This window comes from Chenopodium quinoa, unplaced genomic scaffold (genome assembly GCF_001683475.1).
Source record: "Chenopodium quinoa cultivar QQ74 unplaced genomic scaffold, ASM168347v1, whole genome shotgun sequence".
NCBI lineage: Eukaryota > Viridiplantae > Streptophyta > Magnoliopsida > Caryophyllales > Amaranthaceae > Chenopodium > Chenopodium quinoa.
Window position 1 is genome coordinate 1,691,158 of NW_018745003.1, and position 144,179 is coordinate 1,835,336.

General features: G+C 33.5%; 9 protein-coding genes and 2 long non-coding RNA genes across 12 annotated transcripts; 8 read left to right on the plus strand and 3 right to left on the minus strand.

Moving 5' to 3' along the window:
• Nucleotides 1-3,351: 3,351 nt before the first annotated feature.
• LOC110708119 (basic 7S globulin-like) lies at nt 3,352-3,765 on the minus strand. Its single transcript, XM_021886228.1, has one exon. It carries the CDS (start codon nt 3,763-3,765, stop codon nt 3,352-3,354), a length of 414 nt encoding a protein of 137 aa, XP_021741920.1.
• A 3,039-nt stretch (nt 3,766-6,804) lies between these two features.
• On the plus strand, nt 6,805-11,488 carry LOC110707806. Its single transcript, XM_021885856.1, has 3 exons — nt 6,805-7,698; nt 9,837-9,908; nt 11,109-11,488. The coding sequence occupies exons 1-3, from the start codon at nt 7,123-7,125 to the stop codon at nt 11,109-11,111; spliced, it is 651 nt and encodes a 216-aa protein (XP_021741548.1). The 5' UTR covers nt 6,805-7,122; the 3' UTR covers nt 11,112-11,488.
• A 9,457-nt stretch (nt 11,489-20,945) lies between these two features.
• Nucleotides 20,946-21,853, plus strand: LOC110707807. The gene is made up of 2 exons (XR_002508592.1): nt 20,946-21,326; nt 21,567-21,853. It is a non-coding gene; the product is annotated as an uncharacterized LOC110707807 (long non-coding RNA).
• Nucleotides 21,854-39,559: 17,706 nt separating this feature from the next.
• On the plus strand, nt 39,560-44,719 carry LOC110707808 (FRIGIDA-like protein 4a). Its single transcript, XM_021885857.1, has 3 exons — nt 39,560-40,593; nt 43,442-43,617; nt 43,721-44,719. Exons 1-3 carry the CDS (start codon nt 39,597-39,599, stop codon nt 44,366-44,368), a joined length of 1,821 nt encoding a protein of 606 aa, XP_021741549.1. The 5' UTR covers nt 39,560-39,596; the 3' UTR covers nt 44,369-44,719.
• An 879-nt stretch (nt 44,720-45,598) lies between these two features.
• LOC110707809 (DNA mismatch repair protein MSH7-like) lies at nt 45,599-56,509 on the plus strand. The gene is made up of 17 exons (XM_021885858.1): nt 45,599-46,278; nt 47,086-47,617; nt 47,738-47,833; nt 47,926-47,981; nt 48,960-49,026; nt 49,877-49,972; nt 50,060-50,191; nt 50,284-50,317; nt 50,400-50,447; nt 51,059-51,258; nt 51,346-51,472; nt 51,564-51,841; nt 53,110-53,304; nt 53,624-54,034; nt 54,151-54,247; nt 54,855-54,982; nt 55,717-56,509. Exons 1-17 carry the CDS (start codon nt 45,941-45,943, stop codon nt 56,191-56,193), a joined length of 3,312 nt encoding a protein of 1,103 aa, XP_021741550.1. The 5' UTR covers nt 45,599-45,940; the 3' UTR covers nt 56,194-56,509.
• A 761-nt stretch (nt 56,510-57,270) lies between these two features.
• Nucleotides 57,271-62,002, plus strand: LOC110707811 (ARF guanine-nucleotide exchange factor GNL2). The gene is made up of 2 exons (XM_021885860.1): nt 57,271-58,544; nt 58,800-62,002. The coding sequence occupies exons 1-2, from the start codon at nt 57,547-57,549 to the stop codon at nt 61,843-61,845; spliced, it is 4,044 nt and encodes a 1,347-aa protein (XP_021741552.1). The 5' UTR covers nt 57,271-57,546; the 3' UTR covers nt 61,846-62,002.
• Nucleotides 62,003-62,117: 115 nt separating this feature from the next.
• LOC110707810 (trihelix transcription factor ASIL1-like) lies at nt 62,118-64,421 on the minus strand. Its single transcript, XM_021885859.1, has 2 exons — nt 63,012-64,421; nt 62,118-62,379 (listed from the first exon to the last, which is right to left on the minus strand). Exon 1 carries the CDS (start codon nt 63,990-63,992, stop codon nt 63,021-63,023), a length of 972 nt encoding a protein of 323 aa, XP_021741551.1. The 5' UTR covers nt 63,993-64,421; the 3' UTR covers nt 62,118-62,379; nt 63,012-63,020.
• A 3,603-nt stretch (nt 64,422-68,024) lies between these two features.
• LOC110708120 (glycine-rich cell wall structural protein-like) lies at nt 68,025-69,092 on the plus strand. Its single transcript, XM_021886229.1, has one exon. It carries the CDS (start codon nt 68,025-68,027, stop codon nt 69,090-69,092), a length of 1,068 nt encoding a protein of 355 aa, XP_021741921.1.
• A 253-nt stretch (nt 69,093-69,345) lies between these two features.
• On the minus strand, nt 69,346-77,117 carry LOC110707812 (probable sulfate transporter 3.4). Its single transcript, XM_021885861.1, has 13 exons — nt 76,569-77,117; nt 73,439-73,487; nt 73,146-73,353; nt 72,540-72,711; nt 72,103-72,168; nt 71,857-71,970; nt 71,041-71,157; nt 70,763-70,889; nt 70,362-70,648; nt 70,084-70,274; nt 69,912-69,997; nt 69,738-69,814; nt 69,346-69,637 (listed from the first exon to the last, which is right to left on the minus strand). The coding sequence occupies exons 1-13, from the start codon at nt 76,890-76,892 to the stop codon at nt 69,485-69,487; spliced, it is 1,971 nt and encodes a 656-aa protein (XP_021741553.1). The 5' UTR covers nt 76,893-77,117; the 3' UTR covers nt 69,346-69,484.
• Nucleotides 77,118-101,585: 24,468 nt separating this feature from the next.
• LOC110707813 (probable sulfate transporter 3.5) lies at nt 101,586-109,293 on the plus strand. The gene is made up of 12 exons (XM_021885862.1): nt 101,586-102,141; nt 103,851-104,058; nt 105,512-105,683; nt 106,303-106,368; nt 106,811-106,924; nt 107,276-107,392; nt 107,496-107,622; nt 107,713-107,999; nt 108,095-108,285; nt 108,369-108,451; nt 108,572-108,648; nt 108,767-109,293. The coding sequence occupies exons 1-12, from the start codon at nt 101,832-101,834 to the stop codon at nt 108,932-108,934; spliced, it is 1,920 nt and encodes a 639-aa protein (XP_021741554.1). The 5' UTR covers nt 101,586-101,831; the 3' UTR covers nt 108,935-109,293.
• Nucleotides 109,294-109,813: 520 nt separating this feature from the next.
• LOC110707814 lies at nt 109,814-118,418 on the plus strand. Of its 2 annotated transcripts, XR_002508594.1 has the most exons (4): nt 109,814-110,159; nt 111,468-111,518; nt 116,931-117,086; nt 117,911-118,418. It is a non-coding gene; the product is annotated as an uncharacterized LOC110707814 (long non-coding RNA). The 2 variants fall into 2 exon arrangements; XR_002508593.1 differs by having other exon boundaries at nt 109,817-110,159; nt 116,931-118,418.
• Nucleotides 118,419-144,179: the final 25,761 nt, after the last annotated feature.

Consider the following 144,179-nt stretch of genomic DNA (forward strand, 5'->3'; position numbering starts at 1 on the left):
CATTGAAGAAGTACTGGCGCCTAGGGCCTATGTGCCAATGAAACAAATAGGATGACATTTTTTAAAACAATAGGAACATGAGAAAAAGCAGTGGTAGAAATTTTGATGGCAAAAAGTATCACTACATGCATGATGGTACATTAAATGTACCATTGTACCATAGAGAAAAAAAATAATAAAAATCGTACCTCAAATTACCCTCCTATGTGCATGTGAAACACGTAAGCCCTATACGCCTAGATGCACTCGATTTTCATTATATTGTTTTTTCTTTTTATTAAAATTAAAAAATATGTATGTTTATTTTTACACAATCATACTTTTTGATTACCTGATCTATTTTATTTTGTTAACTTGACATGTTATATACTACCCTTTAAATTTCAATAATTAATTTTACTTCATTTTGCTGTTTTTACTGCATATATTTTCCTTTTCATTAAAGTCAAAGCATGTGAAGTATTTTATTTTACACAACTATACTCTTATTCTGCACAAGTATTGTATTATATTTATCGACATACATCGATCAACTAGATGATCTTATGAACTCCGAGAATCCGAACCCATAAGGAAAAATTCCTAGAACCACCACTGGGACATGCAGAGTAAAATGTTTCAATTGCCATAAAAATAACTAAATCAATGTCCTAGAAGCGCCTATATAGTATTCTCAATTATTCAAACTAAGATCATAAATGATCAGTAAATGGGGAGAGAAAATTCAACTTACACGATGGATACTACTAAATTTGTCTTATCCACAATTTTCTATTTATTGCATTATTGTCTATATCGTACAATCAATTTTGGCATTCTCTTCTTGTCATACAAATAATAAATTAATACTTGTAATAAATAAATAACAGACATTATCTTCTCTCTCGAGTGAAGGCTAAATTAACTAATTTGATCATATTATAAATTTAGATCTATATAAGATTCAATTAGATTAAATAAGGGACAATTATTATAAGGTCTAAAATATTCCAATTATTTCTTAGATTTAGATATACTATATATATATAAAAAAATAAAAATAAAAAAATAAAAAAAATAAAAATCAATCACGTACAATCAATTATTTCATGCATTTGATAGCGTTTGTTGATGGACGATTTCCCTAAAAATTGCTTAAAGATAAAATAATTCCCTATTTGTGTCGGTTTTAAAACTAATTCTCATCCTAGTGTTCACGTAGGCTTGGTGGTAGCTTTGTTATTATTATTATTATTATTATTATTATTATTATTATTATTATTATTATTATTATTATTATTATTATTATTATTATTATTATTATTATTTTGGTTTAGTGAAGAACTACTAACGGTGATAGCGGTTCTATACAATAAAACCGCTATCACCGTTAGCGGTTCTTCTAATTAAAATGTATCACACTTATAATCTTCTTTCCATTTGTATAGAACCGATATCACCGGTAGCGGTTCTTCTAATACCACACTTATAATCTTCTTTCCACTTCCTCAATTAGAAGAACCGCTAACGATGATAGCGGGTCTATACAATAAAACCACGCTATCACTGTTAGCGGTTCTTCTAATTAAAATATATCACACTTATAATCTTCTTACCACTTCCTTAATTAGAAGAACCGCTAACGGTGATAGCGATTCTATACAATAAAACTGCTAAAACCATTAGCAGTTCTTCAATGAACCAGAATTTAAAAAAAATAAAATAAATAAATAAATAAAAAATAACGAAGCTACCACCAATTCTACATGGATAATATGGTGGGAATCTAATATCATATCACTAATAAATAAAGATAAAGTCGGTCTTGCAGCCAGGCCACAAGACAGCGACACTTAGCATTCTAATTTTTCGCCAAGTGTCGCACCACTTAGGCGACAAATAGGTATTATTGTGACACATATGATGCTAAGTAAGCAGTTTTTGGACAGATTTTTTAAGATAAAAATGTTGTATACAGTTTTATTATCACTATACTTCTAATATTTCATATATACAAAATGAATCATAACTTTTAATAAATATCCTATAACTCAGTTTTATTTGCATCATATAATTCGTTTCAAAAAGTTCTTTAAAATAATATCCATCTATAATATATTTAATCACAAAACTTTTATGCGTAGCTGGCCACATTGTGTCACCAACTATTACAAGAATTACTTCGTTAGTTTTATAGGGGTTACTTGGTCAGTGTTATACTGGTTACTCAATCAGTGTTATAGATAGGAGTTACTTAGTCAGTGTTAGAGGTTAGTTACTTAGTTAGTATTATAGGGGTTACTCGGTCAGTTTTATAAGGGTTACTTTGTTCGGCTAGATGATGTGGCTAGCTGCATACAAAATGCATTGTTATTTAATTTATTTTTAAAAAAATATTAGAGAATCAGTAAAAATAAGTTTTAATCGGTAAAATTAATTTTAATTTGGTAAAAATGCTTTCAGTTCTGTAAAAATAGTTTAAGTTCATTAAAAATAATTTCAAGTCAATAATAACATAGTAATCTATTTATAAACAAAACTACAAAAAATATTATTATATAAATATAAGCCATATTATATCATAGGTCTAAATATCCTATATTATCAAAACGAATTATTTAATCATATTTAACATTAAAGTAAAAATATTATCTTAAAATTTTATCAACCATTTGGGCATTGCCCGGGCACAAAACTAGTATATATGTAAAGGGGAGTTTTTTCCCGAGTTTTAGAGAGCCACATAGGATTTAATTTTCTTAGCGCGTCATGTAGGATTATAAATTTTAGTGGTAGCCAATTAAATAAGAGATTATTAATTTCTTATAGAGTTAAATAGTTCAAATGCCTAGTAAGCAAAATTGACGAATGATATTTTTAACTTTAAATTAATTAAATATAAAATATTATTTTTTGATATTATCTAAATATGTAACAGATTTTAGCACATATATAAAAAAAAAAAATTTTAAAAAAAATCAAACAAACGTGCATCGCAAGAGTTTAAATGTAGTTAATTTTAAAATTGACGCAAATAGGAAATTATTTTATCTTTAAGCAATTTCGAGGGAAATCGTTGGTTTGTTGATTCCGAAACATAAGCCAAAAAATAGGTGGCTGCGCTTAAACCATTATGGCGGGCATGCTAAATGCCAAATTAAACACAACAAATCTACCTCTAATTAGCAAGGTAGGTTTCAGCTTCTTAAGTGTTTCATCACTTTCATGGAATTCAAATCTTTTGTTGTACTCAGTCTTTCATCGAATAATCAAACTTTCTGACACATCACGTGACTAGTACGTGAACATGAAGTAACATTACATGCTTTTTGACTTAATTAATTAACACATTAATTTAGATTAGAAGCTAATTTAAGGAACGTTAAAGTAAGAGCACCCTATTCGATCGTAAATCAAGGCAGAACTAAACCCAAGCCTAGACTTAACTAGATCAAATTGCAGTAAATTATCCTCAATTTGAAACCCTCGTATAATAATTGATGACTTTGGCTTCTTTCCACCATCCACAATACCAAGACAATCCGCCTTATTCATATTCGTCCGAACCATCAAGTTTGGAGCGGCTATCGTCCATAACACGTCCTCGTTTTGTAGCACCAGATCGATGTCTGGCACCACTGGCCCGATCCTCGTGGAGGGGATCGAGCCAGCTTCGTAACACACCTCAAATGGTGCAATGGGAGCAACTCTTTTTAGAGGAAAACTGCCGTCCCTTAGTTGATTGTCGAAGGCAGTAGTGACAGCCTTGAATATAGATGTCTCCATTACAGTGGAAAAATGCTTGAATAGTGGATTGAAAATCTATTATAGAATATAGATTAGTAGATAACTACTGCTAGAGTGCTAGTTTATAGAATTAGAGAGGCACCTTATAGTTGACTTTATTAATTGTTTTCTAGGAAACATGAACATGCTACATGCATGGAAAACGGAAGTAAGTTGGCACTTGCAAGCAAGAGCTGTGAGAACTCCAAATTTAGCTCTATTACTACTCCCTCCGTCCCCGAAATTTCGACCCTTATGGCATAATTTTAGTCCCAAAATGTTCATCCCATTTGCATTTTAATATCCTTTAATTTGCAATAATATTTGTGCAAAATTAGCTTCCCCATGCAAATTTTGCTTTTTCTATATACTTTTATTACTTTTTCTCTCTACTTTTTTGCAATTCCAATGTAAATTTTCCTTTTCAATGTACTTTTCTTAGTTTCCCCATACACTCTTACACTTTCAATTTAACTTCTTAATACCCGCGAAATCAACCCAAAAGGGTCGAAGTTTCGGGAACGGAGGAAGTAGTATTTTATTTGGATTTTGCAGTTTGTAGATCCGTATATCTTCTGAGGTCATTGATTGTACAGAATATATCATCACTATTCCTATCCGATTGATAGAATATAATACTTGGTAATTACTTTTGGGATTCAAACATTAGTTTAACTAGATTAGTGCCTGTGTGATGTACGGTTGTACTAATCTTTTTTCCATAATTAATTGTGATATAATATAAAAATGAGGTAACTGATGTAGAATAAACAAATGCAATGCATATAGAAAAATTAAATAATAAGGCAAAAATTATTAAAACTACAATTGAGAGAAAAAATTAGTTAATTAGTTGTGTTGAAAATATTTAAAAGTAGTATACATTATATTATATCAATGATGCATATTATTCTCAAAAAAAATATACAATCTAGTGACTCTATGAATAACGACTTATTTATAAATGCCATTTAATAAACCTGGAAATATTATTAAAAAATAGAATAAAATCTATAGTAAAACTATTAGCACAACATACATGTAAATATATAAATTATAAATAATATATCACCTTTAATTTATATCCAATAAAATAATTTCAATGCAAATAAATACTACTCGGATCATTAAAGGCAATAATAATCAACAATTAGGCAACACTAACCTATATTATTAATAGTACATTTTTGTTTATGAATTGATACTCTAAATGATATTTTCGCTCTTTGGTTTACATAAAAATGTGTTTGAAGCTATCCAATCATTGTAGTTTGATCAGTGTTTGTTTATTATCTTACAAGTGTATTTGTAGATGATAGTTATTTATCGAAAAAAGGATGCACAAGAAGATGTCACTTGTCACTATATCCGACGTGTCTTTTACTATACATCTTATTTATAATGTTGAATGCAATAAATTTATTATCTCAATCACATGTTTCAACAAAAGATAATAATTTTTTTTTGTATTTACTAAGATATTAATTTATTTAATTACGTAATAACAAAAAAAATTGATTGATATTTCACATTTTTCAAGAATTAAATTTATGATATAGTTGTCGAACACAACATTTATTATATAGTCATATGTAATAATAATTGTGCTTGATATTCATGATTCAATCCTATTATTATTGATTTTTGTTATTATGTTATCATATAAGGTCCTATTCACTTCACCTTAAAAAAAAAAATATTCAGCAAAAATAATTTCAATTCAGTAAAAATAAGTTCAATTCGATAAAAATAATTTCAGTTCAGTAAAAATTAGTAACTTTAAAGAAGAAATACAACATAGATCAGTAAAAATAATTTTAGTTTAGCAAAAAATGATATCAGTGCAGTAAAATTAATGTCAATTCAGTAAAAATAATTTAAGTTCGGCAAAAATAATTTCAGTTCAGTAAAAATAATTTTAGTTTAGCAAAAATAAGGTGAAATGAACGGGGCCTAATAATATAATTTTGTTTGCTATTAAAGACACATGTTAAGAAATAGTTTGATTAATAGTTAAGTTTCTGTCAATAGACATGGAGATTAAGACTTCAAATCTTGTATAAATTTTAAACTTCTTAATGTGTAATAAATTAATAATACATGGAGTAATAGCTAATAAAGAAAGTCAAGAGAGTGTCACGTGAACTTGATTTAAAATGTCTTTTACTATATAGTATAGATATATACGAAGTGAACCATATTTCATGTTTGAGATTTTAATTTACAAAATCCAACTCATCGTCATGGCTCCTAAACTTTATTTGAGTTTTTCTCTCTTCTTAAATTTCGTATAAAGTGAACCTTAAATCATGTTTGAGATTTTACAAAATCCAAATGAGTTTTGAGTGTTTAATTTACGATTACGGGTCGTTTTGATTCTTGTTTACTATAAGGATGGACAGATGGCACCTTATATTTTACTTGAGGTACAAACTTTGTTTTGAAGTCTTATCAATGGGTCGGTTTGAATTCATTTGACCTACCATTTTACTTGAATCCATATAGCAGCGAGATGATTGCAATTTTTCAAAGGCTATTTGGATTGGGATTAAGTTGGACTTACAAAGTTATTCATAATTGATAATCCAACGTGATGAAATATTCAAATTATAGTTTTAATGGGGCGTTTAAAATGTGGAATGGGAGTTTGAAGATTAAGAATTTATTATGTTCACCTTATTTTCACTTCATGTTTAATAAGTTTTAATAAGTTAAGTTAAGTTCTAATAAGTTTAGTTCAAGAAAAATAAATTATAGTAAGGGTTGCCCAAGTTCAAATTACAGCTAAAATAAGTTCAAATAAGTTAAGTTAAGTTAAGTTTTGATAAGTTCAGATAAGTGAAAATCAAGGAAATAAAACACACCCTAAAAGGTGAGAATGAGATTAGGAATTAATTGTTGAGAATACATGAAAATATGTCAATACCTTGTTTTGACAATGAGTGGGAATATATAGGAAATAAATAAAAAAAATTTATAAAATACCCTTACTAACATTTTTTTTTCCATTTTTTTCATCAATAGCAAAATTGTCACTATGTACTTATTTCCATTCCCAACCATTTATTATCAAATTGGTTGCAATTCACTTCCAAATATTCTTATTCTTAAACCTCTTGTTATTTCCATTCTAGCATTCCCACCAAACAAACAAGACTTTTTTTTTTTTTGGTTTAATTGGATTAAAACTCTCAATCCCACCCTCAATTCCCACACACCAAACACCTCCCTACGAAAACTACCACGGCCGTTCACACCATAGTAAATTAGTAACACGGCAGTGCGCGGCGGCAATGTACACCATCAACGGAGATAAATAACCAAACCAAACCCCACCCATCAAAAAAACAAATAAAAATGAGCTCCAAACCCGAACCCATCCTCTACTCCTCTCTACCATCCGACCCAAATTCCCAACCAACTACCGTCCAAAACTACGTCGTTTTACCCATCTACCATCCCACGCGCCACCGCTTCCTCCGCCACCTCCGGCGCAACCTCCTCTCTTTCTCTCTCCTCCTCCTCCTCATCCTCGCCGTCTTCCTCCTCTTCCCTTCCGACCCCCAACTCCGACTCGTCCGACTCAAACTCAACCACATCCGAGTCAACTCAGATCATCATCTCTCTCTCGACCTTTCTCTCTCTCTTACTCTCAAAGTTCGCAACCCTGATTTCTTCTCTGTCAATTACGACGCTTTGAATGTCTCGATTTCGTATCGCGGGAGGGAATTAGGGTTTGTGAACTCTGATGGTGGGAGGATTAAAGCGCGAGGATCGTCGTATGTTGATGCCACGCTTTTGGTTGATGGATTTGAGGTTTTTCATGATTTGTTTTATTTGATTGAAGATGTTGCTGCTGGTAAAGTTCCATTTGATACTATTTCTACTATTAAAGGGAGATTTGGACTCTTTTTCCTCAAAATTCCAATTGAGGTATGATTTTAATTTGTGCATTTGATTTGGTTGAGTTTAGTGTTTATATGTAAGTGGAATTTGATGAATTGAAGCTAAGTAGATGTTATGTTTTTGTTGATTAAGCTGGATTTTGTTTTAATAAGGCAAATTTTGTGTGTGCAATTGTTGATTTTTTTTTTTCTTTTTTTTGTTTATATTGACTGGAAATGAAATTGGAATTTTGGAGTTAAGTGTGGCGGTTGTTTTTATCTGATTTTCAATTTCTGTCTAGAATGATAGTGAAATCGGCTGAATATCGGAATTCAGGACAAAATTACGCGTTGGATTGGTGTGTTCATGTTCATGTTCATGTAATGCTTAATGTTTCTGTTTCTGTTTCTGCTTAATGAGGATTTGAACTGAGCTTTTAACAATGTGACAAAAGTTGCAATTGCAAATTTGCAATAGTGATCTTATATATAATAGGACTATTTGGTGATTATTATTGTTAGTGTTGATCATTAGCAATTTAGAGGTATCGGCATTTCCCAATTATGATTTTGGGTTAAGGTAACTTAGAAAGTGTGGCAAGTTTGTGGATTGTGAATACTTAGATTAAAGCGGTATACTACTTGCTCATTAGCATTGCTAAATGGTTGGTATTTTTGCAAGATAAAATATCATTTACATTGTGGAGGCTAAAGTTACTACTTGTGTTTGCCAGTGCGATACTTGGAAAAGATCAATGACCAGTTGCGGCTATTGCTTCTGCTTCCATTGTTGTTTGCATAACTGGTCATGTTGGATGCATTTATTATACCACTTATATGGTTTTAAAGCTTGTGTTGTGGGCTGTGGGGAGACTGGAGAGTAAGACATTTGAGTACTGAGTGAAGATACAAATGCTCTGGACCATGATAAACTGGTGCCATTGCCTTTATTGTGAGAGAAGCAAAAAATGCTATAAATGGTGTTGTTTTTGTTGCTGAACCCTCTTTGTAATAGAGTTCGTGTAAAAGATAGGTGTTGATTCAAGGGTTTTTTTCACTGTTTTCTAGGTTTCTCTTCAATTTTTTGGATCACAAGGTGTCTAGGTTCTGACTATTAGATTTCATTTAGAGTTGCACGAGTAGTGCAGGCTGTAGTGATGTTTCTTTCTCAAGTTGTCATGCATGGTGTGCCTTCATGGATTGTCATTGAATAGTGTAAAGTTTGCTTCTATGTTGTTTCAGCTGTTGTTCCTGTTTCTATACTTCTATTAGTTCTATACAAGTTTTTATTAGCTATCCTTTTATTTTGTTTCGTCATGCAATTTTTTCAAGCATAGGAAGATAGAGAGTTGGGAATAAGATCCATCCCTAATCATGTAAGGTATAAGTGTATAACCCACAGTGCACCTATAGTGTAGAGACCATTACTTGAACCTATTAGTTGAGTGTCATGAGTTGGTCATCTAAGCAGTGACTGTTGTTACACCCTAATGTGACGGAGAACCCTTAAGCCTGTTGACCTCATGAAAAATATACGCTTATCAGGTTGTCCTAGTCATCTTAATCGTCAAAATATACTATGATACATTTCACATGGAATTATATTACTCCTGTAAATGAAAGCATGCATGGGAATAGTTCTGTTTGCAATTTGGTCACCCAATGACTCCTCATAGAAGCATAATGATGGATTAGGGGGATTTGTCTTTCAACTATTCAATCATATATCTATGTACTTTGAGATTGTTGCATTTAGGTACTTTTGAGATTAAACATCAAGCCATCAAATACTACATGAGCGCCGTCTGTTTCAAAGCTAATCTAACTCTAAGCTATAAAATAGGCGAAAATCTCACTGGATTACAGGACGCTCTGTCGAAAGTTATTTATGTTTTCATCTACTAGAGTGGGTCTTTTAGGATATAATTAGCAAAGTAGTAGGTTTTTTTTTTTTTTTTTGAAGCCTGTTGTATAATATTGATCTAAAAATTGCCTGGATCCATTGCATTTTAATATTAGATATGAGCCACGGAAGTTAACATTAAGACTTCTACAACCCATATTAAGATAATGGTGTTTTCCTGAGTTGATTCTCATTTTCTTTTTTGTTGTCATTGTTGTGCTGTATTCAGTTTCGTTTTTCCTTTGGCTGTGATTATGCTCTGATCTCTGTTTTTAACATTTCAGACTAAAGTGTCATGTGAGGTAGACGTAAATCCAAAAGATCAGACAATCGTTCATCAAAATTGCTATCCTGAGGTAAGTTACTGAGCTACTTGTGTTTATATACTCTTTTGTAACAGTACACGACATCTTTTGTCACCTATATTTGAAACTTCCTCGCTTTTTTCTTCATTCAATTCCACATTTCCTTTTTGATCTGACATTGCTCAGCCTTGTCTAGTTATGAGCGGATATGAGTTAGGTGTGTCAGACTTTAGTAGTACATACTAAGTGATACATGTTTGGTTAGATGATGAACTTTTTGGATTTTATATTATATGGTAGTATGATGTGAGGTGTAATCTTTTCCAACAACCATGAAGGCAATCCGTTGAGATCGGTTTCATTGATAGTGAGTTTGCCCATTCAGTTGATGGCATGATATGGTAGAAGTTATATTCTCCAAAGTTGGAAGGCCCTGAGCCTCTTGCTGATATAAGAACTTGAGAAGCCTTCTTTAATTGGAGGTTATGTTTACATGATTACTCAACCTGTACATCATATTTTACTCTTTTTCCTTCTCCTAGCTTCTGAAGAATTTGCTGATTTGTTGTTAATCTCTATCTGAAGAATATAGACTTAGGTTTTTATGTTCATTTTAAGTTACTTAGCTGGCTCACACGAAGTATATGTAAAGAAAGGGAATTCTACTTCTTATTGATATTTAATGGTTTTGTTAGTTGCTTACAAAGGGATATTTTTGCCCCCGTTCATTTCACCTTATTTTTGCTGAACTAAAATTATTTTTGCTGAACTGAAATTAATTTTATTGAACTGAAATTATTTTTGCCGAACTGGAATTATTTTTACTGATTTTCTATTATACTTCTTGTTTAAAGTTATTGAATTTTATTGTACTGAACTTAAATTACTTTTACTTAATAGAATTTTTTTTAAGGTGAAGTGAACAGGGTCTAAATATATAGCGTAGTATTATACATAAACATATAGTAGTAGTCATGTAATTGTTGATGAACATCTTTCATCTGGCGAAATTTCTCTAAGAATTTGGATGCCTAGAAGTGATATAATATTGCTCTTTCATTCTCTCCTTCTGATCACCAAGCTGTGGTTATTTTGGGGTTGAGTTTCAGTGGTTTAGAAATTAGATCTAGAAGATAGAGACAGGCAACAGAGCCAAAGAAGTGTTTCTACTGTTGTGTTCTTCTTTACGTGCTTTTAATTTACACAACACACAAGAAATGTTCCTCCCTTAACGGTTTATTACATGTTCAGTGACTTAGGTGGTTATACAAGAAGCTGCTATTATTCAATCAGTAGTGGAGATACTTCTTGCTCGATAGTCTGGAGGTGTAAATTTCAGAAGCCTAATCTATGTGAGTCGCAGGATCTGCATATCGTGTGGAAATTTATGTACATTATAATGATTATTATTGTACAGGGGTTATGTACATTATTTCGAAGTCAATATTATTCCTTATAACATCTTACTCGATCATTCACATTGAGAAATCTACATGCTCTGTATACGACATCTGATTGTATGTATCACCACAGTATCTCCGTATGCAGCTCTGTTTGCTGGACTGCAATGAATGGGGAATGTCATAAACCAAAAAATCCTTTTCGTTCTATTTAAATCGCAACATTGTCCATGCTTGTTTTAAGTAGTGGAGAGTGAAAGAGGGATAAAAAGTGGATGATCATTCAATTACTCCTTCCATCCCTATTTACTTTGCACATTTTCCAACTATGTCCAATAATCGGTCACTAAACCGCTGCCGTAGGTTAATGATTTAGTCTTACCCTACTAAACTGTCACTGTCTTCTTATGCCAAAATCTTCAATTAATAAAGGCACTCTGTTAGAGGCTGAGATCAAAGTTGTCTTTTACCTAACAGCCATCTCTTTACAATTCTGCCGAACTCAGGCAAATGGATATTTTAGCAGGTCTATTAATGTCGGCTAGGTTATAGTTATCCACACTGAAATGTTTGCAGAAACTAGGTAGTTGTGTACATGTGTTTCTTAACCATTTATTAATTACAATTTACAAGCATGCAATTTAAAATGACTACATAATACTATGACTAATTTATTTTGTTTCCTTGTGACTTTGTACATTCTTTGATAGTTGCTATCTTCATGCACATACAATCATACAGCTGATCAAGTATGGCGTATGGCCTAGGCTTGCCCAATTCGAGCCGAGATTGTGCCGCCACTTTCTGGTCAGAATGGACCGCTGTTGGCGGCAGCTTGGATCAATTGGGCCCATGATTATTAGCTCTGATACGAACTAAATTTGTAACAGAAGTGTGATTTCAAAGCTTTTGTTGCAATCAAAATAAAAACACTATATCTTGATCACAAAGAACATACAATTGCACAAGTCATCTTAGGACTAAGCTTTAGCTTCCTTAATACTGAAATCTAGGACTAAGCTTCATGCTACACCACACATAATCTGCATGATGATACCGACAACGAAAAGAACCTGGGTGCCTTGTTGGTGAGCACAGACAAACCTTTCTTTCCCCACCTCCACCACCTGCCGCAGCATCTCCCTCTCCTTGCTGTGGATTATTTACAGTAGGTTCCTCCACCAGGGGCGGTGCACGGAAGATGTACCTTCGAGTAATCCTCATCGTCGCCAGCCCCTCAAGGCTGTGGAAAGGGAACCCTGCTTTTTGGCACATGATAATACCTTGCTCCTGATCTTCTAGTTTGTATGTTTTGTGAGTTGTAGAATTTCTTTATTTGCAAGGGAATATGTTCTCTTTGGTGTTGTTGGTATGTATATAACGCACTCCTAAGGTAAGAAAGTAGAGTGGGTTAAGGAAAAGTTGGGTATAAAAAGGAAGAAAGTGGGGCTTAAAATTGATTCTAGGAAGAAAAGGATTGCTTTATAATAGGGGCCGAGTTACTTTATGCTTCCATGATGTGTACATTTTCTCTTGATTGTTCTCGTGCGCACATTAGAGAGGATGACTGAGAATCTTGTCATTCACTTCACTTATTAGAGCGCCTAGTAAAGATAAAACAAGCCCCCTCAATCGTTTGTTAAATTTTATCCTAACTTTTGGCTAAGACTTGAGTCTTGATTCACTTGAGGAGCCTTTAACGGCAATTATAGGTGTCGTTGACACGTTTGATAAGCGGTCATAATTTGTGAGAATGGTAATAAATTTGTAAATGATTGTCATAATTTTGTCAAAACTCAATTTCACATGTGTTTTTACTCATAAAATTTCATTACCTCACAATACCACCTTTAAATAGGTAATGAATGATAATGAAAATTTGTTAAATGTTTGTGCTACATTATACAACATGTAGTCCTCGAGATCAAGTTCAATGTTAACAATCTTTTCGATTGTACATAACCAATAAAATTTTAGATTGTTGGTTAAGATTAAGTTTCGTATCACATCAAGTTTCGTTATTTCAAGTTAACCTTCCTCCAAATTTATATGGTGTGCTTGTGGTGTTGTGTGCTGGTGTATGTATTCTTCACTAAATTATATATGTCGCGTGACCATCACATGTTAACTATTTGAAAGACTCCAAAAGCTGTAATACCCCAAACACATGTAATAGTTTGATTCCAGCGTTAAATATTATACCTTCAAATAAGATCATATATTTCAAATAAGATTTAGCTTAAAAAGTTATACGACTTATATACTTTGTAATATATATCCTTCCATGTGGATAATTGTTTCATCTTTTTTAAAGCTTTTCACACGATAAATATTATTATGACTAAAAAAGTTTTAACTTTTCATTAGAATGTTAGCTAAATTTCCTGAACTTAATTAGAGTGCTAGAATCTCTTTACTCGCAACTCACAATAAATTAAAACTGTTTCAGAAGTAGTGGGCATAGCATTCATCAGGTTCTTTTTATGTTTATGCCAAAGTTGTATCAATATCCTTTATATTTGTTTTCTTTCCTTAAACACTAAGTGACCTTAATTAAGACATGAAAATTAGAATATTTTTCTCAAATTATTTAAATTATTATCTCCACGTTCCTAATCAAAGCAAATATCTTAACTATATAGTATAACTTTAATACACCCCACAAACTTGCAACAAATGTCTACGCCGTGTGTGGGTTAGACAGAATACTGTTGAACTTTTAAAGATGTAATTATATGGGCTTATATAAGCAAGGATACCTTGCCTAGCAAGAAAGCTACAAACACCTGCATTAATTTTTTTTGGTGTTTAGAGAACTATAAAGACAGGTGATGAGAATCGATCCCAAGATCTCTTGAAACCGTAGAGGGGAGCTGTAACCACTTGAGCTATCCCTCACTCTCAATCACCTGGCCTGCATTATTGGATACAAATTGCAAGAATATAAATTAAAAACATTGAACTAACACAATTCTCATTTTCAATTCTAAACAAGCTAAAAGTTAGTATTGTAAGGGCTCATTCGGGATCACTATTATTAGGCATTAGTTGTCTACTTTTGGTTCAGAATTATAGAAGTTATTACAAAATTTATATATAGCGTACAATGAACTTAAAATTACTCATACATTTATTAATTTAATATGTTACATTTTGTGAAACTCCTCAAATTGGAGTGTTTTCCATTGATCTCAATATATAGGGTTACAATCATAAGTCCTAATTACCTTAGGAATCTCAAAAGATATTTATATAATATTCCACAAAATATATCCTACTATAACAGAATATCTAGAATATTTATCCTATATTCTATCAGAATAGAACACACCCTTACACGCACCAAGTATATATATACGAACTAGTGGAATACTTAAACGAACTCTTCAGTTTTCCCTGAGTTTTGGACCTCTGAGGCTATATGACCACATGATCGATCGAGTGTTGATGAAGTGTTCTATCAGTCCACCATTGAGCTTTGAGCTACAAACCTATGAGGCTATGGCCACATGATCGATCAAGTGTTGATGAAGTGTTGTACCAGTCCACCATTGAGCTTTGAGCTACAACTTTTTACTCGCTAAGCTAGAATGTACATGATATGCAAATTGGTACTTTGATGGAGCCAACAGAACTAATTAAGAAAGAATATGTTCTAAACTTTGCATCTTTGAATTTGTTGATGAAAGTAAGTTACCGCGTACACCTAGAAAGTAAAGTGACTTGGCTGTTTGGTTAAGCGAGTAAATTGGTCGTCTTGCATTTCTACGAGTGTGCAGTGTGCTAATGTTAAAGTGTAATGTCCAATCTTCAGTAAAATTATTGGGGCAAAGGACCACCAAAGTCGAATCCCCATTTACATCGAATTAGGAAGCTTTTACTGATGAATTACTTTCTGGAAACTTTTTTACTTAATATGTTTCTTTTATCACGCTTGTCAATGTAAAACTTTAACGATCAATAACTTTAATTTTTCATAAGTAAAAATCATAAAAGTTATATATTATGATAGTACTTATTGAGATAAATTTAAAAAATCTCATATGAATATATTTTTCCTTATATATTATTCACAAAAAACGGTCAAATAAAGGGTGGTAAATAGTATAAAAGTCAAAACGGGTCAAATAAAAAAAAATTAAAAAAAAAAAAGGAGTAAGTACGTACCAACTACTATTGAAATTATTTTTGATTCAGTATTTTAGTGTATAAATAAACACAAAAGGTCGAAAATTGAGTTGGAATTGAACATTTAAATATGAGACACAACCTTAATGAAAGAAATATTTATCATTCAAATCAAAAGTATTAAATTCATTTTTTTTAAAAATGCATAAATGAAGAGAGTAATATACGGCAATAATGTAGAATCGTAGACGGATCATTACTTAATAAGCCAACAATATAATCATATCATTATGCAAATATCCAGGCCAAATGGCTTAGGAAATCTAACTTGCATGATTGCACCAATAGTACAACAGAGAATAATGGTGGTTTTGTTTGATTAAAATAAAATGGAACAGCAGAATATATTTCTAGCTAGGATCTTAGTTGTCTTTTGCCAGAGTAATTGCGATGGCATGCACATAAGAAAAGCTAGAGGAGAGACAAGTTGACTTTGATCTTGTTTACGTATATAGTACTGCAATAAAACCACATATTAAACATAATACGAGTATTTATTGATTGCTCATAAATTAGGTTAAAATCTTGTGCTAAAAAACTGTTCTTGTTCTATTTTACATGACCTTTGATCATAAATATGGAGTATTTTAATTTTGTACTAGTGAAAAAAAAAAAAAAAAAAAAAAAAGTTTTGAAAATATATTCAAAACTAATCTAAATAAAATTTCACGTGATAATGTGCCTATCGTACATATGTATTATGTATAAATTAATATTTTTGGTCAAGGATTTTTTTAACATTGACTCTATGAATATATCACATTAAGGTTGAACATACAAAGAAATAAAAAAAAAAAATAAAAAAAAAAAAAAGAATAGTATTTTTCTTCAAATGTTTTGTTATTATCCTTGGTCAAACTTTATAAAGTCAATATAAATTTACATCTTATTATAAATTTATAATTGTTATCTCTGTTTCTCGAAATTTTTAACTTTAACATTTGGCACTATCACACAAAATCACTGTGAACCCTCTTTGCAATTTGTACGTAAGAACATACCACATAAGTATTCATGTGGGGTTTATTATTGGGATTTGTTAAACATCGCCCACAAATTACTACATAAAGCCCACAAAATTATTATTGGGATTATTATTGGGATTTGTCAATTTTCTCTGAAAACAAAAATTTCACTCACCGTAAAATGTGGAGTCGTACGGGGACGCCGGGGGAGGCCGGAGATCCGGGGGACGACGAATGTCATCGGAAAAGACGGCTGGCGTCCGGAGGAGCCGCCACCACCGTGGCACCGGCGCCTGGCCGGGACGCCGCCACCATGGCGGTGGCGCCTAGCCAGGACGCCTGTACCATGGTTGAGGCTTCCAGGCCAGGCGCCATGACATTGGTACTGGCGTCCCGGCTAGGCGCCACCACCATGGTGGCGGCATCCCGGCCAGGCGCCGGTTCCATGGTGGTGGTCCGGCCAATTTTTTTTTTTGGTTTTTTTTTTTTGGTTTTTTTTTTTTTTTTTTTACATTTGACTTGCTTAAAATTCAAAATAAAAAATTTTCTCAGTTACCAACAAAAAAAAAACAAAATATTAAAAAAAAAATAAAAAAAAATTCTCAATTTCCAACAAAAAAAAAATACAATATTACACAAAAAAAAAAAAGAAAACAAAAATTTGTCAATTTCCAACAAAAAAAAACATGATATTACACAAAAATAGAAAAAAAATCTCAATTTCCAACAAAAAAAAATATTATACAAAAAAAAAAAATAAAAAATAACAAAACAGGCTGGTGGTGGGGCGCCTGGCCAGGACGGTCGATGGCTGGTGGTGGCGCCAGGTCCGGCAGCCACGTCCACCGGCCTAGCGTCTGGGCAGGACGCCCAGCCACAGTGACTGGCGCCTGTCCCAAACGCCACTTACCGTGGCTGGGCGTCCAGCCCAGACGCCAGGCCGGTGGACGTGGCTGCCGGACCTGGCGCCACCACCACCTTGCCGCCACGAGCCAACCCTCCCTCCTCCGCAGCCGCTGCCAACTCTTTGCCTTGCCGCCTTGACATCCCCGTACTTTGATTTTTTTTAAGGTCATGGGCAATATTGTAACTTCAATATAAGTTTGCGTGCTTTATGTGGAGATTTGCGGGCGATGTTTAGCAATCCACTTATTATTATATTCATATCATTATAAATCTTTGGTATAAATCAACATACTTTCTTTTCTTTTCTTTTTTTTTTCTTTTTCTTTTTTTTTTTTTTTTCTTTCTTTTTTACATTGGCAACTTTAAAAAGTTTTACAACTTGAAAAAAGAAAAAAAAAATTGTTAGTATTTGATAAAGTTGGTACATATATAATGATCATTATACCTTTTGATTTTGCTAACTAACTTTTGATACGATCAAACCATTTCTTAGACTACAAAGTATTTCAATTAGAAAATGGCAATTAGCGCGTGGGATACCTCTAAGGTTCATTGGCTCTTTGACAATATTACAGTTTCGCGTATTTTGTCTGTTGATCGCCCACTGATGGATGATTTCGTTTACTGGAAGTTTACTCGTGATGGTCAGTATTCCACTAAATCGGCTTATGCAACGCTGATTCGCCAGTCTATGGTGTCGATGCCCAATGATCCGATTGCGGCTTCGTGGTGGAAGCGTTTTTGGGGAATGCCGATTATGTCTAAGTTAAGGATGTTTTGCTGGAAACTGCTTCATGATGCTTTACCTCTTTCTGCTACTTTGCATTCCCGGGGTCTTCCAGTAAATCCTGTCTGTGTCCTTCGTCGTGCTCACTTGGAGACGACTTCGCGTCTATTTCAGGATAGTTTGGTTATTTCTCATCTCTTGACCACTGGTCCCGTAGCCCTCCAACGTACTTCTTTGTCTGTACACTCGTTTCCTCAGTGGTTCGCAGAGCTGGTCTCTGCTTATGGAAATTTTCAAAATTGACATAGTCTAGCCATTGTGGTCTCTCTTTTGTGGGCAATTTGGCTTACTCGTAATCAACTTATTTTTAAACAAGCGGTCTGGTCTCCTGCTTTGGTTCTTCATATTTCTGAGGAGTGGACATTGCGTTGTTTGGAAGCTACCAAGCTCTCTACCTCTGTTTCTTCTTCTCGACAACGTCAGTCTCCTTGTCCTTCCCCTGTTACATTTGGGTGTTTATATGGTTCGTTTTCAGGTCTCGCAGATTGTTGTATTGTCCTTAATGGTGCTTGGAATGGTCGCGATCATACTGCAGGCGCAGGTTGGATTTTCAGGGAGAAGTTTTCCCCTATTGTTTTGGGTGGTGGTGCTTGTGCCTGTCGAACTTCATCAGCTTTACAGTCGAAATTCCGGGCTTGCTTCTGGGCTCTTCAGGCTGCTAGGCGAAAGGGTTTCTTGTGTCCCTTACTCTACATGGACAGCACAGTTCTGAATTCCATGCTATGTCGTTCCTGCTCGGATGATATTTCTTGTGTTTGGCTATTAGGGGCTATCAGAGACATTCTATTACAATTCGATTCCTGTTGGATTCGTAAGGTCCCTCGTCTCTAGGTTGCTCCTGCTCACTGGTTGGTTGTTTGTGCTCGTCAACGTCGTTTACTTTTCTAGTCCTTTTAATTGTTGTTTAGTTATGTTTTTTTAGCTTCCTCAGTCGTCTTGTGTTTTCTTGTTTTAGTTAGTTCTTTAGCATGTTCTGTTATTTTGTTAAATAAACTCTTTGTCCAAAAAAAAAAAAAAAAAAAAAAACAAAAACAAAAAATTGGCAATTAGGCAAATAAGTATATTAAAAATATTACGATGATGATTCCCTTTGAATGTTTTGTAATATTACAAAGTACATTAGCCTAAACCCTAAAGCAACTACAGCAAGGAAGTCTCATCATGAACAATTGACAATAATTACATAAATTAGTACTAATATTTGGTAACCATCAACTCGTCATGTGCAAGAATTTTAAATCCTATATTAAAAGTACTTTGGTTGATTGATCTACAATTATTCAATTCTTGACCACAATTTATTTTTGGTTGTAATCAATAATGTTTGTAATATTATACTTGTATATGTTCTTAAATTAGTATAAGTCACATCTTCTAACGTAATTAAGCTTAGCAAATGAATGGCTGCTTACGCATATGATAATCTAATAATGTAACGACCAACGTTTGTTGACATATATATATTTATTTATTTATTGAGACGAATTAAATAAGATTACATAAAATTACATAGATTTTAAATTTTTTTTCATGAGTATTTACGCAAGATTGGATCAACTAAATAGAAATGTAACGGTGTAAGACTCCTCTCCTCTCGTAATCCTAGCAGATTACAGATAGATTCAAGTATAAAAGATAATTTGGGATTGTATTCCAAGATCTCCAGCTTTTATAAGTAGTTGATTATGTACAAAACAACAATGTACACATGGTGCAGGATAACTTTGGTCCCCTTACATTTCATATTTTTTAAAAAAAATTCCCTCTTTTTTCAAGTCTTTTGTGGTCAAGTGCTCAAGTCCTACTCATATCCATGAAAAAATCAAGCTAGGTGCTAAAATTCATTTTTAAAAATACATACCTGTATAGTAACATATGGACTAGAAATTATGATTGCAATAAAATAAGATATTTTATCTGCTTTCTAGGCAATAGCTTAGGGAAGCAAAACAAATGGGTCAATAAATTGAATTTATAAATCTTGCATCATTGCCTTAATTTGTTTCATATACAAAAAACTCATATACATATGAAAAAAGAATTTGATAAAGTTGTATTGAATTATATACTACTTGTTAGACGTGTAGATGTCAAGGTTAACTTATTTGGTAAAGCTAGTCCTAATTGTGATATAATCCTCTATACATAGTATTTCAAAAAAAAAAAAAAAAAAAAAAAAAAAAAAAAAAAAAAAAAAAAAAAAAAAAAAAAACTAAACTACAATACTACTTCGTATTAGAAATCAAATTTGATTAAAGTCTTAACATCATTATTCATTACTCATGATAAAGGATTTATATAATTACGTAGTGATGGTGAAAAAAACACAATCATGTTGTAGTTGTCTCATCATCTCTTTCTTTTCTTCTTTAATTTCTTCTAGTAAGGATGATGTGCACTAATTAAGGATTTACATAGTGTCGGTGAAGAAAGCACGATCATTAATGAAATACTCCGTACAATCTATGAAAAGCGACAGATTTCCCCAAACTTCCTTCAAAAGTTCAAAGTCCCATTACTATAACACTCATAATAATCCAAGTAAAACTAAAAAAAAAACTTGAAAAATAAAACTTCTAGAAAAACATTGTACACCCAAATTTAAAAATCGATTACAAAATGTGAAACAAGAAATTAATTACGTAGGTTCCTTAGTAAACCCAAATAATTCAGAGCTGCCACATATACGAGATATTCCGGTCCAAGTCAACTAGCCGCCTACTAATACAATTCCTTCGAGTCACCAGTCAAATAATTTGCACTACTACAAAAAAAAAAAAAGAAAAAAAAAGAGAAAAAAAAAAGGTAAATATAATAAAAACTATAAATATAATTTGATCGTATAAAAATTTGTACACACAAAAAAATATTCAACGCGTTCCTTCCACCCTACTCTCCTCTCATATAAAGGAACTTCCAGATTCAATTTACTGCCCCTAAAAAACTTATATATATACACCTTACAATCATAAACGCTTCATAATATATTTTCATTCATTCTTTTAATTTACACCAAACAAAGAATTTTATTCACCCCAAATCAAATTACATTTTCATAGAAAAATTAAAACTTTGGAATATATCAACATGAATTCTAACGGTTCATCAATGAAGTTTTACGCATTGCCTATTTTTGGGTTTTTGATGATGGCTTTTTTTAAGGTTGCTCAAGGCCAGATGATGGCTCCTTCCCCTGCTACCGCTCCTCCTCCTTCTAACGACAGTAAGTCCTTTCTCTCTTTTCAATTCGACTAGAACCCGAACTCAACCCAATTTAGGTCTAATTTAATTGAGATTGTATGGGTGATGCCGGGTTTTTATTTTATTTTATTTTAGTTAATTTTTAATGACCGAGTGTGAGAGATAAAATCTTGATTTATGTAGCCGGCCCTAACATTGGAATTAAATTTTCGAGTTTGTTGGTGTAATTTTATTTACTGGGGGGATATATATTTTTGTGCAGGTGCTACTATTGATCAAGGGATTGCATACGTTCTATTGGCGGTTGCGCTTGCTGTTACTTACCTCTTTCACTAATTTATTATGGTGATTTTAGACTTTATTATGAGTAATTATAGGTGATAATATTAGAATTTTGATTAATTAATATGATATATATAGTTTGATCAATTCTTTAGCTACTTTTTATTTTTCTCCCAGGATATCCAAGGGTGAAGAAAAAATTGTAGTGTTTTTTGTATTCTTTATTATGGTAGTAAATAAATAAAATTACTGTTTCTGTTTTTTTCATGAATTCTATTCGGCATTTGTTATATTTCAATGCTCATATCTACAAGTGGTAGTAGAACATACCATACCTTTTTAACTTTTTTTTTTACCAAATTTACTATTTACAACTTGTGTGTTACGCGCGGGTCAAAATGCTAGTTAATTGTATAATTGACAATTTCATAGTGATTATATTCGCTTTCACACATCACACTCGTCGTAGTTGGTATTTGATCAGCATTCTAGAATACAGTATGTTTTATTCCAAAATTGATTGGATTATAGTTATTACTTTGCAAATTGAAAGAGTAGTCGCTAGTAAGTAACTGTCAATTGCCAAGCCCACGTTTTTCCAACGACTAGTAAGCGAATTAGCGAACGTTATATTGGTGTCATCCAACCAGGACTGATAGCTGATAGGTTATTTGCGAATAGTATCATATCTTGTGTAAAGTGTAATTATATCGATTTATTTGGGAATTTGATAGAGTTTAGGATGATAAAAAAGATTGGGGTTTTTAAGGTTGTATATCGCACTATTTGCAAATCTTAAAGGTTAATAAATGTTTTATCATCATTTTATGCACATTAATATAATGTCTATTATGAAGCAATTTGATATAAAAAACTTGCATTAGTTTTACACTTTTACTTAGAAACCTAGAGCTATCAATTTTTTTTTTTTTTTTTTGGTGTTTAGAGAGCCATAAGGACGGGTGATGAAAATCGATCCCAAAATCTCTTAGAATTGGGAAGAAAGCTCTAACCACTTGGCCTACACCTTACTCTTACCTAGAGCTATCATATTGAGTGTGGGTTGATTTTGTTTAGGTCTTGTCTTGTGGTAACGGATTTGGCCCATGCAATGTTTTGGTTATACATCACTTCAATTCTTCAAACTGAATTGATTTGTTCATGGGTCAGATCAGATCGGGTCGATTTTTGACAAATCCATTTTAATGTGTTTTAACATGTAAGAAATGAAAATATCGCATACAAGATACATACATTGACTTAAAAATAATGTAGGGATTTATGTGTTTTGGGGTAAAAATGAAGGGTTGCATAGAATGCATACAAACATTGAGGCAATACATGGTGAGAATTGTAAAGGTTCATACAGTGAAGAAATTGGGCCTCAAATGTTCTAGTGGGCTGGACTAGCCTTCTCCTTCTAATATTTGAAAGTTAGTAACATTGGTGGGAAGGTCCCCATTTCCATTTTTTGACAAATGAGGAGCCTATTTTCCCACCAATGTAAATGCTCTAATTGTGGTTGTTCCAAATTTGTGCAATCCACGTGGTTTATATGCAAAATAAGATCAAAATCAACGAACGCTAGTTCATTTTAAATTAGTTGTTACTTTGTCTTAACTTTTAATCTAATTTAATGTAGTAGTAATGTATACTTTAGGCAATGCCTTCGATTTCTTAGCTAGATACTATAGCTAGGGTTGTTCATTGATCCAAGACCGGACCGGATCAGACCGAAAATCGCAAACAAGAATTTTAAGAACCGAAGACCGGATCAATTAAGCTAGGACTGAACCGAAAGAATCGGTCCAAACCCCGGACCGGACCGCTTTGGACCGATTTGAGAATTTTTTTAAAAAAAATCTAAATTTTTAATAATTTTATGGAAAAGTCGAAAAGAATAAAGGAAAAACTATATTTTAATGTATTTTTTTTGTATGTTTAGTACAAAAAAGTTCATAAAATTAAAGTTTTCTAAGCATATTAAGGATAATCTTAACCATTATTTAAGGTTTCAACGCATAATTTTAAGCAAAAAAAAATCGGTCCAGTCCAAGACCGGTTTTATAGGGTTTTGGACCGGACCGGACTGAAGAGCGAAAAAATAAATTTCTAAACCCGAAGACCGGACCGATTAATTTGGTGTGGTCCGATCCGGTCCATTTTTTAGGTACGGATCGATTTATGAACACCCTATCTATAGCTACTTTTAATATATTGTAGTGGTTATTTCGATTAGCAAGTTTAATCTTTTTTCAAAAATTCGTTACTTATTGAAAGTTATTTTTTTTATGTATATATGTTGACTTCTTTGGTGCATCATTTTGAATATTGATGACTATTTTTGAGTTATTTATATTTAGAAACACATATTTAATCTTATCTAGTCCGTAAATAGCAAGGAGCAATATGTAATGATCTAAATATGATCACCGACTATAAAATCTATTAGAAATTAATAAATTATTACTTTGTATACATACGTCAATACGTCATTCTATGTTTCTATCTATAGAAAAAAAGGGAGAAAGAGACGCGAGTTTCTAAAGAATAGAGAGGATAAAAATGTAATAATACTGCCAACTTGTTAACATGCCAAAGCCAAGGGTGTCATTGGTAGCACAGGTAGTCTACAATGTGCTGGAGGAGCCCATTATTTGTGTCTACAATATGCTTTGACGCTTTGTTGTGGCTGGTCATGACTTCCATCTATAAAGAAGAAGCCCAAATTTCACTTGTTGAGCCCATCTAATAACGACTTTATCTGTGGCTCATACAGTTACCTTTTCACTTTATCCATGATATGGAGTACTTGTATTAATCATTAATCATGATATCCATTAAAAAAGAGGTAGTGAGTAGTTAAGTACTATGCCTTTAATCTAGCACGTGAGTATAATCCGCAGTACTTAGATTTGATGTTTTTTTTTTAGCTTGTAAGATTGAGGGTCCTATAGGGCTGGAACTCACTACAGGTCACCTTTACCTATATTAAGTATTATTCACCGATTTACGATCAAATCGAGAACAAAAATTTACTGTATAACTCAAGAACGATCAAAGATCGGGCTGATAAAATCGATCTAAAGTCTAGATGGGATCAGTCTTATTTTCTAATTTTTAAAAATATTTTTTATTACGTTGTTAAAAAAAAATAACACAAATAATTGTTTAATGCTTATTTTTTAATCCAAAAATATAATTCATACTTTGCCAAAACAATAATACAAAATAAAGATAAGAAAATCAAAAATCTCATTCCATAATTTGATTTTACTCGAATTATTTCGTGTATATATAATACTTCGTACTCCGTAGTAAATATTACCTTAATTCGTTAAAAGATTTTCAACTAAGTTAGAAACTGATCCGTTTTTAACTTTAACCGAGGTAGCAAAATTCACTTAAGAAGACATTGGATTCTTTTATCCTCAATTCCTCATTGCCGAATTCCTAACTTTAAAATCATTCATACCCTATTCCTAACCTTTTTCTCGAGCCACAATTCACTAAGATTTTTTTAACCCAAAATAAAATCCTAGAGTTTAGCCAAAGGAATCTGCTTGTGTGGAAAGAAAGCAAGCTCAAGAAAAGTTAGTTATTGTCAAACTTAAATCTTCATTTCTTAATATCTTTTGTCAAACTCTAATCCTTTGAAAAACATCCTAATTCTGCCTAATCTGACGTGCCCAATTCCCTAAGTCACGTGAATAATCATGTGGATTATGATTTAATATACGTACTAGTATTAGCTTAGGATCCAAAAATTGCGCCATTTCGTCTGACCATTACCTGTATCTTTTATTCTTTTGGCTCTAATAATGGTAGTCTGTGGTTGCCATTTTTATTCACATTAGTATTACTTAATCATATATATAGTTTAATGTCTTAACTTGATTCAGTGGGCTTATTGTTTGGTGAGCCGGGATTTCAAGGACAGAGTAGTATCGATATTATGGTCATAAAATGTAAAGCGACTGCAAATTAATCCATACAAATATACTCGTAATTATGAGATATAGATACATGACATAAAAACTTCTTCTTTAACGAATTGTCAACTAATATTTCATGCACCTTAATAGTTTTGTCTCTACCACTTTAGTTAAATTAAAGTTTTATTTTTTTGTACTATTAGTTGTTGCTTGTATATATTAATATGATCTCAATATTCTTAATCATTATATTGGTTAGTTGCAGTCTAGTCTAGTACCTAAATTGTTCCATTTTCTTCTAATTAATGAATTAGTGGTTGTGCTAATTAATTTAGTATAGTAACTGTCTAAATTATTAAATAAAAACTGAATCTTAATTGATTTTATGCTGTTATAATTTGATTATGTCAGTAACATGGAGCAACTCCAAGTCATCCCATGAGTCAAGTGCTCTAGTGGGGGGTTAGAAAACATTGTCTAGTAGTTGAGTCTCTTATGATATGATGGTGACATGCCTTTCCTACAAGATAGAAAGATAGGAGAGAATCAACCATTTTAATAATAAAGTTATAGGAATGTATCCAAGTTTATATCACTTTTAAGAATTGACATCCTCTATTCTTTAAATAATTCTATGGGTTAATTTCTCATAAATACTACAAAAACTTTGCAATATATAGTATATATAATATTCAAATGTGAAATTATATCCTTGGTTTTTTTTTAAGAGAAAATTATCCTTAATTATTGTATCTAAATAAATACTTTGTATATGAGTGAATTAACATTGTTTAAGATTGTTTTATATGACGGATGTATAAATATACAGTAAATAGCATAGTTTAATATTTTTTGGCTTTATAGCTAAGATTATATTATTCGAAATTTCAAATTACAGACTAAAACAAATAAAAAAGGGAGAAAACATTTATTATGTATAGCTTAATGTCATGTTTGATTGGATCATTGGATGTTAGTTTGCAATAATCGAGTTGGAATTCTATAACCATAGCTTCCATGCATGTCGATCAACAACATTTAGTACTTTTATGCTAAAAAAAATAGTTGATGTACGTAGTAATTATTAGATGTGGCCCTTGTGAAAGTTGTTAGTTGTTGATTACGAGTAGATGTTAGAGATGGTTGGCAATTAACAAACTGGTTGTTGAATTTAAGTATTCAACACATATTAATTGTATAAGCATTAGGATAAACATAAAATGATGCTTGCTTGGAGCTAAATTATCTAGTTTTGTCAAACATTACCTTTAAAAACTAGTTTTGTTAACTTTATAAAAAAATAAAAATTACTCCATCTACTATTTTTTCAAACAATTGTATAAGAACAAGTTACCTCAAAAATTACAAGATGAATACATTCAACAATTGACATCTTGAAATTCCCTTCATGCCACTAGGTATATATAATCTCCTATGAATGCTTATATATATATATATATATATATATATATATATATAAAACAAACCATTAAAGACAAGATGTATATATAATTGTATAAATTAAAAGATAAACTTAATTCAATTGCATATCCATCCATTGGAAAACAAATCTTATAATCCATCAGCATATTTATTTTACGCCGATTACTTACTTCTTTTTTTCTTACGAGGATTTAGACAAGAGCAATCAAATTATGAGACAAATTGATCTGATTCCAAATATAAAACTCCAATATAAGTAAAACATAATGGTTCACATTTAATTAGAGAAATACTCCCTTTTTCTTATGAGGACTCTTAGACAAGCAATGAAATTACAAGACAGATTGATCCGATTCCAAATATAATACTCAAATATGAGCATAAGATAATGGTTCGCATTTGAACATTTAATTAGAGAAATACTCCATATTATTGAAATTTTCTATAGTTTATGTAAGCATTTATTCAAATAAATAATTTATTGACATGTAATAAAAAATACTCCGTAAATTATATAAAATCATTTATGGAATATTGACATATACGCCTCCCCATTTTCCTATATAAATCAAGTCTCACTGTTATAGTTGCCTCCTAATTCCCCCTTTTCCTTCTTCCATTTCCAGTTTTCCACTACATTCTCTCTCCTCTAATTTCCCCCATTAATTTGTAATTACATCAATCCAAACAATCAGCATATATAATCAATCAATGGAAATGAGAAACATCTGCTGTTCCACAAGCAGCGTAGAAATCATACAACTGGGTCGCACAACAAATCTAGACCGTCCATCAAGAAGAAGCAGCAACAGATCAACGTCGTGGAGAGCACTATGGAAGAAGCTAATGAGAGAGAAAAGGAAGATGACAAAATTCGACTGTAGTAAGGTCTACACTTCTGACGTGCACCTCCCAGGGTATGATCCTGACACGTATGCACAGAATTTTGATCAAGGGTTGATGTGGAATGATGAACCTGATAAGTTGTCTCGGACTTTCTCTATGCGTTTTGCTGCTCCCACCAAATTAATTACAACTAGTAACTCCTCTTCTTCTTCTGGTAGTAAAAGTAGTAGTGTTGTTGTTAGGAGGAGCGTTACTCGTGTGGCCCATGATCATCGTGATCTTGTAATTTGTGTTTTTTGAATCAACTATTCAAATAAAATACAACTATTACACTACAATTTTAAGCTTCAATTATCATGCTTTTTCTTTATCATTGTTTCAACTTGTTCATAAATACCACTATACCAGTATTTTGGTGTTTTTGCGGCTGCATTTCTATATTAGACCCCTTTTACAAAAGTGTACTCCGTATATATTTTTGCTCAAAAATAAGTTTTATATAATGAGTAATGTTATACGTAGTTATTAGGGCTGCATATAAGCATTAAATACACTCTAAAAATTGTTTAAATTTAGGAAATTTTGACAAAAACACACTAATTACACTGATTTACACGTGTTTTTGTCGTGAATTTTTAATTTTATACAATTTTCAAGAGTGTATTTAATGCTTATATGTAGCCTTAAGGGTTATGTATAGCATTTTCCTTATATGTAATTATAGCATTATGCCATATAATTCATAGTTGATGAATTCAATTCTATTTATGATGTCTTGTGAGAGTTCTGAATATTATAATATATTGATCATCAATATGAACTCTTTTCTATATGTGTAAAAATATATTTTACTTGTGAATATAATTTGACAGATGGGATGAATTAAAATACAAAGTATTACAGCTTAGAGATAAAAGTGTGTGTATACTTTCTCAACTAGTAGGAATTTTTTTTTGTCAAAGAATCTCTCACAATTCATACTAGTGGTAAGTTTATTATTACACATTTTTTTATTTTATTTTTAAATCTATACATCAGTTTGATTGACGCATGTGTTTATCAATGTATGTAAAACATAAATTGTTATAGTTTCATTAGTATGAATTCCATAAACATGATATTATGAAATCAAGTACTGTACATAAATAAACCAAAGTGCTACATTTTTTTTAGGTGGGAAAGAGTAAATTTTAATGCAATTTTAATGTTGACAGATTTATAGATTTTAGGAGTAAAAATAGCTTGATTATGATATCAATTTTATTGATTACCAAGTAGTTTTTAAACAAAATAGTTTAAAGTAATTAAGGGCTAAGGCAAATAATATTTGTGATATAAAAAAGCATTGACGAAGGTATTCTGGTAAGATTCCAGCAAAAAGGAAAAATGACGTTTGTTCGAACATATCCATGACAACCCCACGTTATAATTCTCTAACCAAATATTTACAGTATGTCTGTTTGAGTGTTTGGTTGTTGGTTGGGAAGTTGTGAGCTTGCGTCCAATTGTTAAGGGGGTGTGGTATGGTATGGTAATGCCATTTCTTTGTCCTTTAATTGAAAAAAAAGGGAATAAGTTCATGTAGGTCATATATTTGGCCAAGAAATTACATGCCCATAATTACTATTGTCATAAATGACAATAACAAGTGTCTATTGGTATATTTATACCTCATGTTGGTATAATAGTTATACCAACATAAAGTCTAAAAATACCAACAATCTTGTTGGTATATTTTGACCTCATATTGGTATAGTAATTATACTAACATGTCTGTCAAAAATTATACTAACATAAAATCTAAAAATAACAACGGAATTGTGTTATTGATTCAGACAAACCATATTTGGCCTAGTAATGTTCAGTTGGACTGCCTTTTTTGTCCCGTCATAGCAAGCGAATCGTTGTTTGATATCCTAAAGTTGGAAATTTAGGATCATATCATGTATACATTATCGTATTTTATGATTTTATATAAGAAGATACTTGTTGAAAGAAAGATACTTCGTAAATACGAAGTCATTGATTACTTTATTGATATGGTAATCAGGTAATGAGTTAAGGTTGAATAATTGTTTCTTCATATAATGTTGTGAATGAAAATAAATCTACTGATAGAGTATAAAACATATTCTTAGGTCTCAATCATCAATTTAAGTTTTTGGTTGAATTAGTCTGTTAACATGGTATTAGAGCCAACGTGATACAAAGGTCACGGGTTCAAATCTCATTCATCCCTACTTTCAAGTGGAATATTAAGCGTTGGGTATGAGGAGGGGGCGTGATAGAGTATAAAACATATTCCTAAGCCTCAACCATCATGGAAGCTAATGTTGTTTAATCTTTAACTAGTTATTGTTTCGACGACGCCCTGGTACATCATAAATTATAAGTTTGTTCAAAATTAATTTAGCAGGGTTAATGTTGAACAATATTAATAAGTGAATGAAAAATATAATAATATATATTATCTTCTATTAATGTATACTTCCTCTGTTCCACAAATATTGCAACAAGGATGAAATTACGCATTCCAAAGCACATTTTATATGTTAAATATCTATAATTATATAAGAGTAAAAATTATAAAAAAAAATTGATATTGTGAAAGTATTTTACGAGACGAATCTAACAAGACCCTACATGACTATATTTTACTTTACGTATAAATCTTAATTTGTGGTGAAACAAGCATGATGAATAGTGCAAAAGTCCAATTGTTGCAATATTACTAGAACGGAGAAAGCATAAGATGTATCAAATTTAATTATGGAGGTTATACATATGAAGAGTTTAACAAGTAAATTAAACATTATTATAGAAAATTAAAGTCATGTCATGAATGAAGAGTTTTTCAAAGAGATTAAACATTACTACAATTCAATGTAGTGAGAGAAAGGTGATGACACATAGGTAACACATGACGCACATGTGACATCAAATCATATTGAATAAAGGGTGACATATGGCGTTAGCATATTGTCTATATGAATTTTAATAATATTATAAATTATCTTAAAACCGCAAAAGTAACTGATATAATTATGAAATGTTTAACTAATACTCCACTCTTTTGTTTTCATGTTTAATTAAATACAAGTATCAAACGTTTTAAAAGGCATAAATTCATATTCAAGTAATATTTAAATAGATATATATTCACATGTGTGTGTCTCATTACGTGTAATTGTAGAATGTGGAGTATAAGACCCATAAGTGTAACAGATAGGATCATAGTAGTGCTTTTAAGATTCTCACTCTTTCTCATCTTCTCATGCGGATAATGTTTTCCAAAATACTTCAAGATGAGTTGCAACTTAGAACACTATAATGGTGAGCAAAAAAAATGTCCACCCACTATCTCTTTATCCACTTTCTCTCTTAACAAATCTGTTTTGCTCATGGGTATGTTTTTTTTCACAATTTCTCTTCCAATGGTGAGCAAAAAAAATGTTTGTTCGCTACTCTCTCTCTCTCTTACTTTTTCAATACCCCACCATTACTTTCTTTCTCCTACACAACACTTCTTTATTTATTAATTTCATTTATATTTTAACAATATTACTCCAAATAAATAAAAACTAGTCTAAATTTGTGTAACTTATTTTTTTTTTATTTGTATCGTTTTTATCGTTAAAATAAAGAATATGGAGGATCTATGGTATTTCTGAAATTATACCAAAATACATGGCTATTTATAGAGAATTAAATTTTATGACCGTTGGTAATTTTAATTTTTTTTTAATAAATATTTATTTCAGAATTTGCATTACAAAAAATATAACCATTGCAAATTGTGGGGCCCACCAGAGCACTATTCATCTTCAAAAATGCTCAAGTCTTGGACATTTTCAGAAATGCTCATGAGTATTTTTTGGCTTTTTCTCATTTGGTCACCATTGTAATGCATGAGCAAATTTTATGGCCACCCAAAATACCCATAAGCAAATTTTTAGCTCACCATTGATAGTGCTCTTACAAACAATCACACGAAATCCCGTCTTAATCTCCTATGTAAATATGTAATCCCACAAAACAGTGAAAACACAACTTAGTAAAGTAATTTGACTTGCATACTTTGTGTTTGATTCCAGCTAGGCAACTATAGAAGCGACAAGTGAGGGGCCTGAGGGCCACTGGCTCTCAATCTTTCAAGCTCATTCTTTAGGTGACTTTGGTTGAACATATGAAGTTGATACATTTTATTTACTAACCTCAGTTTTAAATTATTTGCTATGATTAGGCATGTTCTACTTAAATTTTATGTCACATCGTTTTAAATTATTTGAAACAGAGGTATTACATAATATTTGGATATCGTCTTGAGTAAATTACAAACTATATAGAAGTAAAAAGTTGATACATAGCAAGTAAGATAAGGGGAGTTCCTAATGTATATCTACACTAATTTTTTTTTGGTAAGAAGAAGGTGCTCATTTGAGGGGGGGGGGGGGATAAGGATTCCCTCAAATGAGTCCCATGAGGTTTGAACCCTAGATCTCAAGGATACGATATGGGAGTGATGTCACTACACTATCACTTCAACCTCATACACGGTACACCATCCTAGTAACAACTAGACTTGTTCAATGGGTTAGGGGCCCATTTAAAACCCTCACCAGCCCATTTATAAAAGGGTTTTATCCATCCAATATTTAAATGGGGCGGGCTTTTAAAGAGTTTAAATAATGGGTTTTTAAAGGGTTGGATTTAAGTTAAAAAAGGTTGAAATTGGGTAACTCTTATGAGGCTTTTTTATCCTAATTTTTCTGTTTCTAAAACTTCTTAACGTCAAATTATGATATCTTGAAAATAAAAATTCCCAATTTCCCCCAAATTATGAACCCTAAAAAAAAATTCTCAGTTTCTAAACCCTAAAAAAATCTACTCACGTCAATCTTCTTGTTGCTGCTCTCAATCTCCAATTTATCACCCTTCTTCTTGTTCGCCACTCTCAATCGCGAATTCCGTCATATCACTTCAACTACCAAGGTATGTTTTTCTCGCTTTATTTTACATTTTATACAATTTTAGTTTTGATTTATGGTTTTATTGTTTATTTTCGATTTATAATTACATTTTTGGGAGATTTTGGAATTATATGATTTCAGATTTGGATTTTGGTCTGAAATGATATTTTTGTGTATTAAATGGGTTTTTGTTTCTCTAATTTGGGTTATTTCTATGTTATTTATCCGCCGCTAAATTTGTCAAAGTTATTAAAAGGTTTCATTTTTATTATTTTTTATTGGGAATTGTTTCCCATTTCTACTGAATTTGTTGTTTCATATTCTGCAATTGCAAAGTTTCAAGGGTTTTTAACCCCTAGACTAGAATTGAAACTATTTTGTTACAGAGTTAGTTGTTTGTTATTATGAGATGTGTTTTTCTAGCTACATTTGCTAACCCCTTTTATTTAATCTTAGAAATGATATATCAACACATGAACTGTCAATTAATTTGATGAATTGTAATTTTCAAGTATTATGCATACTTTTTTTATTTTTTTTTATTAATTAGTTCAAATGTCTTAAATGTAATTTTATCTAAAGTTGGTATTATGTAAAATTTTTAGGTAATTAGATGATGTGATAGTGGAAAATATTAGCTTCTTCAACACTCACTATTGCAATTGTTGCCATTACCTGTCATGCCTAAATCACAATATTGGTTGAGTTTGCATTTTTAATCTGTCAACAAGGGTTTCCTTGTTTGTAACTAGTTGTCTTCGAATGTTTATGCGTTAAATGGTGCATCTTCTTGTGGCAGTTTCACTGTCTCCTTCTCAAACAATGGAAAGTGAAGCAACTACAACGTCAAATGCCGGTAGATGATGAGGTTGATGAATCTAATGTCGCCCGTAAGCGTAAAAGGAGTAGGAAATCTAAAGTTTGGCAAGAAATGACGGAAGGAAAGAATGCAAAAGGTGAGAGAATCGCTATTTGTAAGCATTGTAAAGTGGAGTTAATTGCCCACAAAAATAGTGGCAGATCTCATTTAATACGTCATTTGCTTGAAATGTGTAAAAAACGAATTAATGGACTTCCACTTGGGGAGGCGGTTGATGATGAGGAAGAATTTGTTTTTGATATGAGTGAATTAAGAAAGGAGATTTTATTGTATGTTGTTGAAGGTTTTCATTCTTTTTCGGCCGTGTAAGAAAAAGGTTTTAGGCAAATGATGTTAAAGTCTAATTCTTAATTTAAACCATTTAGTCGAAGAACTTAAACTAGAGACCTTTTTTCTTTGTATGCCTCTTATAGAGAGAAAATTAAAAAAAATTTGAGGAGTGCACCCGGACAAATATGTTTGATAATTGATAATTGGAAATCATCACACACTTGGCAACATTACATTTGCATAACCGCCCATTTTATTTATCATGATTGGAAACTTCATAAAAGGATCATTAAGTTCACATCATTGTCACCCCTTTTGATGGACAAAGCATCTCCGAAGAGATTTTTATGTTTCTTAACCAATGGAATTTAGATGACAAAGTGCTTAGCTTAATGGTTGACAATGCAAGTTACAATGATGTAATGGTTAAGCACATGAAAAATCTTCTTAGATCAAGGGGAATGTTGGTTAGTGGTGGTTGTTTTTTTCATATTAGACGTTGTGCTCATATCATCAGTCTTATTGTCCAATCCGGTCTATCTTGTATTGGAAACATATTAGATAGGATTAGAAACTTGGTAAAATTTGATATAAGATCATCTTCTAGAAGCAAGGATTTTTATGATACCGCTCAGAACCATTTTCATTTAGAGGCTAAGAGGAAACTTTGTATGGACATGCAAGTTTGTTGGAACTCTACATATACGATGCTTGATAATGTGCTTTATTATAAAGACGTGTTTATTCATTTTGGGTCATTACATGCATCTTTCAAGAGTAATGTGACTTTGAAGGATGAATGGGATAAATTGAGTGTTGTTCACAAGTTTTTGAAACTCTTTTTTGATGTTACGTGTATGTTCTCGGCCAATAAGTGTCCAACTTCTAACATGTATTTTAAGGGAGCATGTATGGTGCATCGTCGTTTACTTGAGACATCTAAAGGTCCACATGAATTTTTAGCTCAAATGGTGTTACCTATGTTGGAAAAATTTGACAAATATTGGTACGAGTAAAACATATCTAGCTTGTGCGGCAATTCTTGACCCAGGTTTAAGTTTTGACAAGATATATGGTTCGGATGAGGCTATGTATAAAGTTGAAAAAGTTTTGAACACTTTAAGATCTTTGTATAATGAGTATAAGTCAACATCTTCAACTTCCCCAATTGTTGCTCCCTCTACTACAAGTAGTAGGATTGAAAATGAAAACTTCTTTGATGATTATCAAAGCTATAGTTCAAGAATTACAAGGATTCAAACAAAAAAGTCCCAACTTGAGTTATATTCGGAGGAGTCGGAGCTTGATTTGAACATGGAGCTAGATATTCTAGAGTATTGGTAACAAAATGTAGTGAGATTTCCGGAGCTTGCAATATTGGCACGAGATCTTCTAACGATTTCGGTTAGTATGGTGGCTTCCGAGTTGGCTTTTAGTGTAGGGGGGGAAACTATATCTCCTAATCGTAGCTCATTGAAACCCTTAACGACTCAAGCCCTAGTTTGTGTTCAAGATTGACGCCGTGATGAATATAACATCCCTTTAAATTTGGATCGTGATTCTAGCTCGGATGATGATGAGGCCGCTGATGATGGAGATGATGATGATGAGGTTGATGATAGTTTCCTATACTAGGTAATTATTTTGATTTTTCTACTCTTATTATTATAATCTTGCTGTTTTTCTTGGTATAAATTAGTTAATTTTGATTTTTCTTGGTATAGTCATACCATTATTTGTGAAGCTTTTCGAGTTTTCATAGTTACATATGGGGTAATTTACTACTGATTTTGTGCTTTATTTTTGGGAATATGATAAGGATGTGCATAGTCTCTTAGTGCTGATAGTGGACAGAGAGAGTGCAAATTTCAGGAATAAGCTGGAATTGTCAACCGAATACATCACAAATCATGTTTCTTTGGTGAGATATTGAAATATTGGTGCACATAGGTTGCTGGATTACGAGTTCATTCCAAACGATACCATGGAGTTCCATATTCATTGTAAGCTTATTGCCTTTAGTTCTCTTCTTTTATATGTGTATGCATTGTCTCTTTTTAAATGCACTCATTTTGGCTCCTATGCTTATAATTAGTGATTGACATTGATTTAATTGAAATTTTAAATGGTCTAATTACAAGTAACCATGGAAAGGCCTGCAAGACCGAGGATTGCCCTTGGAGCTGCAAAGGGATTAGCACATTTGCATATTATATCCAATACCGAGTATGAAAATTGTCACTTTTACTTAATGGTGATAACTCTCATAGTACTATAGTAGGTGATATGAACTAATTTCATAATACAATGTGCTGGATTTCAAATTTTTTTGTCCGAGATTTATCCTGTACTTTTCCAGAGTTTTACAATACCAATATATTTGCTTTGTAATTTTAATTCTAAGGCCCTTTTATAAGGCCCCTGAAAGGTCCTTTATAATTCTCTTATATTGTGTTTACTTCATGGTTGTTGTAGTTTGTTTATACATTTTAAATCGGCTGGCCCGGGCTAGGCTTAATAGCCCATGGACAAGCTCAGCCCATTTTGGATTAGGCTTGGCCCGACCCATTTCATATAAAGCTCGGCCTAGCCCGACCCGGCTTGTTGAACAGGTCTAGTAACAACTAGTACCAAATAATCTAATATATATAAATAAAGTAGGCATTTTTCGAGAGCATTTGGCGCGCCACATAAGCAAAGGTATTATTTCGACCAATCAAAAGTTAGATTTGTATTTTATTTTAGAATAAATAAATTCACTTGCCACCTAAGAAAAAGTGACGAATGAGATTTAAGAATTTTGCCACGTAGTTAAAACAATGAATAGTGATTTATTAGGATTTAATTTATTTAAAAAACTAAAAATTATTTTTAAAAAATCATCTTTAGATATAGGATTTATATATCTTATATATCTAAGATAAATCTTGATAGTGTTTATGATAAGAAATAAAAATTATTCCTTAATAAAAAATAAACTAAAATTTGTGATGCATACCATTATAAATTGACGCATCCTACAACACCAACAAAATTTTGTATCAATACAAAACCAAATCAAGCGAATTTTGTGTCAGTTTTAGTCATCAATGGCTGAGTAATTCTTAGCTTAATTTTTAAAATCCATGTTTACATGTATATTTGTGATTATTGCTTACATTGTGTTTAAATGGAATACTTAACGATTATATGTTTATGTTTTGTTTACTAAATTTTGTTTTTACACGCAGATCTGATTTAATCAGAGAATTAGATTCGAGCAAAAATGATTGAAAAATCAAAGTACAAGTTTCTCGCCTGATGGTCTTATTGGATGAGAAGGTATTATATCTTTATAAATTGTTTACATTTATTAAATTTTTTTATAAACCTTACTTTGTAGTTTATATTAATTAATTTTATGATTAGAACAAATTTGTTGTGATTTAGGTAGCTTAATCAAGTCATCAAATTAACTTAATTTTGATTACGTTCATACCTTTATTAAAGCCAACTTTGTACAATTCGTCCAAAATTAATTGAAAGAAAAGTTTACTCAATTAAATACTTTTCATTCGTTACAAATAAGAAGCAATATTGCACGCATTGTCAGTGACGACAAAATAATGATTCAATTTTCCAAAATACTATTGTTCGGGCGATTAGGGACGATGAAAAAATTCCAATGCATAGATTTGATTTTGTACAATTACAATTTTTAGATCAATTTCACAACAATTTTTCACTTCCCGGTAAATTTATTGATTTATTTTAAAAGACTATAACGATTAATTTTGCATAATTTTTTTTTTGCTAACATGTTTTATTTATCCACTTTTATTAGATGGAAGAGATATGGGTGTGAACGAAGTAGGTGATTCTATTGAAATAGAAGATAAATAGTATACATGTTTTTATTATTTTTTATTATTTCTATTTTTTAAAAAACAACTAATAATGATTTAGGATTTAAATTATTCAAAAAATGAAAAAAAAATTATCTTTTCACATTAAAGACTTTAACCTAATATGTAATCGATAAAATATCATATTAACAATTTTTTTTAGATATTTACAATTTATTCATATTATTAAATTCAGTTGTCATATAACTAACAACAACGAATAAAATACAAAACAACAATAAATAAAGTCGCATAATAAATTACATTAAAAAAAAAATTTATACTTTTGTAATAGGCAATAACACTTTAATTAAATTATTATGCGTTTTTTTCGTCTAAAATTATTAAATAGTAAAATAAATCAAATAATTATATATATATATATATATATATATATATATATATAGGTTAAAATAAACTTAGAGTCTATAAGAAGATATCTTTTCTTGAGATTTATGTATGAAAAAAAAATCGTGCATCGCCACCTAGATAAAAGTAACGAATTAGATTTGATATATCCAAAATTTTAATGCCACGTAGATTATAATCCATGAATTAAATTATTTTAATGAAAAAAATAAAGTAAAAATATAGGAAAAGATAAATTTATTAATTCAATACTACGAGTATAAGAAATCCAAAAAAATATACTAAAAAATATTAAATGATAAACGCTTATAATAAAGTTTGAAACCTATCATATAAGATAAATTTTGATAGTATTTATGATAAGAAATACAAATTTTTCGTTAATTATAATTAAATTAAAATTTGTGATACATCATACGACACAAACAAAATTTTGTATCAATAAAAAACCCCATCAAGCGAATTTTGTGTTAATTTTTGGTCATTAATGGTCGGGTAATTTTTAGCTTAATTTTTAAAATCCTATGTTTAAATTAGTATTTCTAATTATTACTTACATTATATTAATTTGAGATACTCAATGATTATATGTTTATGTTTTATTTACTAAATGTTTTTTTACATGCAGATCTAACACATCATACGACACAAATAAAATTTCATATCAATACAATACCCCTTCAAGCGAATTTTGTGTTAGTTTTAGGTCACCAATGTCCAGGTAATTTTTAAAATATAATGTTTAAATTTATATTTGTTATAATTAGTTACATTGTATTTATTTAGGATACTTAACAATTATTTGTTTATGTAATGATATACGATTAGATGTTGTATACTTAATATATGGATGGCTTTGGTTATTTTTAGAGATGATGAAAAAATTCCAATGCATAGATTTGATTTTTTGTCGCAACAATTTTTCATTTATTGGTAAATATATTGATTTATTTTATATAAATGTAAAGATTTAATTTATATCAATTTCAGTTTGGCTAACATTTTTATCCATTGATGTAGTAGGTTGGTTGTGGACGAGGTTGGTGATTCTATCAAAATAAAAGATATGGTAAAACAATGAATAATGATTTAGGATTTAAATTATTAAAAATTTATCATTTCACATTAAAGATTTTATATAATGGAAAAAATATCATATTTACAATTTATTTATATTTAATAAATTCATTATAAATTATATTAAAAAAAAATATTAAGCTTTTGTTGTCTGAAATTATTAAATATAATAAATCAAATAATTAAAAATAGATGAAAAAACTGTGCATCGCACGGCTTCCATCTAGTAATGAAGTATGATACGGAGTACAAAATTATAAAGGGAGCTATAGATAACTAGACTGGGCAGGACTATGGTTTAGTTTTAATAGGTCGTATAGCCCAATCCTTGGAAATATGGGCCAATTTCCACAAAATATCGTCTTCAACATATTTCCCTCGCATAATTTATCAGATTGTCACCTTCTCTTCTCCACTGAATTTCTTCCTCTCTCTCTCCTCCTTCCACCATCAATGGCGGCAACAACCACGGCTAACAAAGTCCATAACATCTTCGAAAATCTCGAAACTCAAAAAGCTATACTCTGCAAATGCACCGACCTATACAAAGCCCTAACTTCCCATTTCACCAATCTCCAACAATCAATCGATTCCAAAACCCTAACCCTAGAAGCAAACCTCCAAAATCTCGATTCAACCCACCAGAAATCTCTCGAAGAACTCTATGAACGCGAAACTTCAATCCCAGAACGGTTGATTTCTCTCTCCTCAGAAATTGAGTCTAAGAAGCAATCCGCCATTGCCGAGGTCGAGAAAGCTCTAGATGAATCCGCGCCATTGTCGGAGGTTCTGAGGTCGTTGTGTAGAAGGATGGACCATAGTAATTTGCTGAGGTTTGTGGTGGGTAAGAGGAAGGAAACGGCGTCGTTGAGGTGGGAAATGAGGGAAGCGTTGAAGGAGTGTGTGGACCCTGAGAGGATGGTTCTAGAAGCGGTGAAGGAGTTTTTAGCGGCGAAGGAGGCGGGAATGCGAGGGATGGCGGATAAGCGGTGGGCGTGTGGGGTGGTTGTGACGGGGTTGTTTCCGGCGGAGGAGTTGAAGAAGAAGAAGAAGAAGAAGAAGAAGAAGAAGAGTGTTGGGGTTGATTTTGCGAGGAAGACGGTGGAGGAGGCGGAGGAGGTGGTAAGAGGTTGGAGAGAGAAAACGGAGCAGGTTGGTGATGGGGAAGGCGGTATGGGTTCGGCCGAGGCGGCAATGTTTTTGCAGGTTGTGGTGGGGTTTGGATTGAAGGAGATTTTTGAGGAGGAGTTTTATAGGAATATGGTGGTGGAATTTGCTGCTAGGAGAGATATGGCTAAGCTTGCTTTACCCATTTTTGGTGATCAAATTGCAGGTTTGTCTTCTTACTTTAGAAGTTTAATGGAGTTTATTTAATATGTATCAATGTATGTTTTAAATTATGCTGTTTCTTTGTGTTTTATAGTATTGTGAATGTGTGTATGGTGAGACATTGTCATTATTTACAAGATATAGTGACATTTTTGATTGACAATTAGGCAGAATTGTGAAATGAGAGTAACTTTGGTTTTTTTTATTGCTTGCACCTATCTTGTCTGAGAAATTGTGAGATGTTATCGGATTGGTTTTGTTGTACCAAGAATTGGCTGTTATGTTAATCGAGAGCTGAAATTCATGGCGATTTATGCAGTTGGTATTTGTACAAGGGATTGAGGGAAGAAGAATTGTAAGAGGAGTATAGGGTGTGTTATTAGTAATAGTGTTTTCATATATTGAGTTGAGGAAAGTCTTGTTCTTTGTGACACCGATTATTGTTTGGTTAGAACGGAGTTTTTGAGTGGGATTGAAGATTTAAAGTGTATGGAACTGGAAGCTATGGAATTGGTTTACAGACTGATCTAGCTGTAAAATGTTAAAGCTGCTTCTTTTTTATTAAGTTTCTAGGTAAGTTGTAAAGAGCAAAATTGATTAATTGCGTTGCTAGAAACATTCAAGAGCCAGTCTATTTCTTTGTTTTTGGGAGAATGAGCATATTGCAAATCTTTGCTCTGTAGTCTAATGTACACGTTCTTCTCGTATCTTGCGTTTAATGGAGATAAAAAGGGGGAAACATGGCCATGCCATGAATTTTGTTTGACTTATAGAATGCTCCTCCCTTTTGTTACTTGGTAAATACTTAATGAAATTGCTGATGGAAGTTTATAGAGAATGATAGAGCAAAAGTATTTTGCTTTTTATGTATTTATATTTTCACTATTCACAATAATCATTAAGAGAATACTAAGGCAAATGTATTTAGGGCCTTTAGGTTTACCTTGAAGTGGAAATAAAATGTTGAAAAGCATCACCTTTTGGACTTGTGGAGTGTTTAGTTCATTAGGAGCTCAATTCTAAAAGGTATACAAAGTATTATCATGGAATATCAAGATTGTCAGCTATAATCCAAAAATAATCAGACTGAAATATTTACCAATTTGTCTTTTCATGCTGTTATGGTCGTGAAACGCTGTGTTACACACTTACTGACTTACATCCACGAGATGTCACCTCAGCTACACCACAAACTGTACTGTGACCACGATCATGGTCATGACTGCGGACATCTTGTAACCAAATATTGCTGGATATTCCCTTGTTATAATCAACCATCTGAGGTTTTGAGCCACTGTTTGCACCTTGGTAATAACTTCGTGTAATTTGAAGTTCTATTATATATCAATCAAAGCCTTAATCCCATAAGTGGGGTCGGCTACATGAACCAAAAGTGATTATTCCGTGTAGTCATCGACAATTTGAAGCTCTGTTGAAGGTGATTTTCTTTTCTTATAGTATTGGGATATATCTTTATGGTCAATAATTGGTGAGGGGAATTGATAGACTTTATAAATACAAAGTTGTTGAATACTGAAAGTCTGACATTGGTAACCATCATCACCTCCATTGCAGAATTTCAACCCTGTTTCTCCTACACATAATTTTTATAGAAATCATTGCTTGTTTGGATAAATAATATGTTCCTTTATTGTTTGGAGTGAGACTGTGGTGTATGCTGCGATGGTAGGAAATCACCAAGCTTGGCAGCTTGGTGCTTTGTATCCTACACACTTTTATTTTCATGGATAAATAGACGGTGTACACATTTGAGTTCTTGGGCCAGAAAGAATTCAAAAGTGTATTCCTGATACGGAGTAGGAGATTAGGAAGTTGTCAATGCAGACACTGATAAATGATTTCATAAGCAAGACTGTCTAGATGGATATATTGGACCTTCCATTGCAACAAGGGAATTAAAATCTTACAGTTAGCTTGCCTGTTAATTATCATAGCTGCTAGATCCCATCTGCCAAGAAGTATATATATTCTATCAGAATGGAAAGGTTTGACGATCTGTTGACTAGACAAAGGTATTTGAGCATATATTCCCATCTCTTCTCTTGACTATTCAGCATTGCTAGTTTGAATCAATGGAGAAAATAAACTAAAACATACCTTACGTGCCCCCTCTATTGAGAAATATGGGTTAAATGTCTCACGAAGTTAATTTTTATACTCATTTGTCACACGAAACTAAGTTTTATACTCATCTGTCACAATTGGCAACTTTTATACCAATGTGTCTAAGAGGTGCTACCTTTTATACCAATTTGGTTATTTGGCCATAGGTATTGAGATTGTTCGTTATTAAGCTGGAGATTCTTCAACGTAACAATGCTGAAGCCTATTGGTTTCATATTACGTTTTTTTTTTTCTTTTTTTTTTTTGGTTTTGTTTTTGGTTTGTTTTTTTTTCCAGTTTCTCTAATGGGGTTGACTCTCGTCTTGCTTTCCTTTCTACCTGTTCTTTCTCTGTCTTCTTTTTTTTTGTTTAGGGAGAGAGAGAGTTGGGGTGGGGGAATGGTTAGTGGGGATAAAGCCATAACGGCATATGGATGAAGATTGAATATTATTTAGCATGTGCCCCTCATGCCTTTGATGTCTGTGACTTGATCATATTTGCAATGATGCCCTTGGAACACTTTTATTTTCAGATTTTGGGATTACAAACTGATTTAGTTAAACCATGTAAAAATGGACTCTTGTTGACATATATGTATCATTTAAAGTTGTTTTAGCGCTGCTGCAGCACCATTTCATGATTGTTTCACTGGTGAATGTATACTACATTCCTGCTACCCATGATAAGCCATTTCATGATTGTTTCACTGGTGAATTTTCTTCTCACAGATTTGATTGATCAGTTGGTAAAAAATGAAAAGGAAGTTGAGGCAGTATATTTCGTTTCTGAGTCTGGCTTAATTGAAAAGTACCAGCCTGTGTCCCTTCTCAAGTCTTCTTTGCGCCATGTCAAAAAGAAAACCACAGAAATACTGAAGAAAGGCAACCATAACGCTGGTGCAACTGTAAGCTAATTTGGACGATTCTTGTTTTTTCCTTTTTGTTGGATTTCCATGTTATTATTTTTGCAATTCTTGTTCTGACCACAGATATTGCTTGACATCTCAGGATGAAGCCAACACTTTTGAGATGAATTACACCAGGTCTATCATCAGATGTGTTGAAGACCATAAGCTTGAGGCTGAATTTTCTGTTAATAGCTTGAAGAAGCGGCTTTCTTTGCTGGAGAAAGCAAAGTCTGATAAGAAAAAAAGTTCTGCATCCAACAGCTCCAAACCTTCTAACAAAAGAGCTCACAGCAGTGGGGGTCCCCCTCGGAGCAGAGGTGCACCGCCTCCACGTCCTGCAAAAATGCAAAAATTCCCGAGTCCGCACCCAACGTATGGTCAGCGTGATGCAGTCTCACGCTCACCGGCTCTTAGCCCAGTATCAAGATATCTGGGCCACTACAGTTTGTCTGGTCAGACTGCCTATGATCCAGGCCTCACTGCATCAACTTATGGGGCAAGTTTACCGAATCAGACTGCCTATGATCCAGCACTCACTGCATCCACTTATGGTCAGAGGTATGATGCTTCTCTTGCTCCAACTGCTGACCAGGTTGCTCAACAACAGTATGGAGTAGCTGGTGGCAGTGCTCCTAGTCCTAGTGTTGGGCCACGGTTTGTCGGTTCTTATGGATTGCAGAGTGCGTATGGAACATATGATTATGGTGCCACCCCGACATCTACTTATCAGCCTCCTTACGGAAAATAATATCCGGTACTAGGAGTAGACATGCTGATCCTAAGTTAGTACTAGCATAGAGTAGAGTATACATTTCAGTCCAGTAGGGGGAAGCTGTACATTCTCTCTACTTTGGAGTTGTATAAATTTTAAGAAAGGAAGTACAAAGAAGTTTGGATTGCCTTTTTTTTCAAGGGTAATCCTTGCTTTAAAATATAGGGTTTTTTTTTTTTTATTTTTTTCAAGCGTAATCCTTTTCTTTTTGCCTGCATACCTGTGCCAGTGCCTGTGCTAGAAGGTCTTTGACCCCATGCCAATCTTAGGCACTCAGATAAGATGTTATGGAGAGGAAGACCAAGTTAATAGTTGGATAATGGATCACCAACTCTATTCCTCACCTTAGTTTTTTTTTTACATTTTGGGGGATTTTCTCTTTTATCTTAAAGGATTATGATTGAGGGCCAAAATTAACAAGAACTTCTCAACAAAAAAACCTTACAGTAAATTTCTTGATTGTATACTCTCTTCGTATTTTACTACTTGTTCGATTTCTCCATGCGTGGAGTTTTAGGAGAAGTACGGAATAGTAGAAAGTATTAAAATATGAAGGAAGTGGGGTAGTGGAAGAATAAAATATGATAATTGGGAGGAGATAGAATAAAGAAATAAAGGTATTAAAATATGATAGTTGGGGGTCCACTAGAAGACAAGAAATTAGTAAAACATTAGATTAGCTTTCGTGCAATGCACAGATACAGAGTATAATAAAAAAAGTGTACATTTTCAAGTCATATTATCACTCAAAACATGTAAAAATCTTTGTATTAACATAAATCAAACAACAAAAAATTAAAATAATAAACAAAAGAAATTCATGTCTACAACAAAACTTAGTAGACTTTGTAATTAGACGGAGTAATCACATATATACAGGGTTAATATTTGCTTTCTATAAGATTTTCTATATGTTCCTTAAGATAATGTATGGTATAAAATTACTTTGCAGTCAATACTTAGTTTATTTTAAAAAAAAAAAAAAAATCAGGCGGGAAAAAATTATAGGAGAAGCTAACATGTGTATAATTTGGAGAAAGGAATGATGTCCGCTATTGTTATTTTAGTATTAGTTATAGATTGTGAAAGAGTTCTCAAAAAGAAAAATGGAGCAAGTAATAAAATACAGTCGTAAAAAGAAAGTGAAGCAAGTAATAAAATACGGAGTAAATACATAATAAGTAACAAAATTCATGGCCATATGACAAATACATACTAATACGAATTGTATTTTATAGGTGCAATTATCTAAATTATGAAATACATTTTATAGGGTGCAATCGTCTAAACTATGAAGCACATTCTATTAGTATATCATTAATTCATCACCCAATTCAAAAATTAAGAAGAAGCCAAGTAAAATTAGGGCAAATCCACCAAAAAATTCTTGGAGGGGGGCAAGTCCAAATTCCAAATTAAGCGTGGCATAAAAATGGCGCCAAAAACTTCCTGCAAAATTCTGGCGAACACTTAAACGGTGTCTACTTAAATTCACACCCTCAAAATTCTTCCACTTTCCCACCTTTCTTCTCTTTCTCTCTCCTCAAAATGCAACGACAAAGGTCAATCCTCTCCTTCTTCCAGAAACCCTCGCCGGAAAACCGCAGCTCCACCGCCGGCGACAAGGTCAACGCCGCCGGAAACCGCTACAACCTCCCTTCTCAGTCGAGCTTCAATGGCGGTCCTAACAAACCTAGCAGTACTTCTTCTAAATCATCTATTTCTCGACTTGAAGAAATCCGAGGAACTGACACTCCTCCCGAGAAAGTTCCTCGTCAAGTTCAGTTTGATAATTTAACTCCTACTGATAATAAGAAATCTTCCGTTTTCTCTAGTATTTTGCACAAATTTTCTAAGGTTGATCCAATTGACAGAAATTCTCAGCGGTTCGTTCTTTTTCTACTTAAACCTCGCATTTCTAGGGTTTTTATTTTGATGTTTTTGTTGTTTTTCGTTCAATTTGTTTTGTTAAAATGAATTTGATTAAAATTGCTGTGTAGTGAGAATCGATGAATTAGGTAATCCTAGTGTTAGTGCTGGAGAGAGGATAATTTGTGGATTTGCTGTTTGAAATTATTCTGGAATTGTAATTTTGTTCAGTTATTTTTTTTGTTGATTTATGATTCAATTGTTATTATATTGGCGTTTTATAGCTGCTACTTTTGTTAATTGCTTTGAAATGTTTTTTCAATTGTTTCGGGATTTAGTCTGAGCTCATTGAAGGATTTTGACAATTGACATGATCTGTTAAATTACTTCATTCTCATTCAAATTGTTTGGCTTCTTGTGTTGTGTTTAAATCATAATCTTCAGTGAAGTATGGAAATTTAAATTTATTTGCGAAATGTCAATTCCAAAAGCAAATCGGATGATTAGAATGGTACGTTTCAAAATCGAAATCTAGAATGTATTCCTTAATATTTAACAATTTGTGTAATGAAAGACAGAAAGACTTAGCCACTCATAGTCTATGCTTTCAGTAGCTCAAGTATGGTATTGTTACAATTTGAAATGTGGAATATTTTAGTTTTCTGCCTTGTGCAGACTGTCTTTAGTGGCAATTTTGTCTATAGAATATCATTATCTTAGTTTTTGTTTATTTATTTATTTACTTTTTAAATTTTTAATTTTGAATTAGCCTATCCTGTACTTGCAAATTTGCAATATATTCATTTGAGTTGTGACCCTTGCAGGAACCAAGACAATGGTGGATCTTCGGTTGTTTGCTCAATGTTTGATATGTTTAATGAATGCAACAAAGTGCCCAAGGAATCTGGCTCTTGTAAGGTTCCTGAAAATAATTCTAATGGGTCGCTTAACAAGGACTATTCAGTGAAAAGCAACTGTGACTTCATTAATCTTGAACCAGAAACCCCATTGGGCCGGCCCTTTGTTCCACGCCTAAAGCGAATTCAAGAGGACTGCAGTAATTTTGGCAATAAAAGTGATTTCAACCTGACAAACTCTAGCAAAAGAGTGAAATTCGCTGAAGATTCAAAACCAGTAAACAAGAGTCCTCAGGAGGTTATAGAAGTAGCTAGTAAGTTTGAGTGGCTCCATCCTTCAAAAATTAGGGATGCAAATGGAAGAAGGCCCAGCGATCCTATTTATGATAAAAGGACACTATATATACCACCTGACGTCTTAAAGAAAATGTCAGCATCACAGAAACAGTACTGGAGTGTGAAATGTCAATATATGGATGTGCTGCTCTTCTTTAAAGTGGTATGTTCCAGTTTTAACTGGATTTTCTCTGATAGTGTGTAGGCTAATAACACAAATTTGTTTATATTATGGTAAAGTTCTCTCTTTTGATATTATTGGCTAATATACTGCACCATGTAGGGAAAATTCTATGAACTATATGAGCTAGATGCTGACATAGGGCACAAGGAACTGGATTGGAAACTGACCAATAGTGGTGTGGGGAAATGTAGACAGGTATATTTGGCTCTTCTACTATTTGTTAGTTGCAAATTCTTGGTTTAGCGGCTTTAGTCAATTTGTGACATTTATTTGTCCCCTCTGTTCAGGTTGGTATTTCTGAAAATGGCATTGATGATGCTGTGCAGAAGTTGGTTGCTCGAGGGTAGGGAAATCTAAGCTTCACTCATTTATATTTCCTTCCTGTTTGTGTATAAATCGTAAATGTTGCTTATTCTGTTTTAATCCCATATCTGTGTGAATCTTGACCATTTTTATTGGTGAAGCTGCAAAAAGGTGAATATATACTTTTTGATGTATGATTTTGTTGCCTACCTTTTATCTGGTTTGTCAGCATTATTGTTTGAAATGTGTGTTAGTCTACATATAACTACTATTTTTCTTATGTTGAGTGGAAAATTGCCCTAAATTTGTGATTATTTTTTCGAGTTATCTCTTCCTCTTCTACATTATCTTAGATTTTGGTTCATATTGAATTCTTTGAGAAAAATGCTGAGAGGCTTTTTGTTTATTGTTTGTTTGATTATTATTTTTTCCTAGTCCACAAAAGAACAATATAATTTGCTATAAAAATCTGATACTCTCTTCTCCATCCTTTGAAGTTTGCTCCACTTGCTTTCTGAGAGGCAATGTTTAAAAATGTTGACCACATATTTGCATTAATCTATAAGGAAAAAAAAATATTTTGATGAATCTTATTTCTTTTTAGATTCATCGTATATCTAATTATTATTTTTTAAAAAATATTTTTAGTAATACGTAATTTAAGCTATTAACAGTCAAATAAGGTTTAACATTAAGGAATGGAGGGAGTACTAAAGTATTCAGCCCGATTAGCTTCTTGCTTTCTATTGTTCGGCTTGTTCAATTCTTCATTGGGGTTATTTTTATATCAATAGTCTTGTTATCTATCACCTTTCAATTCAAGACTTTCTATGCGTAGAATGTTTCTCTTTTGTAGAACTTCCATAGTTCTGGACTTTGGAGATTGCTCATGTGAACAAACCATTTCTTTCCTTCACATAATCACATGCTTTTGTGGAGGCATATGTAAAAATTTCACTTTTGTGTAAATTGCTTGTTTGTGTTACTTATTTTGAAATTTGAAAATTTGTCATTGAAGGTATAAAGTTGGACGAATAGAGCAGCTAGAGACATCTGATCAAGTTAAAGCAAGGGGTGCAAATGCTGTAAGTCCTCTCGGGCCTGTCTTAAGGTTTGAAAGTTGTGTTATTTATGACATCATCTGTGTTTGGACTTTGGTTCCTATCTTTCCAACCTCATATTTTCCAATTACTTCTCTTGATGAATTTCATCTTGCCTACCCAAAAAACAAGCAGTTTGGTGCATGAAGATTATTAAGATGAGTCAAGTTAATTTATTTTTGTTTAACAGCACACAGGTCACAAGAAAACTGGCAAGGAATATGTGGCTTTGTGTGAAACAAATACTTGATAATTTTTTTTTTCTTTTCCATAGATAGCTTTTCTAGATGGGAAACATTAATTTCTTTGAACTTTTTATGACCTCATCAGTGTCATACAGTAGTAATGCAATTTATCGGATACGGGTGATCAACTTTATTAACTGTGTTCATGGTTCAGTTCAATAGCATCATGGAAGTATAAGGGATACTGCTATTTTTATGGATCCATCTATCTTATTAATTCCTCCTCACACTACTTTTGGTTCTTGAAACTGGTCTTGTTAGAGAAGTGATTAGTATAGCAAGTGCAGAGATCAGGTTTGCACCTCTAATGTTCTGTTTTCCGCCTGTGTCATAATCATCAATTCATCATATGTTAAACAGGAATCTTGTTTGGTGACTGGAATAAAGCATGAATACCACTAAAAAATGGCCATGTAGAGGAAGGTTGACTAACTGGAACACCTAAGACAATTCATTCAAGAGCTTTTGCATGAAATTTTAATGCTCACTTCTCTTTATTATTGCAGAATACTCTTATGTCTCTTTTAGTTTGAGTTTGTCGACTTGTCGTGACAATTATATCCTTAACTAATTATATTCATGGTTTTCAGGTTATCCCTAGAAAGTTAGTCAATGTGATCACACCATCAACAGCAGCTGGTGAAACCATCGGTCCTGATGCTGTCCATCTTCTGGCAATAAAGGAGGTTTGTCGATTTGAAGTCAGCTAATTTAATTCACTCTTCTTATTCCAGATTTTAGATTATATATCATTTTATTTTGAAATGCTGCAGGGATCTTGTGGGGTGGATGGTGGTACTTCAGTATATGGGTTTGCTTTTGTTGATTGTGCTGCATTGAAGATTTGGATTGGTTCTGTCAGTGATGATGCATCCTGTGCTGCTCTTATGGCCTTGTTGATGCAAGTATGATCTTGAATTTCATGATAAATCCTCTTATGGATGTGTGACTTGTGCAATTGAGATTTTACTCCGGTTCTCTAATTTTTTGATTCTAGGTTTCACCAAAGGAAATTATTTATGAAAGTAGAGGTAAGTATTATTTTGTGGTTGTCTCCGTCAGTATACTTTTATGATTTTTTTTTTCCTCCCTCACCTGTGAATTCTTTTACAGGATTATCAAGAGAAGCTCAGAAAGTGCTCAAAAAGTACTCATCTACAGGTTTTACTACTGATCTTGTATATTTAAAGAAGATTGCTTTCGGATAATTCTTTATTTTATAACAGACTTTCCCTTTCAGCATTAATTGCTATATTTTCTGTACTAGCTCTCTTGGAGATAGAGTTTGTTCGTCAATGTCATAAGTGACTAGTCATATGTATGTATTCTGAGAATTACGTACTGCAAACCAAAACAAAGGAGATTTAAGAAAGGTTGTATAGTCAAAGCATAAATAGGTTTTTATTATTTTTTATTTTTATTTTTTTTAAATAACTTTTTCTTTGTTTCACCAATATAATGGCCAGGAATCTATAATGCTCACATATACCTTTTCCCACTAAACATTTAATTTGAATCAAAGCTAACTAGGAACTACCCTTGACCTTTGTATTTTGCGGCTAGAGTAACGATGCTACAGAGTTGATTACTGAGGGGCCTCACTGAGCTGGCTCAGCTCTGTTGCAGTCTTACTCCTCTTTATGGCAGGATATTGAGTCAGGGTGTCAAAGATGTAGCAAACACTGATATTTTGGCTATATGTTTACCACTTTAACAGTGATGTCCTATATTTTTTTTTTATGGAGTATCCCTAAATTTATTAATGGTTTCAGGTTCCATGGGTGTACAAATCACACCCATGCTTCCAGTTAATGGTTTCTTGGAAGCCGCAGAAGTGAAGGCTGTGATCCAGACAAAGAAATACTTCAAAAATTCTGGCAACCTCTGGGATCATCTGCTTGATGGTGTAACAAATCATGAATTTACCTTGCGTGCTTTGGGCGGTCTCATTGATCATTTATCAAGGTTGATGGTATGTTTACTACTTTACTGTTTAATTTGTTTGTTATAGTACAATTTTGTCAGCATCTTTTGCAATCCTTGTTGCTTTCTTTTATAGTTGGATGACGTTTTATGCTATGGAGATGTGTTGCCATACCAAGTATATAGAGGTTGCCTCAGAATGGATGGGCAGACACTTATTAATCTTGAGGTTTTTCAGAACAACGCTGATGGTGGTTCAGTTGGTGATCCTCTGGAACTTGAATGTATCAAAACGATTAACGTTATCATGCTGCTTCAATGTGTATATTAAGAGTTAAATTCTTTTGATTTCAGGTACATTATTCAAATATCTTGACAACTGTATAACTCCTTCTGGGAAGCGACTTCTGAGGAGCTGGATTTGTCATCCATTAAAAGACATTGATGAAATCAATAATCGGCTGAATGTTGTTGAGGCCTTAATTATGCGTTCTGAAATCATGTTAATCATAGCACAATATTTACGCAAGATTCCAGACCTGGAAAGGTTGCTTGGTAAGGTTAAAGCTATGGTTCATTCACAAGCTATACTGACGTTGCCCTTGGTAGGAAAGAAAACATTGAAACAGAGGGTAAGGCCGCTTCTATTTTGTTTCTTCTGCACCGTCTCAATTGTATTCGTGCATTTTGAGACCTCTCCCTTTGTGAAACTGAGTTAACCAACCTTATTTATTCAACAACTCTGTTGATGTGTCTGAGTTGATGCTTTTGTCAGGCAAAAATAAGTACAATATTACATAACATGTAGAATTAACTAACAATGTCATGACGGATTTGAAGAAGGGTTTTCAATTCAACAGATGGCGTCTATGTTACTTGGGCTCTTTATTTCACCTCAAGTACCTAGTTGGATTTTTGGCACTCATGCAAGGGTATGGGCACTTTGACACTTGATTTTCGGCCGAAATTGTGAATAGTTGTGTCAGATACCTGTATACTGCCCATGTCCAACATGAGTACTTGTGGTCAACATTATACCCTAGTTCAAGTGACATAGCCATGTCATATGACTGAAATATATTTCATTTCATCTTTTTAAGTGCTGAATTTTTGTGAAGATGTGAGGGCTCTGAACCTTCTGTCCTGATATTTGTAGTCTATATAGAAATTTAGATATTTACAATTGGCTTATTATGTGTAATCATGTATTTTATCTTCTCTGCTTGCTAGTGGAAGGATTGATTTCGTAGCTTGTGAAATCAAGTTGACGTTTTTCTGAAAAATTAAAAGTTTTCATTTTTAAAGTTAACGCATAATCCTGTCAATTTGTTACAGACTCCATTGCTCACTTCACCAATGTTTGTAGTTTTATGGAATCTGGAGTGCTTCACTATGGTCATTTTTTAGTTTAAGTATTTGCATCAGTATGTAATCATAGAAGTTTGTGCTTGTTATATGTAGCCAGTTGACTCAGCTTGCTATCCAATGCATTTACCACGAATTAAGACCCTAGACATTCTAGGGAGCTAGATGTGTTAATGGAGAAAAGTGACCTTATTTATGAACTCTCTGATGAGTTAAGAGAAGATTCTCTACCATAAGTTCCTTTTTTAAAATTTTAGTATTATTTCTTTTTTTTTTTAATTTTTTTTTTATTATTTTTTTTTTATGCACCAAACAAAATCTTAAAAGAGGAGGATTCAATCTTATCCTATACATGGTCAGCTTGTGTCTTACCACATTGCTGAAATGGCAAAGTATATCATTAAGTTCCTTAAAGTTGTGTTTTGGGCCTCTTGGCTAATCAATTACGAAGTATTATTCATCATGTGTTGCTGCCTTTTTGCGGAGAAATTACCATATATAGAAGCTTTATGTTTGAATGTTTAATATGGTGCAGGTCAAAGTATTTGGATTGATTGTTAAAGGTTTGCGGATTGGGATGGACTTAATGAATGTGCTATACAATGAAGAGCATCTCATGTCACTGCTATCGAAAATACTGGACCTACCCCCGCTTAGTGAGCACAATGCGCTTAGTGAGTTTCTTAGCCAGTTTGAAGCGGCTATAGATAGTGACTTTCCCAAGTATCAGGTCAGTTTCTTTCAGATTGGCGCATTTTGGTTTTTAGAAAATTTTGCATTAGGTGCTTGAGATACGAAAACAAGAATGATCTCAAAAGCTTTCTGTTTTTCCTAATCTTAGAAATGCCCCTTCCTTTTTGTCATGTTATCCACCGAAGATACAGTAGAGGCCTCCTTTCCAAAAACCATGCTTTCATCATATATTTAGTAGAATAAGTCACCTTTACTGCTATACTTATTCTCATCGTATTTCTTGTGCCTGAAAGGCTGAATCCAATTTTGTTAATGTATCTTTTATTTATTAACTAAAAGTTTATCAAACATTTCAGGATCATGATGTGACAGAAGCTGATGCGGAGATACTTTCTATTTTGATTGAGCTGTTTGTTGAAAAAGCTAGTCAATGGTCTCAAGTAATATTTGCTCTCTGTTGCATAGATGTCTTAAGATCTTTCGCCACCATTGCTATTGATTCAAGTGGATCTATGTGCCGACCTTCTATATTACCCCAGTCTACTTCTACTGTTTGCCAAAATAATGAAGGACCTACATTGAAGTTCAAAGGATTGTGGCATCCATTTGCCCTAAGAGAAAGTGGTGGGTTGCCTGTGCCAAATGACATAGTTTTGGGTAAGGATACAAATGGCCATCTTCCGCGGACTTTGCTGTTGACTGGACCAAACATGGGGGGCAAATCCACACTCTTGCGTGCTGCCTGTCTAGCTGTTATATTGGCACAGGTTCTTATATACTTCGAATTATTTTTAGTTAAATAAAGGACTGCCTGTCCAACTATTGTAATGAAGTACTCTAAATGGCACATATTTCTAATTTTGTTGCTTAAATTTTCATTCAGCTCGGATGCTATGTTCCATGTGAGACTTGTTCTCTATCAGTTGCTGACATTATTTTCACAAGGCTTGGTGCAACTGATCGGATTATGACCGGTGAAAGTAAGTTTCATGACAGCTTTTCCCAGTGATTTTCTTGATTTAGTCTCTGATGCAATTAGATATAAGTTGATTGGATTGCCATTTAATGGTCCAAGTCATAAGCCTTCAGCCCAGGAAGCAGTTGCTTGTGGCTACATTGTCTGTCTACCTGTCTTGATCAATAATGGACTGCTAAGAAGATAGTGCATCCAAATCTCAAACAATGCACTCTTGGTCTACTACTGGCTTCTGTGCTTTGTCACTGACATAATATGAACTTTCCTTTTATGTTAATATTATAGGTTATGTCGTATTTGTTTTTTTTATGATAAGTTATCTGGTTTGCCTAGAAAATCATTGCTCATCTTTAAGCTGGCTATTGCTATCCATTTCTGTGTAATACTGCCTGATATAAATGTATAACCAATCACATAAACTCTTTTGCTTTAGAGTTATAAAAAAGCTTTTGTATTTTGACAAGGCTCCCTGCATATCATGTTATACTTCTCAACGGTTGAGCTCCCTGTGATATCACTTTTTCGGTTATTCATATATGCATCATCTTGTTTCAGGGTACTGAGTTGTAAAATTTACTGTTGAATCTTAATGGTGCTGAAATAATCTGCAGGTACATTTTACATTGAGTGTGCGGAAACAGCATCAGTTCTCCAAAATGCAACACAAGATTCTCTTGTCCTTCTTGATGAGCTAGGTCGAGGAACAAGTACTTTTGATGGATACGCCATAGCATATGCTGTAAGGAACTCTATAAACTCTCAATTTCAACCACAATTTTTAGCAAGTGGTCATAAAATGAAATATTCTGCCTTGGCTTTAAATGGTCTACATGTCCGGCTTTCAGAAAAAAAAAAAAGGTCTACATGATGTGCCAAGCTTCTAAATTAGTTTGTTGTATATGTAATATATACCTTGTCAATTGCATTACTCGCATATGCTAAACTGCTGAAGCTTAATGTCATGTGGATCCACATCAAGTGGGTTCTAGAATTAGTGGACTATAGGTTGCTATGTGCTCCTGAAAGTCAAGGCTTGGAGTAACCTAATGGTTTAAATGAACACTAGATGGATTAGCGTGTTGTTCAAAAAAAGTAGGATTTTGTGCTGACGTTGTTAATTGTTATTCAACAAGCGGATGTCTGAGATTAAAATGCATTGCAGCTTAAGACACACTGGCACCCACGCAGATGGATTCACACATCACCAACAAAGTTTTTTTTTTTTATAATTTTCAGAGATCAAACTGGACAGAATAATGAGTCTTTTACGGTAAAATCAATAATTGTGAGTAGACGTAATGGAAGTTCTGAATAGTCTGTCATGGAAGGGAACAGTAGCTAGTCATATGTGATCAATGTCTTGTCCTGCTTTGCTTGATTACATTGGTTGGCAGAAATTAGTCTATTTTGAGAACTAGAATTTAGTATAGTTACGTATCTTTGATAAATCAATCTTTCTGGTCTTCTCTGCAGGTGTTTCGCCATCTAATTGAGAAGGTGAACTGTCGTTTGCTGTTTGCCACTCATTACCACCCGCTAACAAAGGAATTCGCGTCCCATCCTCATGTTTCTCTGCAACACATGTCTTGTGCTATGAAACCAAGATCCTCCACTGGAGAGGACTTTGATTTGGTGTTTGTCTACCGCCTGGCAACTGGAGCTTGTCCTTCAAGCTATGGCTTACAAGTGGCTCTTATGGCTGGTATACCCAAGCAAGTAGTTGAATCTGCTTCGACTGCTGGTGAGGTGATGAAAGAAATGATAGGGAACAGCTTCAAGTCAAGCGAGCAAAGATCAGAGTTCTCAACCATTCATGAACAATGGCTAAAAACCATACTTTCTCTGGCATGTTGCGAAGACAGTAATTTTGATGATGATACATATGATACCCTGTTTTGCTTATGGCATGAGCTAAAGACCTCATATAAGAACTCTACGGCTCCGTTATAGAACAATGCATTGTTTATTTATAAGCCATTAGGGGTTTCAGGAGATGTTCTCATTAGGTATTATGAGCTGATTTAGGTCCTGTGCCAGGTGAAATGTATGTAAGCTGAAGTGGTAATTAGTTTGGTGTAAGGTTTAGAAGAGTGTATGTACTCTGGTGTAAAGGCTATTAATGTATAGTTGCTTGCTACTTGTCCTATTTCTCTTATTTTGTGCATGTATTTTAGCTTTTTCGCCTGTGGTTTGCGATTACACCACAAACCACAGACAACATTTAATTGTCAAACCCGTATCAGGTACATTATTTGACATTTACACACATTTAGATATTTGTTAAGTTGTCTTAAGAAAAAAAAAAAAAAGATATTTGTTAAGTACACGTAAAAGTTGCGCAGTTTTTTTTTTTTTTTTTTTGGTTACAATGTTGATGGTGTGCACGCCAATAAATGATTCTTAACAATCTGTTGATCCATCAACATAACTAAATGACAACTTTGGTTATTGAAGAGCTTTTTTTTTTCCATTTCACTTTTTTTTTTTCTGATGACAGAATCCATTTCACTTACATGTGTTGAAGAAAATACGCAAATGGTGCTTAACCCATGCAAGCATGATTATAGAATTTGTTTTCATCAAAGTTCCTAATATTCACGAATTCATCAAATATACCAAAAAGGTTATTATGTTGAATGAATTTTCTAATGTGTGTTCATGGGCGTCAACCTTTAAAAGATGCTTTATCAATATAATTCATTCTATAAATCAAATGAAATAAATTATAAAATGAGGGAGTTCATAAATTTTCCTTTTGGACTCACGATTTTCATATTCACTCCCTTTTTTAATAATTTTTTTTATAACTTAACATGTGCCCAACTGTCCATGAACAGACATTAAAAAAGTTATTTTGAAATAGATGAAAGGTCTCTTGAGAAACTTTATTTTCTAATAATTGCTATCTAAAACGGATAAAATGGCAAACAATTCTTATCTTTCTGAATTTTCTATATAATTATAAATTCATAGAAATTAAAATTAAATTTTTAAATGTGTGGCTAATGACAACATATCGAAGAGAATTTTAAGGTAAAATTCCTTGATTTAGTTTAGTTATTATAGCCACAAATCCAATCTTATTCGTTAAAAATAAAGATTAACGTGAAGACTAATAAACAACCACTTGTTTTGCAAATAGTACGCTCGTTTTTCATCAATTATGCAGCTAACTCTCTCAGTTTTGACCAGTAAACAAACCCATGGAAACAAATAGAAAGGGATATATAGAAAGAAAAGAATAAAGATAAAAATAAAAATAAACCTAAAATTAAAATCACAATTTCTTGAAAGTAAAATGCCATGACCAAAAAGATGAAGAAAGATATTGGTTTTTCATGCACCATTAACACAGAAGTAGGTTCAGTTTTAGCAGCATTAAGAAACAGTATCGAGCTATCGGCCGCAGAAGATAATTACCATGACACTGCAATCCTCCAACAATCCTTGAAATCATTGAGATCTCTCATTTTCAATCCTCAGCAAGAATGGCAATACATAGATCCTTCAATATACCTGTCCCCCTTCCTAGATGTAATACAGAGCGACGATGTCCCTGCAGCAGCGACAAACATTGCTCTCTCCTCGCTCATCAAGCTCTTAAAAATCCAAGTATTCGACGAGAAAACACCAGGGGCTCAGGAGGCCATGAATGCCCTGGTTATCTCCACTACAAGCTGCAGGCTCGAGAGGACAGATCCACTTAGCGAGGAAGGGATTCTTATGAAGGTCCTGCTGCTGCTTAACAACATAATGATGCACCCAGGCTCTTGCCTTCTCAAAGACGAGTGTGTTTGTAGGGTGGTTAACACAACCTTCCAAGTCGTGCAGCAATCATCAAACCGAGGAAACTTGCTCCAAAGAACTGCTAAATTTGTTATGCTTGAGATTTCACAAATTGTGTTCTCAAGGCTGGATAGCATAGAAGTGAAGGAAGGGGAGAATTCTGAGTCTGAGTCAGAAGAGTTGGATGACAATGACATTGTGAATAAAGGATTTGGTCTTCGATGTGTGGTGGACATTTTTCAGTTCTTATGTTCCTTGTTGAATGTAGTGCAGACAGTTGAGATTGATGGGATCATATCTCAGAGCAATGATGAGGATATCCAGATCCTGGCTTTGATGTTGATTAACACAGCATTGGAATTGAGTGGCGATGGATTTTCCAAGCATCCAAAACTACGTAGGATGATCGGGGATGATCTATTTCATCATTTAATCCATTATGGAACTCGTTCTAGCGCCCTCATCTTGTCAATGATTTGCAGCACTGTCTTGAACTCATATAATTTCCTACACGGGTTAGAACTTGATTTCCGAGCAATGATAAATCTATATTCAAGAATGTTTAACTATATAAAATAGCTGTCTAGGTGCATTGATTTTCCTTTCAAAACAGGGGGCTGTTTTGGAATAAAAACATTAATATTGGATCAAGTTATCCAGCCCCATAAATTGGTAAAGAGCCTGCATATTAAAGTAAAGCAATGCATAGAGAAAGTTAGATAAAATTCCTAACCAAATACCACAATTGAAATGTTTCCTTGATCTTGCAGGTCACTTAGGCTCCAGCTTGAAGCATTCTTCACCTTTGTTTTATTCAGAGTTGCAAAATTTGGCAGCTCGGTGCGATATCAAGAAGTAGCACTGGAAGGTATCATCAATCTCTGTAGACAACCCACATTTCTAATAGAGACTTACGTAAACTATGACTGCGCTTTCATGTGCTGCAATGTGTTTGAGGAAATGGGCAAGCTCCTTTGCAAACTGGCATTTCCAATGACTACCCCTTTGACAAGCTTGCAACTTCAAGCCTTTGAAGGCTTAATCATAATCATCCAAGCCATCGCTGATAAAGTAAACAATGGAGATAACACAGTTTCCTTCGAACCATTTCAGGTTGAAATTACAGAGTATTCTCCCTTTTGGGAAGAGCCATTAAGGAAGGACGACAACTTGGAAAACTGGGTACATATTTTAAGATTGAGGAAAGCACAAAAGAAGAAACTATTGATTGCAGGAACCCATTTCAATCAAGATGAGAAAAAAGGTCTAGAGTACCTTAAAATTTCACACTTAATTCCAAATCCACCAGATGCAAAAGCTTTTGCCTATTTCTTTCGCTTTACTCCTGGGCTCAATAAGACTGCAATAGGAGATTATCTCGGTGACCCAGATGAGTTTCACTTACAAGTGCTAAACGAATTCACAAACACATTCGATTTTACAGGCTTTGTTCTTGACACTGCATTGAGAACTTATCTAGAGAGTTTCAGGCTGCCTGGAGAGTCCCAAAAAATTCACAGGATTCTAGAGGCTTTCTCAGAAAGATTTTTTAATCAGCAATCATCTGAGCTCTTTGAAACCAAGGATGCAGTGTTTATCCTTTGCTACTCTCTCATCATGTTAAACACAGACCAGCACAATCCACAAGTAAAAAAAAAGATGACAGAGGAAGAGTTCATCAGAAATAACAGGGCTATAAATAATGGGAAGGACCTTCCTAGGGAGTATCTATCAGAACTTTTCCAATCTATTGCCACACATGCAATTGCCATTTTTGCTCAGTCGGCTTCTTTGGTTGAGATGAACCCTAGCCGTTGGGTTGAGTTGATAAGTCGATCCAAATTCATTAATCCCTTCATTGTATGCGACTTTGATCATAGACTAGGCAGAGACATGTTTGGAAGTATTGCAGGTCCTACAGTTTCTGCTCTATCTGCAATTTTTGAGCATGCTGACGATGATGAAGTCCTTAATGAGTGCATAGAAGGAATGGTTGCAGTGGCTAGAATTGCACGACATGGGCTAGAAGACATCCTTGATGAGCTTGTAGCCTCACTTTGCAAATTCACCACCCTGCTGAATCCATATGCATCTGCAGAAGAGACACTATATCTATTTTCTAATGAACTGAAGCCAAGAATGGCAACTCTTGCCGTTTTCAACATTGCAAATAAATTCGGAGAATCAATCAGAGGAGCTTGGAGAAATATAGTTGATTGTATGTTGAAACTCAAGAGGCTTAAGCTACTCCCCCAATCTGTGGTTGACTACGATACCTTAGTGGCAACAGAGGGTGAGTCACAGTCAAGGAACATCAGCGAGGATTCTAAATTCGGGAGTAGCAGAGGAAACAACTCCATGGCAACCGGCCGACTTTCACATTTTTTATTGGATAGTAATGAAGAGTCACTAAATCCTGGTGGAAGTGAGTTTGAACAAAACCTGAAAATCATACAACAGTGCAAAATTGGGAATATATTTAGTAATTCATCAAAATTACCTGTAGACACATTATTGAATCTAGGAAGAACTCTGATCTTCGCAGCAGCAGGAAAAGGGCAGAAATTCACTACAGCACTTGAGGAGGAAGAAACTGTCACTTTCTGCTGGGATATAGTAGGAGCCATTGCTTATGCGAACATTGACAGATTTTCCAGTTTCTGGCCTGCTTACTACGACTATATTGGTGCAGTTACTCAATTCCCTCTTTTTTCTCCTGTGCCATTTGCTGAAAAAGCAGCAATGATACTTTTTAAATTGTGCGTCAAGCTCCTTTCTTCTTACCAAACTGACAAGTATGCTGAAGAAGTCATGTTCAAATCAATAAGTTTGATGTGGAAACTTGACAAGGAAATTCTTGATACCTGCTGTGAAACCATCATTCAAACAGTGTGCAAAATTTTAACTGAATTCCCAGGTAATGTACAAACCCCAATCGGGTGGAAAACACTTCTGCAATTGCTGTCAGCCAATGGTCGACTTCCTGAAAACTATGATCAGGCAGTCAAGGCAATAATTCAGCTATTGTCTGATGGGAAAAACATGACCAGAACCAATTATGCATATTGCATTGACTGTGCTTTTGGTTTTGTTGCCCTGAGAACCAGCCTGGTGGAGAAGAACATACAGATGATGGATCTAATGGCCAATTCTGTCAAATTATTGATTCAATGGTACAAAGATAACTCTGACCCTGGAAGCAGTATCAGCAATGGAAGCATCACAAGCAATTCCGAAGACAAGATGAAATTATTTGTCAAGCTAGGAGAAGCCTTAAGAAAGACCAGTCTAGCACGACGTGAAGAAGTGAGAAACCACGCAGTAGCAAGTCTGAAAAAGAGCTTTGAACTAGCCAGAGATCTAGAGCTGACATCAACTAATACCATCATCTTCTTCAATCATGTAATATTTGCTATGGTTGATGATCTGCATGAAAAAATGTTGGATTACTCGAGAAGAGAGAATGCGGAGAGAGAAATGAGGAGCATGGAGGGTACCCTGAAAAACGCAATGGAGTTGTTAACTGATGTATTTTTGCTATACTTAAAGACAATATCAGAAAATCCAGGTTTCAGGAGTTTCTGGTTAGGGCTGTTAAGAAGGATGGACACCTGCGTGAAAGCAGATTTGGGTGTGCATGGCCCATCAAGAATGCAGCAAGTAGTCCCAGAACTATTGAAGAAGATAATTGCAGTAATGAAGGACACAGGAGTTCTAGAGCCAAGAGAAAATGATGATTTTTGGGATATTACTTACATCCAAATTCAATGGATAGCTCCATCACTTGAAGGGGAGATGTTTCCATATATTCCGTGATAATGTTTTATGGTCAGAAGAATACCTTTCTTATTCAACATATAATCGAAGAGGAGATGTATTCGTGCTTTCTTCTCAATTTCTCTCATATATTTTGGTAGCAGAATATAGAGAACTAGCCTCATGCAAACCAGAAATCTTTAGAATTAACTTATCCAGCACATTTAGATGCCAGAAATACGGAAATTCCCGAGAACAAGAGGAAATAGGAAGGAAAAAAATAAATGTAGATAAAAAAAACAAGATGGAAATATTAAATAGCAACCAGCTGATGCTGAAGAAAGTTCTTCTATTGCTGTAATTTTGCTAATAACAGTACATTTCTGTTAAATTAATGCTTTGCCAGTTGATACCAAAGCAAAACATAGATCAAAAGCTAAAGGGACAATCAAAAAGCATGTTAGAGATACAAACAGAAACATCCCTGAGGCTTTGCACATTTAGACATTTCTGCACACAGAAGGCACCTATCAAGCCAGCCCATCGAAAAACATACAGCAGTCCTCATCATATTTGCCCTTCCGTTCGCATCCACTGAGACAAGTAAAAGTTAAGATTAGTACTATGACTATTATCATTGCAGAGAGCTACAGGTGGAAACGAGATAAATAATAGTTACACATTACAAAGATCTGGTACTCTCAAGGTAAGATTTATGTTAGTCAATAAAATGAACAGAAAATCTCAATTTGAATTTCAAGCTGTATAACGAGCATGGAGATTACTGAAGAACAATCCCCCTCTCTCTATCTCTCTCTCTCTCCCTCTCTCTCTCTCTCTCTCCAATTGCATCTATACAGCAAGTTAATTTACCTTTATATCACCTCTCTTCCTCAAGTTAAGCCCACGAATTCGAGCACAAAAATGCAAACTCAAAAAGGATGCAGAAAACAACCAACACGCCTTCAGCAAATAGAATATTGAATGCATTGCTTCCAAGGCTAAAGCATACACAACCATCATATAATAATATACATTTTCAGCCAACATTCTCAAAACCAAATATAGAAGTAGAATGACATCAATAATGTCAATATAGTTTCAAATTTATAGGATGTATTTATACCTTACCATATCTTCCATTATCACAACAATCAACAGAACTACATTACAAGTGCTTAACATAACAAAATTACCCAAAAAAAAAAAAAGGGTTTAAGAGCAACCTTCATCTCTCACACATTCTCAACAGAGCAATCACTGTCCTGTTCCTGATCATCCTTTTGTCCTAATTTCGCAATCTCAACCTTTGTTCGATCAAGCATCTCCTTCTTTTGCAATTCCAATTCTCTCTGAAATTCCTCCCTCATCCTATCCAATTCCTCCATATGTTGTTTCTTACTATCCTCCATCTTCTCATATATCTCCCCAACCCTCTTAATCGACTCCGATAACATCCTATATGACTCCTCCGCCGCTTCCTCATCCTCATCTTCCTCCTCATCATCATCTTCCCCACACTCGGACTCCGAATTCCCTGGACTATCCCTCATCTCATCAGACGCATTAGAATGATCCAAGTAAACTCTCGGGTTCATAAACACGAACTCGCCCGAATCAACCCCACAAGCTAACCCACATTGCTCTTGCTGTTGCAATTGCCTTGGTGACATTGTCATCAAAACATCCATTTTCTTGAAGAACACCCATTTGCTACTCCCACCTCCTAAGCTAATCACTTTAGCTTTCTCCCTCTTATACTTCATCTTCAATGCATTTAACCTACTTCTACAATCCGAAACGCTGCGTTTCGACCGCGTCGCCTCCGAAACTCGCTCAGCGACGTCGTTCCAGTCCTCACTCCTCAAACTACTCCTACCCAATTGAAGAAACCTCTCACCCCAGATTTCCAAAAGGGCGAAAGTACCCTGCTCCGACCAATCGGAAACCATGCCGGAGGATTTAGAATTAGGGGTAGAATGGTAATTCCAAGTAGAGAGCTTTCTCTGCTTTTGGCGATGTCGAGTGGATGTGCGGCGGCGCCCGGGACCGTTGAAGTCTTCGTCATTGATGTCGTCATCTTCTTCTTCATCGGAATCGTCGATTGCTCCAAGAACGACGTCGTTTTCATCGTCATCATCTTCTTCTTCGGCGTAGCTTTTCTGGGGTTTTGATCGGCGAGAAGGGTAGTTCGAACGGCGATCCATTGACGAAAATTGAGGGAGAATTGATTAATTTGATGAAATTGCAGGGAATTTTTGGTGTCTAGAAAAACCCTAGAAATACAGCTACCTGAAGAATTGATAATTGAAGAATGTAGATGACAGTTTTACTAACCTTTTTTTCTTTTTTTTTTTTTATTTTAATTTTTGCTTTTTGGATAGCTTATTGTGGGGGTTTGACAATTTGATCCATTAGTAGTTCTCAAGCCCAAACTCCATGCTCTAAGAGTCTAAGCAGATTAGATTTGACAATACGACTTGATTCGACGAATCAATTCATATCCGAATTGTATTTGAAATAATCTAAGAAAAAATGAACTGACTCTACCCGAAATTAAATTTTCATGGAATTGACCTGTTTTACATGATAAATTGATTAACATAGAATTCATTCGACTCTAAATCAATCTGAAAACCAACAAAAAGAGTCAACTTCCCTCTAGTCTAATTTAAACACACATAAAAGTATCGGTATACATCCTTTTGAAGTTTATTTTATTTTATTTTTTTGTTTTTGGGTTACTCTCATCAAGCACGTATAACTATTGTGTTATATATTATTAATCAAAAATTGTAAACAATTATGTAAGAGTTTTTCCTATAGAATTCATAAACATTGGTTTAAGTGAAATATACATGATTACTTTTAGGATTAAATTTGAATATTAATCCAACAAACAATATAATGGTTGAAGCTTATATCTGTTATATTATGAAAAAAAGGAGTATAAATTATTCAACCTTTTTATTAATACAAGTATATTAGTAAGTTTTTTCTAATAAAGATGGTCAATCAAGTAAATAATAAGATGGTTCAAATTGAATCAATAAAATCATAAATGAAAACTTAAAAGAAAAATTGGTAAAAATAATCCCAATTATGGATTATTTTTAAATAATTCGAACTTTATGGTCATTCACTCAAAATGGTCCCAAGTGACCTGTAAAATATTTAATAGTTTTAATTTATCTAATTGACACATGTCACTATGTGATTAGTTGAAAAAATAATTAAAAAAGAAAAACTAAAACAAAAAAAAGCCCCATCCACCTATCTGGCAGTCTTCCCACCCAAAAGCCGAGCCCTGGTCCCCGCCCCCACCCTCGCCAGCGCCCATACCTCCCCCTCGCCAATGTCGGCGCAACCCTTCCCCCTACCCCATGAACCACCAAACCAGGCCACCACCTTACCCTAAATCGAAACCCCTAAAAAAACTACTCCCCATCGCATAAACCCCCTAACCAGCCCTCCCCCACTTTCGGAACTCGACTTTCTATAATTGATGGTGGATTGGAGAAAATGGGTGGCAGATTGGTGCTATTGTTGTGCGAATTGCTGATTTTGGCTGGCGGTGTATAGGGGTGTTGAATTGTGGTTGCGGCGGAGCTGGCGGTGTATAGGGGTTTTGTGGTTCAGGCGGTAGAGGAAGGACGTCGGCACGGGGGAGGGGTTTCTGGGCGACCGACGAGGATGGGGGTTCCGGGAGGATGCCGTGGCTGGTGGTGGGGAGGGTAGTCGTGGGTGGGGCTAGTTTTGTTTTTTATTTTTTAAATTAATTAAGCTTTTTTTTAAAAAAAAATTCTAACCAATTACGTGGTGCCACGTGTCACCTAAACTTGTTATAACAGGTTGGGTGATCGGTTGGGACCATTTTGAGCGAATGAACCCCAAAGTTCGGATAATATAAAAATAATCCAAAGTTGGAATTATTTTGAACGAACGAGTAGAAGTTGGAATTATTTTTACCAAATTTTCCAACTAAAAACTCAATTCACTAATTGAATTCAGTAGCGCGCAACCGTGCATTTAAATAAAAGCAAAAGATTTTGATCATGCATATACACATGATATATCATGTATCTTTATTCATACTATTATGTGTAGTTCTACGAAAGAAGCTTTGTTTGAAACTTCATTTATTCGGTTTGATTTAATTTTTCCTTCGTACTCCATACATGTATATTATTGTGCTAACACACCTAAAATTGACCATTAAATTGCAAAAACCTTCTACATAATTAACATAAGTTCAAGATTAATTTATTCAAGTCAATGGCCTTGTTGTGCGCACAAATTAGCAACCTGCTAAAGATTTGCTACTTATGAAAGGGTTGATAGAATTTCAATGTAGGAACTAGGAAGTGCCGAAGATACTTTCTATGGTTGATGAGGATTTGCAAATTAAGATGAGAAAATTTGATGACCTAATCTGAGTTGTCTCTGCAAGTCTACTAATGTGAATTGTCGTTTTTATGATCCCAAAAGAACAAACCAACCATTAATGTTAGCCAGGTTGTATTCTACATGTGTTGTAAGACTTGTAACTCAATTAATATCTTCAATCCAATGGGCTATTATGACAGTATTAACTTCCTTACTCTTCCAGGCCCATGAGGCCCACCTCTCAGATTTTACTCACTCAAGTACCCAACTCACTTCTCAATTAGACAATTATTGTCGATAGAGGACTTGTACGTGGTTGATCTTTACTCGCTATTGTTAGGATGAAAAATACTTTCTCCGTTTCATTAAAGTTGCAACACAGAATTGATAACCTTTCCAATACATTGTTTATTTGAAATCAGGTTAGGGTATAGTTGATCAACCATAGCTCACCCTTATTTTGGCCGGGTTACATCATAGATTTAATTTCCGACCATATAATTGGATTTTCAATATTTGTATAGCTATTTTGGTCATAGGCCTACATGTTCCAATTTGTTTAGGGTACGAATGCTTGGCCCCTACTTTTAGGCTTGATCTTAATCAAACTTATGAAAAATTCAAAACCAAGCATATACTGCATGGATTAGCAGTTTTTCAAAAAAAAAATGTTCCCCAAACTGGTGGCTTATACCTAAAAACCAATTCAAAAAAATCTTTCTTGGGAAGTAGAAAAGAACTGAATTAAGAACCACAGAAAATCTAGGTTTAATTTTTAACTCTTGATCTTGAATGCTCCATACTACAAGTAGTACATATGTACGTATATCTTTATATTTATATTTATGTGGTTTGGTTGTGTTTGTGAATTGTGAGTGGTAATTTGTACAGTTGTACTCTATAGCCTAACTAATTTGTCCTCCTGTTAGATTGCAAATTTCGTCTGTAGATGCAATGGAATGCATTTATTTCAACATGTGCATATAATAACTTACTAGTAAACATGTTGATATGCATGCCATCATTATTAATTTATTATTATATATAAAATCGACTGTTATTAATTAAATTTAATTTCAAAACGACAAAAAAAGACATCAATGATGATAGTTCATGATGTAATAACTAATTAAAATGTCGCCTAATTAAGGTTTACATATACTTCAATTCATTCCTCCATCCAAAGTACGACAAAGTCATATCAATAATAAGTGCGTGCAATTAGTCATAAACTTAATCAATTCGAGTTTTTTCATCGTAACATAATACACTTATCAATTCCATCATATCATTTTCTTATAATGTTCCCTATTTTGAAGTAGATCATAAAATAGTACACCATAATGAGTACAACTGTACAGTTAGGAATTCAAGTAAAATGATGTACCGACAAAAAGTTAGTTGCAGGTTCATCAACAACCTAGCTTACTTTCATGAGTTTGCGGTTATTACAAAGGTGGCGGGCCGGCGGGGGCAGCTAGCTAGTTAGTACGTGCTGCCATGAATGCAGTAATTAAATGCATGCAACAACTAACATTATATATATTCACGTAAATATGCATGCATGCATGACGAGTGTTTGTTGCTTACCTGGACGTGGTAGTAATAAAGCTTTATTTTTGTCAACTACTATCATTCATGTATCATAAAATCATATTTGTGTAATTCATGAAGAGAAGATAATATCATACAACTGTACTACTTGCTTCCATGGACCTCCCCACATTAAATTATCAAGACATTAAATGTAGTCTAGGGTTAAGTTTTATTATATATTCATGAAGTAGAGGATGCGTAGTGTATATTGAAGAAGAGAATTTTCATACATTACTCATTTGTTGTTGTGTGTTGATATGGCTAGAAGGGTAGCTTTAGTGCTATGGCTTGTTGCTTTAGTGGTTGCTTCTTTGGGTGTTGAGGGTAGGGATGTTAGTAAGATTAAGGATGGAGATGTGAAGAATCCAGAGACGTTTTTGGGTGGAGTTGGTGGTGGTGGGGTGTTTGGTGGCATAGTAGGGTGGAAGAAGGGTTGGGGTGTTGGGATTGGGAAGGGAGTTGGGTTTGGGATTGGGAAAGGAATTGGGTTTGGGATTGGAGCTGGCAAGCCTGATTGCTACGGAAAAGGAGGACTAGGTGGTGTAGGTGGTGGTTCTGGAGGTGGTGTAGGTGGTGGTTCTGGAGGTGGAGTTGGTGGTGGTGCAGGAAGTGGTGCTGGCGTTGGTGGTGGAACGGGTGGTGGTGTTGGAGGTGGTGCCGGTGGTGGCACTGGAGGACATGGGAAGGGTGGCTACTATGGAGGTGGTGCTGGTGGTGGCACCGGTGGTGGTGGAGGACATGGAAGTAAGGGAGGAAGTACAGGTGGAGGGGTAGGAGGAGGTTCAGGAGGAGGAACCGGTGGTGGTGTTGGTGGAGGTATTGGCAAAGGAATTGGAGGAGGTGGTGTTGGTGGAGGTATTGGCAAAGGAATAGGAGGAGGAGGTGTTGGTGGAGGAATAGGCAAAGGAATTGGAGGAGGTATTGGAGGTGTTGGCGGAGGAATAGGCAAAGGAATTGGAGGTGGTATAGGTAAAGGTATTGGTGGAGGAATAGGTGGAGGTATCTGGAAGGGAGTTGGAGGAGGAATTGGAGGTGGTGTTGGTAAAGGATTTGGAGGTGGAATAGGTGGAGGCATATGGAAAGGAGTTGGTGGAGGCTACCATAAAGGGATAGGAGGAGGAATTGGAAAAGGAATCGGTGGTGGAGTAGGAGGAGGTGTTTACAAAGGTATTGGAGGTGGATATGGTAAAGGGATTGGAGGAGGAATAGGTAAAGGTATTGGCGTTGGCATTTGGAAGGGAGTTGGTGGCGGAATTGGAGGCGGTGTTGGTAAAAAGTTCGAAGGAGCAACTGTTGTTGCCCACAAATCACCATCACAACACTGAAGGATCAAATCATCTAGCGGTTTAAATTCCATTTGTTGTAGTCTTTCAAGCATCATTTCCTAGCAAAACTTTTGCTACCAATTGAATGTTGTTTCTATTTCCCTAATTAATATTAGTAAATGTAAGATGTTACATTTGCATATAATTATACCGCGTATGATTGATAATACCACTTTGTGCAAATTCCTAATACTTGTTTTTACCCCTAATTGAACATGATAGTATATACCAACTCAAAATGACTAGAAGAATGTCAAACAAGTTGGATCAAAATTATTCACATAATTTTTGTTTGTAATATATTTTTATATAAGATTTAATTAGCTCTAGTTGAGAAATAACTCCAAATTATGGAGTTCTTACATCTTTCTGAAAAATTAGATGCCACAAACCTAAGCTAAGCCTTCTACCTTCCTTGAAGCTGTCAAATCCAAAATGGCTTCTCCAACGGACATGTAAACCCCATTATTAGAACCAAATAATTCAAGCACCTTTGATTTGTGAAGCTTCTCCATCACACTCCCAACAGGATTTACAAGAGTCAACTGCAAGAAATACAATCACATTGTTCCCAAAAAATGAGCACAAATTTAAATGTAACTTGAAATAATCCAAGCCAACCAAATCTTAGCTCCTGATAATTACCTGTAATGATCTCTTTTGGATGATCTTTCCGAGCTCTTGGATGGTGTCGATTCCACTCGTATCAATGGCTGTAACCGCTGCAAATGTGGACGAATCTTTTTTGGTTAGCATTTGGTGGTAAGAAGTAAGTAGTAAGGTTAACCAATTTTCAAGCAGTATTTGATGAAAATGTACCTGTCATGTCTAAAATTACATATTTTAGCATGGACTCTCTATTGGATTTGATCCAATCTTCCTCTTCCCTTATAGATCTTAGTATTCTGCAGAAAATTCAGCTGATACTTAAGGACAGACTTGCACCAAAAAATATATCAGTGTTAAATATAAAAAAGAAGATGCTAATTACCGTTCTTGGAGGTAAGTTGAATTTGCAAAATATATGGGAGCTTCGACACCTAAAACAAGGAACGATGGGATCCTCGAGGCATTCTTGTAACGTTCAAGGCTCTGGAACATTTGAGTGCCTGGAATGTTGCCCAAAGTCACAATATTTGGTCTAGTTATATGCAAGAGAACCTTGAATACTGATATTCCAACCTGAAAATTTAGATAGTCAATTAAATTATTTAAATTTATAACATATTAAAAACAGACGAAAAAATTGTAAATTGAGAATATAATTACAGCAAGGGAAAGTCCGGAAGGCACTGAGATGAAGAGAACGCCGAAAAAAGAGCTCAAACAAGCCACGAAATCAAGTTTGTCAACTTTCCATAATTTATAAGCTCCTTGGTAGTCTATAAGTCCAATAACAGCTGTTATAATGATTGCTGCTAAAACAACATTAGGAGTGTAATAGAAGAGGGGCATCAGGAAGAGCAGAGTGACTAATACAGCAGTTGCCATCACTATGTTGGAGAAAGCGGTCTTAGCTCCAGCATTATAGTTCACAGCAGATCGAGAAAATGCTCCTACAGGTTTGGGAAGTATATATGTAATTGTCAAAGTTAGATAAATGAGGATGATTGATGAGATGTGCATACAAAAATTCTTATCAGTCAATTAGTTTCTCCATTTTAGTTTACCAGTAGTCACGTAGCATGAGGAGCATGAACCAACAACGTTCATTATGCCTATTGCCATCATTTCTTTGTTACCGTCAACTTGATAATTTTCCAATGAAGCAAATGTTCTACCAACTGCGATTCCCTCCTAGAGGTAACCAAATTTTATGAAATTCAGCATGATGGGGAATGTAGAAAATCCGTAAAATATATATTCAAAAGCACAACTTCAGAACTACAAATCAGGGGTGAATTTATAACTTTGAACTAAAGAAGGCAAGGAACTAATCATCACTTACAGTTAGAGACAGAATACCAGTTATGAGACCCGTTTTAGCAACCAGAGCAACATGGGCACTGTGGAAGTATAACATGTTTACTGAAGGAGGATTCAGACCCTTGGGCAGTTGACCAATCTGTTCGACGAACAAAATAATTCAATTAACACAATCCATCAGCAAAATTGTTGCTTATGACGGTATTTATTATCTGTTTGTACATAATTGGATAAAATCAACAATAATATTAGCCATTTTTATTTGTCATGATAACACTAATAATAACTTGGATAAAATTCTTATTCAACAATCAATTGTTGGTTGATTCACTAAGCTTGTTTGATCAACTGGTAGTGTTAGGTAGTTTTGTTCTAGTGTTGGTTATTAACCAAGATTTTTGGTAAAACGTACAACTAAAAGGCAACCAACAAAACCGATTACCAAACAAGGCTGAAGTTTCATCATGAAAACGTTTCGTACATATAGTGACTTAAAAATCATTACTACGGCAGCAGATGTGACACTAGTGCAAAAAAATGGACCTGATATACATGAATTATCAACAATCATGGTATCGGACCACCCAATAACTTTACGTGGCCAATATTCAACAGACCAAATCTCACATACTTTGGTTTAAAGAAAGACAAAGAGATTCCAAATCTTTTGAAAAAAGTTTATTAAGATTCAAAGTTCCACTTACATTCCTTTTGAGGCATGTAAGGGACATTGGAAAAAAGCACTACAAGGTTTAATGGATAGAACTAAACGTCAACCAAAACGAAAAAAACAAAGTATGAAAATGAAACAAAGCAACCAAAATGTGACCATCCTTACTTTGGGAATCTTATCTGCATTAGACTTGAGACAAAATACTATAAGGGTTGATAAAATCACAGATGCTAAAGGAGCCGCTGCTGATATCCAGAAGAGCCTAGGCTTCTTCGTGCTCTGAAAATCAAAGAAATAGAAGCAAGAACAAAATTACAAACAAGAAAATAACATAACGAAAACCATCAATAGTGCATTTACACATACACATGAATAATGTTATACAATCTAGGATATGAATGAATGGCTTACAATTTGTCTTGCTGCCAAAAGAAAAACCAGAAAACTGATCCCCATAACAATTGTTTGCCATGACCACTGCAACCATTTAAAAAAAAAAAAAAAAAAAAAGACATGATCATCAGTAAATTATTCAGAGTACTAGAATTTTTACTCCCCTTCAACAATCATGTTGATCAAATATATACACTGAAGGTACTCAAACTTGGCGCGGTCATGTATTTGTGTTAGTAAATAAATGTAATACGAAGCATGTCACAAGTTTTCGATTAACAGAAGTACGTAGAGCTTCATCATTTTTTATTTTTATTTTCGTATCAATTATTGACCATTAAGGACTTAAACATGACATTAAGGGTGCCAAAACCATGCTCAAATGTAAATCGTAATAGTACTTGTCATTTGTTCGCGATAATACGTGTAACATTGCACATCATATAGTAAGTTACCTCATTTCTGTGGCTAAAAACGGAAGACATGACAGGGATAATCTGCATCTTGCTAGTAAAATGATTTATTCCAAGCAACCCTTTGAGCTGTTGAAGAGAGACAATGACTGCTGCTCCAGCCATGAATCCAATTAATGTGGCCTTTGATAAGAAATCAATAATAAAACCCAACCTATAATATCATATGATTAGACATCAGTCAAAGCATCCAACATAATACATGATATATGTTCCAACAGTCCTACATAACCATTATTTTGTCAATAAAATTTCTCATAGGCATTTTATCAAACATATACAATGCACATTGTTACCGCGAATCATCAACACTAAAAACCCATCAATATCATAATGTAAAAGATACCCATTAACAAAATTCATTGAATTTATTTTGAATTAGTGAACTTTACTTGTATTTCTAGTACAAGAAAATTAAACATAGATTCCTTTCATATCATCTATATTTTTTTGTTAAAAAAAAAGGACACAACTTTATAACAAAGAACCACTACTTTATGTGTCAGTGTGTCACCCCTATATGAAGTTGACTATTAATTAAGTTAATATATAATACACTCCTTATATACAAGTTTTTGCGCGTAGTACCTGAAAAAGCCCAACGAGGCCTGAAATAACCCGGCAAAGAGAGTAGAAGTGAAAGCGAGTTTAAGATAAAGGACGGAGTCGTTAACCGGTGAGACGAATTCGGTTAGCATTGCACCCATTACAAGAGATGCAATGGAAACTGGACCAACACCCAAATGTTTGGAACTCCCAAGAACAGAGTATATTAATGGTGGTACAAAACTTGAATCTGCAGAAATTAGAGTCTTAAATTAGTTAATTAACAAGGAAAATTCAAGGATTAGCAGTGTAATGTAGTGATTAAGTGTGCTTACATAATCCAATTATAGGAGGCAAATTTGCAAGCTTTGCGTAGCTTATACCCTGCCATTAACAAGCGTAAATGCATCAATTTAGGCTCATAATAAAGTTTTGAAATTAATTATTTGCCTAACCAAAATTTTCAACTTCTATTATACTGTACAAGTCTAAACATATTGACTTATATTTTTTCTTTATACGTTTGACAATTATATAGACAGGATTTAGTGTTAAGTATTGAATACGACCCTTGAAAATTTAATTCGCTCATAAAGGAAAATACTACTTCAAGAAATTGTTATATATACTTAGGTGCATATGCACCCATAAGTATTTTGTTTTCATTTTAACGATTGTTTTTTATTTAAATATCAAATGAAAAACAAAACTAACCCAAATTTGTTGGATGCACGGTGCATCCAAGTGTATATAAGAATTTTCATATTAATGCGTATATTACATAAATACTGAAGAGGTAACATGACTAACGTCATTTTGATAGGGCCCTTGAATATCTGACTTGCTTGATTGTTATACATCTTTCTATGTATTACTTCCCTGATTTTTATTTTTTTTTAAATAACTTATTTATGACCATTCAAATTTTGTAAAACACAGTAGTGCTAGTAGTAGTTATTTAAACATGCAAATATTAACGAGTAGCCAACATATTCTCAATTAATTTTCACAATTAATTAAAAAAATAATCAAGAAGCATCACATTATAAGGTTCCTAAATAACATGCTTTACACTAACTTCAATAAGGACGAAAGAATGCTTTTAACTTTATGTAACTATCACAGAAGAACAAAATCTGTTCAGCAATGAAGAAAGTTTCAACTTAATGTTACACAATTTTAAGAATTACGAGTAGATGGGTAAGAGGTTATGGGTTCGATTCTCATAAGAAATATGAGCCGATGGGGTGAGGTTGTGGAGCTAGGTTTAGGAGTACGTGTTCAAATAATGTGCACCATGACTGATGGTTCTATATTGTATGATGCACTGCCCATTAAACAGACCTCGTACAACCTTTAACTGCTACTAAACCTTTTATCAAACTGTTTAAGGCTAAGGAGTGACTTTTGAATTTTGAGTAATAATTTTTGTTTATTTCATTTTTCACATGCCAAACAGTATCAGAAGTGCAGTTTTTCCCGGTAAACAACTAGTGAATAGTAATAGACTATAGAGAACTTTAAATTATTTAAAATTATCTTTTGACATACTCTATATATCAAAATTACTATTTATTATTAAAAGTTGTGTTAGAGGACGAACTCAACCAATATGTTAAACTAATAATTGAGATCCAAAAATATATTTTATATTCTTTCACTCCCCCTCACACGAGAATCCGTTGGGCTTAAAGTATGGATGCCGCATAGACCCTCCTCATACCTTGTGCTTAATATTCCACTTTAAAAGGAGAGGTGAATGAGATTCAAACCCATAACCTTTGTGTCACGCTAGCTCTTGATACCAAATTAAAGGACCATCTCAACCAAAAACTTTTAGTTAAGACCCAGAAATATGTTTTATACTCTTTCAGGGGTCGTTTGGTTGGAGGTATTTAACAAAGGGAATGAGAATCGACGGGAATCATTCCCTTTGTTGTTGTTTGTTAGGCCACTTTTCCATTTCCTCCCTCTTCATTCCCCCAAATCCCTCCAAGTTCATTCCCCACCCCCCAAGGTATTTCCATTCCATTCCTTGGCCACCACCACACCACCATACCACCACCCTCCTACCTACCCACATCATCGGAAAACTGCACCGCCGCACCACCGCCTACCCTTCGCCGCACCTCCCCCACCAATTTCCCAGCAACCCATTTTACCAAATTAGTACCATCTTCTCTAACGGTCGACAAAATCCTTCTGAATTTGAAGCTTGGTAAGTCCACTTACTTTCATAACTATCGCACATTAACCCCTTTTGATATTGCTCAAATTCTGTATCAATGTCGTGAAAATCTGCATCTGGGTTTAAAGTTTATTGATTCTTTCTTGTTTAATTGCCCTAATTTTTGACATCACGCGGTGAGGGTGTGTGGGTGGTAAAACTAGTGATTCCCATTATTTTTTTACAACCAAACAACATACTACATTTGAGGGATTTTCATTCCATTCCATTTCATTCCCTTTGTTCATTCCATTCCGTTTACCCCGTAGAAACCAAACGGCCCCTCAGTATGTGTTAATGCATGGAATCATTAAGGTCGAATGAGTAACTTGAAAAATCAAGTTACCAGTATAAAATGTAGACTATTACTTTAGGACGACTTTAAATAAAAACTTTCATATTTGTATTATTTAAAGATGGAGATATATGTTTTTTATTATTTACTAGACACACGAGAAACATACTTTCAAAATAGACTTTGCTAATCATTATGTAGTATAAAGTTAGGTGGGAAAAAAAATGCATTTATGAAAAAACAAGAAATTATTTTATCAATTAGTTCAGATTATTTCAAGTAATACTAGTATTTACTAGCATGTTAAATGAAATTGTAATAATTTGCATTATTAGGCTGCACCAATCAATAAAATTGGAAGAGTTGGCATTATAACTTACTTCTAAAGTTTAATAATTATGAGTAACAAATATGATTATAACCAAAAGCAGAAAAAATTATGTAAATATTCTAAAGGTAACATTACCTTATAATTTGATGCTTACCATTTTAATATGATTTGTTTCATTAATTACCATAATATGGTCAAACCAAAAAAACTTTGACCATCTATTGCTACTTCTATACAAAAAAAAAAAAAAACAAAAAACAAAAAAAAAAAAAATTATTATTTTAAATAAGATATACGATGTATATTGTAAGAATCACTTTACTGTGTGTGATATCCATGTATCAAATTTACATAATTTACACCACTAACACGTATTTAAAGATATAATCAGTCAAGCATATATATATATATATATATATATATATATATATATATATATATATATATATATATATATATATATATATATATATATATATATATATATATATATATGGTGCAAACTACACAGCAAAATGCAAGTAAGCAAACTTAAAAAGAACGGAAGGAGTATCAATTATCCATAATACAAATGAAAAAGGATAAAAAAAAAATGATAAAAGAAATGATTACCTGTGGGATGGCTAGGCTAGCAATGGTGAGTCCAGCAACAAGATCAGATCTAAAGAGCTGAAATCCATAAGTAGGCAACCATTGAAGAATAGGGAAGATGTATTGAAAACCCAAAATCAATTTAGTTTTAAGATTTTTGTTTTTGAATTGATAAAGTGGATCATCTGGGAAGAAAATTTCATTAAGTTTGTGTTTGAGTTTTTGTAATGTGGTTTTTTTGGGTGGCAAAGAGACACTATGTATCCCTATACTATTCAGTACGTTTATCGACGTTTCTTCTTGCTCGACGGACATAGTTTGATGACCTTGATCTTCTAGTCCCATACTCGAAACACTCTCTCCTCGATCACCAAGTTTTTTTGAGGGGGAGTTACTTGAAATTCTAAGGTGTAAAGTGTGTGTATATATAGGGAGTTTAGGACATTATCTAGATTGAAATAATAGAATATATATTATTGGACCCATCTTATAGTTTTGTGGATGTATGTGTGTATTTCTTTTAGGGAAGGGGAAATGCTACAAGTTATAAACCGTTGGTGTGTGAAGAGAGAATAATATATATTTTAAAACAAATATACTTCGTATATTAGAATTAATGGACAGTTCTTATTATTTGAAATTTGGAAAGTAAAATAAGAATTACATAAAAAGAAAGGAAATTATAATGACCGTGCATGGAGGGAAAATGAAGTGGCTCAACTACTACTGTTTTTGAATAAAGTGAGACTTGAATGAATATGTTGATAGTTGCACACTTGCACACTTGCACTAGAAACAAATAATCCATATTGCTCGACTCATTTTTACCCTTTTTTTTTATTGCTTTTATTTATTTTTTGTGATTATGATAGTATTAATATATGTCGTGTTCTCTTCACTCGAGTTTTTTAATTTACTTAATATATATAATGATTTAAAATAATTTTAATAATAGAAAATGATTATTATCAATTAGAATCACTAAAGATGAAGGTGTTACGACATGTCATTGTAACTTCCTAAGCTAGTTTCTACCCTTAGGTGCTTAGCTTGATTCGATGCTCACCATATTCATAGGGTGGGGTCCAAGTAAAGTTCTCACCGAAAGTACGTCGTGTCAAGGATCTGAAAGGATTGGAGGATGTATGGTGTTTTGTACAAGGATGGGGATATCTTCATACATCTAAGATCCATAGGTTCACCTCAAGCCCACCCACATGCCCTGATTATTAAACATGAAAACTTATTATTAACATTTATTATTTTGATAGTTAAAATTTCGCAATTGTTCGTTTCTATTTCATATTATCCGATCACTTAGTAACTTTCTAGCTCTTTTTGCATTAGGAAATAGGAACCACTACTTGTTGATTTCTATAACATGATATGTGCATAATGTCTAACTCCATGAAATTGTATCTTGCAAGTAAGCATCGAGAACAAAGTACTATGTTTAACACAGTTAATTAATTGTATGATTCTATACATATACATTCATCACTGTCCTAGTATTTCTTAAAGACCGCATTTCAATTTCTTTTGTTTTTTCCCCTTGGCTTGTGCACAACAAGGACAAGTAGACAAGGAGAAATTTTCAAAAAACCCATTTTTTGTAGTAGAAGATATTAATCATGCAATTTGAAGATTCTATTCATACACACAATTAAATAATGCAAAGATGTTATATGTCTTGATCACCTCAAAATTACATGATTAATACCTTAGATGAACTATATAACCTAATAAGAAGATGCAAGCTTTCCATTCCTAGAAAATATGGAAGGTAAAGTTGCACATCACAACTAATTTGGTAATTAAGTGTTTTTGTATTATGTTGTCCTTTTTGGTGATTGCGCTAAAAATAAAAAAAGGCGGTGAGTACCAATTATTAATATCCTAACTAGAAATATGTTTTTCAATGATTCGTATTTATCACTATCTAGAAGACCCACCCACTTTGGTTGAAGAAACTCCTTATAGCAAAAATGTGTTTAACTTGCCATAACATGACACATGGTTGTCTCTATATTATCTATTACAATTCTAAGATTCATTTTATATCAAAATATCATTTTTGTGAAGCAAAAAGGATAACGTATTAGCAAATTGTTGTCCCATCGTCTAATTAAATATAAATTTTACAATATACTTCATAGTTTCAAAATATAAACTTCTTGATTCTTATAGAGAAGAGAACAATTAAACTATTAGTTTAATCCAACTTATCTAGTATAAGTAGTAGATATAAAAAAATGTTAGGTTCGTTATTATTAGCTAATTAACTAGATCGATAAAGTTTTTAAAAGGGTTATATATCCGTGGGTATTTTATTTTTTTTTGTGCATACTTTTAACAAAACGCTAATTATTCATAATGATCAAATGTCTTTTTCATTTAATATTCAAATGAATCGCTCTAATTATATCATTTATACTTATTATAAATTTTTTCACAACAGTAAAAAATATACAGTATATTCTTATCAATTATTTTTCTAATTTTATATTTGAAAAGTTAATTAGAATAAACATTCTAAAACAATTAATGTATAATATCATTAAGATCTTTTATAAACTATAATCTTTACACTATTCGATTCCAATAATGGACTGGCCATATAAAGGTGGCACCAAACTTATAAAGAAATAGTTTACCCCAATACCATACAAAAATTCCATTATCACTTATTGTCCCCTAGCATGAGGCGATCGAATACACAAGCACAAATGATATATTCTATAGAGCTAAGAACAAATTATTTTATCATTAAGTATGATATTATTAGTAGTCCCATAATTATATAACAAGATACTTCGTATGACCTAATGAGTTTATTTTAAGCTTAAATTTTATCATGGAGTGCATAGCCTCATTTGGTACGTAGGAATTCCTTTTTGTAGGTCCAAAAAAACAATTTTTAGGAGATTCCTTACGGTTGTGTTTGTGTTTAGATTATTGGATTTTGAAGAACATACTCCCGTGATTTTTTATAATTCTTTTTCTTTATTTATTTAAAATAAATTGAAAGAAAAACATTCTCTCGTGATTGTAAACTACTACACATTTTTATTTAGAAATAATGACAAGTTGACAACCTTGAGCTTGGAAAATGACAAGTTATTCAATTATGTGCGTATGCAAGTTGTAGAACCGGATTTATGTCTTTATGTGATTTTGATTTGTGATCAATCTTGTCTTTCATTCTCATATGACCTCGTCTGTCTCTTAGCCTTCACATAATAGCGCATCACACATGCATGCATAGAGTCCGGCATGAGGGTCGATCAAGAACAACACGAAAACGGCACAAGCCTAATGCCACAAGTTCAGCTAGACATGGCAAGAAAGACACACTGATGGATAATCAATTGCGCATGGACATCATTTCCAAAATCTAACATGAGCCTAACATGACTACAACATACTCGCTTGTGCATCAATTCAAGTATTTTTTTTGACCAATTTATGAATAAATCTATAAATAATCAATGGGTCCCATTGACACGACAATAAGCAAAGTGTTTCATCGATTTAATTTTTCAATAGTCTGTTGATTATTATCTTTAGCTCGCGGATCAATACATATCAGATCACACAATAATAATGATCCTTAATCCTATCACACCACTTGCTACGTTAATCACTTCAAATACTGTCATTCTTGTAATCTCTTTCTACAGTCCTAAAGTCAAACTGAATTTCTAAGATTCAACAATAGTATACTACGTATATAGTAACACATGCAACTTGCTCATTTGGTGCTTTGAAATGTAACACTGAGTTCCAAAGATGGAGTTCTAGGGGATAGGAATATTGCAAAAAAGATGATTACACATAATAGGAAAAATAGAAAAAAGATTTCTTATCGACCTATTCTACCCATACCCTCCTCTCCTTGTGGAATTGTTTGGTGCATCCGTGACTTTATGAGACTGTGAGTTACTCCATCTATACCATTTTGGAATAGTAGCGCAAGTATTTTGGATAAATCGTGGTATCTTATGTGCCTATGTAATTGGGATTATTATACAAAATATACTATACATTGCTCATTTATTTATCGACCTTACTATTAGGGTAATATTTGTTCAACTTACTTCCATTAGAATATTTGTGCGTGTGTGTGCATGACTACATGCGCGCACTCTACTACGTACAATTTAGAGTTAACTATATGAAATAATGTTTTAGCGATTTGGCGCCTTTGATATTCCATTCAAATCGAACAACATAAGTTAAGAATGGATTTTATTTGTGTCATTTATCATTCCACTATAGCAAGGAACAAAGAACTTGGTGTTGCTCATACCCCACGAATTAACTCCACCTAAAGGTTTGATTGAATTATACAATAATGTGTAGTGCGGATACAAGAATCTTCGAGGAAAACATGACTATTTTAGTAGCCCTTTTAAATAATCATAATTGGAATCTTTGCTAATGGTTGGTGTTCTGAAAGATGCATATTAATTCCAAATAATCCTATTTATTGGGATGAACTAAGAGATATTTATAATTAAACAATAATTTATGAGAATGACAAAAATTGCATTTCGGCAAAATGATAGACCTTTTTCTAAAAGTACAAGAAAAGATTATGTTCGTCTACTATTAAGACTTGTAATTCAACTTATCAAAGAAAAAGAAACGAATTCGATCAATATCAACATATGCCTATTTGTTATCTACCAATTTCTATACATATCTTTGTCTCTCACATTTATCCTCTTATGAAAAATTAGCCTTTTATTTACATTTCGTATATTACTTACAATATCTATATTTAGAAGTTAACGTTGAAAGTTAATTTAAACTGGTGAAGTGACAATGACATCAAATATACTTGAACGAAGGTCGAATGGAGTAGATCGAAAATAAAGTTTACCTACACCATGTTTACATCGCGCACGCCAAGCTTTTGGTTCATTTTCGTACTCCCATGCGTGAGGACCGGCCTTGCACTAATAACCATCTATGTTGCTCAATCCAGGACCCCCCCTTACTATAAGGACCACGCAATTGCGTGTTTCTTGCAAAGTTGAGTCCATCAAATTTTTGGTAAAAACTAACGAGTTTGTTAAAATTCCACACAAAGAAACTTTCTTTTTATGTTTGATATGAGATGACTTTTATATTCCTTTTTCTACTGAAATTCATTACATAAGCAGAAAAAAGAAATTTTGTAGTCCACACAACACAAATTCACTCTAATTATAAAGTACTCCCTCCGTTCTTTTTGTTTTTCCATTTCACGGGTATTTATTTTTTCGCAGTTGCTATCACAGAGGTCAAGCGTAAGTATTTGATTTATGTATAATTGCAAAATTTTAAAAATTTGATGCTTTGAAGATCTCATATGATGATGTTTGTTTATAAGGTCTTGTATATTGGTGAGAATGAATAATTAAATACTTGAAGTTTGGTTATTCCCTAAAAACAGCTACTTTTGCAATTGCGGGTAGCATCAACTAACACAAGTCAACGCATCGCAATACTGATGCTAGGTACAAGCTAAGGCCAATGCAAGACAAGGGAAGACATTGCATCTTAAGACATGATGACGAAGGGTGAACCAAGGCATGAATGAGATACTATGGTTCCAAGCACCAAGTTGGCTTCCTATGACCCTTTGCGAACCCCAAAAAGAACCTTGACTCATAATTTTAACAAGTCTAATTTAAAATGTTCTCTGAAAGTCAAATTTAAAGGTTATAACACATGAAATTAGACCAATTTCGGAAATTTTGGGACCTAGTGATGAAAATTTTGGGACCCAGCCCCAACCTCTTACCTTTTCAAGCTCGAAAAATTGGAAAATTGTTGCATTTTCAGGAGTGTTTTTCAAAATGAAGTGAATGCGTGAGAGGTCCCAAATGATCCTTTAAGTTGACTTGAAACTATAAAGGTCTATCAATAGGTCCATAGAGTCTCGAGAATAAGTTTAGTTCAGCTATGTGACTTTTTTTTTTTTTTTTTTTGTTTTTTTGACGCAAATGACTATTTTAAAATAATGTTGATTGCATCGGTACTGATAATGAAGAGTTGTAAGAGATTACTATTTATTACACCAACTTGGCATTGCGAAGTCCTCTTATAGTGTTAGAAATTAACTTAAAAACCAATGAAAAAGTTTACTACAAAACAAGTTTAACTCAGGCCAGAATATTCTTTATAATATACAGTAATACTTGTACTTCGTACTTTGATAGCTGATTATTATATCATCCAAAAAAAAAAAATATAGCCATGATATCAGTAGGTTGGGCTGGCCTACCTTGATAACGTAAGTAAATTCCAGTCCAGAACTAACAAATCAATATATGAGCCGGTCTACATGATACATGGGCTAAATTGGACCATGATTTTAGCCCATGATCCGGATAAAAGACTTCGACTTAGCCCAAGGCCATCTTTAGGGAAAATTTTCCATAGCTGTGAAAATAATCAAATCAAAACACCACTTTCCACTTTCGGAAATAACTAACAACTACGAACTGGTGCATATTACACGATACGGATTACATGGTTTGGAATAAAAAAAAATAAAAATAAAAACCCAATTCTCTACGTTATAATTAGAACATAATTAAATTTTGAAATACATCCTACTAAAATTTAACGGTGATGAATGGGAAGGTTTACCACATCTATTTTATTAATAAAAAACCTTACTAGTTAATTGATCGAACTATAATGAAATGGAAGGTGTATATAAGTTGACGTCGATGTAAAGGTTGCTTAAAATCATTGTATATCGACATATTGTATATCTGTATGATTATATATAGGGACGTAAGGAAGTTGCATTTGAGCGTCAAAAAAATATGGGAAGCGCAATGATTAGGCCATGGCTCATATTTGTAACATTTGAGAACTTGGGCAATGTCAAGACATAATACACATAACCACCCGTCTAAATAGACCTAAAAAATTTTGTAAATAATTATTGATGACTATTTGGGGTCAACTTGACCTAACGTAGGACCGTGTTAGTATCCAATTTGATTTTGCTTGGCATTAAGCCATCGATAATTGTAATATTATTATAAGTATTATTTTTAATTAATCAAACTTAGATGAACTTGAAGTCATTATGGTATTGCCATTGCTAATAATAAAATCATTAATTTATCATCTCTAAATCCTATTTCATGTTCTTATATATAACTATCCTTTACCACCTCTCGAGTTCAATTCATAGTTGAGTTCAACCTTATATTATTACTAATTTTGTGCCTGAACAATGTTCAGATGGTAGATAAAACTTTAAGATAACATTTTTACTTGAATGTTAATAAATATGATTATATAATCTGTTATGATAATGTAGGATATTTAGACATATGATATCATATGGCTTATATTTATATATTAGTGTACTTTTTGTAATTTTGTTTGTAAATAGATATCTATGTTATTATTGACTTGAAATTACTTATATTGAGCTTAAATTATTTTCACTGAACTTAAAATATTTTGCCCAAACTAAAAGTATTTATTAAAAGTTTTGATTAATTTTGTATATATGAAATATTAGAAGTATATTGACAATAAAACTCTCTACAACATTTTTATCTTAAAAAATCTATCCAAAATTCACTTACTTAGTATCATACGTGTAACAATAATATCTATTTTTCGTCTGAGTGGTGCAACACTTGGAAAAAAACTGGAATGCCAAGTATTGTTGTCTCGTGGCCTGGCTGCGAGAGCGACTTTATTTATTAGTGATTAGTGATATGATATCCATAAGGATCATTCTTAGCTTAATCAAGGTCAAGGACCAACTCAACAAAAAAGTTAAGCTAATGTATGGTTGAAGCAAACCCAGCGCGAAATATTTCATTTGAAAGTGGGAGGTGGATGAAATTTGAGCCCGTGACCTTGGTGTCAGGTTGGCTCTTGATACCATGTTAAAGAACAAGTCAACCAAAATCTTAAACTAATGGTTAAAACCTAGGATCGATATATATACTCTATCAAGACCTACATTAAATTTAAAGACTAATTACTTCAAATAAATTTTGAGCTCTATTTAGTTTCTCTCTCTATTTAAAGAGTTTCTAAGTTAATTATCAAAGGAGCATTATTTAACCAAAAAAAAAAAAAAAAAAAAAAAAAAAAAAAGAGCATTATTAGGAGCGTCCTACAACTTTCTCTTTGTAATTTATAGGCCTCATATTATCGAGCACAGATGATGAGAGGAAATCCCTCAATTTCTCAAACTTATTTAGGTGAACGGTCCCATTCTTGTAAGACTCCAAATTGAAAATTTCACCAAAGTGCCTTCATATGTTAAATAAATATTTTTTAATCCATAAAACAATTCATATATGCTTCTAAGAAAAAAATTAGTCAATGTGAGTCAAACAAAGCCCAACTATCTCAAGTGTTGGACCTAGCCCAGGAATAGCCCCCTATCATACCCCAATAAAATACCGTTTATTAAGAGAGGTGTTAAATATCGCCATCCAAATTTATCAAAATCGCCATCATTTCAAGTAAAGGGTCATATTTGCCGTTACTAAACCCTAACCTATTTTTTCTCCTTTTTTTTTTCTCTCTCATCAAACACCCCAATCACCAACCTTTTTCCACACAACCGCCACAACCACATAGTAGTGGTTACCGGCAGCAGGTGGCGGCGGCGCGTAACCGGGCGGTCAGTCAAGCAGATCTCAAGAAGCGGCGGTTCAGGTGGCGGAATGGCCGGAAAGGAGGTAAGTTTTCCGGCGAATTTTTTTTTTCTTCTGTTTTTCGTTTTATTTTATTAAACCGGTGACTGGTAACCGGTTTTCAGCTTCGATTGACCACAGTAACTGGAGCCCAAAACCGGTTACCGTAACGGTTAACTAGTTCGTGGCTCCGGTCGGTTTCTCTAGCCAACTTATCGAATATATACCTCCGGAAAAAAGTTGTACTTGCTAAAAAGCCGATGGTGGCATTCCCAATTCGTTTTCCGACAAGCCACCTCGATCACCATCCATTTCTCATAGACTTTCGCCGTCGTGGGGGTTGTCCGGTGTAGAAAGTGGTGGTTGACACGGTAATTGTGGGTTGTGGTGGTCGATGTGATGGCGTGGGTCGTACCGGTGTCGTGATTGGTGGTGGCTGACTTGGTTATGGTGGATAGACTAATGTTAGAGAAAGAAAATGGGAAAAAAAATTAATAAGGGCAAGATTGTCTCTTTGCTTGAAATGATAATGGTTTGATAATTTTTTATGGCGGCATCTATTGCGTATATGATTGGTAATTCTTACCCCCAAGTGTGCCTAGCTCTACCTCAATTCAAAATTTTGAACCTTATACAAAAGGTTTTTTCATACCAGGCCAACTCCTACCGTACCTATATAACGCATAGGTTCTATCCTCCACCTTTTTGAGGCACGTCATAACTGATCATGGTCCAGTTTAAATGAGATCGTTGAGTTACGAAACCCTCGTCGCACCATTTTAATAAGTTTTGTAAGTTCGTAACAGTCACTTGATTTTCACCCCATTAACTTCGTCCCTTAATTTTCTCCTTTAGTTAAGATTTTGGCTAGCTTTTTAAACTAGTCTTGTGAATCATTTTAAAACACACAAAACATTCTTCTACTTCTTCCTCAATCAACAGTTTTCCTCTCAAAAGTTCTGAGTAAAATTGTGAGTTAGTAATTCCTCTTTTTAAGTACACATGCATTAAGGGGAATCATTGTGTTAAATATTGGGGGGCAACACCAATTCTGATTGCACTATAGATGGGGCGAATTTTGCTTCTAAAATAGTGTTTTACACACATCACAATATCTACACACATTAACTAATTCGGCCCACATTTCACAATTTGTAATCTGATTTTACAATATCTTTTCCTACAATACTAATTCCTTTCTTGATAGAAATCTATAGTTTTGACAATCACAACATAATATTGTTATAGATTTGGCCACATCTATCATCATTAAGAGAGAGAGAGAGAGAGTTCACTTTATAAGGTGGTTTCTTTTCAATGTGCGACACTCTCATAGTCTCATATGAGGATTTCCCATAATTCCATGCATGTTCAAAAATTTTATTTTTAATTGCCCTCTATTTCACGCATAACACACACATATACTTTTGACTTTTCTGAAGTATGAATGGGCATGTATGAGTAGTAAAAGACATAGATAATCCTCTAGATAGTGGAATATTATAAGTGGCTTTTGGTTGAATTTAAGGATCGATCTTCTATGATCGACTTACTGCTGGTTAGTGCTCTGGATCTCTATCGATTATGTATTGCTCAATGATTATACTTTTACAGTTAAGTATATATACTATATTTTATTATTACATACAAAAGAACAAAAAATAATATTATTATATACATTCATATTAGAAAGATCTTACAAAACGTGACAAGTGAGGGTTCTACTAATGGGGTACAAGTAGATTTCCAAATTCGACAAACATTTTCTTCTAGCATATTGTAACCCTAGATAACATTGCCCTTTCGAATTTACTTCCATGCCATGTTGACATACACCATATATATGGAGATGAAGTAAATAAATCCATTTAGTTAGTACGTGCTTTTAACCTTAAAATTTTATGTAACAAAATTAATTGAATATCGATCACCAACTTATCCATTACATACACTTAGCTTGTATTCTGATTCAGCGTTACTCCTCTTTAATTCACGGTACACCCTTATTCTCAAATCACGTAGTCACGATTAGAATGAGGAGAAAACACTCCACATGATATGACCTCTTGGCCTCTTAGAAAACTCAATAGCACAATTATAACAACATGAGACTTCTATTCCACCACACTATAGCAACTACTGGCTAATGAGTAGAGTGACGCCAAACAACCAAGATGCTTCCTCTTCACTTTATGCTTACATATGTTGCAATTAGCTAGCATGTATGTTCTATTCTGATATCACATGCTGCATCCTTTAGAGCACTATACAATAACACCTCCGATCTGATCCAAAGGCTTGCAAAACTACGCCCCCAATCTCCTAGCTGCTCTTAGCCTAGGTTTGAGATTCCTTGCCATCTACGACTCTACGAGTGATTTCCATATTTGTACATCCATCGCATGTATGGTCATTTAAGACCTATCGTTGCTCACTTGCCAATTTCTTGGCTACTCTTAGCTTACCTCGCTTGCTATATCTTGGAATTCAACACATACTTCACTGTACTCTACGAAGTTGGCCTAATTTAGGCAATCCATTCGTTCTTAGCATGCACAACTTATATGACAAATAAATTTTGATGTATTCATGATGTATATATAATCATTAAATTATAGCTAGATATAAATATTAGAAGAATTACATGAATTGAGAAGTAATGAAGCATCTCATTTGAGTAAATGGATTGGAATTCTTAGATCGTTTTGTGTCTCAACATTGGAAGTTAAGTTTTGAACACTCTTTTTAGCCTTTTAGGTGTACTATTCTGTATTCATGCAATGCTATTTTTCTAGAAACATGTGCTTACCGTAAAAATATGTACACAAAAATAATTAGCTAATGAAACAGTTTAAATACGAAAGGTTGCATAAATAATGTAAATAAGAACAATATTCTAAATTATTATAAAAGATATACTTGGTACAAGATGTGCAGAATATTTATACATATATTAAAAATAAATGAATAAAAACTAAAAATTCGCACTCAATATTGTATTAGCGCTAACCATGCACTAAAAACTCACATGTATCATATAGATAGGAATCATAGGATAAAAGATTTTGGCACATGAGCTAAGGTAGCTCCTCTCGAAGGCTTACAACTACTTAATATAGTTTAAACAACGATTTGCTATAAATTTAATAAATATATATATGCAGACCTTGGTTTTACAGATTGATCGATCTGTAAAGCCAAGGTCTAAATGTATATTTTCCCTTAAAATCTACTTTATTCATTCATAGATTAGGTTTACCCTATCTTCTTACTACGAATAGTTGTTTAAAATAGATATTATTGTGTAAAATGTTGTTGGATTATTAGTGTTATTGTATTATCCATATACTCACTTTAATTTTATTTAATTTATAAAAACTGTACTAAAGATACAAATGATCAAAATTATGTTTTATTAAATGTGAAATTTAATGATTTACGTAACAATTTTGAAAAGGTATAAAGTATATAATTGTTGTCCGAATCAAATATACAAGTTGGTGAAAACTTGCTTGAGAAAGTGAAGAAAGAAATAATTAAATATATAGAAAGGAACAAAAGGGGATTGAATAGTTTAACTCAAGAGTGGATTAGAGAATCAGGGATTAACTTAACAAAGAGATATTAGTGTAAACTTGTAAAGTAATCTTTTGTAATTATGGTGGAAAGTGGGCTCATAATTCATATAAGAGGTTTAGCAAAAAAAAAATAAAAAAAAATTGATAGGGTCGAATCACAATTAGCTAGCTAGCTACTTAAAAGAATCCATTATATCTACTATTTTGTACTATATGAATATAAAAAATTGATCCAAAGCTTCCAAAAACTCGTGATATTATAAATATATACAAATAATACACAATGTGCTAAGCTAAGACTAGTAAACGACCTTTATTTTCTTAAGTATAGCTAGCCTAACCACCGTCAAGGTAAAAAAAAAAAAAAAGGTATAGCCTAACCAATCTAGAAATTTGCTGTTAATATAGTCATAAATTAGGTTAATTAATTAATGGTCAAATATTATAATTTTAAGAACTTAGGTCACCTACTCACCTCGTCACCTCTAATGAAAGTGTCATGAAAGTTCTAAGATGGTAAAAATTTCTTCAAACTTAAGACAACATTGTAATTTGTATACTTGGTATTAGTCCTAAGCACAATAATGATCTTATTTTCTTATCTGAGTTTTTTACAGTATTTAACTAAACTTTAACCTTGTTTTTACACCTATATAAAAAAATTAAATGAAATTGTATGAGTTGAGATTCATTTTATTATGTACAGTCGTACGGACAAGATGTAGTCAAATTACTATTAACTAGAAGATGAAGTTAAACTCAAGCTCCACATTAAGGTTTAGATTTTGTTACATAAACAATGTCAATAGAAATTACTCGTAACATCTATTAAACGAGTACTATACAATGTCGTTAACATGTTTATCGGATCTCCTAGGACGAATTGAAATTCTCAAGTCGACAAATAGAATGTGAAATTTTGCACCACGTAGAGAAGACATTGAAAAAGAAATACGAAAAGAACACCAACAACGATAATGGCAAATTAGATTGTAGAAAAGATAGGACATCACTACCATTAAAATTTCAGCTTTTATTAATTTTGCGTGTAATAACTTTCAACTTTCTATGCCACATAATTTATTTTGTATTTATTTGTCCAGCTTTATATGCCACATCATCATAAAAAAGGTCAAATTAACATTTGACGTAAAACATAATCAGATAATGTGACACATTAGTTTTAGTCCAACTCAAATGTAATTTTGTCTAGCTTGACAGAGTTGAATCTCCTGAAAGAAATTATTTTCATCACGTAAATTAAATTAAAATTTATGTTGCCGCGTTGATAATTGTACTATTTCTATGGTGCCTTGAACCTTTCACTTTCAATTTTTCGAATGAAAATGATCTACACTTAATGCATGCGTAGAAATGTCCTAGGTATTCTGGTAACTTTTTTATTTTATTTTTATAAAGGTAAGAAAAATGGAAGATATTAAGAGATCCTCCTTACGAGGGGAACTCCTAATGCATTAAAGGAGAGAATAGTAGAAAGATTAGAGTTATTATAAGGAGTAATGTACATACTATTACTAACTAGATGACTTACATTAGCTATCCAATCAGCTACCCAATTTGCCTTTCGAAAAATATATCGTATGCTCCAATTATCAAATTTGGTGAGAAGAGTGCAAATGTCTTTAATGATGAGCTGAATCTGCCAAGGAATTGACCAAGTGCCCTTGAGAGAGTTGATGACTAGGAGATTATCGCCCTCAATTTGATTTTTTTTTTCCCGAGCTCAAGGGCCAAAAGAATACTTTTGTGAAGAGTTGTCGCCTCAGCAATGAAGAGTTTGGTGTTGCTGAGATTGAAGGTACGCGCTCCGAAAGAAGTCCTGCTGCTGTCTCTGATGATGATTCTTGCTGCTGTCGAGTTGTTGAGAACCGAGCCGTCAAGGTATTCTGGTAACTTAACTAAGAATAATAACGCATATTTTGGTCGGCTAATATGTACAAAGTTAAATAATTTGTTAATATATACTTGTATGATACTACTATAAAGAAGTATTGTTTTTTTTTTCGAGCAAAGAAGTATTGAATATTGACATGAGATTAATTCATCCCTCCTTGACTCCTTGTATATATACTTAATTCGTAATATTATCTAATGGGGTTGGATATTGATACAATTGCCCTCTTAATATTATTGTTAGTGAATCAATTCAACCAAAAGTTTAAGCTGATGGTTAAGGTCCGAAAATATGTTTTATACTTTATTAATTATATCATATGAAGTATATTATTATACTGATTATTACTCCCTCTGTCCCTATTTTATTGCCCCATTTGACTATACACGGTCTCCAAGACGCGTCTTAAAACGTCTATATTTTTATGTTTATACACGTGAAATTTATAAAAATGTGATATTAATAAAATATACAACGAGACGAATCTAACAAGACCACTCATGACTATATTATCGTTTATAGATTCACGGTAATTTATGGTCAAAGTTTTCAAAGTTTGACCCAAAAAACGATAATGAGACACAAATAAAGGGACGGATGGAGTATATGTTAGGAGAATATTACTCTTATAATAATTCATTAACATTGAAGTTAGTTGTAATTAAACTAATAGGTGTTGATTCACAATTCACATTAGTGTTGCTCAGCAATTCAGCATCAATGATATGGTATACGTACTTCACGTCTTCACTCTATTATATTCTATATTTTGCAAATACGAGTATGTTTTATACTACAATATTAACACATGCGATGTTTACTCACTCTTGGTAAAATAATGAAAGAAATCTTTTTCCTACAATAAGTAAGAAACGTTCATATATATACGTGTATAATACTCTTACATACGAAGTACTTTTCAACCTATAAGCTAAATAGTGATATTTCCATAGTTTAAATTCTTAAATAAGTCTAAGAACCGGATGTGATCGAGTTTAGTCCACCAGGTCAGGGGGTATTTCTATCTTAAATCAATTGATGATTAAAAGGGATTATCCTCATTTTAAACAAAGAATTATACGTATCTTTCATGTTTTGTACGTTATGCATGGAGTAATGACTTAAATGTAAAATGATTAATTAACTTATAGGCATCTCCTTACCTAACTCTCAAATGACTGACACACCAGTATGGGGCCCTACGCCTTCGGGAAATTTTGCAGTAAAGTCGGCTACATGGATAACACATGATTTAGAGCCAAATACTGTAAAATAGTCATATCGTTGGATATGAAAATTAGATATTCCACCTAAATTCCAAATCTTCTTATGGCAAATAATGCATAATAGTCTTGGAGTACGAGACACCCTTTATAAAACAAAAGATTATTCCTTTCAGACATTGCACCTTTTGTTCTGTCTATTCGGAATCTCACGACCACTTATTTCTTACTTGTAATAAGGCCAAAGAAATTTGGAACCACACTTTAACCCAAAATTGGTTGTCTGGTGCACTTCCACCCACAGACTTGATAACGACATTATCTACGCTTCGAAAAAACAACTCCTCCCTCCGAAAATTTATCTTCCTTTTATGGAGTATCTGGAAAGAACGAAACTCTATTATTTTCAAGAATGAGACTTTTAGCATCCCTAGAACCTTCCACCGAGCGCAATTTGCGTTCAAAGAGTGGAATTATTGCATTCTCATAGATACCTCTTTAAGCTCGGGGCCTCCAATGCAGAGATCTCAAACCCATCATCTACCTCACCCAAACCACCCCAACCCACAATTGGTTACATGGGAGGCTCCTCCTCTCAACTCTTTCAAACTCTACTTCGACGGTTCGGTAAAAAACAACTCAGCAACATTAAGAGTCATCATCAGAGACAGTGAAGGTACACCTATTGCAGCACAAGCATTCAACCTTGGAACCACCAACGTCTTCGTAGCTGAAGCTTTTGGTCTCCACGAGGGAATCATCCTCGCCCTCCAACAAGGAATACAAAATCTTCACATTGAAGGGGACAATCTCCTAGTTGTCAACGCAGTGAACGGTATTTGGTCGACCCCGTGGCAAATTGATCACATTATAGAAGATATCAAGATCCTACTTCGCAGATTCCCCCATTGGGAATTTCAGCATGTCTACAGAGAAGCAAACAGAGCAGCAGATTGGATTGCAAATGTTGGGCATCTTGTCACTGACAAATTTGATATTTCATTTTGTACCTCTTCACTTTATACCCCATTCTCACCTCAGATGCTTTAGGATCGCCCTCGTGAGGAGGGGGTCCTAATTCTTTCCTTTTGTCTTACCTTAAAAAAAAAAAAAAAAAAAAAAAAAAAAAAAAAAAAAAAAAAAAAAAAAAAACTGATACATGAATAATAAAAAAAGGGATTTTACTCGATTTTCATACTATTTACCTACCAAAAGCAACTAGTAAGCTAAGTGCTTTCAATCACGAGTATCATGCATTCATGCTGTAGTTGTCTACTCCACGACCACGATTGAACATACTAACATAGAGAGCTAAATTGAGTTGAATGGAAGCTTTTGAACTATAACATGTTTACAGAAAGGCAAATCAGTGGATTGGATAATTTATCCACTTATTATTATTATTTTTGTCTTTTTTATTTGGTTTTTATGCCTTTTATAGCATCCCCATGACTTCGAATTGATATTTCTGTTATTTGTACAATGTATTAGAAATAAACACAAGCGATTTCGGCGGATAGAAAGACGGAACACAATTCATAATTTATATAATGCACCCGAAGAGAAAGAAATCAAATTCTTCTAATATTCTTCTTTTATAAGAAAAATAAAAACATGCTCAAGGGGTTCTATATTAGAACTAATAGCGATAATAACTCTTCTACCTTATAATGTGGTTATTGATAGAGTATATAAGCCTAAACCAGTCATAGGCTTCAATTAAGTGAAATATTGCACGTAGGATATATGAGAGTCCATTTTAAGTCTAAGGAAGTTCCACCTCAAAATCATATGACAATGAGAGAATAGTCCTTAATCTTCTAAAGTGAATACAACAACTTTGTTTCTTCAATGTGGGATACACATCCCAACACTCCCCCCTTCCCCCTCACTTTTCACGATCTTTCAATTTAATGTGGGACAAACATTTCTACTCACACAATCACATGTGGGTTGGTTCATAGGTTTAACATTAACCACTCGTTTTTGTTAACTGACTTAGATCATAAACTTCTACACACTTATTTTAATAAAAGAGATTAATTTATTGCTCATGGGGCCATGGCACTAATGCACTATAATGTAGCATGAAGATAAATCACCATCTATTATCATTAAAAAAAAAAGATAAATCATAATAATGAAACCAAAAAATGGTCCATATATATGAAGCTAATAAAGAGACGACCGTGTGAACTTGTGACCGTGTGGGAGGTGGCGAGTGATAAGTGACGACGTCGACGGTTCCAAAAAGAGTTTCTACTTTTGTTTCAAAAAAAAGAAAAAAAAGAGTTTCTACTTTTTACGGACTACATAAATTCCAACTCTGAATATACTTGCCCTATTATATTCAATTTGTGTTTCGTTTCCTTTTTCGTCCTCATAAATTCATAATACTCTCTCTGTCTTAAATTACTCGCAATGTTTTGACTTTTTGCATTATTTACGAACCTCACTTTGACCATCTATTTTAGCTATTATATAAAAGCCAATAAAATCAATCTTACAAGTTGAATAGATTAGATACTATATTAAAGGAACAAATCAATCAAAAACTTAACCACATATTTAAAGTCATTAGTTTATGTACACTATTTATAATCATAGAAAAAGGAGAATTTTAAAGTGGATTCGTCCCTACTTTGGCTACAAACCTACTTCTTTTAATGTTAAATGTAGTATAGGTGCAATTTAATGCCAAAAAGTTGTAGTCAACGCTACTAATCTGGCATGCAAGGGAAATGCAGAGAAAGGTTTTTTTTTTATTATTATTATTTTTTATTTAAATGAAGACGTGAAGTGCGCGTAATGGTTGTACCATATACGAAGTACAATACTAGCTAGACAAGTAGAAATCTCAGGGGTCGAGACCAAAGTCTGTTTTAAGCACTACATACAAAATTATTTGAGCATATTCACCTTCCATCCTTTTAAAATTCTAAAGTGTCAAATTAATTAATTAAGGAACACATATTTCATTATATTCTCTGGAAAATTGAGAGATTTATTTCAGGCTTCTTGTTGTTGGTGTACTGTGCTATTATAGTTTTTTCAATTTTGGTTTTTAGATTCAAAAGGTCATGCGTATGACCAAATTTGTATGATGAACTTATAGTTAGTCATAAACTTAACTAATCATGTTAGTTTTTAGAAATACTCTCTCCGTTTTTTTTTTAGTATATTGTTTTGACCGGCATATATGTCAATGTATAACTTTTTGACTATTAATATCTTTATTTACATTCCATTAGTAAAAAACAAAAAAAAAAAAACAATATTATTATGAAAAAATGCGTTGTGACTAGAGGTGTCAAAACCACACCCGATCCGAAATCGACCCGAAAAATATCCGATTCAGATTTGGACTCGCGTGGACATAATAATTTAGCATGACTCAACTTCAAAAATTAACTCAACCCGACCCGACCTCATCAGACTCGATCCAATCTTCTGAATTGACTCATCTAATTGTGACTAATCCAATACTAACATGTTACCAATAAAAATTACATTTATATATTATTAATAATACTTAAACCAAGTTAGTATATAAATAATGCAAAAGTCAAAGTGATGCTCTTAAAAAAGTAGGAGTTGTTTTTAGTTTTTCAAAAAAACTAAAACCCTAATATGAAAAAACATCACCAAACAACCTTAATTTCAACATAAGACAAGCACACAAGTATAACAAAACAGAGGGTAATGCTATACGTTGCCTTTAGGGCTACAAATAAGCATTTAATATCTTTCTTAATTTGGTATAAGTTTAGGAATGCATGAAAAAATTATGCACATATCAGTATAATTAATGAATATATTTCATTAATAATTTCCTCTTTTAGCTTTTTATACATAGCCCTAAGGGCTATATATTATATTTTCCTAAAACAAATATTTCGTATAAAATAATTCTAAATAGAGGATTCTAAGACCACATATATATATATATGATTTTATCATAATGATTCATTTGTCATTCACTCATTCCCTCTTTAAGCTACAAGTGATGATTCATAATGATGCTTTAGAAAAATGGGCAACCCAGTCCAAAAAAACTTTAATTTTCAACAGTATAATTCCTTTTATAATGCAACAATTAAAGGGAGTAATGAAGCTAATACCTGGGATATATAAGGTTGTCAATGGCTGCCCTTAGTGAACAACCAAGGAAGGCTTTATTTGATAGTGATCAACACACTTGTAAACTAACGTTGGTTGTTGTTACTGTTTTTACTCGATTTTCTAGTTTGAAAACGCAGCAGGTAGGGTTTCAGCAACATTTGATACCAACACAACACTAATGCTTACTTTATTTCTAGATTCAACGGTTCATTTTGAGAGGGATATGTCTTTGTCCTTCGTTGAGCAATAAACCTATTCTTATGTATGATTTAGAATCGCCTCATTATTTATTATTTTTTTTGTCAAGAAAATTCTAGCTAGGACATTTTTCAAATTAAATCCAGGTTCTGCTTGCTGAAACCTCTACTCTAATCAAAAGACTAAAGGCCCCTTGAGCTGACATCAGCTCAAGCTCGAGCACTTTATGTCATATGATCTCATCGTGACTAACATGTAATACGTATGTTACAAGTTTGAATCAAAGCTATACAAATTTGTATCGATAGGCTCTTTATTACCATAACTATAAGGATTATATATAAATGAACAATACATAATTTTTTAAATTGGTATTGATTACGCCTTTGTTCAATATTTATACTAATAGTTTTCTATTTAATTATTTGACGTTAGCAAGAGATATGTAGGAAAATTTTCTAATAAATAATTCTATGTACCAATAACCATTATTTTTAATAATAAAGAAATTGTTATCTTACTAATCATGTGCCTCATGTCATTATCTATTGACATTAAAATTAACATGATATGGTAATCTTAAAACATACGATTCCTTTAGATCCTTGAAAATTCTTTTTGTATTAATTCGAGTCATTTATTTGGTCACATCTACTTCAAGTAAACTTCATTTTTATCATCTAACTAAGGTCAAACAAAAAAAACCTTTGTTTGTACGAAAACTCTTAAGTAGTTCAAACTTATAACATTGCATGATGTAATTCAGTGTACGAACTTAGATTATCATTTTGGATCAACAAGGTTCTGCCACATTAGATCATAATAATAAATCAATAAATACTCCGTGTTTGATTTAATATTTTACTTGTCCAAGTAAATGTGAAAATTATTCAATATGAATTGAACCTTAATAAATTAATAGTTAGATACTTGGTAAGAGTTATGGATGCTCCACCATTTGAATTTCATGTTCAATCTTGGTAGTAAGTAATATAGTACGAAGTAATAAATTCTGTTAGTACCGTTGAATTTTGTGTGTCTTGTTCATGATCATGAATTCTTAGAAGGTTATAAAATGGTCCATATTTTAGGAGCAATTGCTGCTGATGTCTATTGTTTCAAGAGTTCCAGCAAGTAGGTATAAATTTTTTTATTGAACTCTTTATCAGATTGTATGGAAATATTGAAACTTACCATGTACCTTTATCTTTACAAAAATAAAATAAAACAAAGCTATTGCAGTATGTTGTACTTGTATAACTCACTTGTCTCACTACAAGAGCAATGTATGTTTTTTTTTTTTTTTTTTTTTTTTTTTTTTTTTTTTTTTTTTTTTTTAAGAAAGATACACAATTATAATTAGGCTCTTTAAAAAATATTAACAAAATAATAATATAAAAAAAAAAAAAGACGAGTCTAAGTTTTTTATAATTAGCCGGATTTAGGGATGAGCATCCAAAGGGTGATAAAAAAAAATAAAAAAAAAAAATAAAAAAAAAAAAAAACTTAGTACCCAAAGGGTGAAAAAAAAAATGAAAACTTAGAGTCCTTTTGTTAGTTTAACTCTTATAATTAGACTCGTCTTCTCTCAAGACTAAGACCTAATCTAACTGAATTAATCAAATAGGAAAATTTAGCTAGTTATGTCACTTATATGTGTAACACTGTAACATACTACATAACTCACAACAATACGCATACTGCATGAAAGTTTTGATAACGTGAATTAAGATATAGAAATTAAAATTATTTCATGGTGCCAAATAAAAAAAAAATGTTCTTGTGAACTTATGAAAACAAACACAAATGAAGTTAGAAATTCACAAAATACGAAGTAATAAGTTTTTATTATTAAGAGGAAAATCTAGTAAACATCTGCTAATTATTATTATTATTATTATTATTGTTATTATTATTATTATTATTATTATTATTATTATTATTATGTGCTTGATTTTGTACACATAAATTGTGGTTTTTTTTTTTTTCGGTATTCTCATCCGGTTTACTATTTGGGCTAATTCAGATTTGGGGCTCATTTCAGGGTGGTTGGGTTCCAGTCCTCTCCCAATTATTATTGCGGTTAATCGAACACGTGGTTTCCTCTACTAAATAATACAGCCTCGATCACCACTATATCAAAAACCAATTAGTACATAAATTGTGTATATAGTTACGTGTTACAACACACATGTAAGCTCACACATACATCTCATACCCAAAGACCCACCCTCCTATCTCTCCCTACTATGACTTGACCCTCAGAATTCCAAATTCTATTTTGCTATTTATTTTGAATTTTATCGGAATAATATAATTTTGGTAAGCATAAGAAAACAAAGTAGACAATTACAACTTATTGTCGAGTACCAATTTTTTGTTTTATCGATCGTCACTATGAAACAAAATACAATGCAAATTGATTTGGAAAACAATTATGACTGAATGTCTTGTATCCCTGTATATTAGTCACAAGTTACACAAAATTAGCAGCCAGAAATAAATATTTGTTTTTATAGACTATAAACGGCAATTTCTGGAAATCAAGTAACAATGTTAAAAACTGCAATAAGTCTTGTGTAAGGCATGTATACGTTAATTTTATTGTAAGACGGTCAGCTTGAGGGTAACTTTAACTATTTTTTATAGTAACTTTAACCCCTTAAAGGGTAACTTTAATTTGTCGTTGGTTTGAATTTTATTTTAATGTGTAATTTCTTATATATTTATGATTACATACAAAAAAAACTAATATGATTAGTCTAACAAAATAATAACTTTTGAAGTATAAAAGGTAACTTTAAATACTTTTAAGATAACTTTAACTCGTCTTACAAAAAATTAACGTACACCCGCCTTTTTTGAGAATTTGTGCAAAAACAGTACATCATTGTTAATTATTTGTTACCCGTGTTTACTACAAGTATTTATTATTTAGGCCTTGTTCACTTCACCTAAAAAAATAATGTTAAGTAAAAATAATTTCAGTTCGGTAAAAAATAATTTCATTTCAGTAAAAATAAATTCATTTCAGTAAAATTCAATAACTGTAAAGAAGAAATACAACAGAAAATCAGTAAAAATAATTTCAGTTCAGCAAAAATAATTTCAGTTCAGTAAAAATAATTTTAGTTCAGCAAATATAAGGTGAAGTGAACGAGCCGTACTTTAGAAAACTGAAGACAATGATCAAATTGATCACAGAAGGTTTTCGCTTGATGAAAAAATTAAATAAGGTAATTTTTTTGGAAGATATTCAATCAAATTTCCAATTTTTTAAAAAATAACCAAGAATTACAACAATGTTGTAATCATGAACTATTCCCGAATTTTGTGATACCCCAAAATATTAACCAAATGAACTATCTTTGAGATCTACAACTTGTACTAGTTTGAGGGTCTGTTCTGTTCACCGTATTGTCACTTATTTTAGGTGTAATAAGTTTATATAAGTTCAATTCAAGGAAAATAAGAAGTACAAATTAATACTAGAATAAGTTTGCATAATTTCTATTATGTTCATATAAGTTTAGGTAAGTTCAGATAAGATAAGATAAGTGAAAATTAGGTGAATAGAACACGCACCCTAATTGTTCCATAATTGTTATCTCATACAAGTACATTTAAAATAGGTTTTTGGTTAAATTGGTCTTTTTAGTACAAAGGTTACAAGAGTCCTGTCGTATCCACACTTCAACCCCAAAGGCCTCTTATGTGAAGGACGTGATAGTGTAAGTAATTTAATACTCTTGTAACGCAGTAATCAACTAATCTTTAAATTATTTTTTTTTTAACAGTAATCAACTAATCATCATTGCTTGAGTATTTGGAATTTGGAAACTTTGAAGCAATCTACCATATGATAATTTTTTTTATTTTTTTATTGAGGGAATCTACCATATGATTTTGGATTAATACCATTTTTTAATCCCAACTTTCACCAATTTAGTTTCATTAATCCCAACTTTGGATTATTCCTCTATAATCCCAACTTTAAGGTAGCCTATCATTCTTTATACCCAAACCGGTCAACAAAAGTCAACAACCTTTTACTGTAGGTTGCTCGACACGTGTCGTCACGTGAGTGATCCATTTTTTTTATTTTTTTTATTTTTTGACTGAACCAAATGTTTTTTAAAAAAAAACAAAAAATTAATTTATTTATTTTTTTTATTTTATTTCCCCAATCCCCTTTAACAGCCCCTCCCCCTCCACCTCTATTAATGGCAGCCAGCCAGCCACCATCCCTTCCATTTCCGACAGTCCCCCCATCCCCTCCTTTTCCAGCAACCCTCCTTCCCCTCCGTTTTCGGCCACCCTTCCACTTCCCCTTGAAAAGCGAAAAGGGGATTGTGAGATTGAGTTTGAAAACTCAGATTTAATGCAAAATTGGGGGTAACGAGAGGTGAATTGAAGGGGATTTCGACTGGTGGAGTGGGTTTGTGGTGGCTTTACGGGGTGGGTGGGATGGGTTTCAATGGTTGGTTCGCTAGTTGTATGGTGGTTTCGATGGTTGTGGTTGTTGATTGCGGTTGTTGTAGGTGGTGAAGTGGGTAGTGGTGGTGGTGCAATGGGTGGTAATCATGGTTCGGTGAAGCTTCTTAATTATTTCTTAATCACATGCCCGTACTCTCGCTAATTAATTTCTTCAATTTTTGGGGCTGGTGGTTTTTGGGGTTTGGTTGGTGGCGTGGGAGTTTCGGTGAAGGGGGCTGGTGGTTTTTGGGGTTTGGTTGGTGGCGTGGGAGTTTCGGTGAAGGGGGCTGGTGGTTTTTGGGGTTTGGTTGGTGGCGTGGGAGTTTCGATGAAGGGGGATGGTGGTTTGGCTTGGAGCGGCGCCTCTAGTGGTGGGGATGGCCGGCGGTTGATTGGTGGTGGTTGCCATGGCAGCTAATAGCCATGGATGAACAACAAAGGGGAGGAGAGAGAAAATGGGTCTTTGTGTTTTTGTAATTTAATTTTAATTAATTTATTTTTATTTTGATAAACCAATTAACATGCAACACTTGTCAAATAAATGGTTTTAAATTTTTTTTAACCCTTTCTTCAAGAAACCGGTAATCCTGACCAAAGAATAAAAACGCACCCTAAAGTTGGGATTATTGCGGAATAATCGAAAGTTGGGATTAATAAAAATAAATTGGTAAAAGTTGGGATTAAAAAATGGTATTAATCCTATGATTTTTTAATTTTTTTCACTTTACTAGGTTCGTTAAAAAGAGTTATAATTCTTATAAATCACATTAGTATTAAGCAATTAATAACTTTTTTTTTTTTTTTTTTACATATATCAATTCTCAATTTTCTCAAAAAAAAAAAAAAAAAAAAAAAAAAAAAAGACTGTATTTTTAATTTTTTTTTAACGTACATCTTATCCGAATTACCTGTCACTTCTCTATCACCACACTCCACTAATTATCTCAAACACACAAATTTTTCACTCTATATAAACCCACAGTTTTCTCTAACTTCTACACCTAACTTCCTCTCATTCTCCTCTGTTTCCCCTCTTTTTCTTCTCCTCTGTTTTTTTTTTTCCTCTGTTTTCAAAAACTCCAAATCAAACCAAAACAATGGAGGATCATACCCATCAGCACAATGTGAACTTTGTTCAACCAAGAGGATTTAAAGAAAAATTAAAATCCAGTCTTTCGGAAACATTTTTTCCTGATGATCCTTTTAGAGGATTTAGCAATGATCCTCCAAAAAAGAGATTAATTAAGGGAATTAAGTACTTCGTTCCGATATTCGAGTGGCTTCCGAATTATAATTTTAGTCTTTTTAGGTACGATGTTCTTGCTGGTCTTACCATTGCTAGTCTTGCTATTCCTCAAGGTATCAGTTATGCCAATCTTACCAAAATCCCTCCTGTCATTGGCCTCTGTAAGTACCTCTTTTCTCGCTTCTTCCGTTTTTATTAACAAACAATTTTTAGCGAATTTATTTCTACGAATGTCTTAAGAAATAGTTCTGGCATGGATCCGGTTTTTGTTTACCGTAGATGGTCCAGTAACTGGAGAGGATCCTCTATCGATAACTCCTTAGAGCTTCCTTCTAATGTGGATCATGCATTAGTCTTTCACTGTTTTATGCGGTTATGTATTTTCTTAGGCAGTTTTATAGTAACTTGTTTTTTGTTACTATACTATGTATGTGTATGCCGTGTATATAATAAGCTGTATTATAGTCGGATATTCATATATACACCTTGTGTAAGATGCACCTAAGAATTTGCTCATTTTCATTGTATTACTCCGTGGCATAAAGCACTAAAGCAAATGTCACAATGATAGGTTCAAATTACTAATCTGGTGTGCACGTTTAATCTTTGCCAAATAGTGCACCATTGTAAAAATAGTTATGGAAGATAAATTTAGTTTTTCTTTTTGTGAAGAATGATTTTTTTTTTTTTTTCTTAAAGGCTTAAACTCTAATCTAATATTTAATCTATTGAACTTATAAAAGTTATCTCAAATCTTTACAGTTTATATCTCAAATCTGTACAGTTTATATCTCAAATCAATCGAGGTTTGTTTTGTTTTGTAACTTTTAATCAGCTACTATTTGGTTTATATATAATTACTATATAAGTACTCCATAGTAATTATTCTCAAGTATTTTCTTCTGATAAAAAAAATCATTAATGATTAGTAAAAGGGATTCTATAAAAAGTATCCATGGGCACTTTTTAAGCTAAGTTAGATGCTATATAAAGGGATTAAAATTAATTATATAAATACGAATATAACATTTAATCATAAAATAAGAATATATTCTTTTCATGTCTTTTCTTGTTGCTAGAAAATAAATTGAACTTAACAAGTGTCCATAAGTATTCACTAGACAATCGTTATAAAATTGAATTATTACTAGATTTTTATTTTGATAATATTGTAGGTCCTAAAATTGAATAAGAATTAATTAATGTCACCAGAACGCAAAAACTAGAATATACTAAAGTACAATATACCAATAATATTTAAATTTTATATCTTGAAATATCAACTTAAAATTATTGTAATGGTTCATGCAACTTAGAAAAAATGATGTGTATCGAAGGAAATAAGACATTTTTTTGCCGTATGATACAGGAATAGAGATGGGTGTAGTAGCAGCAAGGATAAAATTATAGGTTGGACTCCAAGCTATATTATGTCTAGTTGTCTACTAGTGTGACTTGTGTCTATCACTCTATCAAGATCGTCGTCTAAGATACGTAAATTGGGGGCTAGAAGGCGACGTTAGGGCCTCATTTATGTGTTAACTGTCTTCTGTGATTTATATATGTGTCGATTATGTGGAAAAAGAACTTAGTTTATCCACCAGGTAAATCAATTGGTAGTTGGAAAATTCAAACATGCTCAATTGATTTTAATTTTATTTCATTTAATGATATTGATTACGTTATTAAATACCCTATTATGAATAAAGTCACGGTGTTGTGGAGTGGTTAATATTGAAGCTAAAAATTTATTACGTTTGATGTTCAAACCTACCCTTTATTAGCTTATTGGATGTCCGTGTGTATTTCAATTTTAGTTGTTAATCAAAACTTTTTACATGTAAATTAATCATAAATTGATTAAATGCAGATTCAAGTTTTGTGCCACCATTTATATATGCTGTATTTGGGAGTTCAAAGAATTTGGCCGTGGGAACAGTGGCGGCTTGCTCCTTGCTCATAGCAAACACTATTGGAGAGGCGGTTTCGCCGACGGACAACCCATCTTTGTATCTCAGCTTGGTGTTCACTGCTACTTTCTTCTGTGGAATCATTGAAACTGCTTTGGGTCTATTAAGGTAATGCATGTCTTTATATGTATGCATAACATACACGGAGTATTTCGTGCATATTTTAGATCGAAACAACTGAAGAATGAGTTGATTATACGGAATAGTAATTAATCTACATAGGGTGCGTTCTTTTTACTTGAACTTATTTGAAATAAATTAATTAGGCCTTATTGAACTGGTAAACTACTCCGTATAATTTTACCTTATTAGACTAGATAAATACTTATTATATTTAATTAGCCCTGAAACTTAATTGTATAAGATGAAGAGAATGCACCCATAGTAACATGTCGATCAGATTTCTTTTAATGGTGAGTCGACTTCTGGTGCTTAATGTTATAGGAGTATACTATTCTATTATGTGCATGACTTAATGGGTTGGTATGTCAAATTGCCTTTTCCTATCACATCGGAGTTTCTTAATGAATTAATAATACTAAAAAAGTATTAACATTATAAGTAGAGGGGAGTTGGGAAATAGTTCAGGTTGTATCTGAATTTCCTATGCCTTTTGGTTAAGGGGTCCATTTCCTAGTCAAAAAACATGTCTAACTTTTCAAATGGTTTCATGGATGAGTCAAAGTTAATGATTTCACGTTCGAGTAGTTGTTACAATAAGTTAAATTATTTAAATAGTATGATTAATGCTTGCTATTAATTAATTAAAATTGAAGTCGAAGAAATGACTTTACTTAAATGGAAATATAGTTGTTTGTATGTATAGTTAATAGCTTAGAATTCACAGATGAGAGTCGCAAAGGAATTTAAACTTTATTATGTATATCATGTAAAAAGACCAAATGGACGGTATTAATTTGTGATTTCCTAGTGTTGTTGTTGGCTACTTAGAACCACATACCATGACGTCCCACCAACCTCTTGCTGATTTTATGAGACCAATTAGCATGTCAAGAACGATCATTTTCCAAAAATAATGAAAAAAGTACCAAGGAGGTGATGAAGTTTTGAAATGAGAATTTGATCTAGTGTTCCAAATTATCTACTTGTATAAATTGGATCAAAATTAGGTAGGATATTGTGATCTGTCTATGATGTAGATTTTTCAAACATGACTAATGCTCAAATGTGACATTATGGTATTGATGAGATTGTTGACAACATTAAATCTTTGTTTTAGTATAATTTTCTTGAATATTTATGCCATATTAACAAATTTTCCCCTATCCAATAAAACAATCTTGTTAATTACTCAATGCACGTCACATTAATAGTTTTCTTTTCTTGATTGACAACATGCCTTTTGGTGTTATTTCCAATTTTAGATTCTTATCAATAACCCTTTATAACATCTAGTATTTTCAAAAATTGATTTATGTTTTAGTTAAGAGGGCTAAGATTTAATTGTATCATACACCCGTGCAATAAAGCATTTAAATCTAATCCTAAATTGCACGAAGAACCCTATTAACATAAATTATTTGTTCCATTTATTATGCAGATTAGGAATTCTGGTGGATTTCCTATCACATTCAACGATTACTGGGTTTATGGGTGGAACAGCGGTGATAATTATTCTGCAACAGTTAAAGGGATTTTTGGGGTTAACACATTTTACTGCTAAGACTGATATTATCTCAGTAACGAAAACTTTGCTCAGCCACAAAAATGAGGTACATTACACATCTTACCTTTTCAATTCTATCCTTTAAATTTATTATTATTATAAAAAGATTAAGGCCCTACTACTTTGTTCCGTCGTTTTATGTTTTTATTAACAATAATTCCTTTAGTTTTCAAAGCACACCAATACAAAATTGAGATTTTTTTTTTTTTATTTATTTATTTCACTTCTATGTTAGAATGTGCGTGACATATGACAATTATTTTTATGTACAACTAGATGTATCAATAAGTGCATACACCTTCTTTCCAAAAAATGAGTGCATACACCTTGTGAGGACATAGTTAAATTAAATTCTACTCCGTATTACATATGAACGTACATATAAAATACTCGATATTACAGTATATATGAAATTATTTTTTATGAATTTTTTTGATTGAATACATGGTAAAAGCTTAGTATTGGATCATTCAACAAATTCTGTTTGATTTTTGTTGGATGAAGTGGGACCCAAAGTTATAAGTTGCAAAATTGAATTTTTCTCATTACTTGCATGATTGAGAAAACAGATCATCGCTCCCCTTTGTATGTTGTAACGATAGTCAAATTAGCAGTTATTGAATAAATTGTACTTTTAATGTTTGAATTATTTGGTGTATATGCAGTGGCATTGGCAGAGTGCACTTATTGGTATAATCTTCCTGGCTTTCCTACAGTTCACTAGATACGTGGTTAGACTCCTCTCTCTCTCTCTTCCTTATTCTACTTTTAATTTCGTCTTTAATGAAAAAGTTGTTAATTTATTCACAAAAATATCATGTGATTAATAATCACAGAGATAAACGTGGATATCATCATAATCAATGCGCCTTATTATTTATTTAAAAACAAAGGGTGTAACAATCTCTATAATCATACTTACCTACTACTGATTTTATTTTATTTTTTAAAAGAAAGAGTTAACGAAACAACACTTGATTGACATTTTGGCATAGTATATAAATGGATCTTTGGACAGTCCAAAACTTGACCCTGTATGACTCGTGATGTATGGAATATAATTGTTGATAAATATAATGTAATGTAATTCAAAGATTCTACAACTCGTGATTTTATGAATCATGTTAGCATGCCAATTTTTATTTTTAATCCTTTCTTTGATTATGTGGACAGAAAACCAAAAGGCCGAAGCTATTTTGGATTTCAGCCATGGCTCCTCTGGTGGTTGTCATAATCGGCGGCCTTTTCGCCTACCTTGCCCATGCTGAAAAATTTGGTGTCAAAATTGTGAGTTGCCACATTTTGTTATTTACTGCTCTTATATTCTAATTGACTAGGCAAAATATGACATGAGATTGTCTTAAACACTTCATAAGACCATAACACAAATTTCACAAAATACCGGGATCTAAGTATACAAACAATAAAAGAGACATGATCATAGATGGGTTTTAAGTGTACTCTAGTACTGTACTAAGTTGCAAAATTATGACAAAGATTAGCATGTTTCAATACCTTTGGAATGTTGGACTTTTTTTAGTTTTGGTATTTTGTTCATAGGATAGGGTTACGTGTATCATTTTCCTATGTTAGAAACGATTTTTCCATTGAATTTACGATTGATGGTGCACATTGCAGGTTGGTCATTTGAATAGAGGGATTAATCCATCCTCCATTAAACAATTGAACTTTGATCCCAAGTACATTGCTACACCTATTAAAGCTGGAATACTTACAGCTATTCTCGGTCTTGCTGTAAGGCTACTAATTCGTCTTTGCTTTAATAAAAAAAATAAATTGAATTCATTAATCAGTATAAGAAATTTTTTAATTTGAGGTATGGAATCTAATGTAACAGGAAGGAATTGCCATTGGAAGAAGTTTTGCGATAATGAAGAATCAACAGACTGATGGCAACAAAGAGATGATAGCGTTTGGTCTTATGAACATTGTTGGTTCATTTACTTCTTGTTACTTGACTACAGGTGTGTCTAAATTTTTTGAAACTCCGAAAAGTTGGACTTGATCAGGATTTTATGTTCACAAATATGTTTCTTATGGATGTATATATGCAGGGCCATTTTCGAAGACTGCTGTAAACTTCAATGCAGGATGCAGAACACAAATGTCTAACGTGGTGATGGCGATAATTATGATGCTGACATTGTTGTTCTTGGCACCATTATTTAGCTACACTCCTATGGTTGCTCTTTCTGCAATCATCATGTCCGCCATGTTCGGTCTAATAGAGTATGACAAGGCGTACCACCTCTTCAAAGTTGATAAGTTTGACTTCTGCATTTGCATGGTTGCCTTCTTTGGAGTCACCTTCATCAGTATGGATATTGGCCTTGGGATGTCGGTAAGAATAACCTCGTTTATCTGAGTCTTTCGATGCTATTTTTATGTACTCAGAAATATTACTTCTTTGGTTTAATGTATTCATACATTTTGCAGATTGGATTGGGGATTATAAGGGCACTACTATACACAGCAAGGCCAGCAACTTGTAAGTTAGGGAACCTTCCTAATACAAATCTGTACCGCGACATAGAGCAGTACCCTACAGCACAAGGGACTGCAGGAGTCCTGATTCTTCAACTAGGCTCCCCAATTTTATACTCAAACAGCACATATGTTCGAGAAAGGTGATTATTATCAAACTCGTTTATGCCCCCATAGTTTCTTAGGATGTTCTTATAGCTAAATACTTGTGTTTTACGTCATGCAGAGTTCTAAGGTGGATTAGAGATGAGGAATTCAACAAGGATTACCAAGGGGATTCCATTGAGCACCTTATTTTGGAACTAGGAGGTAATTCCATTGATCTCATTTTCATATCTTAAAGATTAATCAGTGAAGCTTGGGCTACGGCTACCACTATATCATCGACGTGTATGGTGGAGAAGTGATAAAATTGATGTTTTCTTACAGGAGTGACAACTATAGACATGACCGGAATTGAGGCTTTGTACGAATTGAAAAGACTCATAGGAGCAAAAGAAATCAAGGTAAGTCGAATTCTTTCATCTCTTTCGATGACTATATACTTATCGGATTCTTCACATTGTGTTGATAGTGTGTATGAGAAGATTGCGACTAATAGTTTGGTTGCTCATAAAAATGCAGATGATATTGGTTAATCCAAGGATTGAAGTGATGGAGAAGTTGATAGCTTCAAAGTTCATTGATGTAATTGGCAAAGAATCTGTATTTTTGTCAATTGATGATGCAGTTGAGGCCTGTAGATTTAGATTGGGCGGCCCAAGTAAATGGAATGGGCAAGAACAAGCATGAAGCCCACACATTTTTGTGTAAAGAAGTGAAAATTTGGAATGCTATTTATTGCATGTAAAATTTAAAGTGGGCTTTATAAATTTTGTAACAATTGTCGGCCCAAGTATACTTTGAGGCTGAATGGGTGCAAAATGTTCTACTACTTCTAAAAGAAGAGGAACAAAGAGAGTTGGAGGGATTGGGAAGATGTGCTAATGTTTTAGTACTTTAGAAGATATATTGAGGTTTTTATTCTTTTTGGAGCTTGAAAAATGTATAAATGATGTTGTATGGTTGTTGAAATTCATAATGAAAGGCTGAAAGCCATATTATATAGGCGTTTGCCTAGTTTTGTAATACAAAACTCATAATTTAAGTAATTCAGAGTACTTTATTAATCCTAAATTTTAGTTTACAAAATATAAATTTAGTTCACTTTTTGTGAACACTAACTTTATTTTTTGGAATTATTATATCAAACAAATTATTTTAAGGTCATTTATCAAAACAAATCATAACTTCACAAACATTTAGCACCTGTTTTGTTCACCTTATTTTCACTTATTTCAAGTCTAATAAGTTTAAATAAGTTCAGGAAAAATAAGTTTTGAAAAGGGTTACCATATCAGTTAAGTTCGGATAAGTTTAGATAAGTGAAAAGCAGGTGAACATAGCATATCCTTACTACCATAGTTAGACATAGGTTAAATTGGGTAGTGAAATGAAATTAGTTCGACTTGACGAGTCCATCATAAGCTTATTACGACACGAGAGGCACGATGGTGGACCATTGCCTATGCATGGACATCATATTTGAAATTCAACACGTTGCTCATTTATGAATGAGGTTCGCTATCAGCGTGGCACAACACTATCGGCCGCCAAACCATGCACGAGCTTCGTTTATGAATCATGAGATAGTGATATGAGCACAACCACGACATTCCACGGCACGTATTAAGTTTGACCCACTTGAGCACGAAACCCATTATTTGAGCTATGGCTAGATAGTTAAAGCTTTAAACAGCCCAACAAAGCCCATTAAAGCAACAAATCCACACCTATAAAAGCAACACAAAGTGATCAAAATTAGGGTAAATGGAAAGAACAAGAAAGAGGCAAGGAGAGGCCATGGGAGTTTCTGAGGACCGTTTGCCACTCTCCGCTTTGCCGATGATTTCTGCGACCAAATTAAACGGCCCTCAAATCACCATCATCAACAACAACAACAACAACAATTATACTAGTACTACTACTCCCTCCTTATTTTTCTTGCGTTAACCAAACGCCCCCTTATTTTATACGGAGTACAAATTACATGAAACCATAATAATAATAATAATAATAATAATAGTAATAATAATTTTTTGAGGCTATGATGATTTTGTTCTTTCCATTGTTGTCAATTTCAGTTTGGATTTGTGGCTATTTTTTTTAGTTGGGTAATTTTCCCATTTGGCTTGGCAGCAATTTAATTTAGATTTGGTGTTTTTGCATTTGTTGGTGATTTTTCTCTCGTCAAATGCTTAGACTCAAAAGTTATTTTGATTTGCCGCCTTATGGTTGATTTTTTTTCCCTTTCTTGAATTTTGCTGCACCAAATTCGTTGATGAATCCAGATCTGAGCCTCCAAAAAATATAAATGAACAAAGTTTTTTTTTTTTTCTTTAGTAAATTGGTTTTTTGGGGTGTGATTTTAGTAAATTGGTCTTTGGGGTGTGATTTTTGAAGAAAATTAATTGCTCAAAATATTAGATTTCAGAAATTGTTGATGGATTTAAATAGGGCGTTTTTTATTTTCTGGGTGGTTGTTAAAGATTGAATCTTTAATGCTTGAAATTGGGCAATTCAAGATGGATATTGAAATGTTTGGTTCAAAAGTAGATTGTACAATTACAGATAAACTTATAATCTTACCATAGCAATTGCAACATTGTGCATAGTATCATTGTGTGCATGCTGCGTAGCAAGTGAAGGACAAAATTCCTCTATTTCGAAAGACATTACCTGATGAGATTGGAAATAAAAAAAAAAAAACATTATTTATGACCTTTTATGAGTATAAACTTGTGATGTTAGTCACATTTACACACGATTATTGACGGAAACTAGAGTTGTGCATAGGTCAAGCCGGCCTAACTTGGCTTGTTACCGGTATATTGGGAATTATTTGTGCACCCAACATTCTACTTAGAGCATTAAACGGGCTGAAAAAAATTAGGTGGTCAGTCTGGTATTGTGTATTGATCATATTAGGACTTATTATCATGACTTAACGAGTAATTAGAAGGGATAAACATTAGGTAACGAATTGCATACCTAAACCCTATATCGCACTAGCAAATTAAATCAAAATCATTTCCAATTAAATAGTTAGACAGTTTGAGAGTGAGGGATAGCTCAGTTGGTAAGAGCTTTCCTCCCGGTTCCAGGTGATAATGGGATCGATTCTCATCCCCGCCCTAAGTGGCTCATATGAACCAAAAAAAAAAAAAAATAGTTAGACGGTTTAACTCTAATCTGCTCTGACATATAGTTGCACAATTGCTTGCAGGTTTAAAACAGCACATACTCCGCCCTCAGCATAAGTTTGCTGCAGGAGGAGGTTCGTTCTCTTTCAACCCCATTTCTTTCTTATTTTCCCCATTTTTTTGTTAAATTATAATTGTGATTTAATTGCATAGAATTTACTTGATTATCTTAGAAATAATTCAGTTATTTGGGTTTGGGTTTACTGGCTCCTGCATAATTCAGTAAAAAGGATACTTCTTTTAGAAATGATTCAGTAATTGCATAGAATTTACTTGCTTCTTTTAGAAAGGAGGTTATTTGGGTTTACTGGCTCCTGCATAATTCAGTAATTTCATTAATTTAGAAGTGAAAATTCTAATTCAAGACATAAAGGGGAGTTTTTAGAATATGTTTATGTTAATTCTCTGTATTCTGAATGATCTTATTAATTATCTTTCTTGAATGAATTTTGCCGAACACAATTGAATAATACTAATGCGTAGAATTAGACTACTGTGATTAAGTTGCAAAAGCAGAAAATTGGGGTTTATAAAGTTGATTTTTGTAGGACAATTTAGCAGTGTTGCAGTGACTATTGATTAATTTAAGTTAGGCTGAACAATCCTAAGATTAAGACAGCAGCAAGATTTTACCGGGTTATTGCTGTTGCTGCTTAGTGTATATTAGTTTGAAGTTGCGATTTGAAGATAGGAGGATGGGAATGGGATGTGTAAAAGAGCACCAGAAAAGTTGTTATGTAACAACTTAGTGTTAAAGCTGCTTCCTTTGTTGAATTGAGTTTTATTAAGTTGAGGTTAGTGCAAATTGCTAATCAGGAACCTTGGGAACCTGCCAGCTTTATATGGACTGTTTATCTAGAGTTAGAAGAAGAGAAGCTTTCTAAATTAGCTTGCTGTAATTCGTGACTGTAATGTACTGTACAACTGTGGAATTTTATAGCAGTGAATTTAGTATTCTGTGTAGGGTTAAGCCTGCAATCAGGTTGCCCAAGAGCATGTGTAAAGGTTACATTTGTAGGAAGACATCTAAAAGGATTGAAAGAAAGTCAAGAAATTTGTTACGGTCCGTTGGTTGACCCACTAGAGAGAGTGAATACAATCACTAGTGCAAAAGACTCCTATCATCCTGCACTTTGAGGAGGGTAAGGCGTTGAAGTTTAAAGTAGAAAGAGAGTAAAGAGAATACTTTTAAGAGAAGAACCTTTGTAGATGTTGAAGAACAATAGGTCCGAAACATAGATGGTATATTAATAACTTAACTCTTTCCATATTCAAGTATAATATGCCGTATTAGAGGGCACGAAGCTAAGTTTCTATATGCCCCATCGTTTGGTCCCTTTCCTCCTTTGCCAAGCAGCTAGAGTAGCCTGTTCTTTCCGTGGCCTGAATTTGGCTTGAAAAAGTTAGATGATCAAACATTTTTGCACCACACTAAGGTTAAAGGCATCACCCAATTCCAAGTATCAGACTTAGATAAGAATCATGTTAAGGAAAGATGCCAAGCCTGGAGATTTCTGCACTAGAACAAAGATAAAAGACAAAGTATCATCCAATGGCCATCCCGAGGACCAGGGCCTCCAAACTAGCAGTGTAGACATAGTAAAATCCACAGTTTGCTTGTCGGTGTACGCAAAGAGTATTACATCAAATATATTTTTGCATATGAACATGGAATTGAGTCAATTGACTGTATTACATCATCAATCAAATAAGATAAAAGAAACTAAATTTTATTAAGGAAAGCCCTTTAATTGCCTTGACCGACTTCACATAATCTTCTAAAGGTTGCTGTATCCTGTATGGCCTAGTTATCCATTTTATGTTGTGGAGGACGCAGTAGAGAAATTGCTTTGGGACTTGATCCAAATCCGTAGGTGGTATTTTGTGATTCTATTACCTTGATGAAGCTAATACTATAGGCTATAATTCACAGCTCTTGAGGCCCTTTAAGAGTTCATCACAATATCTCGAAGGAGGGGGAGGGGGAGAGGGGTGGAGGTTTCTAGGTCGCTTATAGTTAACAGGCGGTTGAACAATCAATAGGCTTTATATGTTATTAACTCATTTTACAGAACAAACCTTGGGCATGTAGATTTATATGTTGTTTTGATAGTGGATTAAGCAAAAAAAGAGTATTTCAGAGATTGCTACCTTATGGAAACCTGGATAAATAGTCATCAAAGAAGTGCAGTTACTTTTTTCCAGGAGAAATTATTGTTTATATGATTGGTAAAGAGGATTCATGATGGTAGAATTTATCGTCGACTCATAGATCATAGGGCTTTAATTATTACATTGATGATGATGATGCATGACGATTGATATATCAATTGTTATTAAAAGTTATCTTTCATGAGAGCTTTCCAAAACCTCAACTCTCAACCCACAACCAATCTTTCTAAAATGTTTTGAGTTTTGCTAAATCCCTTCAACTTAACATACCACCTGCTCAACTTTTTTGACCTGATCCTGGGCTAAGTCCAACTTCTTTTTTTTTTATTTACAGCCGGGAGTATTGAGCACTGATTATAGCTGTTGAGCATCAAATCTTGAGCTCACACGGCATATAGCATGAGAGAAGTGTTTGCTTTATTTTCTAAATTTCTAGACTGGAGTGCCCAACTCCTAAACCTTCATGTTTTCTGTGTATACTTTCTTTTTCATTTTTTTTTCCAAAGAGAGCAGCGATATTATCAACTCGTGAATACAAAGGGTCTTTCTTCATGCTCTCTATAACTAAACGTTTAAGAAATATTCATACCTTCTGTCCCTATTAATGAGATCAAGCTTCCTTAATATTAATTTGCTTGATTTTGAGAACCATGTTCTTTGGATTTTCCTTTATTATGGAAAGATTGGGCTTAAAGGAGAACACCACTTCTCTCTCACAATTTCTGTATCAATCTTCAGAGATTTATTTTGGCTGTGATCAGATTTAAAGTCTTTTGATGATTTCTGGCTGAATTACATCAGAATATTTTACATTTTGGGTGAAAGGAATTTGTCATATACTTCGTATGTTATTTCATTTTTCAATATAGATGTTTGCTACGGACTGTATCACAACATGTCTTTGCAAAGCTTGAAGAACTGAATTAACATGTCCAAGACATCAAGTTATTGTATGTCTTGAATTTCTTATTCTCTTTTGAACTGAACCTTCATCTGTCTCAATTTGCTAATGATCTATTGCATCATCAGTTGTTAAATTGCCTCTGATATGAATTTTACAAGAATAGAGTTTGACCTGACAATTTGAACCCTGCTATTTACTGCTTCATAGGGTGGTGACATAGGCTGTACTGAATTCAAACCTTATCTGATAACCAAAGATATCATACTAAGAACATGTTGATAACGCAACAATTCTTTAGTTTAGACACTTCACCGACAATTTTTTTTCCTTTAACCTTTCATATAGCTCTTTTGCGAATAACTTCCTTTTTTAAAAAATGTTTTTAAAACTTAAAAAGGTGCTTGCAAACCATTCTATATACATGTAAAATGGCAGTATCAAACACATTTTTTTCCTTTTCTTTTACTTTTCCTACAATGCTGTAAAGTTTTTCTCTTTAGGTTTATCATGCTAGCTAGTATTGATGTCGTACAATGTTTATAGTGACTTTTATAAACTGTGATCAAATGAAGCATAAATACGGATACAAAATGACTTTTGTTTGTATAATGAGCCCTGACTATGGTGGCCACATGTTCAAGTCCATCCTCTAGATAAATGCTGTCTTTAATCTCATATATGTGACGCTGTGACTCCTTGTTTCAGTCATTATGCTCTTATCTTTAAGTTTCAAATATTGATTTCAACCTCTGGAAATCTAGAATTATCTCTTTACAAGCTTGTATTCGCTCACAAGTTCACGTTTTATCTCTTTTTTAGGATTTATTTAGTTCATGATGTTATTAATGGTAAGGAGTAATTTGAGGTTCTTAACTGTTTTTGTCTTTGGGGTACTAGTCAGTGCAAGAAATTTGAATTTCCACACCTAAATTACTCTTGAGTCTTGGGTCAAACTGTCTTCCTCTCAAATTGTCATTTGGCGCTTTTATACTTGAGTCTGTGGGACTACTTTGCTTGATTACCTTAGAACAGATTCCAGCTGTCTTAATACATCATTTGATGATAATATTGTCTCTTTTAGATCTTTTCATAATCGTATTAACTTTCAAATATAGTCATTATCAACCTGGGGTCGCATTGTTTTATTGTGATAATTGGATCTTCATCGTAGAGAATTTATTATATTGTTCTCTTTATAGTGCAACTGATAGGACTTTCTTCTCCAGAACCTTCCTATTTGATATCTCTGTCAAGAAAAGTATCTGCTTGTGAATGCTTTTAATTTTAGGTAGACGTATGTGCGGCCTTGCTATTACAATGTAGAAGCTTTTACATCTAACCCTACTACATTAACAAATATCAAGTACCTTATTATAAATTTTATTCTTGTTTTGTATAATTTCTTGTTTGTTTTTTAAGGCAAATTTGCTAAGTGGTTGGTTTTGTTTAGTTGTGTTGAAAGACTTGAAACTAAACAGTTCCATTTTCTAGGTGTAGGGATAAAATGGCTGGTAACATCTTACCACTCGTTTGATAGATAGCTATATATGACAGTAATGGTGATGCGTCTGTGTATAATTTTGCATAGAAATCGCATGCTGGAGTACATGGTAATGTGATTTTCAGTTGAAACTTATGTGAAGACTGAATATAGAGTTGCATTACTATATACATTGACATGAGGTTTTCCATTCGAATCCATTACTGTTTGCATCATTCATACTACCGCCTAATAAACAGGTCATTATTGTCACAGGACTTCATGTAAATTTGATGGTTGATACACTCTTGTTTGGAAAGAATCTGATACTTGGGGACCTTGTGTTATTGATCTGTCACCAAAAATGACAAAGAATAGCTTTATTCATCTACAATGAATTCTCAGAAATCTCTAATCTGAAGCTATGAGAGCCATTCATTTGTGATTTAGCTTTGCATCAGCCATTAGGCATTAGATTATTCGTTTAGCATACATCGACAAAATTAATTATGCTCGGTTGAGTAACTTTAATCAGTTGGCTGTCAGTTTTCACCGTTCTGTTCATTCTAATGAATGTTCATGCAGCTGAATGACTATAATCAACCCTACTTTTGGTGCATGCTTCTTCTCTACATGTGCCAAAAACTGTATGTTTACCCTGCTACTAAACCCCTCCTCACCGACACTGCTATTTGTGTATTGGTAATCTTGTTCATGAAAAAACTCAGATTTTTATGGAAATGTGTCCTGTAAAGTGTCCCATCTTTTAAATTTATAGGTACCAACTTACAACAATATCTCACATTCAATCATCAGAAGCTTTATTTGATGTGGGTCCTTAGTTTTTATGCATTAAAATGTACTGTAATCTTCAACTGTTCGATATGCTCTTCTTAACTTCCTCTATTTCTTTTCTTTTCTTTGCTTCAGGGTGGTTTGTAATATATCTGTAACTGTAAGAAGCCCCTCGCAGAGGATCTTGCTTTGTTTAGACTGGTTATAATTCTTGTGATTCCTTACTTTACAGAAGCGAAAGTTCCGCTAAAAAGAACTGTATCTCCCTTGCATTGTTTTTAAAGGGAACTGGTTAGACTTCCTTTCTTCCACCCTTCATCTTTACTATGTTTATAACCTTTTTTTCGGGGTGGCAAAATAGTTGTTCGGTTTGAATTAATTTTTATCAGGTCTTATTAGGGCGATGAGTCATTCAGTTTGGATTACATATTAATAGTGTTGAAATTAGCTTGTTATGATATAAATCAATAGTGTTCATTTATATTCGGTTTGGGTCAGGTAAAATCGGACAAATCATTTTGGGTATGGTTTGAGAATTCGGATCATATATGGGTCAAGTCTTGAAACCAGCCTTTTCCTATCCTTTACAAGATTATACTAGAAAATAAGATCAAATAGAATGTACAACTCAAAGAACCTTCCCTCTCTTTTTGTGTTTGCCTTTGATTAAACAATAATTTACCAAAGTAAGCTTTAGTATGGAGATTAATATTATCATAACCAAAAGCCATGGTTCCAAAATGTCACGCTGTTCTTTAAGTTATCGCCTTTTTTAACTGCTAATGATTTGTGAACAAAGCAGCACAATATCTTACTTTCCTCCATTTTCGGCGCGTTTAGGTGGTGAAAGTTGTTGCTAATCATCTGTTAAGAATATTCTTAATCAGGTCTGATCATCAGGCTCTACCTTAGCTATGAACTGATGATTCTGGGCAAAAATAAAGGTGGTCATCAACTTTAAGCTCAGAATGTAACAACTGAAGCTGTAATTTAGTGTCTTTTAGTGTGATTTGTGTTAATTTGGTGGGACTATGAGTTGGCAAAAGTTCTGAAGTTTGTTTATATATTTTGGTTGATTTGGGTGTTACATTATCAATTTTATTATTATTATGCAGGTCCAATGATTATTCGAGTTTATATTGTAGGCGCAAAATGACAATTTACTTAAATTTACAGGTTTAGAAGTGATACATTATAGGGTATTATTAGCGCGATTTGTAATTTTACTTGTTTGTATTAATAGCCTCTTATTATTGGGAAAATCTACTTGATGTTATGTTTCAACTGAAACTTTGTACGAAAGAGTATAAAATATCTTTATTAAACTTTAATGGCCTTGTTTTTTAAGCGGTAATTAATGTCATTGGCCCTAACATTCACACCTTTTAGAAAACACTAAATAGATGTGAATGCTAGGGACATGATTACCTTTCACTAAAGGCCCGTCGGACATGATTGTTGTCAATGATGTAATTTTGTTAGAAAAGTCTAATCATAACATTCATCGCGATGGTTGCTAGATTATCATTCCGCCTATCACTACTTGAGGGGCGGTATTGAGTGGGAAACGAATTTTGTAATTAAAATTCATATTTGATGAAGATTTCATTACATGGAAATTGACATGAGACTTACAAATTCGTTTTTATTATTATTATTATTATTATTATTATTATTATTATTATTATTATTATTATTATTATTATTATTGTTGTTGTTGTTTTACATTACCATATGGTTATTAATTTTTCTCTTTTACGTGCACATTATAAGAAGTGAATGTGTTTTGTACCGTTCTTTTCCTTGGCATAAAGTGAATGTGTATATTTATGTTCTATACAGAGTTTATGGTAAAATGTACCATATACATATATTTTTAGGCATTATTAAGTATATTTTAGGTTTTATACAAGCACAATCAACAATGAGATCGTCGTATACAAGATTTTGTATCATATTATTAATTTTCAAGTCTTTTCATGAGCCAAAGGAATATTATGATCGACAATTAAACTAAGTGCCAAACCACCTAAAAAGTGGCTAGCCTCCCTTGTTCTTATATGGGGTGCCAATGGCTGCTAGGATTCTCAGGAGTGGATTAACCTACTTCATAATCTATTATTATCCTGTTGATGCAGTTGGTTACATAATAATACAGCCTGATTTGCTTCTTTTGTTAAATAACAAACGTTATCTTTCGTATGCTACAAATTTTATAATTACTTTATCTTTAGAAATACAAGGTAGTTTGTTTAATAATGACTATTGACTTATAAAGTCGACTAAAATGACAAAAATTTATTTTATTGAATTTTGGTAGTAACCTTCAAAAGACTATGGTGTATAAATTTGCTAACACAACGTTTATACCATGCATCTAAAGGCATAGACATTATATTCTCTATTAGTCATGTATGATGGATTAATGGGGTATACACTCGCACACCTTCTCATGCACGCTCGTTTTGTGCACATACACTTCATTCATGTAAACGTATTATATTGTACGTGAATGCTTCATACAATTCTTATTAAGTCTTAGTCCCTTCATCCCTATTTAGTTGACATGATTTTTTTATAAAATATATACACGACTTTTAAAACAAAACATTAAATGTACAATGGTTTCTCACGTAAATTGTATCGCTTTTTTTAAAAGCAAAGTTGTTGTAGTATCATCCAAATCTCCTTAACCGATATCATCTTTTCTTGGTCAAATCTTCTTCTCTCCCAATAATTTTATGCTAACTACTATATGCATAATGAATTAATGATATTACCAACTTAATGTAGTAAGTGTACTGAGTAGGTTATTAATCAATAATCATTAGTTGATTGATATTCAATGATTTTACATAGTTATAATCATAATCATATACTATATGGTATAATAATTGTTTTCTTGCATAAACTTTTCGGAATTTTTTTTTTCAACTTTATTCCAAAATTGTAATCTTTCAATTCGTCGATTCTTGATAGAAGCAAACAAAAACTAACTGCTGTCGCATAAACTAAGAAGACCAAGATTTATCTACTCCAATTTGCACCTCTTCAACATCATTCTTTATATAGTACGTGGAAATTGTAACATATTTAAAAGTATAGGACAAAATTTGCGGTTGTTTTTTTCCTCATCGGTTCAAATTAATGGTATGAATCGTATGATCCAAATGTTATAAGTGGGACTTGAATGCTTCTATTACGTGTCTTACCAAACTAACTTCTTTATGAATGCTCGACAACAGGAATAGAAGTATTACCATGACACCGTACAATTTTTATATCAATTTGGATACGCGTTACATAGAATTGATTAACATGACTTATGATTTGAGATGAAAGATTAACAGTTTTGACATCTAAAAAATTGATTGTTGTAGATTCATGGTAAAAATACGGTTTTCTGTGCTCTTTTTACTTTTCATAAAAAGTGTTACAAAATCAATTTCCGTTAGTTGCAATTGTTAATTTGAATCAATAAAGTGAATTCACAATTAATTAAGTGATGTTGTTCGTATTTAGATTTAATAAAATATCATTTTCCTTCTTTCTCTCCTCCCTTTGAATATTAATGTGTGTTTGTCTAACAACATGGAAAAAAAGAAACTAAAAACTGAACTAAAGACCACATATTTAAGGCAAAGGGACCCAAATGAGTTTTGTGGATACCATGTGGAAGGTTTGACAATACTTTTTATAAGGCATGTTTTTAATATTAAACCCCTCTTGGCCAATTAATTAGTACACAAAAATATCAGCTAAATTTCACCAACTATATATGTTACTTACATTTTTTATTACTTTTAATACAATTTTATGATACATACATTGAAAAGGAGATTAAATAATGTAAATGTACTTTGAAAAGCCGTCTTATACCTACCCATTGTGGACATATGCAAATAAGAAATACGTAGTAGCCTAGTAGGCTGTAAATCAATTTCTTGACTAATTCGAGTACGCATAGAAACGTTTATTTTACACTTTATATCATTATACCAAAGCAAACTAATTAGAGGTTTAATTAAGCATGGAGAAAGCTTCAGGATACTTGATAAAAAGGAAAGCATCTTATCTACAAATTAAAAGGACAATAAGTAAGGTAGGGTATAAGATATGGCTTCCTTTACATTATATCCAGAGGTGTTAATATTCTATGGACCACCTTTAATTTTAGTCCTTTTGTTTTTTTGCCATCCATTCATTTATTTTGGTACTGTGGTTTTTGCCCTCATGCATACGATTAATATGTTGATTGGCTTAATAATTTTCATCAACATTTATTAGCTGTGAAAATAAACTCCTATCCATATATTTTTGAGTGAAAACTATGACAATGAACTATATACTCTAACAAATATATTATTGAGGTTGTTAATAAAAACATAAATTATCAACTTCTTTTGTAGAATGTGCTCTATCAAACCAGAACTTTGATTTACACTACAAAACATGAAATACATCTGTCCTTAAACCTCTCCTATAAATCATACCTTTTGTAATGTACAGATTGCATTGCATGGAGTATGTAATTTAAGCATCGTATAACCTCAACGATGTGGAGAAATGTGAGTGTGCATGTGTGTGTGAGAGAGAGTAGCATTGAAGGGGGGAAAAAACGTTAGAGCTTCAATTCATAAAAGTAGTATTATTGATGAAGGAAAGAAATTAATAGCAATATGAAAAAACGATGCATAAAAAGAAAAGGCATGTGTCACAAATAGTTCTAATTAAGTGTAAAAATTTGGTAAGATGTCTTAGATCAATTCTTTGGCTTGCTTTATATGACTTGTCCTATATTATTGTCTTATTTAACAAATGTCTTAAGAGTACACGTGAGATGTTTCACGAGACAAAATAGTGTAGGTTTTTTTTTTTTTTTTTTTGAAATAACTCGAGACAAAATAGTTTGAAAAAAGAGTTTGTGAGTTTTAGAGTGTGTTGAAGCTAATTAGTATTTGGTCCAACAAAATTGTTTGATCACAAAAACTATTAAAATTACGTTGCATGCACATTTATTTGTCATTGTACAACTTAATCAATAAAGTTAATTTTAATCGATAAATATCGGTATTTTAGGTATAAGATAGTATCGATATTATGAATTTATTTCCATAAATCATAGGAAAGAAAGCAAAGGAAACATAAGACTATAGTAATATATCAATAAATTGGTTATAATAAAGCAATTTTAGTAAGTTATTAAATTGGTTTGTATCTCAATTCAATTAATTAAACGACAATAAATTTTATTTCAAGTATTTTGTACTCGAAATAAAAATAAGATGAAAATAATACATAGGTAAAAAAAAGTTAAAGTGTTAAAATAAATAACCACTATACATATTACAAGTATATGGAAACACAAATATCAAAGATGGAAACAAAAAGTTAGTTCTAAATTACTTTTTTTTTTTATGGGTAGTTCTAAATTGCTCACTATTGGGATTATAGCAATTTTATTTCCTTTGTGGCTTTGATTAATTGGGTTATCCAAATTAGTGGCTTGTTTAACACAAGATTACAAGAGAAAAGGTTCTCTTCATCCATCTTTGCATTGACATTTGATTGGGATGTTATTATTATGACATTCAAATTGGCTTCTGTTTGAGAGTGAATTCAACCAATCAGCTTTAAAGTCCGATTATTTTGAGTTGTTATTCGAGTCCAAGTTATTTAACCAATTGGAAGTAGGCATGTCACTTCGCTTTCTAGAAAGCAACTATGTAACTACAGTACATTAAGCTAAATATTCTACGTACTTAGGTAACATATTAAAGCTAGGGTGATATATTTATACAGCATAATAATTTACTGTGATTCTATACAAACCACAAATTGAAGTACAACAGTTGCATGAAATTATTTAAATAGGAAAGGAGCTCAATATCCATTGAAAGTACTATTACTAGCTAGCTAGGCTAGTAATAAAATACTTTGTTCATTGATATATATAATTAAATATTGATTAAAATTATTAAAATGTTAATAACTTTATATTAGCTTATACTTCATATTTAATACCTATTCACTAAACACATTATATTATAATGTTTTTAAGTAGCATGACTGCATGAGACATATCAAACTCCCAAGTATTGATTGGCAAAATTTTCCCTTACAAAGGTCAATATATTAAAAATCGATATGTTTAGTTATAGACATACATGAGAGGTGTCAAAACCATACCCAATCCGACCTGATCCGAAATCGATTCGAAAAATATTCGATTCAGATTTGGACTCGCGTGGACATAATAATTTAGCATGACTCAAATTTAAAAATTGACCCGACCCGATCCGACCTCATGAGACCCGATCCAATTATTCGAATTAACACCTCTAACATGATGATGGTCACCTTAGAAAACTCCAACATTATTAATATAATATAATATGACAAAGAAATAATTATGTTATTATTCATATGCAGTTTTTTGTTATAAAAAAAATGCATACAAAATTAGCATGAGATAGTAGGCTAAATTAGTAGTAAGATTAAAACAACATTGACGTGTGGAGTAGTGGGAAATTGACCTACATTTTTATGTTAGTTCTACACACCGTTTGGCACGCAGCGTTCTCATCGTTGTAGCTGGCACCCGCGCCATCGTTTGTCTAGATGGGTCGCATAATCTTTTTCTTCTTTTGCGTGCCTCGCTAAGTCTCTAGCTCTGCAATATCCTAGAGATTAGCTGGCATTCTTGGCATTACCACCGGTCACCTAGTTATAGGTCAAGATCATTTTTAGGTGGGGTCAAATTGAATTCTTAACCACGATTCAGAATGTTCAGTTACTAAGAGTACCCACAGCCATTAACTATTTGGGTGGTTATTAAGAGAGAGAAAATGAAAATATTAATAAAATATTGAGGAGAGAGAAATTATTGGGGTATCAATTGAATAACCAGGTTATTCAAATAACCGGTTATTATATGGTCATGCAATTTTTTTTTTGCTTTTTGGTTGACATGGATGGCTAAGATTTTGACACGTAATACAAATATCAATGGTTGAGATTTGCTCTGAATTTATAACCGTTGTAATTTTTGTAACGGCCATAATTTTTAAAATACAATTCTGAAAAAAAAAAAAAAAAAATACACCAACGGCTCTATTTTATTTTTCTCTATAAAATGAGCCCAATATTGAAGTATTTTGAAACAACTTTTTTTTAAGTGAAAATTACTCTTCTTATTGGCAAATTGTGTTAAGATGAACATTCCAAAATCTAACAGAAAAAAAAAATCCACAAAATCTCATAACTCATCACAGCCCCAAAATAATCCAAATCCTCAACCTTACTATTCTAATCTTCCAATTGATCTCATTATTGTGGAATGTAGTAGGGTTACAATTATTGTTTGTGTCTTAATTAACGACTAATTACGTACTAATTAATATCAAAATTGCATTATTTTTAAATTTTTGAGATTTTATCTAATTAATGTATGCTAATAAATAATTATTAATTTTGAATGATTATTACCAAATGCATTATTTAATAATAATAGAATTTAAGTAATAAATTGTGTGGTGGGGTTGGGTAAAAGTAGGAGAGAGAAAATGTATAACCAAAATATTATGGTTAACTATTGGCATACATTGGTTATTAAATGGTTATAAGAGTGGTTATAAGTGAGGTGGAAGATGGATAAAATAATAAAATAATCAATAACCAAGATGGGGTTGGGCAACCATTGTGTATGCTCTAAGCAATCAGTTGGAACAAGAGTGTTTTTGCTATTTCAAAGCTTATATATATTTTTATTATAGGATTTATATAAAATAAAAAATAAATAAAAAATAAAAAACTTCTTTATGCTCTAAACTACTCTTAAATTACTATTCTATAAAGATAGCTTGGCTCCACCAATACACAATTTTTAGTCCATGTTTAAAACGTTAATCAAATCTCACCAATATATAAGAATAAATATCATCAATAATGCACTTATCTCGTATATTTTGTTAGATTTGTCTCAAAGTGTCTTCTAAGACTCTAATTACCATAATAGGATGATCTTAATTCTAGAAGTTAATATATATATATATGGTACAATCTTTCTTAACCACGTTAATGTCTTTAAATTTATTTACTAATGATCTTCTAATATAAATCCACTGATTCCCAGTGGTGGATCTAGGGGGGGTACACGGAGGTACAGCTGTACCCCTATTCCTCGAAGAAAAAAAAAAAAAAAAAAAAAAAAAAAAAAAACTGCTAACAAAAGAGCCACCTGTGTCAAATAGGCGGTCTCTTAGATACTGTTATGTAGTTTGGCGCAACTGAGCAGCCCGCCTTTTTTGAGTTTAAATTTAAAGAGATCTCCTATTTAACAAACTGGTCTCTAATATGATATTTTTAATAGTTTTGTCGCTGGACTAGTACTTTGGATCAAAGAGACCTATTATTACAAATAACAGGTCTCTTAGGTGATTGTTCATTTTTTCTATAGTGGATTAGTACTTTTGATCAAAGAGACCTACTATTACAAACAATAGGCCTCTTAGATAATCATTTTTTTAGATAGGGTGTATAGTACACTCAAATACTAATACCATAGTAAAATGGTCTATTAACTCAAAATTTAGTTAGGAAACAAATATTATGCTCCACATATTACTTTGTATTTTGTAAAAAAAATTTATTAAACTTAATTTCGTACCTCCATTCCCCAAATCCTAGATACGCCGCCGCTGATTTCTCAATATGATGCAACGAATGATCATCATACAGCAATGAATAATTAGAAGGTTAAATTCAAACCAATCGGCATTCGCTTATTGACTAAGATTATTGTTATTGAAATGCTTCATGAATGAATGATTATAAATACAATCATTCCTTTAGCTCTTGTGAAATGGTTTACGTCTGATTTTCTTTTAAAAAAATTGGTAGTTGGTTAGGATTTTTTGGCAAGTTACCTTTATAATCCCATTTTATTTTACTTTTGTAATTGGTGAGACTCCATCTAGTACTTGAGCACACTTATGCTCACCTTATTCCACTTAGTTTGGGAAAAATAAATTCAAATATAGGGTCCATAAATCTTAATTAAGGCTATCAAAATTTAATTTAATTTACAACTTAAATAAGTTCAATAAATTTTGATAAAAGAAAATCAAGTTAATATAACACACTTTACCCTGACCCTTTAGTAATTACTTAAAACACTTCTATAATTATAAATGTATAATTAATACTTGTATAATTAAACAGATGATTAGAGAATGCAATATAAATGAGGCTCAATTATTCAAACATCAATGTACTTAACATCTAATATACTTATTAACTATAAGCTTAATCATTCATTCCAATTGACATGTATCATGGGAATAAGATGATGATAAGGATTCAGTTAGAACAAGAACAAATTAAAGGGAATATAAATATGTAATGATTATAAAATAGAGACCATATGATATGATTTTGTTGAATGCGTATGGTAGGAATGTTATTGACAAATTGTGTGACAAATAAACCTTATGATTCGAAACCTCTCAATCATGGCATGTGCCTTTGAATAATATGATGGTCTTTTTAGATTTTGTACTCCTAATTTATGGCATCCTTCATGCTTTTGGTCCATTCATAAAATTCCATACTTCAATATGCTTCATATAGGGTTCTTACTAGCTTAGTCTTTAGTTGTTGTTGTTTTTGTTTGGAAAAAAAGGTGAAAAAGGTTTTAATTAAACTTCATTTAGAACCTACTCTTTCGGCTATTGAATTAATCAGTAACCTGAAATCTGATTAGAAACATTTCACACGTGTAAAATCAACTATTTTATCAAAGGTGGATAGTTATTTCGAAATCTTTAAAACAAAAATAACAGTTCCTCTAATTATCGTTATCAAAGTATTTAAATAAATAATTGGATTTGTTTAGGGGCTATTAATCATTAAGATGGTGTCCCAATTATTATTCCATAAGCACATAGATTATATTTTAACATATGCACACCAACAAACACCTTGTGTTGTGTCATAAGGTTGACAAAAAACTAAATTCTCATCCATAAGAGCTTCTCATATCCAAGCTGTAACAACATACGATGTGGAAGTTGGGGGCTATAAATTACCAATCATACATTAAAAGAATAATACTATTTGCATTTTGACAACTTTTTGAGTCAAACCACATAAGGTGCCAAAACTAAGCCTTTAATTTAAATAACAAAGATATATTTCTCATAGTTAAGCAATTTAGAAAAGTTAAAGGTACCCTCGTAGAACATATTTCTTCAATTCGAATTTAGTTGTTACTTCATACTTTCTCTGTTTTTTAAAAGTTAAAACACTTTATTTTTCACGCTTGTCAATGCATGATTTTAATCGATAATATCTTTAATTATCAACATGTAAAAATTATAAACATTTGATATTAAAATAATATAAATCGAAACTTATCTAACAAGATCCAACATAACTATATTTTTTTGCTTAAATACAAATTATCAAAGTTAGTCAAAATGAAAAAACAGGAATTATTATATTGGTTCAAATTAAATTATTAATGTGTTGACTTCATTACTTTAAACGTCGTTTTAATCTCTCAATTGATTGAGAAAACAGAGAAATAAAATTGAGGAAGTAGTAAATACTCTTAAATGAAGATTTAGAAGTAATAAGAGGGGGGAAAAAATAATAATATAATAAATAAGAGGGTAAAAAAGAGGCAAACGCGTAGAAAATAGAGGGCGGAGTGCAGCACAGCTAAAAACGGGCCGAAGAGTCTGGGATGGTTGGGCTGGGCTTTAAATGGGCTCCACAGCATATTGGTCGCCGACGATCCAGCCGTGCAAGACGTGACATGTGGACCCCTACTGTACTCTTTCTATTCTTCCTTCAATTTAAGGACTCATCCTCATAGTCATTCTTCCTAGTTCCCACACCTTGACGATTTACTAAATAATTTATGATCCTTTTTTTTTTTTTTTTTTTTTTTTTTTTGGTATTATATATACTAAAGTAATAGGAAGTACAAAGTAATTGATAAATACTAATGCCGTTCTAATCTACTTGCATTATTTTTTGAGTTTTAAGTTACTTGTTTTATTTATAAAAAAAATTAATTAATAAATTATTCTGTCTACATATACTCCATATATGCGCGCTACTAATGTTGTTTCAAGTCACCTTAAGAGACATCGCTGACTATAACAATAAGTGATTTTTAAACCCCGAAGATAGCTAATCTATATTGACTATGCAAATCAATCAAGACAAGAATTCATTGGCAATCCCAGATACAAGTTCCCTATCCATACCGGGACAATAATCAAATTTTTGTTTGTTGACCCATTGAAATTATAGGTGTAATAGTGTAATATGGTCCTTGTAACGCTTTGCATGCATGTTAATCTTCCATATATGATTTCCCTTTAAAAATTATCAAAATAATTCAGTGTTACAATTAAATAAGTGTAATGGTCTACGGGGCCACGGGGTATAGTATTTAGTAGAGCATTTAGTTATAGTCCTTTTGATTTAGTTAAAGACATTAAATACGGGTCACTAAGATTGGATTGAGAGAAAATGAGAGTACTTACCAATTTGCTATAATTTGTCTGTGTAATCTCTAATAAATTTCATATTCATAATTATACATAAATTCTGAATGTGAGGGACCATCTTATATGTTCTAATGTATAAAAAAAGTTACACTAATCAAATACGAGTATTATAGAAATAGATTGATCTCAAATTTTATGTACCATCCTAACTAGGTTAATGAATTTAACCAAAAGTTGCTTGACATCTACTAATCTACAACAACTTTCCCATATATAGTGCCAATATTAAAATGCGAGTAGTAAAACATAAACCCTTTTATATGACCCCATAGACAATCCACGGAGTCCAGGCATTCACTTCAATTTTGAAAGTCCGAAATTGATTTGAAAGCGTGAATTATAACCTAAATTTTTACTTTTTCAGGCTCAAAAAGGGGATGAGATTGAGGCGATTCCCATAGATCACATGACACCCCGAGAAGTCATTTGGAGTTGTTAGAACTGCCCATTTTGTCTTTAAACTTTCAATTTAGCCATCTACGTATCGCCTCCTTTCATGAGCCCAAAGCCACCAAAGATTTTTATGTGATCAACTAATAGTCGTATGTATATAGTTCCAAACAATATTATATGCCTTGGGATACATCCTTTTCATCTCGAGAATTTCAACATCAGGTCCCAAAACCACTAAAATTTGTCTGATTTCATGAATATTCAACTGTCTGCGACTATGAAAAAAATGTGTTGGGGTTCTTTCAATGGACCTCGTGACACCTTGAGATGTCATTTAGGTCATTGGAATATTATACTTTATCTTTAAACTGTCAATTTACCCTTTTACATACACACCTCCCTTCATCAGCTCAAGTTTACCATGAGCATTTACGTGACCAATTGTGGACATAAATGGTTTCAAACAACACATTATACGACCCTGTGAAGCAGTTCCTGTCATGTCAATAGTTTTCAACACTGAATCTCAAAATCTTAAAAATTGGTTTGAACTTTAATTTTTGAAAATTTTCGATTTTCTTAATCCGAAATGAAAGAAGTCGGGGTACTTTACATGGATCTCATGACACCCTAGATGTCAGTTAGAAATTAAAACTATCCACTTTGCCTTTAAACTGTTAATTTACCCATTTTAACTCAAGTATACCACAAGCGTTTATGTGATTGAATTGTGGACGTAGGTGTTAGAGATATCAATATGGAAAATAGATACCAAACAATATTATATGACCCCGTGATACACTCCCTACTATATCTTAATAGTTTTCAACACCGGGTCTCGAAACCTTCGAAAATGGTCAGAATTATATTTATGTATTATAGGCTTTAATTTTGGACAATTATCAACTTTCTCGAACTCGAAAAGAAATAAGGTTGGGGATGTTTTCCATTTACCTCACGTCTCCGAGAGATCATTTGGGTGGTTGCACCGTCCACTTAGCATAATCATTTAACAGCCAATTTACTGGTTTACGTACACACCTCCCTTTATAGATTCAAAGCAGCAACAAGTTTTTATGTGTCTGACTAGTGTGGTCAGATGTATTCTACAAAACATACAATATGATTCCATGATGCATTCCCTACCACCTCAAAAGTTTTCAACACTGTGTCAAAGTTAATAAGTGAACAGTATAAGAAAAATGAATGGTGATTGTATTCAAAAGTAATGTCAACTATATATATTACAAGCTATAGTATAAATATGTGCAAGGAATAAACTAATTAAGGAAAATAATAATATCCTTATGAGGGGATTGGATATTATTTACAGCTAGCAAGGAATATATGCCTAACTAATTAGGAAGATTACAATGATACAAGTCAAATATATTATTAAACGTAAGAGATAACTAAGGAAAATATATCAATTTACTCCATTAATTGATATTGTTAATATTAAAAAAATTATTAATTAATAGAAAAATTCAAGATTAAAATACATAGAAAGAAATTTTAAAAGGAAAAAAAGTCATAATCTATTGCTACATATGTTAATGAAAATAAGCTTTTTAATTTTAAATATTTTAATTATAATTATTTAAACGTATTTTTTATGGTAATTATAAATCATAGAAAATTGGAAACTAAACTAACTTTATAATCATTAATAATAGTTTTTTTTAAAATATTCATAACAATAAAAATTAAATTAGAAATTATCTTGAGATGAAGGTTGTGATGTTGGTTGCGATGGAGGTGGTATAGTAGAACTCGATGATTGGTGGGAGAAATGTTGTGGTGGAGACGTTTGAATATTTTGCACATCTCCTAAACCATAATCTCCATATTCATTGACAAATTGGTTTAAATTTTCCATATTAATTTCATACGAAAAATTTGCACCACCACTCCTTTGACCACCACTTCGACCACCACTTTGACTCCTTCCTTTCCTCCTCTTGAGCCCCTTTTTTTTTATTTTTTTATGATAACTAATTATAATATGGAGAAGAAACTTTTTTTTTTTTTTAGAATCTTAAGAATACTAATAATAATATTAAGGAGATTTTTTTAACAAAAATAAAACTCTATATAACACTAAATAACACTTGAGAATTTGAGAACAATTAAGAATTTTTGAGTAAGAGAGAAAGAAAGCTTGAGTTGTGTGGAAATTTGAAGGAAATGGAATTGGTATTTATAGGAAAAATTGAGGGGATGATCATACAATACCAAAAACTAGTCAGTACACTAAAAAAACTAGTTGTTACTAACAATTAAAAGTAGCTGTTAACTTTGTTCATCAAATTCATAAAAAAAAAAGTAGCCGTTAATATTTGGAATATGGTTGTTAGGCTAGGCGGGTTGGGTGGGCGGGCCATGCGAGTTAGGTGGGTCGTGCGTGCGGGTGGGTAGAGTCGTGGGTCGTGCGGGTTGGGTGTGCAAGGTGGGTTGGGTTGTGCGAGGTGGGTCGGGTTAGGTGGGTTCACGGGCTAGATGTGTCGAATTAAATAGGTCAAAACGGGTTGTGCGAGTTGGGTCGAATCAAATGGGTTAAAACGAGTTGGGTTAAAATGGGTTGTGTCGAAAATATTGGACCCACGACACAACCCGGGTTAAATTCGGGCTGTGCCGGGTTGAAACCGGGTCAAACCCACGTGACTCACCAGCCGTGCGGGTTAGGGTGGCCACCTCTACATACGTAGTATAACAAAAGAGAAGTACCATACGTTCACACTAGCAACTTCCTAGACGCGATATCTTTTATCACCAACTTTACCATCTTCAATTTTTCCCGTAAATGATGCCTCAATGCAATTAAATAAATTGAGGACAAAGATTGGAATTAACATCTTTAGAATATTATTTTACTAGTAACTTAGATTGCGTTATAACAACCGTATGATTACGTTAGGAATTGGGAATATAAAGGAAATGTACCCTTTGATTATGCCAATATATGAAAATTATAAAATTATATCTTCTCATAGTTTCTCTTACGTACTTCGTGTGCTTTAGAGTTTAATCATCAATGCTTAATATGAAAGATTAAGAATGTTAATACCGTAATTAAAGCCATTGAAAAAGTTTGCTTGGGAAGAAAGCTAGTATCTAAAATATTTTGTCTTTTTTCTCTAGAGATCCTCTTAGATTTTACATTAAAAGTAGCTCATCATATACCCTACGTCCCTACTACATAGTTTAGGAAAGATTATTTGTATATTTACATGCATGCATGAAGCAAAAAAAAAAACAAAACAAAACAAAACAATTGCTCAGAAAAATCATCGCTTGTTTTTTAATCCTCATGGTTTGATTTCATATACTATATAGTCAATGCTCATCAACTTTTTTTTGTATACAGAAGTCATCAATTGTGATGGCAATTTTTTCAACATTTCATTATTATTATTATTATCAAATAATTAAAAATTTAAAACAAAAAGTGCGTCTAAAATGAAAATGCTTATAAAATCAAGAATGTAGCATTTTAGATCAAACTTATTAGAGATGTCGAGCTTTAAAGATAAAACTTCATACGTACTTAATATTTATATTAGCTTGTCATTAATCGTAAATTTATCTTATAAATTGAAACAAACAGCTCTCATCATAAAACTCCATATAATATAACAATGTCGAGCTATAGACTTAGACCACAAATCAAGTTTATAACGGGGTGCAAATAGAAGCACATTGTCCATATAAATCTGCAATTGAAAAACTTTTCAACCACCACACACATGTACTCATCTATCAGTCTATCACTCTTTTACTCATAGTAGATTCGTAGTATAATCAACTAATGTCCACTAAGGAAGTAGGGGTACTTTGGAATTTAGACCTTGCCTTAATGCTTATGAGTTGATAATTTTTTTGTTTTTCTCGTTTTCAATATATTTTACACTTAAATTTTCCTATTTTAAAACATGTGATTTAACAAATATAATAGCAAATAGTGCATTATAAAATAAGTTTTTATTGGTAAAATTGATTCAAGCTAAGTTTAACGAAATAAATTCAATTTTAATTTAACAAAAATACTTAAGTTCAGTATTTATCAAATAAAGAAAATTAAACTTAATTAGAGGTTTTGAATTTGAGCGAGCATGTAACTAACAACAATATTGAATTATTGATAGGGAGAGTTCTCCCTTCTTTGAAGTTATGAGTAGTTCATAATTAACTAATTTGATGTGACTATCAAGTATATATTTCCATCAACAAAACAATTTATAGAGCTGAAATCATTGTTTTCATATTCATTAAAGGTTGAAATAGTCATTAGTTATTTTATTTATTAATAAATCATGTCTAAAATGCCACAATAATTATTAAAATTACAAGTAAAAAAAATTATTAAATGTACCCCAAACTATAAACTCCAACAGAGAGTTTAAGAGTCCCAAACTTAATAATAATAATAATAATAATAATAATAATAATAATAATAATAATAATAATAATAATTTTTTTTTTGGGTGCGAAAAAGGGAACAACCGTTACAAGAAAAAAGAAAATCAAACAACTAAACGTGGCAAGGCCACTCCTACGATATCCTCATGAAGAAGGGAAGAGATTTCCAATGGTGCAACATCGAAAAAAACCATCTTCTCCCTTTGGATGACACCTAGATTAGCTAACTTATCAGCTACTTTATTTCCCTCACGATAACAATGAACAACCCGGACTGACCAACTAGACAAATTTAAAAGAAAACGACGCTTGTTTAAAATATGAAAACACTCTCCTCCTTGGATTGCTGGAGTCTTCAAGGCTTCAATGCATGCTTGATTGTTCATCTGTAGCTCGAGCTTGCTGACTTTCTTTCTCATGGCTAGCTCCAGACCCAACTCAGCTGCTAGTAATTCTGCTTTGTAAGCTGTGCATACACCAAAGTTGGTAGCAAAACCTCCTAAAAAAGCACCGCTGCTATCTCACATAAGACCTCCACCACCTGCCTGGCTTGGGGTACCCTTAGAGGCACCATCAGTGTTCAATACTGTCCAGTCAAAGGAAGGTGCTTGCTATCTCACATAGATTTCTCTTCTAGGCTGTTGCTTATCTCTAGTTACAGTGATGGTGCGCTTGGGATCGTGAAAAAAAATTCCAAACATCTTCCACTTGGCTTCTAATAAATTCCCCTGTATAAGTAGGAATATCGTTTCCTCTGCCAAAAGTTGTAGAGTTCCTCCATCTCCATTACCACCATAAAGTAATGGAAAAGCAAGTAGGCCATTTGTTTGCAAACATTAAGCCATTAGACTCTAAGTTCCGTATCACCCATTGTTCCAGATTTCCAGTCCAAAAAGATGGGTAATTAGCAGAAGCTCCGATCCCACACTCTTCCAAACTGCTATAGCTACAGGACAGTCCCTGAGAGTATGGAGGAGAGTTTCATCTACATCACCATCGCATCTAGCACATCTTGGGTCATCTATAAGGCCACGCTTGAGTCTATTGGCATTGCATAACACACGGCTGTATAATACCGACCAGAGAAAAATGTGCACCCTTTGTTGAACCATAGTAGTCCATGCAAGATCCCATTTAGGATGTTTTGGGATCATATCTTCATCTTTCAACAAAACCATGGCCTGCTTAATCGAAGATTTCCCAGAACTCGAGCCTTTCCAATAGCGTAAGTCTTCAATTTCTGGATTTTCAGCAACCTTGTGGGAAGCAATTAATTCGAGAACATTGGAAGGCAATAAATGAGCAAATTCATACCACTTCCACCCTGCATTTTTATCCCATAATTCACCCACAATAGCTCCTTCAATCGAGCTTGGAATTGGTAAAATGGCCAATTCTCTTAGGGTGAGTTTGTGGCCCAACAGTGATCCCAAAATAAGGTGCAATGTCCATTCCCAATAGCCACCATTGACCCTATCTTAATCAAATCAGCATTATCAACAATTCCACGCCACACATTAGACATACTCGAGGTTGGTGTGAACATATCAATGTCACAATGGCCTCGACAATATTTTGATCTGATTACACGAGACCATAAAGCAGTTGGTTCAGCGAGCACCCTCCAGCTTAGCTTTGTGAGGAAGGCCGAGTTAGATTGTCGAGAAGATCTAATCCCCAAACCACCCTTACTTTTGGGCAGCTACACTGTATCCCACCATAGAAAATGAATTTTTTCTTTCTCTTCACTTCCACCCCAAAGAAATCTTCGAGCTTTTTTGTCAATAGTGTCACAAATTGAATGTGGAATTTTTACAGTTTGCATTGAGTATGTTGCAAGGGAGGTGACAATGGACTTTGTCAAGGTAATTCTACCTGCCAGAGATAAATACTTTGAATTCCACCCCGTTAACCTTTTATCTATTTCTCACATAGATGGCAAAGGTTTATTTGGTGATTTGAGAAGTGAATGTTGGCATACCGAGATATGTTCCAAGGTCTTCGGTTGATTCCATCCCCAAAGCTTCACTAATTAAAGCACCATTCTCCATTGTGACATTCTTAGAGTAGTAAACTCATGATTTTTGGAGACTAACATTTTCACCGGAAGCCGCACAAAATCTATCCAAACAATCACGAATTACCACAGCCTGTTCAATTGATGCTTCTGCAAAGAGCATGATATCATCAGCAAAGAAAAAATTGGAGAGACTTGGACCACCCTTACTTGCAAAAATCGGTTTCCACCTATCACAAAGCACTACTTCTTCAATAGTTTAGTTTAATCTCTCCATGCACAGTACAAAGAGGTAAGGTGAAAGTGGTCGCCCTGTCGGATACCCCTTGTTGGTTGGAAAACTTTAGTTTTCTCCGTTTCAAAGCACTCTCATGGAAGGTGAAGTTACACATTCCATGATAACTTCGATCACAAGTCTTGGAAAATTCATTTCAATTAGAGTATCTCTAATAAAACTTCACTTAAGCCTATCATAGGATTTTTCAAAGTCTATTTTGATATCCATGTAACCCTTTCCACCTTGTTTCCTCTTTATGGTATGAATTACCTCTTACACAATTACAATGTTGTCAGTGATTTGTCTTCCCGGAACAAAACTTGTTTGGGAACAAGATATGACTTTGGGTAGGAGACCTTTGATCCGGTTTACAATAACCTTTGTAATTATTTTGTAAGTCACATTACAAAGGCCAATAGGCCGGAATTGAGAGGGGAGTTCGGGGTTGTCTGACTTGGGAATCAAGACTAGAAAGGTGTCGTTTGCAGATTCAGAAAGGCCTTTGTCCTCAAGGACAGAGTCGCCATTGAGTACACATTTGGTGCTACTGTATCCCAATTCTTCTGGTAAAATAAGGCTTGAAAGCCATCCAGACCCGATGCTTTGAGAGAGCCCATGTTTTGAACAACATAATCAATATCACACTCGGAGTAGGGTCGATTTAATTTGTTCAAGTCCTCTGTTGAAAAAGGTGAACACATACCAGATGGAATATTTTAATCTCCCTATATTCCATCATTAGTAAAGAGGTTTCGAAAATAAGCAACAATTAAATCCTTCACCTTTTCCTTGTCATGATTGATCATTCTCATCTTTAATTGCAACGATCCTGTTCCTCCATCTTCTCACCACCGTGCTTAAGTGAAAGAATATGGTGTTTCGGTCGCCATCTGATAACCAGTCAACTCTAGCCTTCTGGTACCATAGAAACTCTTCTTGGTGAAGGACTTGATCAAGTTCACGTCAAAGCTTTGCTTCCATTTTTATAAGGCTGGAATTTCTTTGTCGAGAAAGAAAAGACTGTATGCCATTAATTCGAGCCATTAGAGACCTTTTTTCTCAGAATATGTTGTGAAACACATCCTTATTCCATTCTCGAAGGTCTTTAGAAAAAGATTTGAGCAAGAGCACTAGTGGATCATTCGGATTCTACTTTTCTTTGATGAATTCCTCAATTTTTTCGTGGGTTAGCCAAGCCTCTTGAAAGTGGGATGGCTTGTTAATGGCTGTGAGGGGTGCAAAGCCATTTGGTGAGATAAACAAGGGAGTGTGGTCTGACTGGTGAGCAGGAAAATGTTTTACTCTTGCCGTATCAAACCTTAGTCCCTACTCTGAGTTGCAAAGCGCTCTGTCCAGCTTTGCACTTCAATAAGTATCAACTGAGGTTCCTCCAGCCCAGGTGTGAGAAGGTCCAGAAAACTTGAGCTCTAGGAGTTGGTTGTTATCCACCCACGTATTAGATCTTTCACTCCTTCTGGTTGTTTCAAGGCAGCTAGAATTTCTTTCCCAAGTATACCCTGTCTCATTAAAGTCTCTAGCAAGGAGCCAAGGTTGGCTATTATTTTTTGCAAAATTCTTTAACTCAGACCACAACTCATTCCTTTTTGAAGGATCGGGGCTTGCATAGACTGTGGTGAAATACCAAGGAGTTTCCCCCGTTCTTGTTATCACCATACTGATGTATTGGTTGTGTTTGACAATTGGATCCACCGTCACCAACTCCGGTTTCCAATAAATCCAAATTCCTCCACTAAATCCATTAGCATCAATTCTCGTATGGCCATTATAATTGAGAATTGTAGCTAATCTTTAGGCATGATCACCCCCCATATGTGTCTCGACGAGAGCTAGGACACATGGTTTATTTACTCTAACAATTTCCTTCAGCACAATGATGAATTCTCGACTTCCAGTATCTTAGGTGTTCCATATCATACAAGTAATAGGAAACGAGGTAGTGTTAAGGTTGTGATTATTCATAAAAACAATTGAATGAGGGAAAGTGGCATTGTATGCATCAAAAATATGTCGCAAGGCTTGTTTAATATCATTGGGCAACTTGAGGGTCGCCATCAACTTTGGCATCATCTGACTCGGCGCAGATCATGAATGAATCTCCATCTTCAGCTTGTGGGTCAAGGGGTCTGCATTCCCTATGTACGGGTCCTCCATCAGCTCGGTCGCACATATGATCTTTTCTGGTGGAATTTGGAGAAGAATTGGGGAAGGGTGTAGCAGAGACATGGATTATTGAGGTTGAGTCTTGAGTGGCAGGAAAGGGATCGTCAAAGGTGGCTTGAATTAGCTTAATACTGGCTTCTTTGTGTGCTTGAAAAACGATTGTGGGGCTGGGAATTTTGGTTGCTATTGAAAGGGATTGACTAGAATCTTCTAAGGGAATATTAGTGATGTCTTTTAGGATAGATTTACTTTGAATATTTTGTTTTTTCATCTCCTCCCCCTTTTTTGCTGAAGCAATCTTTTGGCCTTGATTCTCGGGATAGGTTCCCACATTGAAAGGGATATTTTTTCCTTTACCAATCTTTTCTTGCGAAGATTTCGCCAAGTCAATTGTTTCAAAAATATTCAAACTCGAATTATTAGCTTTTGAATTTCCCTCAAGATCAATTATTTCCTTCTGTAGTTGCTGATTTCCCTCCCCTAAAATCAAGAATCTTGATCCCAGAGGTGGCCAGTGGGCCGGGTTGGACCCAGCCCACCCTAACTCGCACGGCTGGTGGGTCACGTGGGTCCGACCCGGTTTCAATCCGGCACAGCCCGGCACAGCTCGGATTTAATCCGGGTTGTGTCGTGGGTCCAAAATTTTCGACACAACCCATTTCAACCCAGCTCAGTTTAACCCGTTTGATTCGACCCAAATCGCACAACCCGTTTTGACTCATTTAATTCGACACACCTAGCCCGTGAACCCACCTAACCCGACCCACCTGGCACAACCCAGCCCGCACGGCCCACCCGCACGAATGACCCACCCAACCCGCACGAGCCAACCCACCTAACCCGCACGCATGACCCACCCAACCCGCACGCATGACCCACCCAACCCGCACGGCCGGCACAACCCGCACGGCCCGCACAACCCGCACGGCCCGCAGAATTCGCACGACCCGCACGGCCCGCACAACCCGCATGACCCGCACGGCCTAACATCCATTTAAAAAAAAAAAACGGCTAGTTTTTTGTATCTAACGGCTAGTTTTTTAAGTGTATGATCATCCATTCTATTTTTCCTATAAATACCAATTCCATTTCACTCAAATTTCCACACAAATTCAAGCTTTCTTTCTCTCTTACTTAAAAATTCTTATTGTTCTCAAATTCTCAAGTGTTATATAGAGTTATATTTTTGTTAAAAAAAATCTCCTTAATATTATTATTAGTATTCTTAAGATTCTAAAAAAAAAAAGTTCTTCTCCATATTATAATTAGTAATCATACAAAAAAAAAATGAGCTCAAGAGGAGGAATGGGAAGGAGTCAAAGTGGTGGTCGAAGTGGTAGCCAAAGGAGTGGTGGTGCAAATTTTTCGTATGAAATTAATACGGAAAATTTAAACCAATTTGTCAATGAATATGGAGATTATGGTTTAGGAGATAGGCAAAATATTCAAACGTCTCCACCACAACATTTCTCCCACGAGTCCCACCAATCATCAAGTTCAACTATGCCACCTCCATCGCAACCAACATCTCAACCTTCATCTCAAGGTAATTTCTAATTAAATTTTTATTGTTATGAATATTTAAAAAAACTATTATTAATGATTATAAAGTTAGTTTAGTTTCCAATTTTCTATGATTTACAATTAGTTAATTACCATGAAAAATGCGTTTAAATAAGTATAATTAAAATATTTAAAATTTAAAAGCTTATTTTCATGAATAGCATTTAAAAATTAATTTTAATAATTTGATTTATGAAAGGTGGTGGCGGTGAAAGTAGAGGTCGAGCACATTTTTCTTGGGTGTGGAAACATTTTGAACGAGTTGAGGTCACACCCCCGGGATGGCAACCTGGTCAACCAAAGAGGTTCACGTGTACATGCCTAGTTTGCAAGGCGCTAGGTGCAAATGTCAAGTCATATAATTGGAAAACGGGAGATGGAACCGGAACCTTGAGTCGGCATTTGCAAAATAAACACGACTTGTTCGAAAATGGCCCCCGTCCTTCGGGGGGTGGCGTCCAAACACAATTGGGTGGATACATGAACCAACCCGGCGGAGGTACACCTTTCATTTATAATAAAGATAGAATGATTGATGAAATGAGTACTTTAGTTATTGCTAATGAATACCCTTTTAGTTACGGTGAAAATGCAAACGTTGAGCATTTTAATAAAGTTGCATTACAACCTGCATTTACTCGTGTCCCCCGAAATACCCTAAGACGTTATACACAAACTTCTTATTATAAGTATAGGAGTGGTTTGATTGAATTATTTCGTACTTTTGATGGTCGTGTTAGTTTTACAAGTGATACATGGACTTCTAGTTTTGGCGAACCTTTTCTTTGCATTACTGCTCATTGGGTGGATGATGATTGGTTTATTCAAAAACGTATACTATGTTTTCAAGCTATGGAAGAAAGGCATACCGGTTTTAACATCAAAGTTCGTATTTTGGATTGTTTAAAAGAATTTCACTTGAATAATAAAGTTTTTTCTTTGTCTCTTGATAATGCAACTGCAAACACAAAGTGTATTGACTATTTGAAAAATGACTCCGAGTTGAATTTGTTGTTGGGTGGTAGTCTCTTGCATGTTAGATGTTGTGATCATATTTTGAATTTGTCTGTTCAAGAGGGTCTCGCTGAGTTGCAACCATTGCTAAACCCAATTAGAACAGTTATAAAATGGATTAGGATTACTCAGTCAGTTAGAAGAAAGTACATAGCTATGTGTAAAGAGAGAGGTCTTAAGAAAAGACAATGGTCTATTGATACCCCTACCCGTTGGAATTCTACTTTCAAGTTGTTGAGTGATGCTATAAAGTATCGTGATATTTTGACCCAACTTTACAATGAGACTCGTGTTGATCCTACTGAGTTAATAACCGAAAGTCATTGGACTAATGCTTCTTTTGTTCGTGATGTTTTAAATGCTTTTGATAGTGCAACTCATATTTTCTCTTATATTTATGAGCCTAACGTTCATTTAGTCATAATTGAGTGTGTTAAAGTTGTTCACACCATCGAAGAGCATATGAAGATTGATGGACTTCGTCCCGTTCTTGATAGCATGAAACGTAAGTGGCATACTTATTTTAGTGAATTTCCAATCATTTATGGAATTGCTGCTATTCTTGACCCCGGTGTCAAAGCTGAAGGTTTGGAAAATCTTTTAGAATTTTATTATACAAGTTTAAGTATCGATTATGATGTTAGTGAATATATTAACAAATGCAAATCTGTTTTGGGAGACCTTTATGATCATTATGCATCTATTTATGGTTTTGATTTGGCAACACCAACTACTACTAGCACTTCCGATTCTAGATTTGGTTTTCTTGATAAAGTTATGAAAAAAAAAACACAAAGCATCTACATCATTCTCATCATCATCTTCTTCAACACTTGCTATTAATGATTATTTGTCATATCAACATGAGACCAACAACAACTTTCAAATTATAAAATGGTGGCAAGAACATAAAAAAAGTTTTCCTATATTGGCGAGAATTGCAAAAGATATACTTGCAGTTCCCGCTTCATCTGTTGCTTCCGAGTCTGCTTTTAGTGCAGGTAGAAGAGTGTTAGATGAAAAAAGATCTCGCTTAACTCCGGAAAGCATTCAAATTTGTGTTTGTAAGAAAGATTGGGATCAAGCTGAAAGAAGAACTCAAGGTTTAAAGGAAGACGAAGACGATGAAGATGATCCTGTGATGATATTGGAGTCGTCAACGGATGATGCAGCTTCCGGGGATGATGATGCAACAAACATGGGTGGCTAGAAAAGTCTAAATCAGGTACGCTAAGAACTACGTGGGCTTTGATTCTTTCGGGATACGTAGGCAACTTATTTTTCGAAAATTACAATTTAATTGCAAAATTAAATTTTAGTTTTCTAAAGATAGGTCCAAGCCCCCCCCCCCCCAAATTTCAAAAGAAGTACAATATAAGAACTACGCTGGCTTTGATTCCTTATTTTATAATATAAGGATACGTAGGCATCTTAATTAAGAGCAAGCCATCAAATTGTTAATTTTGTAAAAATTAAAACACCACACAACCCACCCGACCCTAACCCACGAACCCACCCGACCCTAACCCACAAACCCACCCGACCCTAACCCACCTAACCCACAAACCCACCCGACCCTAACCCACTAACCCACCCGACCCTAACCCACCTAACCCACAAACCCACCCGACCCTAACCCACTAACCCACCCTTCGACCCACCCTAACTCACTAACCCACCTTGACCCGTCTAACCCACGAACCTAGCTCGACCCACCCATGACCCGTCTAACCCACAAACCCAGCTCGACCCACCCACGATCCGTCTAACCCACAAACCCAGCTCGACCCACCCACGACTCGTCTAACCCACGAACCTAACCCTGGTGTGTCCAACTTCTCCGACCCAACCCACGACCCGGCCCACCCTACCCTACGTGTGTCGTGCCGTGTGTCATGAAACCCCAACCCGCGACCCACCTAACCCTAACCCAGCTCGCACGACTCGCACGGTGGACACCTCTACTTGATCCTTGTTGACTCTCTCTTTGACTTCCCATGGGCTTAGTTGGGCATGGGTTTGGGTTAGCATTCTGATGTTGCTTGCTCCCTTCCTGTGGCTTTTCCGGCCGTGGTTACGCTTTCTTGGTGGTGGTTTTTTCACCATCATCCAAGAACCAAAATCTTCTTCTTCAATTCTTGAAATAACTGAAACATGCTCATGATCAGGCACCATATCAGCTTCTTCTTCCATCTCTTGGTGGCTATGAACAAGACATTTATCAGATTGGTGACCAATTTTGCCACAGTTGAAGCAAATTAGTCTTAAATCCTCATATTGCACCTTCCAGATTCTGTTTCAGCTAGAATTTTGACAAACAGGGCTTAGTTAAATCCAATTCAATGCTCAACCTAGTGAATTTCCCTGTTTGAGCCATAGCAGTATTGTTATCAATTCGGATTACCTTCCCAATATTGCTTCCAATTTTTGAAGGAAATCTTTGTCGAAATATTCCACTAATAGGTTGGGAATACAGACCCAGGCTGTGAGAAATCTTGGGGGTGCATCATCAGGGATGAAGTTAGGAATCCATTTCCTGATAGTGAGATAATTGTCGTCCAACATTCACGGCCCTAGGGTGAGAACATGGTTATAATCATCCACACTAGAGAATCTAGCAATGAAATATTCATGACCAATATCGGTAAGCATTAATCCACCCTTTAATTCTCATTTCTTCTTCAATCTTTTCATCAAAGCCATATAGACAAGTTTGCTATCAAACATTTTGATGATAAGCGTGTGTTTCTAGGGCTTGCGCATTCGCATTTTTTCCTCCTTGATGAGCAGGATGACAGGACAACGTGGATCGTCCTCCACCCCTTCTGGTGGCTCATCATCAACAGAATAGTCATCTTCATCATCTGGGTTATCACTCTGATGTTGCAAACTCCCCTACATCTGATCTGTTCTCACCATATCCCTAAAGGAGATGGTGTTGGGTTGTTGGAAATGGTTGTGGGGGCTGGTTGAATCACCGTTTCATGGGTTGAATCATTGTTGAAAATGAGATGAGTGGTTTTGCGTTTTGATTTCTTATTTGAACGAGCAATTTGGTCACGTTCTTCCAGTGAGGTTCCTTGGTTGAGAGCGTTTTCCATTGTATTAAAAAAATTTCTTTTTTTTATTTTTAATAATAATAATAATAATAATAAATAAAATAAAAAATAAATAAATAATAATAATAATAATAATAATAATAATAATAATTTCGTCATTATGTTTTTCTTGCTTCGCGGTTACAGTCTGCTGGGTTGCAGACGAAGCTTCTACGGCATGCTGGTGTTTTTGACCTTGGTCGAGCTTTTGAGGATGCGTTGAGCCTGTTCAATAGAACGGTGGAGTATGACATTTTGAGTAATCCTAGTGAGGTCACTGCCCCTAAACTCATGAAGAAATTGGCAGATATATATTTCACAAAGGTTACCGATCCTGCAGAATCCACCTTCTCTTTATCTCCTCGTCAATCAGCATTGTGGAAATCGCAGCAGGAGATCACACCTCTGCTTGGCTTCGGGCGGTTCCTATTTTGGGGTAGGGTCAGACGATGAACGCAAAGACTTACCGGTGTGTGTTGTGCTACCGCTTGGGTGTTCCGTTGTTCTCTGCCTCGACGTCGTGCTCTGCTTGTTCAAGGGTTTTTACTAGGGATTGTTTCGGTGATCACGCGGTGTCGTGTGTTGGTATAGTGGGTGTTAAAAATCGGCATTATGTTGTGTGGGATACCCTTCTTGATGTTTGTTATCGATCTGGGATTTCAGCTAGAAAGGAGGTTGACATTGGGTTGTCTGGAAGGAACGACGGGGCCCTCAGACCTGCAGATGTGTTACTTTATTCTTGGGATCGTGGTCGCGATGTCTGTGTTCTTGACAGGGTCTTCTCCTTTGACACGGTCTGGGTAATCTGGCTTTGTTCCTGGACGGGTTGTGGCTGATGCA

What these genes read in the sequence shown, in the direction of transcription:
- LOC110708119 (XM_021886228.1), bottom strand. Translation starts at nt 3,765, where the DNA reads ATGGAGACATCTATATTCAAGGCTGTCACTACTGCCTTCGACAATCAA.
- LOC110707806 (XM_021885856.1), top strand. Translation starts at nt 7,123, where the DNA reads ATGAGCTCCAAACCCGAACCCATCCTCTACTCCTCTCTACCATCCGAC. An exon ending in TCCTCAAAATTCCAATTGAG is followed by an intron (nt 7,699 to 9,836) that starts GTATGATTTTAA and finishes TTAACATTTCAG; the next exon opens with ACTAAAGTGTCATGTGAGGT.
- LOC110707808 (XM_021885857.1), top strand. Translation starts at nt 39,597, where the DNA reads ATGGGCCAATTTCCACAAAATATCGTCTTCAACATATTTCCCTCGCAT. An exon ending in TTTTGGTGATCAAATTGCAG is followed by an intron (nt 40,594 to 43,441) that starts GTTTGTCTTCTT and finishes TTCTTCTCACAG; the next exon opens with ATTTGATTGATCAGTTGGTA. An exon ending in ACCATAACGCTGGTGCAACT is followed by an intron (nt 43,618 to 43,720) that starts GTAAGCTAATTT and finishes TTGACATCTCAG; the next exon opens with GATGAAGCCAACACTTTTGA.
- LOC110707809 (XM_021885858.1), top strand. Translation starts at nt 45,941, where the DNA reads ATGCAACGACAAAGGTCAATCCTCTCCTTCTTCCAGAAACCCTCGCCG. An exon ending in TTATGGCCTTGTTGATGCAA is followed by an intron (nt 50,192 to 50,283) that starts GTATGATCTTGA and finishes TTTTGATTCTAG; the next exon opens with GTTTCACCAAAGGAAATTAT. An exon ending in CAAAAAGTACTCATCTACAG is followed by an intron (nt 50,448 to 51,058) that starts GTTTTACTACTG and finishes TAATGGTTTCAG; the next exon opens with GTTCCATGGGTGTACAAATC.
- LOC110707811 (XM_021885860.1), top strand. Translation starts at nt 57,547, where the DNA reads ATGACCAAAAAGATGAAGAAAGATATTGGTTTTTCATGCACCATTAAC. An exon ending in TCATATAATTTCCTACACGG is followed by an intron (nt 58,545 to 58,799) that starts GTTAGAACTTGA and finishes TTGATCTTGCAG; the next exon opens with GTCACTTAGGCTCCAGCTTG.
- LOC110707810 (XM_021885859.1), bottom strand. Translation starts at nt 63,992, where the DNA reads ATGGATCGCCGTTCGAACTACCCTTCTCGCCGATCAAAACCCCAGAAA.
- LOC110708120 (XM_021886229.1), top strand. Translation starts at nt 68,025, where the DNA reads ATGGCTAGAAGGGTAGCTTTAGTGCTATGGCTTGTTGCTTTAGTGGTT.
- LOC110707812 (XM_021885861.1), bottom strand. Translation starts at nt 76,892, where the DNA reads ATGGGACTAGAAGATCAAGGTCATCAAACTATGTCCGTCGAGCAAGAA. An exon ending in CTGGTATTCTGTCTCTAACT is followed by an intron (nt 70,890 to 71,040) that starts GTAAGTGATGAT and finishes GGTTACCTCTAG; the next exon opens with GAGGGAATCGCAGTTGGTAG. An exon ending in TGTAATTTTAGACATGACAG is followed by an intron (nt 69,815 to 69,911) that starts GTACATTTTCAT and finishes CCACATTTGCAG; the next exon opens with CGGTTACAGCCATTGATACG.
- LOC110707813 (XM_021885862.1), top strand. Translation starts at nt 101,832, where the DNA reads ATGGAGGATCATACCCATCAGCACAATGTGAACTTTGTTCAACCAAGA. An exon ending in CCCTCCTGTCATTGGCCTCT is followed by an intron (nt 102,142 to 103,850) that starts GTAAGTACCTCT and finishes GATTAAATGCAG; the next exon opens with ATTCAAGTTTTGTGCCACCA. An exon ending in AGCACATATGTTCGAGAAAG is followed by an intron (nt 108,286 to 108,368) that starts GTGATTATTATC and finishes TACGTCATGCAG; the next exon opens with AGTTCTAAGGTGGATTAGAG.